Below are 121,427 nucleotides of genomic sequence, written 5' to 3'. Positions count from 1 at the left end.
CACATGGACTCAGTCTTGCTTCTACTGACTTTCATTCCCCTTTTCTTCAAAGCATATCTCCACCTCTCCAGGCTAGACTCAACCTGCTCTGTACTCTCACTACAGATCACAATGTCATCTGCAAACATCATATTCCATGGAAACTCCTGTCTGATCTCATCCATCAACCTGTCCATCATCAAACAAGAAAGGACTCAAGAGCTTATCCTTGGTATAATCCCACCTCCATTTTGAATGAATCTGTCATTCCTTCTGTGCATCTCACCGCTGCCACACTATCCTTGTACATGTCCTGCACTACCCTAATATACTTCTCTGCTATTGGATACGATTAACTAAACATGTCTTCAATGGACACAAGACAGACAACCAGCGTAATATTTACAGATTATTTACATTTGTACAGGTACAAACAAATGTGACTAAGATTCTGACAATACGGGTCATGATTCATAGTTCTATTACTGAGATATGTTGATGATGAGACGTGAAGAACAAGGAAAAAGAAAAGAACAAGGCACTAAATATAAATTTAATAAGAAAACCTGGTTGGAATTTAGTGGTGAATTTGGGTTCACAAATTATTGTTGTTATTATTATTAAAAAATTAACCAAAAGGCCATTTTGCATCATTGACAGCAAAGACCATTGGAAACTTGAAGGTTCACTTATCTGGGTCCTTTGAATTGGGTGTAGTGGAAAGGTCTGGTTTCCTTGTCGACCTTTGCTGGCCTTCTTTTCACCTGCGTCAGATTAACCCACTGGGTCCCCAGACGACTGCGGGCGTGCAGACTGCTTGGCTGGTTTCACAGTGGGACCGAACGTGATGGTTCAGCAATTTCATAGAAGCTCGGTTCGCTGACAGACCAAGGATGAATGTTTCTGTGTTGTTATCAAAAATGCTCTGGCAGGTTCCAAAACATGTGGAAGATCCATTTAAAGTATTGAAAAAGTTCAAGTCTTTGCAAAGAAAGTTGTGGAGAAAATGTTGTGTTTTACATCTTTTTATTTGTTGTGTTATTGTAAAACATGTTGGTCAAGCAGTTAGTGCGCTTGGTTTCAGTGCATAAGGTTCCAGCCCCCACCCCTGCCACATTTCTCCAAGTGATGTGGAGTTGCGTCAGGAAGGGCATCCGGCATGAAACCTGTGCCAAATCAACATGCAGATCAAATTCTGCTGCGGCGACCCCAAGTGAAAAAAAAAAAAACAAGGGAGCAACCGAAAGGCCTTACTTACTTACTGTTATTGTGAAGCATAACAACAGTATTCATTGTGACCCGGACCCGGAAAAGCGACACTCAAATTAATGTATGAATAACAACAGTATTGAAAGTGCCATAAATAAATGATTGCCACACTAAATGCCATGCTCTATTGTGGTGGGTGTACCTTTGGATGGTTAGTCACTGCTGAATAACTGATAAATGGCCCAGATAATCAATGAACAGTCTTAGTAAGTCAACACAGAGGCCGTCGTGTTCACGGTCGGGTCTACACATCGCTGGACGTTGACAGATATTTTGTTATTACAGGTGACTGTACAGTAGACTCAAAGTAAATATGGTAATGAATTTGAGCTTGTAGTGCACACTGTGAGTTTGAGTTCTATTAAATCAGTCATCAAGGAGTCTGAAGAGTCAATAAAGTATGTTTGTGCCAGATCACCTCTATCTGAGTCATCTTTTTGTTAGAGCTCATTGAAAATACTATATTTTTCATTAATCTAATGCCCATTGGTAGAAGACCAGGTAGGTGAGTGGGATAAGGAGTTAGATCCATGTTCAATTTCCAGTCACACTACCAGTCTGTGTACTTGAACAAGTTACTTCATCTGCATCATCTCAGTCCAATCGGCTGTATGTGGGTACGAGCTTTGGCTGGGGAAGTCACCTGTGATGTACTGGTGATCTGTGCAGGAGTATTCGTAGACTCATCCACTTCACGCTACAGAAGCCGGGGTTTAACCCGGGCATCAATGAGCCTCAGCTCTTATATTGGACTTACCTCATCACTGGCAGCATATTCCTTGTATCATTTGGCTGGAACTGTAAAATTCACTACAAGGAGTCATATTGTGCACAAATGTTCATTGCTCATTTGGGGAGCTGATGGTCTCGTGGTTAAATGCTGGTTGAGCGATCCTCAGTTCAAACCCCAGCCTAACCAGAAAATCAGTAAGAGCCCTTGGGAAAGGTCCTTAATCCCCTAGTTGCTCCTGCCTTGCATGGCAGCACCCAAACATCGGGGTGTGAATGTGAGACATCATTGTAAAGTGCTCTGAGCTTTTGATTCAGATGGAAAGTGCTATATAAATGCAGTCCATTTACCATTGAAATGTCTAACAATCCCTGTGTTCAGCACCATGGAGAGCTCACACACACACTGCTTTGCAAAACATAATAACACTTATATAAATGATGGCAGAAATATCTCGTAATGGAGCTCGTTATCGGGAAACCAGACTCTGGAATGTTTGCTCGGTAAATGCTTATTGATCCAGTCTGTGGTCTGTGTGCAGTCTGTGGGACAGAAGAGGACTGCTCAGTCTTTACATCATTCCTGCTCCTCTGCCTTTGAAATAAAAAATAAATAAAAAAAAAAACACACCACAGTACCATATCACCCCAATAGAGCGCTTCGCTCTCAGACTGCAGGCTTACTTGTAGTTCCTAGGGTTTGTAAGAGTAGAATGGGAGGCAGAGCCTTCAGCTTTCAGGCTCCTCTCCTGTGGAACCAGCTCCCAATTCAGATCAGGGAGACAGACACCCTCTCTACTTTTAAGATTAGGCTTAAAACTTTCCTTTTTGCTAAGCTTATAGTTAGGGCTGGATCAGGTGACCCTGAACCATCCCTTAGTTATGCTGCTATAGACTTAGGTAATGCTGGGGGGTTCCCATGATGCACCTGAGGTTTCTTTCTCTTTTTGCTCTGTATGCACCACTCTGCATTTAATCATTAGTGATTGATCTCTGCTCTCTTCCACAGATGTCTTTTTCCTGCTTCTCTCCCCTCAGCCCCAACCAGTCCCAGCAGAAGACTGCCCCTCCCTGAGCCTGGTTCTGCTGGAGGTTCTTCCTGTTAAAAGGGAGTTTTCCTTCCACTGTCGCCAAGTGCTTGCTCCACAGTGCTTGTATGGCTTTGCCCTTACAAATATAAGTGCTTTAGGGCAACTGTTTGTTGTGATTTGGCGCTATATAAATAAAACTTGATTTGATTAATTTATTTATTTATTTATCCAGATTGCTCTGACAGGGTGTGATTTATTGATTTTATTTATTATTTATCCAGATGGCTTCTGACAGGGTGTGATTTATTTATTAATCCAGATTGCTGTGACGGGGTGTGATTATTTATTAATCCAGATTGCTGTGACGGGGTTGTGATTTATTTATTTATTAATCCAGATTTGCTCGACGGGGTGTTATTTATTTATTTATTTATTAATCCAGATTGCTCCGACGGGGTTGTGATCTATCTATTTATTTATTTATTAATTCACATTGCTTCGACGCGGTGTGATCTGTTTATTTATTTAGTAATCCCAGATTGCTCTGACGGGGTGTGTGATTATTTATTTAGTAATCCAGATTGCTCTGACAGGGTGTTATTTATTAATTATTATTTATCAGATTGCTCCAACGATGGTGTTATTTATTTATTTATTAATCCAGATTGCTCCGACAGGTTGTTATTTATTTATTTATTTATTAATCCGGATTGCTCCGGTGGGGTGTTATTTATTTATTTATTTATCCAGATTGCTCCGAAGGGGTGTTATTTATTTATTTATTTATTAATCCAGATTGCTCCGCTGGGGTGTTTATTTATTTATTTATTAATCCAGATTGCTCCGATGGGGTGTATTTATTTATTTATTAATCCAGATTGCTCTGACGGGTTGTGATCTATTATTTATTTATTTATTAATACAGATTGCTCCGACGGGGTGTGATTTATTTATTTATTTATTTATTAATACAGATTGCTCCGACGAGGTGTGATTTATTTATTTATTAATCCAGATTGCTCCAACGGGGTGTGATTTATTTATTTATTTATTTATCCAGATTGCTCTGACGGGGTGTGATTTATTTATTAATCCAGATTGCTGTGACGGAGTGTGATTTATTTATTAATCCAGATTGCTGTGACGGAGGTGTTATTTATTTATTTATTATTTAATCCAGATTGCTCGACGGGGGTGTTATATTTATTTATTTATTTAATACCAGATTGCTCCGACGGGTGTTATTTATTTATTTATTTATTAATCCAGATTGCTCGACGGGGTAGTATTTATATTTATTTGTTAATCCAGATTGCTCCGACGGGGTGTATTTATTTATTTATTTATACTCAGATGCTCCGACGGGGTGTGATCTATCTATTTATTTATTTATTAATCCACATTGCTCGACGCGGTGTGATCTGTTTATTTATTTATTTAGTAATCCAGATTGCTCTGACGGGGTGTGATTTATTTATTTATTTAGTAATCCAGATGCTCCGACGAGGTGTTATTATTTATTTATTAATCCAGATTGCTCCGACAGGTTGTTATTTATTTATTTATTTATTTATTATCCAGATTGCTCCGACGGGGTGTTATTTATTTATTTATTTATCCAGATTGCTCCGACGGGGTGTTATTTATTTATTTATAATCAGATTACTCCGACGGTGTTATTTATTATGTATTTATTTATTAATCCAGATTGCTCATTTATTTATTATTTATTTATTTATTAATCCAGATTGCTCCGATGGGTGTTATTTATTTATTATTAATCCAGATTGCTCTGATGGGGTGTGATCTATTATATTTATTTATTAATCCAGATTGCTCCGACGCAGTGTGATCTGTTTATTTATTAATCCAGATTGCTCTGACGGGGTGTGATTTATTTATTAATTAATCCAGATTGCTGCTGAAGGCTCTGCCTCCCATTCTACTCTTACAAACCCTAGGAACTACAAGTAAGCCTGCAGTCTGAGAGCGAAGCGCTCTATTGGGGTGATATGGTACTACGAGGTCCCTAAGATAAGATGGGACCTGATTATTCAAAACCTTATAAGTAAGAAGAAGAATTTTAAATTCTATTCTAGAATTAACAGGAAGCCAATGAAGAGAGGCCAATATGGGTGAGATATGCTCTCTCCTTCTAGTCCCCGTCAGTACTCTAGCTGCAGCATTTTGAATTAACTGAAGGCTTTTAATTTTAGAGATATTGCGTAAATGCAAAAAAGCAGTCCTACAATTTGTTTAATATGCGCTTTGAATGACATATCCTGATCAAAAATGACTCCAAGATTTCTCACAGTATTACTAGAGGTCAGGGTAATGCCATCCAGAGTAAGGATCTGGTTAGACACCATGTTTCTAAGATTTGTGGGGCCAAGTACAATAACTTCAGTTTTATCTGAGTTTAAAAGCAGGAAATTAGAGGTCATCCATGTCTTTATGTCTGTAAGACAATCCTGCAGTTTAGCTAATTGGTGTGTGTCCTCTGGCTTCATGGATAGATAAAGCTGGGTATCATCTGCGTAACAATGAAAATTTAAGCAATACCGTCTAATAATACTGCCTAAGGGAAGCATGTATAAAGTGAATAAAATTGGTCCTAGCACAGAACCTTGTGGAACTCCATAATTAACTTAGTCTGTGAAGAAGATTCCCCATTTACATGAACAAATTGTAATCTATTAGACAAATATGATTCAAACCACCGCAGCGCAGTGCCTTTAATACCTATGGCATGCTCTAATCTCTGTAATAAATTTTATGGTCAACAGTATCAAAAGCAGCACTGAGGTCTAACAGAACAAGCACAGAGATGAGTCCACTGTCCGAGGCCATAAGAAGATCATTTGTAACCTTCACTAATGCTGTTTCTGTACTATGATGAATTCTAAAACCTGACTGAAACTCTTCAAATAGACCATTCCTCTGCAGATGATCAGTTAGCTGTTTTACAACTACCCTTTCAAGAATTTTTGAGAGAAAAGGAAGGTTGGAGATTGGCCTATAATTAGCTAAGATAGCTGGGTCAAGTGATGGCTTTTTAAGTAATGGTTTAATTACTGCCACCTTAAAAGCCTGTGGTACATAGCCAACTAACAAAGATAGATTGATCATATTTAAGATCGAAGCATTAAATAATGGTAGGGCTTCCTTGAGCAGCCTGGTAGGAATGGGGTCTAATAACATGTTGATGGTTTGGATGAAGTAACTAATGAAAATAACTCAGACAGAACAATCGGAGAGAAAGAGTCTAACCAAATACCGGCATCACTGAAAGCAGCCAAAGATAACGATACGTCTTTGGGATGGTTATGAGTAATTTTTTCTCTAATAGTTAAAATTTTGTTAGCAAAGAAAGTCATGAAGTCATTACTAGTTAAAGTTAAGGAATACTCAGCTCAATAGAGCTCTGACTCTTTGTCAGCCTGGCTACAGTGCTGAAAAGAAACCTGGGGTTGTTCTTATTTTCTTCAATTAGTGATGAGTAGAAAGATGTCCTAGCTTTACGGAGGGCTTTTTTATAGAGCAACAGACTCTTTTTCCAGGCTAAGTGAAGATCTTCTAAATTAGTGAGACGCCATTTCCTCTCCAACTTACGGGTTATCTGCTTTAAGCTACGAGTTTGTGAGTTATACCACGGAGTCAGGCACTTCTGATTTAAAGCTCTCTTTTTTAGAGGAGCTACAGCATCCAAAGTTGTCTTCAATGAGGATGTAAAACTATTGACGAGATACTCTATCTCACTTACAGAGTTTAGGTAGCTACTCTGCACTGTGTTGGTATATGGCATTAGAGAACATAAAGAAGGAATCATATCCTTAAACCTAGTTACAGCGCTTTCTGAAAGACTTCTAGTGTAATAAACTTATTCCCCACTGCTGGGTAGTTTGTGTGGTTTGACCTACCTGTAGGCATTTAAATGATTTGATTTCACTCAGGTTCTCTTCCAGAAACAGCAGATAGATGCTGAGGTCATTGTAGACCGGCGTGACCACACCCAGGCTGCCAAAGCCTGGCAGCATCTCATATGGACGAAGAAAGCTCGAACTTTGCCGCGCTGGTCCAACGGCGGCGTACACCACCAGTGGAGCAAGGAGCACATACATCACCAGGTTGATGTAGCTGAGCAGCCTGAAGATGCCCACCGTCACGAGCTTACACTGGACCGCCGACGGCACCGTGCTGTCATTCTTCAGCAGTCCTGTCCTCAAGTCACACGGAAACTCATCGGTGACTGAGACCAGCTGGATGTAGTAACCCAAGTAGAGGCAGGCCAGCAGCAGCGTCAGGAGAGTCAGGATGCGACACGCCAGGTACTTGACCACCAGGCCGTGAGAGAAGCGTTTGGTCTTCAGATACTGCTCCACCAAAGGGAATTTAAAGCATTCCTCAGACAGGCCCACAGCACTGCTGCCAAAAGACATAAACTTAGTATTAATTCATGAAACACCTTAAAATATAACAACAAACCGTTATTAAGTGTTTCTGTGAAGGACACACCACGGAGATGAACTTCCGTTTGTAGTTTGTTTCTGATCTCCATGTTATGTTTCTGATATTTTTCTCTGTGTGTTCTTACTATTATTCCCTATGTTATCTGGTTAATTCCCTCCTATGGTAAATTACTTTGACAATTTCTCTGGATTCATGTGTCCCTGCACGTCTGCATTTGATCATTTGGCTGCCTTTATAACCGTCATTAGAGGGTTACCTTGTAGTGAGATTATCTAAGTTCATACTGCTCTCTCACACTATGTTCCCAGTGTTTTGTCTCTTTCTCTCTCTGACACACCTTTGCTACCATGACCAGTTTCATGAGTTTTATGTGCCATCTTGGATTGGTTTGTCTAGCAGGGGGTGGTGACCAAGTGGCTAGTGTGCTTGGTCTTAGTGCAGAAGGCTTCCAGTTCAAACCCCACTCCTGCCACATTTCTCCATGTCATGCAGAGTTGCATAAGTTGCATAAAAAATATTGTGCCAAATTGACATGCAGCTCCACCTTGGATCTATTGTGGTGACCCAGAGGAAAAAAAAAGCAAGGGAGCAGCTGAAGGGACATAAATGGTAAATGGACTGCATTTATATAGCGTTTTTCCATCTGCATAAGTTGCTCAAAGCGCTTTACAATTATGCCTCACATTCACACAAACACACTCACATCGATGTCAGGGTGCTGCCATGCAAGTAGCTCACTACACACTGGTACCAACTTGGGGATTAAGGACCTTGCCCAAGGGCCCTTAGTGATTTTCTGGTCAGGCTGGGGTTTGAACCGAGGATCTTCTGGTCTCAAGCCCAACACTTAACCTGCTCTCCTGATATACTGGTTAAGCGTAAAATGGACTTACTTTTACTTGGATTTGTTTGTCTGGTAGGATTCATCTTTGCAAACTGACCTACTGCTTGTATTTTATTTTGTATTTTGGATAACCCGTCTGATTGCTCCGTCAAAAGGACTGTTTCCTGTTGGACTGATCACCGCGTGCCTGACTGCTGCCTGTTAAACAACAAGCCTGTTTGCCTGCTGCGGTAACTGTGCTAATGAGAGTTGTAGTTCTCTGCGCAGGGGTCCTCTGTGCACACAGGCTGTTAAACTGCAGCTGTAAGAATAACTCTGTGATCGGCTCAGTGAGATGTAATGAAGCAGGTTTCACCTTTGGGTGTCCTCTGGTGCTTCCTTGTTTTCTATGGTTGCCAGATTCTTGGCCAGTTTGATTGCACGGTTATAAAAGCGATCCAGCTCCTCCATGATGAAGCTGAGGTCAGATGAGAGGTGTGGCGCTGCTGTGAATCGCCAGAACAGGGTGGGAGTGTACATCAGGATGGCCAGGAAGAGCAAAATGTACGGAAAGAACTGAAGGAAAACACACAACAGTGACAAATCTAAGACAGTTTTTATTACTTTCATCCAATTGAGAGGGAATGAAGCAGATAATTAGTTCATTCAGAATTATCAACTCTTACACTGAAAAAAGTGAAACTTTGAACGAACTTTAAGGAAAACCTTTGATTTACTACACCTAAACTTATTCATTTTTTTTCTTAAAGTATATTAATAATATGGTCAAAAATTTAATTATATGAGCAAAGCAGCGCACAGCGGCGCAAAGCTCACTCATGGTACAGGGCGTCCTAAACAGGAAGTGCCAAAATTGAAATTCACAGTAAAACAGGAAATGTTCAAATATCAAACACTTCCTGGATTGACAGACAAGATCCCATGGAATCTCGCAGGAACTCAGTGGCAAGCTCACACTCAAACAGGAAGTGCCGAATTCTCAGTCACAGTGAAACAGGAAATGCTCAAATGTCAAACACTTCGTGGTATGGGTGAAGCTAGAGCGGAGGCCGGGGTTTTACTGGACTCCCCCGAAATCTGATTGGACACAGATGATTGACATGTCACGGCACCACATGTTTGGTTGAAAGACCTGCATTTTGAAATCAGTGAGTCACACTGACTGCTAGGTTCCTCCTGTCCAGTAGTTTGTGCTGTGTACCACAAAAAGTTCTAATCCACCTTAGTAGAAGAAGAAAAATGTTTGCTTCAGATTTGAACTGAACATGTCGTTTGAACTATGGACTTCTAATCATACCAAACTTATATTGGTGAGTAAATGACTGTATTTATGTCAGAAATGAGGTCCAGGTTGTTAATAGCTAAAAGCAGCATTTCTCTGTTAATTTGAGTTGCCTTATGTACACATGTTTAAGCTAACAGAGAGCAGCTGGTTCATGCTCTGTTTATTAGTGCAGCAGATAACTGAAACAATCATTCAAATGGTGATACAAACATCAAATTCAGCACAAATACAGCTGGAGCAAAATTAATGGAGCAGCTTTAACTTTTGACCCCTGTACAAACTGAAACTGACCTTGGTATTTCACACATTTTAATTAGTTTATTCCATTTCAAATACATTTTTCTAAAATTATCTTATTTAACTCAAACTGAAAGCAAATCTCTACAATTTGATATAAATTAATTAAAAATATAAAATCCAGCTTCCTGATGAAGTTGTTGTGTGGGCCGCCAGAAGAGGAGGTACTGGCCACCACCACCAGAGGGCACCCTGCCTGGAGTGCGGGCTCCAGGCACCAGAGGGCGCTGCCGCCTAACAGGAGTAGCCGGGGTGACAGCTGACACTCATCACCTATGACAGCTGTCACCACTCATCTGATCAGCATCAGTATATCAGCAAGACGTCATCTCCACCTCTTTGCCGAGATATCGCTCTACCAAGGAGGTAACGTACTCAGCCAATTGTGTTATCGTCTTGACAGTAATACTTGTTGCTTGTGTGTAGGACAGCTGGAGACTGTATTGGACTTTATTGGATAAGTACTCACATTCCTACACTACAGTATTTTCTGAGAGAGGTGGAGGTGGTGTTTCCACCCTACGTGCTGCTGGGTGCAGACGCACCCACATCTGACTGTTTCGTTCCTCGCCAGCAGTACCGGATCCGACGAGCGGAGGCAGTGGCCACCTGGGAGTTCGGGACTTGGCGGCTCCAGTATTCCCGGGGTTCGGTGGCGGAGGAAATCGGTGGTTCCGGTTCGACTTGGACAGACGTCTCCTATCTTCGAGCCTGCCCACACGACACCGTTGGAATTCGGCTTATTCTTTGACATTGTAATCGGTTGTGTTTGTTGTGCGTGTTTCACAGTAAAGCATTGTTATTTGACTTCCTCACCCAAATAGAGGAGAAACCGCTTCAGCCGTGCTGCTGTCAATGAGACAGGGGCGCCGGAGCGCAGCTGCCTATGCAGTCGACTTCCGCATCGCGGCTGCGAGGTCCGGCTGGAATAGCACTGCCCTCCGCGCCGCCTTCGTAAACGGACTGTCATTGGTTCTAAAGGAGCACCTGGTGGCTAAGGACGAACCGCGGGATTTAGATGGGCTTATTGATCTCGTCATACGATTAGACAATCGGTTAGAAGAACGCCGTCGGGAACGAGACGAAGGGCGTGGCGGGCACGCGCCGTCCCTCTCCCTTCCGGTTCGACGCGTTCCGCCCTCCCACGCTCCACGGCCCCTGCGCTCCGTGTGTTACAGCTCCCCCTGCTGACGAAGCTATGGACACGAGCAGGGCCACATTTAGGGCACCAGATACACAGAGGAGGCTGGCCGCGGAGCGTGTTTTGTTTGTGGCTCGATGGAGCATCAGGTAAGAGACTGCCCCGAGCGGTTAAACACCAACGCCCGCTCCTAGAAACTGGGCTAGGGGTGGGCCGAGACATTCACGTGGGACACACCCACATTGCCACACGACTCCCAGTTACAATCCTTTATGAGGATTCAACCCTGAAGGCCCCAGCACTGGTGGACACGGGCTCTGAAGGGAATCTGTTAGACAGCAGATGGGCCAGGGAGATAGGGCTCCCTCTGGTGGCGCTTACCTCGCCTGTGCAGGTGCGAGCACTAGATGGCTCCCTACTCCCTCCAATCACGCATAAGACACCACCTGTAACTCTGGTGGTGTCAGGAAATCACCGGGAGGAGATCGAGTTTTTTGTGACTCCTGCTACCTCCCGTGTGATTTTAGGGTTCCCTTGGATGTTGAAACACAATCCCCGGATCGATGGCCGTCCGGGGTAGTGGTTCAGTGGAGCGAGACCTGCCATCGGGTATGTTTAGGTTCCTCGGTTCCTCCCGGTTCCCAGGCTAAGGAGGAGGTCAGAGCGCCCAATCTAGGGACGGTGCCGGTGGAGTACCACGACCTTGTAGATGTGTCAGTAAGGATCTGGCGCTCATTCCCCCCACCGTCCGTACGATTGTGCCATTGATTTGGTTCCAGGCGTTGAGTTCCCGTCCAGCAGGCTGTACAACCTCTCACGACCTGAGCGCGAATCAATGGAGACCTACATCCGGGACTCTTTAGCCACCCGGTTGATCCGGAATTCCACCTCCCCGATGGGTGCAGGTTTCTTTTTTGTGGGTAAAAAAGACGGCGGACTTCGTCCATGCATTGATTATAGGGGACTGAACGAAATCACGGTTCGTAATCGATACCCGTTGCCCCTGTTGGATTCAGTGTTCACGCCCCTGCATGGAGCCCGAATATTCACTAAGCTAGATCTTAGGAATGCGTATCACCTGGTTCGGATCCGGAAGGGAGACGAGTGGAAGACGGCATTTAACACCCCCTTAGGTCACTTTGAGTACCTGGTCATGCCGTTCGGCCTCACAAACACCCCCGCGACGTTCAAGTTTGGTTAATGATGTCTTGCGGGACTTCCTGCACCGATTCGTCTTCGTATATTAGACAATATATCTCTTTCTCCGGATCCTGAGACCCATGTCCGGCATGTACGTCAGGCTGCAGCGGTTGTTGGAGAACCGGCGTGTTTGTGAAGGGCGAGAGTGTGAGTTTCACCGCACTTCTTTGTCCCTTCCTGGGGTTTCATATCTCCCCCAACTCCGTCACTCCTGATCCGGCCAAGATTGCGGCGGTGAGAGACTGGCCCAACCCACTAGCCGTAGGAAGCTGCAACAGTTCCTCGGCTTTGCTAATTTTTACAGGAGGTTCATTAAGGGCTACAGTCAGGTAGTTAGCCCCTGACAGCCCTGACCTCACCAAAAGTCCCCTTCACCTGGTCGGATCGTTGTGATGCCGCGTTCAAGGAGTTGAAATGGCGCTTCTCGTCTGCACCGTTTGGTGCAGCCCGATCTAGTCGCCAGTTAGTGGTTGAAGTGGACGCCTCGGACTCAGGGATAGGAGCTGTGCTTTCCCAGAGCGGGAAGACCGATAAGGTCCTTCCGTGTGCTATTTTTCCCGCAGGTTGACCCCGGCCGAACGGAATTATGACGTCGGCAATCGAGAACTCTTTGCGGTGAAAGAGGCTCTTGAAGAGTGGAGACATCTGTTGGAGGGAACGTCCGTGCCATTCACGGTTTCACTGACCACCGGAACCTGGAGTATATCAGGACCGCCAAGCGGCTGAACCCCAGGCCCGCTGGTCACTGTTCTTCGGCCATTTTGACTTCCGGATCACTACGTCCCGGGACCAAAAACCGAGATCGGATGCCTTGTCCCGGGTACATGAAGATGAAGTCAAAACGGAGTTGTCGGATCCACCGGAACCCATCATCCGAAGTCCACTATCGTGGCCACCCTCACCGGGACGTAGAGAGAACCGTCCGGGAGGCCCTGGCACGAAGCCCGGACCCCGGAACTGGACCGAAGAACAAGTCTACGTCCCACCAGAAGCTAGGGCTGCAGTCCTGGACTTCTGTCACGGCTCTAAGCTCTCTGTCATCCAGGGGTGCGAAAGAAGTGGCAGTGTCCGGCAACGCTTCTGGTGGGCGTCCCTAGAGGCGACGTCGGGATTATATCCAGGCCTGCACCACCTGCGCCAGGGGCAAGGCTGACCATCGCAGGGCTTCGGGACTGCTCCAGCCGTGCCCGTGCCCCATCGCCCTGGCCCACATCGGCCTGGATTTTGTCACGGGGCCTCCCGCCGTCCCAGGGCAACACCACCATTCTCACAATAGTGGACCGATCCAAGGGCCCACTTCGTGGCCCTCCCGAAGCTCCCGACGGCCAGGAGACAGCGGACCTCTGGTTCACCACGTCGTCCGGCTGCATGGGATCCCAACAGACATCGTCTCCGATCGTGGTCCCCAGTTCTTCGCACGTCTGGAGGAGCTTCTGCCAGGAACTGGGGGCCACGGTGAGTCTCTCATCCGGGTATCATCCCCAGACCAACGGGCAAGCAGAACGGGCCAATCAGGAGATGGAGCAGGCCTGCGTTGCGTGACAGCGCCGCACACCGGCGGCCTGGAGTACCCATCTGGCCTGGATCAAGATGCCCATAACAGCCAGGTGTCTTCAGCCACCGGCCTCTCCTTTCGAGGTATGTCTGGGGTACCAACCTCCTTTGTTTCGGTGGTTGAGGGAGAGGTCGGTGTGCCCTCGGTCCAGGCCCACCTAGGAAGTGCCGTTGGGTGTGGCGTGCCGCCCGTTCTGCCTTGCTGAGGGCCCCGGATGAGGATGAAGGCCCATGCAGACCGTCAGCGGACCCCGGCCCCTACGTACCGGCCAGGGCAGGCAGTGTGGTGTCCACCAAGGACATACCCCTTCAAGTGGACTCCCCTAAACTGCAGGACGGGGTATATCGGTCCATTCAAAATCATCAAGGTCATCAGTCCAGCCGCAGTGAGGCTTCAGCTTCCGGCCTCACTGCGGATCCATCCCGTTCTTCACGTGTCCCGGATCAAGCCCCATCACACCTCACCCCTCTGTACTCCCGGTCCGGCACCACCGCCTGCCCGGATCATCGATGGCGAGCCGGCTTGGACTGTGCGCCGGCTCTTAGACGTCCGTAGGATGGGCCGGGGCTTCCAGTATTTGGTGGACTGGGAGGGGTATGGACCTGAAGAATGCTCCTGGGTGAAGAGGAGCTTCATCCTGGACCTGGCCCCCCTGGCCGATTTCTACCGTCGCCACCCGGACAAGCCTGGTCGGGCGCCAGGAGGCGCCCGTTGAGGGGGGGGTCCTGTTGTGTGGGCCGCCAGAAGAGGAGGTACTGCTGGCCCACCACCACCAGAGGGCACCCTGCCTGGAGTGCGGGCTCCAGGCACCAGAGGGCGCTGCCGCCTAACAGGAGTAGCCGGGGTGACAGCTGACACTCATCACCTATGACAGCTGTCACCACTCATCTGATCAGCATCAGTATATCAGCAAGACGTCATCTCCACCTCTTTGCCGAGATATCGCTCTACCAAGGAGGTAACGTACTCAGCCAATTGTGTTATCGTCTTGACAATAATACTTTGTTGCTTGTGTGTAGGACAGCTGGAGACTGTATTGGACTTTATTGGATAAGTACTCACATTCCTACACTACAGTATTTTTCTGACGAGAGGTGGAGGTGGTGTTTCCACCCTACGTGCTGCTGGGTGCAGACGCACCCACATCTGACTGTTTCTGTTCCTCGCCAGCAGTACCGGATCCGACGAGCGGAGGCAGTGGCCACCTGGGAGTTCGGGACTTGGCGGCTCCAGTATTCCCGGGGTTCGGTGGCGGAGGAAATCCGGTGGTTCCGGTTCGACTTGGACAGACGTCTCCTATCTTCGAGCCTGCCCACACGACACCGTTGGAATTCGGCTTATTCTTTGACATTGTAATCGGTTGTGTTTGTTGTGCGTGTTTCACAGTAAAGCATTGTTATTTGACTTCCTCACCCAAATAGAGGAGAAACCGCTTCAGCCGTGCTGCTGTCAATGAGACAGGGGCGCCGGAGCGCAGCTGCCTATGCAGTCGACTTCCGCATCGCGGCTGCGAGGTCCGGCTGGAATAGCACTGCCCTCCGCGCCGCCTTCGTAAACGGACTGTCATGGTTCTAAAGGAGCACCTGGTGGCTAAGGACGAACCGCGGGATTTAGATGGGCTTATTGATCTCGTCATACGATTAGACAATCGGTTAGAAGAACGCCGTCGGGAACGAGACGAAGGGCGTGGCGGGCACGCGCCGTCCCTCTCCCTTCCGGTTCCGACCGCGTTCCGCCCTCCCCACGCTCCACGGCCCCTGCGCTCCGTGTGGTTACAGCTCCCCCTGCTGACGAAGCTATGGACACGAGCAGGGCCACATTTAGGGCACCAGATACACAGAGGAGGCTGGCCCGCGGAGCGTGTTTTGTTTGTGGCTCGATGGAGCATCAGGTAAGAGACTGCCCCGAGCGGTTAAACACCAACGCCCGCTCCTAGAAACTGGGCTAGGGGTGGGCCGAGACATTCACGTGGGACACACCCACATTGCCACATCGACTCCCAGTTACAATCCTTTATGAGGATTCAACCCTGAAGGCCCAGCACTGGTGGACACGGGCTCTGAAGGGAATCTGTTAGACAGCAGATGGCCAGGGAGATAGGGCTCCCTCTGGTGGCGCTTACCCTCGCCCTGTGCAGGTGCGAGCACTAGATGGCTCCCTGCTCCCTACAATCACGCATAAGACACACCTGTAACTCTGGTGGTGTCAGGAAATCACCGGGAGGAGATCGAGTTTTTTGTGACTCCTGCTACCTCCCGTGTGATTTTAGGGTTCCCCTGGATGTTAAAACACAATCCCCGGATCGATTGGCCGTCCGGGGTAGTGGTTCAGTGGAGCGAGACCTGCCATCGGGTATGTTTAGGTTCCTCGGTTCCTCCCGGTTCCCAGGCTAAGGAGGAGGTCAGAGTCCCGCCCAATCTAGGGACGGTTGCCGGTGGAGTACCACGACCTTGTAGATGTGTTCAGTAAGGATCTGGCGCTCACCCTTCCCCCCCACCGTCCGTACGATTGTGCCATTGATTTGGTTCAGGCGTTGAGTTCCCGTCCAGCAGGCTGTACAACCTCTCACGACCTGAGCGCGAATCAATGGAGACCTACATCCGGGACTCTTTAGCCACCCGGTTGATCCGGAATTCCACCTCCCCGATTGGGTGCAGTTTCTTTTTTGGTGGGTAAAAAAGACGGCGGACTTCGTCCATGCATTGATTATAGGGGACTGAACGAAATCACGGTTCGTAATCGATACCCGTGCCCCTGTTGGATTCAGTGTTCACGCCCCTGCATGGAGCCCGAATATCACTAAGCTAGATCTTAGGAATGCGTATCACCTGGTTCGGATCCGGAAGGGAGACGAGTGGAAGACGGCATTTAACACCCCCTTAGGTCACTTTGAGTACCTGGTCATGCCGTTCGGCCTCACAAACGCCCCCGCGACGTTCCAAGCTTTGGTTAATGATGTCTTGCGGGACTTCCTGCACCGATTCGTCTTCGTATATCTAGACAATATACTCATCTTTTCTCCGGATCCTGAGACCCATGTCCGGCATGTACGTCAGGTCCTGCAGCGGTTGTTGGAGAACCGGCTGTTTGTGAAGGGCGAGAAGTGTGAGTTTCACCGCACTTCTTTGTCCTTCCTGGGGTTTATCATCTCCCCCAACTCCGTCACTCCTGATCCGGCCAAGATTGCGGCGGTGAGAGACTGGCCCCAACCCACTAGCCGTAGGAAGCTGCAACAGTTCCTCGGCTTTGCTAATTTTTACAGGAGGTTCATTAAGGGCTACAGTCAGGTAGTTAGCCCCCTGACAGCCCTGACCTCACCAAAAGTCCCCTTCACCTGGTCGGATCGTTGCGATGCCGCGTTCAAGGAGTTGAAATGGCGCTTCTCGTCTGCACCCGTTCTGGTGCAGCCCGATCCTAGTCGCCAGTTAGTGGTTGAAGTGGACGCCTCGGACTCAGGGATAGGAGCTGTGCTTTCCCAGAGCGGGAAGACCGATAAGGTCCTTCACCCGTGTGCCTATTTTTCCCGCAGGTTGACCCCGGCCGAACGGAATTATGACGTCGGCAATCGAGAACTCTTTGCGGTGAAAGAGGCTCTTGAAGAGTGGAGACATCTGTTGGAGGGAACGTCCGTGCCATTCACGGTTTTCACTGACCACCGGAACCTGGAGTATATCAGGACCGCCAAGCGGCTGAACCCCAGGCAAGCCCGCTGGTCACTGTTCTTCGGCCGTTTTGACTTCCGGATCACCTACCGTCCCGGGACCAAAAACCAGAGATCGGATGCCTTGTCCCGGGTACATGAAGATGAAGTCAAAACGGAGTTGTCGGATCCACCGGAACCCATCATCCCGAAGTCCACTATCGTGGCCACCCTCACCTGGGACGTAGAGAGAACCGTCCGGGAGGCCCTGGCACGAAGCCCGGACCCCGGAACTGGACCGAAGAACAAGCTCTACGTCCCACCAGAAGCTAGGGCTGCAGTCCTGGACTTCTGTCACGGCTCTAAGCTCTCCTGTCATCCAGGGGTGCGAAGAACCGTGGCAGTTGTCCGGCAGCGCTTCTGGTGGGCGTCCCTAGAGGCCGACGTCCGGGATTATATCCAGGCCTGCACCACCTGCGCCAGGGGCAAGGCTGACCATCGCAGGGCTTCGGGACTGCTCCAGCCGCTGCCCGTGCCCCATCGCCCCTGGTCCCACATCGGCCTGGATTTTGTCACGGGCCTCCCGCCGTCCCAGGGCAACACCACCATTCTCACAATAGTGGACCGATTCTCCAAGGCGGCCCACTTCGTGGCCCTCCCGAAGCTCCCGACGGCCCAGGAGACAGCGGACCTCCTGGTTCACCACGTCGTCCGGCTGCTTGGGATCCCAACAGACATCGTCTCCGATCGTGGTCCCCAGTTCTCCTCGCACGTCTGGAGGAGCTTCTGCCGGGAACTGGGGGCCACGGTGAGTCTCTCATCCGGGTATCATCCCCAGACCAACGGGCAAGCAGAACGGGCCAATCAGGAGATGGAGCAGGCCCTGCGTTGCGTGACAGCCGTGCACCCGGCGGCCTGGAGTACCCATCTGGCCTGGATCAAGTATGCCCATAACAGCCAGGTGTCTTCAGCCACCGGCCTCTCCCCTTTCGAGGTATGTCTGGGGTACCAACCTCCTTTGTTTCCGGTGGTTGAGGGAGAGGTCGGTGTGCCCTCGGTCCAGGCCCACCTACGGAAGTGCCGTTGGGTGTGGCATGCCGCCCGTTCTGCCTTGCTGAGGGCCCGGATGAGGATGAAGGCCCATGCAGACCGTCGGCGGACCCCGGCCCCTACGTACCGGCCAGGGCAGGCAGTGTGGTTGTCCACCAAGGACATACCCCTTCAAGTGGACTCCCCTAAACTGCAGGACGGGTATATCGGTCCATTCAAAATCATCAAGGTCATCAGTCCAGCCGCAGTGAGGCTTCAGCTTCCGGCCTCACTGCGGATCCATCCCGTTCTTCACGTGTCCCGGATCAAGCCCCATCACACCTCACCCCTCTGTACTCCCGGTCCGGCACCACCGCCTGCCCGGATCATCGATGGCGAGCCGGCTTGGACTGTGCGCCGGCTCTTAGACGTCCGTAGGATGGGCCGGGGCTTCCAGTATTTGGTGGACTGGGAGGGGTATGGACCTGAAGAATGCTCCTGGGTGAAGAGGAGCTTCATCCTGGACCTGGCCCTCCTGGCCGATTTCTACCGTCGCCACCCGGACAAGCCTGGTCGGGCGCCAGGAGGCGCCCGTTGAGGGGGGGGGTCCTGTTGTGTGGGCCGCCAGAAGAGGAGGTACTGCTGGCCCACCACCACCAGAGGGCACCCTGCCTGGAGTGCGGGCTCCAGGCACCAGAGGGCGCTGCCGCCTAACAGGAGTAGCCGGGGTGACAGCTGACACTCATCACCTATGACAGCTGTCACCACTCATCTGATCAGCATCAGTATATCAGCAAGACGTCATCTCCACCTCTTTGCCGAGATATCGCTCTACCAAGGAGGTAACGTACTCAGCCAATTGTGTTATCGTCTTGACAGTAATACTTTGTTGCTTGTGTGTAGGACAGCTGGAGACTGTATTGGACTTTATTGGATAAGTACTCACATTCCTACACTACAGTATTTTTCTGACGAGAGGTGGAGGTGGTGTTTCCACCCTACGTGCTGCTGGGTGCAGACGCACCCACATCTGACTGTTTCTGTTCCTCGCCAGCAGTACCGGATCCGACGAGCGGAGGCAGTGGCCACCTGGGAGTTCGGGACTTGGCGGCTCCAGTATTCCCGGGGTTCGGTGGCGGAGGAAATCCGGTGGTTCCGGTTCGACTTGGACAGACGTCTCCTATCTTCGAGCCTGCCCACACGACACCGTTGGAATTCGGCTTATTCTTTGACATTGTAATCGGTTGTGTTTGTTGTGCGTGTTTCACAACAGTAAAGCATTGTTATTTGACTTCCTCCATTGTCCGTTCATTTGCGCCCCCTGTTGTGGGTCCGTGTTCCTACACTTTCCCAACAGAAGTGGTGTAGAGGAGGATTTTCTTTAAAAGAAGACCTGAAAGTTCAGCTACAATTTGTCAGAAAGTACATTTGAGATGAAAGCCGAGATTTGATGTTTGGTGAAAGAAACTTTTGTATTTCTTTATAATTGATGTCCAAGACATATTCACTGACTTGGAAATGTTCATGTTTCCATCCCCTGACTTGTCTGAAGAAAACTGGCAATAAAACTGATTATTATTTACAGGTTTTATCAAGTTTTAGAGATTTGCTTTCAGTTTGAGTTTGAGGAAGATCATTTTAGGAATTTTTATTTATTTTTTATTTATTTTGTATTTCTTGTATTTAAAATCGCATAAACAAATTAAAATGTGTGAAATTCCAAGTGTTCCAATACTTTTGGAGGGCACAGTATCCTAACCTTATGATGAGTGCAAAATGAGTGTGGTATTATTACTGTTTTCTTTAAGAATGTTTAATTTTCACTGTTGCTGCACTTTGTGTCAAATCATAGTCATATCGTATATCATATTGATGACAATTCAGTAAGGTATATCTTCTATTATACATTCCAATCTAAGGTGGAACTCTACTAGTGTTTACTAAGGTACACATAAATATCTTTAAAGAGAGAGAGAGAGAGAGAGAGAGTAGAGCCACTTGGGTGCCTGGTCTTGAGAACCAGGGATGGTAGGTTGAATAGCTTTTTTATCCCATGGGAACTCTCTCTACCCACCTAAGTGGCTCAAGAATATGGACAGCATGTATATAAGTGACATTTACATGACAATTTATATGACAATATTGAAATACGATAATATGGCCATATTGTGCATTGTGCAATTTACATCTACATTTAAAAAAATGCTTAAAGTGGCAGGAGGTTAAGAGGGCCGTAATTAGGGGGGTCAGCTGAAAAGCAAAAAAAGGAAAATTGTTGGGGAAAGTGTAGTGACACGGACCCACAACAGGGGGCGCAAATGAACGGTCAATAGATGAGCCAAAAGGTAAAAATTTAATGTTGTGAATGTGCACAGCGACTATACAGACAATCTCAGAATATGATAGCAGTCAATACACAAAGGTGACGTGTGGGCAGGCTCGAGGATAGAAGACGTCTGTCCAGAGAAGAGCCGGAACCACACGATTTCCGCCGCCACTGAACCTGGTGAATACTGGAGCCGCCAAGTCCCGAATTCCCAGGTGATCACCGTCCCCGACTGTCGGATCTGGTACTGCTGGTGAGGAGCACAAACAGTGAGATGTGGGTGTGTGCACACCCAGTAACAAAAACAGTCAGAAGGTAGAAAGTCACATCCACCTCTAATCACACACTCGTGCAGCTCCTGTTAACCACTTATCTGGTTGGAGTGTTGTGTGGGCCGCTGAAGAGGAGGTACTGCTGGCCCACCACCACAAGATGGCGCCCTGCTTGAAGTGCGGGCTTCAAGCACGAGAGGGCGTTGGCTTTGCTGGAGGTGACAGCTGTCATTAATCAACACAAGCTGTCACCCATCACCACCACTACAAAGACCGGACTGCAACTCCACCTCCTCGCCAAGAAATCAACTACCATTCAGGTAATTCTCTGCTGACTGACACTTTGTGTGTAATAACCTGAACTTCTGTTGCAGCCGTTTTCCTGGAGTGTGTCCTTATCTGAGGGATTGGCGTTTGGTGTGACAGCGACGGCTTCGCCTCACACCCCAACTCAGATAAGTGGTTGACCAGGAGCTGCACGAGTGTGTGTGATTGGAGGTGGAGGTTTTCCCTCCTTTACTTAATACAGACTGTGGGATTACTGAGTGTGCGAACTCACACTCATCTGGACTGTCTCTGTTCTCTGCCAGCAGTACGGGTCTGACTGCTGAAGACAGCGGCCACCTGGGGCGCAGGGCTTGGCGGCTCCGGTGTTCTTCAGCTCCATTGGTGTTGGAAGCTGTGTGGGGATCCAGCTCTTCTCTCTCCAGGCGTCTTCTATCATCGAGCCTGCCCACACGTCACCTGGTGTATGATTGACAGTCCACCATATTGTTATTGTCTGTACGTGTTGTGCGATTCACAACATTAAATTGTTACTTTTTGGCTTATCCATTGTCCGTTCGTTAACGCCCCCTGTTGTGGGTCCGTGTCATAACACTTTCACAACAGGATTTCTCGGCCAGCGTCATGGATCCCGAGGGGCGTCAACCATCGCTTGAACAGCCAATGGGAGAGCGAGGTGCACAGGCAGGAGGCGTGGTGGGTGAGCTGCAACACATCTTAACCGCCTTTGCCGCTCGGTTGGACTTAGTTACCGAGCAGAGCAGTGTTCTCAATCGCAGGATAGAGGCTCTCACCGCCCAGGTGGAAGCGCATGATCAGGGCGCTGCTGCAGCACCTCCTCCTGCTGACCGTGTGCCAGAAACAGACATTCCGCTGGTCGTTCAACGACCCCCCCACCTTCCCCTGAAGCATACATAAGCCCTCCGGAGCCGTATGGAGGCTGTGTGGAGACGTGCGCGGACTTCTTGATGCAGTGCTCGCTTGTCTTTTCACAGCGTCCCGTCATGTACGCGTCAGACGCCAGCCGGGTGGCTTACGTTATAAACTTGCTTCGAGGAGATGCACGCGCCTGGGCTACGGAACTTTGGGAGCAGAATTCACGGCTTCTAACGGTTTATACTGAGTTTGTGAGGGAGTTCCGACAGGTGTTCGACCACCCTCATAGAGGCGAGACCGCTTCAAGTGTGCTGCTGTCGATAAGACAGGGGTGTCGGAGCGCAGCAAAGTATGCAGTCGACGTCCGCATCGCGGCAGCGCGAGCCGGCTGGAATGCTGTTGCGCTCCGCGCCGCCTTTGTAAACGGACTGTCTCTGGTCCTCAAGGAGCACCTGGTGGCGAAGGACGAGCCGCGGGATTTAGATGGGCTTATCGACCTGGTTATACGGTTAGACAACCGATTAACAGAACACCGACGGGAGCGAGATGAAGGGCGTGGTCAGGCACAAGCCGTCCCTCTTCCTCCCGGGTCTGAAAGGGAGCCGACTTCCCCACGCTCCACTGCCAGGGCTCTCCACGAGCTCCCAACGAGCAGGGCCAAAAAACGATCAGATCAGAGACAAAGGAGGCTGATCCGTGGAGAGTGTTTTCTCTGTAGCTCAACTGAGCACACACAGAGAGAATGCCCTAAACGATCAAAACAGCAGCACTCGTCCTTAGAGACTGGGCTAAGGGTGGGTCACAATACCCACGCAGGGAGACCCCGTAAATCTGCACGAATCCCAGTCACGATCCTGAGTGAGGATTTAACCCTTCACGCCCCAGCACTGGTGGACACGGGGTCGGAGGGAAATCTGCTGGATAGCAGATGGGCAAAGGAGGTTGGGCTCCCTCTAGTGGCCTTACCGTCACCATTGTCGGTGCGGGCACTAGATGGCACCCTTCTTCCACTAATCACACACCAGACTCAGCCAGTGACATTGGTGGTGTCTGGGAATCACAGGGAGGAGATTGTGTTTTATGTAACACCTTCTACCTCCCGAGTGATATTGGGTTTTCCATGGATGTTAAAACACAATCCCCGGATTGATTGGCTGTCTGGGGTTGTGGTTCAGTGGAGCGAAACCTGCCACCGGGAGTGTTTAGGATCCTCGGTTCCACCCGGTGTGACAGCTAAGGAGGAGGTTTTAGTCCCCCCCAATCTGGCGGCGGTGCCAGCCGAGTACCACGACCTTGCTGACATCTTCAGCAAGGATCTGGCACTCACGCTTCCCCCGCACCGTCCGTACGATTGTGCCATTGAGTTGATACCGGGCGCTGAGTACCCGTCCAGCAGGCTGTACAACCTCTCACGTCCGGAACGCGAATCAATGGAGAGCTACATCCGGGACTCGTTAGCTGCCGGGTTGATCCGGAACTCCACCTCCCCGATGGGTGCTGCTTTTTTTTGTGGGCAAGAAGGACGGCGGACTCCGTCCATGCATTGATTACAGAGGGCTGAACGAGATCACGGTTCGTAACCGATACCCGTTACCTCTGTTGGATTCAGTGTTCACACCCCTGCATGGAGCCCAAATTTTCACGAAATTGGATCTTAGGAATGCTTATCACCTGGTTCGGATCCGGGAGGGAGACGAGTGGAAGACGGCATTTAACACCCCGTTAGGTCACTTTGAGTACCTGGTCATGCCGTTCGGCCTCACCAATGCGCCCGCGACGTTCCAAGCATTGGTTAATGACGTCTTGCGGGACTTCCTGCATCGGTTTGTCTTCATATATCTAGACGATATACTCATTTTTTCTCCGGATCCTGAGACCCATGTTAAGCATGTACGTCAGGTCCTACAGCGGTTGTTGGAGAACCGGCTGTTTGTGAAGGGTGAGAAGTGTGAGTTCCACCGCTCTTCTTTGTCCTTCTTGGGGTTCATCATCTCCTCCAACTCCGTCGCCCCTGATCCGGCCAAGGTTGCGGCGGTGAGAGATTGGCCCCAACCAACGAACCGTAGGAAACTACAACAGTTCCTCGGTTTTGCAAATTTCTACCGGAGGTTCATCAAGGGTTACAGTCAGGTAGTTAGCCCCCTGACAGCCCTGACCTCCACAAAAGTCCCCTTCACCTGGTCGGATCGGTGCGAAGCCGCGTTTAGGGAGTTGAAACGCCGGTTCTCAACTGCACCAGTTCTGGTGCAGCCCGATCCCAAGCGCCAGTTTATTGTTGAAGTGGATGCCTCTGACTCAGGGATAGGAGCCGTGCTATCCCAGAGCGGGGAGTCCGACAAGGTTCTCCATCCATGTGCCTACTTTTCCCGCAGGTTGACCCCAGCTGAACGGAACTATGACATTGGCAATCGGGAACTTCTTGCGGTGAAGGAGGCTCTTGAAGAGTGGAGACACCTGTTGGAGGGAGCGTCGGTACCATTTACAGTTTTCATGGACCATCGGAACCTGGAGTACATCCGGACCGCGAAGCGTCTGAACCCCAGGCAAGCCCGCTGGTCGCTGTTCTTCGGGCGTTTTGACTTCCGGATCACCTACCGCCCCGGGACAAAGAACCAACGATCTGATGCCCTGTCCCGGGTGCACGAAGAGGAGGTCAAGACCGAGCTGTCAGACCCCCCTGACACCATCATCCCCGAGTCCACTGTCATGGCCGCCCTTACCTGGGACATGGAGAAGACCGTCCGGGAGGCCCTGACACGGAGCCCGGACCCGGGGACCGGTCCGAAGAACAAACTGTACGTCCCACCAGAGGCCAGGGCTGCGGTCCTTGACTTCTGTCACGGTTCCAAGCTCTCCTGTCACCCAGGGGTGCGAAGAACCGTGGCAGTGGTCCGGCAGCGCTTCTGGTGGGCGTCTATGGAAGCCGACGTCCGGGAGTATGTCCAGGCCTGCACCACCTGCGCCAGGGGCAAAGCTGACCATCACAAGGCCCAAGGCCTCCTCCAGCCTCTGCCAGTGCCTCGTCGCCCCTGGTCTCATATCGGCCTGGACTTTGTCACGGGCCTCCCGCCGTCCCAGGGAAACACCACCATCCTAACGATAGTGGACCGGTTTTCCAAGGCGGCCCACTTCGTGGCCCTCCCAAAGCTCCCGACGGCCCAGGAGACTGCAGACCTCCTGGTCCACCACGTTGTGCGTCTGCATGGGATTCCATCAGACATTGTCTCGGATCGTGGTCCTCAGTTCTCCTCCCAGGTCTGGCGGAGTTTCTGTAGGGAACTGGGGGCCACCGTCAGTCTCTCGTCTGGGTACTACCCCCAGACGAACGGGCAGGCAGAGCGGACAAACCAGGAACTGGAGCAGGCCCTCCGTTGTGTGACCTCCGCGCACCCGACGGCCTGGAGTGACCATCTGGCCTGGATCGAGTACGCTCATAATAGCCAAGTCTCGTCTGCCACCGGCCTCTCCCCATTTGAAGTGTGTTTGGGGTACCAGCCCCCATTGTTCCCGCTAGTGGAGGGAGAGGTCGGGGTGCCCTCGGTCCAGGCCCATCTGAGAAGGTGCCGTCGGGTGTGGCGTACCGCCCGCTCTGCCCTGCTCAATGCCCGGACGAGGGCCAAGAACCATGCAGACCACCGGCGTGCCCCGGCCCCTGCGTACCAGCCTGGGCAGGAGGTTTGGCTTTCTACAAAGGACATTCCCCTGCAAGTGGAATCCCAAAAGTTGAAGGACAGATACATCGGACCTTTCCCTATCCTCAAGGTCCTCAGTCCAGCCGCAGTGAAGCTGAAGCTGCCAGCTTCACTGCGGATCCACCCGGTTTTCCATGTGTCCCACATCAAACCTCACCACGTGTCACCCCTCTGTGCCCCCGGACCGGCGCCGCCTCCTGCCCGGATCATCGACGGGGAGCCGGCTTGGACCGTGCGCCGGCTCCTGGACGTCCGTCGGAAGGGCCGGGGGTTCCAGTATTTGGTGGACTGGGAGGGGTATGGACCCGAAGAACGCTCCTGGGTGAAGAGGACCTTCATCCTGGACCCGGCCCTCCTGGCCGACTTCTACCTGCGGCACCCGGACAAGCCTGGTCGGGCGCCAGGAGGCGCCCGTTGAGGGGGGGGTCCTGTTGTGTGGGCCGCTGAAGAGGAGGTACTGCTGGCCCACCACCACAAGATGGCGCCCTGCTTGAAGTGCGGGCTTCAAGCACGAGAGGGCGTCGGCTTTGCTGGAGGTGACAGCTGTCATTAATCAACACAAGCTGTCACCCATCACCACCACTACAAAGACCGGACTGCAACTCCACCTCCTCGCCGAGAAATCAACTACCATTCAGGTAATTTCTCTGCTGACTGACACTTTGTGTGTAATAACCTGAACTTCTGTTGCAGCCGTTTTCCTGGAGTGTGTCCTTATCTGAGGGATTGGCGTTTGGTGTGACAGCGACGGCTTCGCCTCACACCCCAACCCAGATAAGTGGTTGACCAGGAGCTGCACGAGTGTGTGTGATTGGAGGTGGAGGTTTTCCCTCCTTTACTTAATACAGACTGTGGGATTACTGAGTGTGCGAACTCACACTCATCTGGACTGTCTCTGTTCTCTGCCAGCAGTACCGGGTCTGACCGCTGAAGACAGCGGCCACCTGGGGCGCAGGGCTTGGCGGCTCCGGTGTTCTTCAGCTCCGTTGGTGTTGGAAGTTGTGTGGGGATCCAGCTCTTCTCTCTCCAGGCGTCTTCTATCGTCGAGCCTGCCCACACGTCACCTGGTGTATGATTGACAGTCCACCATATTGTTATTGTCTGTACGTTGTTGGGCGATTCACAACATTAAATTGTTACTTTTTGGCTTATCCATTGTCCGTTCGTTAACGCCCCCTGTTGTGGGTCCGTGTCACGACACTTTCACAACATGGAGTGTGAAGCGAAGCCGTCGCTGATCACACCAAACGCCAATCCAGCAGATAAGGAAACACTTACAGGAAAACAGCTGCAAAGAAGTTCAGACTATTAGTCAGTGTTTTCAGTTTAGCAGAGAATTACCTTCACAGGTAGATGATATCTCGGCAATGAGGTGGAGATGACGTCCGGGTTTTATGGAGTAGTATGATGAAGTGTAGATGGGTGACAGCTGTCATGAGATAATGAGTGACAGCTGTCACCCCCGGCTGTGTCCGTGGCGGCAGCGCCCTCTCGTGCCTGAAGCCCGCACTTCAGGCAGGGCGCCCTCTGGTGGTGGGCCAGCAGTACCTCCTCTTCTGGCGGCCAACACAACAAAAATGTTTAAAAAGGTGGGGAGTATGGGGGCAGAGCCCTTCCAGAAGCTGAAAGGCAAAATAAGGAAAATGCTTAAAAAGGCGGGGGTCTGGGGGGGCAGACTCCCCACCAGAAACTGAAAGGTTTTAGTCATGCTCCCAAGAACCATTCTACTGAAAAAAGTCTGAAGGACCTAAAGGACATGGTTAGATAAGGAGGAGCTTTTCCGGGCATGTGAGAGGCAAATAAAGAAAAATGCTTAAAAAGGTGGGGGGTGAAGCTGAAAGGTTTTTGCCATGATAATGCTCCCCTGAAGCATTTACTCAAAATAAAGTCTGAAGGACCTAAATGACATGGTGAGATGCTGACGAGCTTCGCTCATTCATGTCCACAGCATATGCATATTAAATTTGATAGAATGTAATAAATTTAAAAGAAACAGTTTAAAGTTGTTGTTTTTTTAAGTTGGTCCATGTTTCACCTTTTTCAGTGTGCATAATAGTTTAAATATACACAGCAACTTGTGTTCTATCTTAAAAATAAATTAAGTAATAAATAATTTCTCACAATTTGTAGAAAATGATCTGGACCAATTGAATCATACAGTTCTATGCTGGAAGGCTTCCTTTCATCTGTGTCATCAAGTTTCACACAAGGTGAGAGATATATATTTTTTCTCCTCATAATGAGAAACCTCATTTTAATAATAAAAACATTTTTCACAGAACACAGGGAAAAGTTAACTTGCGAGGAAAAAAGAAACATAAAAATAATTATAATTTTGTGTTAAATATGTAAGAGCCAGGACAATTCAAACTAGATTTTAACACTGTGAGATAGGTTATTATATTACTTAACATGTTTTTACAAAATCTGATGTAAAGGTAAACTCTAACATGGAAGAGAAATTATTAAATTTTGAGACAGATGTGGAAAAAATCTCAACACAGACCTTATCTTGTGGCACCGAGAAGCACCTTAAATGCCTATTATTATTATTAATTATTATTATTATATACAACCTTGAGTACATACAATAAATATTGTAAATACTTTATAATTTCTCTGTGTATTTGTTGTATGAATTGGCTGACCAGTCCCATAGGCACATACTCGGTACTTTCAGGCGGCACCTGTGGGTTCTCATTGCCTGTGAGTGTTCATTTTGTACCTTGTGCATCCACAGTTGTGTAGACTGAGCTTGTACTGCTGCCCAGCAGAATGAGTCCACATAAGCTCCTTGTCTCATGGAGAAGTTAATGGGAGCAAAACAGCTGATCTGAGTGCCTGGAAGAAGAATGCAAAGAATCTGGGAATTTGGTGATTCACCGAAATGAAACAAACAGGACAACACACATCAGTCTTCTATCTTATGCACTCATTACTGAAACTGTTGTTCTGTTGTTTTCAGCATGTTTCCAAATCTCTCTCCTTTGGTTTTATGCGTCTCCAACACAAGCAGATGGGCTATTTTCAGATTTTAAAAAAATATCACAGTATTTTGGCTTGTTGGACTATAGAGGCCCACTTAACCACTCCCCAGAACTTTAGAGGAGATCAGTGAATTCATCTTGGATCTGTGTGTCCATCAACAAGACAGAGGGTCTTGTCTGATCATCCTCCATCTCTGTGCCACAAGCTGTTCTCAGACTCAAGCTGCAATGTTTTAGTCGTCTTCTTCTTCTTCTTTTTCTTTTTCTTTCGGCTGCTCCCATTAGGGGTTGCCACAGCAGATCAATCGTTTCCATCTCACCCTGTCCTCTGTGTCTTCCTCTGTCTCACAAACCACCTGCATGTCCTCCCTCAGCACATCCACAAACCTCCTCTTTGTCCTCCCTCTTCTCCTCCTGCCTGGTGGCTCCATGCTCAGCATCCTTCTCCCTATATACCCTGGGTCCATCTTCTGCTCATGTCCAAACCATCTCAGTCTCACCTCTCTGACTTTGTCTCCAAACCGTCCCACCTGAGCTGTCCCTCTGATATGTTCATTCCTAATCCTGTTCATTCTCACCACTCCCAAAGAGAATCTCAACATCTTCAGCTCCGCCTCCTGTCTTTTTGTTAGTGCCACGTCTCTAAGCTGTCCAACATAGCTGGTCTCACTACTGTCTTGTAAAATTTCCCCTTCACTCTTGCTGATATTCTTCGGTCACAAATCACTCCTGCCACCTTTCTCCACCCTCTCCACCCTGCCTGTACTCTCTTCTTCACCTCTCTACCACACTCTCCATTACTTTGGCCAGCTGACCAAAAGTATTTAAACTCATCTACTTTAACCACTATTCCACTGGGCTCCCTCCCATTCACACACATGGACTCAGTCTTGCTTCTACTGACTTTCATTCCCCTTTTCTTCAAAGCATATCTCCACCTCTCCAGGCTAGACTCAACCTGCTCTGTACTCTCACTACAGATCACAATGTCATCTGCAAACATCATATTCCATGGAAACTCCTGTCTGATCTCATCCATCAACCTGTCCATCATCAAACAAGAAAGGACTCAAGAGCTTATCCTTGGTATAATCCCACCTCCATTTTGAATGAATCTGTCATTCCTTCTGTGCATCTCACCGCTGCCACACTATCCTTGTACATGTCCTGCACTACCCTAATATACTTCTCTGCTATTGGATACGATTAACTAAACATCTGTCTTCAAATGGACACAAGACAGACAACCAGCGTAATATTTACAGATTTATTTACATTTGTACAGGTACAAACAAATGTGACTAAGATTCTGACAATACGGGTCATGATTCATAGTTCTATTACTGAGATATGTTGATGATGAGACGTGAAGAACAAGGAAAAAGAAAAGAACAAGGCACTAAATATAAATTTAATAAGAATAAACCTGGTTGGAATTTAGTGGTGAATTTTGGGTTCACAAATTATTGTTGTTATTATTATTAAGAAAATTAACCAAAAGGCCATTTTGCATCATTGACAGCAAAGACCATTGGAACACTTGAAGGTTCACTTATCTGGGTCCTTTGAATTGGGTGTAGTGGAAAGGTCTGGTTTCCTTGTCGACCTTTGCTGGCCTTCTTTTCACCTGCGTCAGATTAACCCACTGGGTCTCCCAGACGACTGCGGGCGTGCAGACTGCTTGGCTGGTTTCACAGTGGGACCGAACGTGATGGTTCAGCAATTTCATAGAAGCTCGGTTCGCTGACAGACCAAGGATGAATGTTTCTGTGTTTGTTATCAAAAATGCTCTGGCAGGTTCCAAAACATGTGGAAGATCCATTTAAAGTATTGAAAAAGTTCAAGTCTTTGCAAAGAAAGTTGTGGAGAAAATGTTGTGTTTTACATCTTTTTATTTGTTGTGTTATTGTAAAACATGTTGGTCAAGCAGTTAGTGCGCTTGGTTTCAGTGCATAAGGTTCCAGCCCCCACCCCTGCCACATTTCTCCAAGTGATGTGGAGTTGCGTCAGGAAGGGCATCCGGCATGAAACCTGTGCCAAATCAACATGCAGATCAAATTCTGCTGCGGCGACCCCAAGTGAAAAAAAAAAAACAAGGGAGCAACCGAAAGGCCTTACTTACTTACTGTTATTGTGAAGCATAACAACAGTATTCATTGTGACCCGGACCCGGAAAAGCGACACTCAAATTAATGTATGAATAACAACAGTATTGAAAGTGCCATAAATAAATGATTGCCACACATAAATGCCATGCTCTATTGTGGTGGGTGTACCTTTGGATGGTTAGTCACTGCTGAATAACTGATAAATGGCCCAGATAATCAATGAACAGTCTTAGTAAGTCAACACAGAGGCCGTCGTGTTCACGGTCGGGTCTACACATCGCTGGACGTTGACAGATATTTTGTTATTACAGGTGACTGTACAGTAGACTCAAAGTAAATATGGTAATGAATTTGAGCTTGTAGTGCACACTGTGAGTTTGAGTTCTATTAAATCAGTCATCAAGGAGTCTGAAGAGTCAATAAAGTATGTTTGTGCCAGATCACCTCTATCTGAGTCATCTTTTTGTTAGAGCTCATTGAAAATACTATATTTTTCATTAATCTAATGCCCATTGGTAGAAGACCAGGTAGGTGAGTGGGATAAGGAGTTAGATCCATGTTCAATTTCCAGTCACACTACCAGTCTGTGTACTTGAACAAGTTACTTCATCTGCATCATCTCAGTCCAATCGGCTGTATGTGGGTACGAGCTTTGGCTGGGGAAGTCACCTGTGATGTACTGGTGATCTGTGCAGGAGTATTCGTAGACTCATCCACTTCACGCTACAGAAGCCGGGGTTTAACCCGGGCATCAATGAGCCTCAGCTCTTATATTGGACTTACCTCATCACTGGCAGCATATTCCTTGTATCATTTGGCTGGAACTGTAAAATTCACTACAAGGAGTCATATTGTGCACAAATGTTCATTGCTCATTTGGGGAGCTGATGGTCTCGTGGTTAAATGCTGGTTGAGCGATCCTCAGTTCAAACCCCAGCCTAACCAGAAAATCAGTAAGAGCCCTTGGGAAAGGTCCTTAATCCCCTAGTTGCTCCTGCCTTGCATGGCAGCACCCAAACATCGGGGTGTGAATGTGAGACATCATTGTAAAGTGCTCTGAGCTTTTGATTCAGATGGAAAAGTGCTATATAAATGCAGTCCATTTACCATTGAAATGTCTAACAATCCCTGTGTTCAGCACCATGGAGAGCTCACACACACACTGCTTTGCAAAACATAATAACACTTATATAAATGATGGCAGAAATATCTCGTAATGGAGCTCGTTATCGGGAAACCAGACTCTGGAATGTTTGCTCCGGTAAATGCTTATTGATCCAGTCTGTGGTCTGTGTGCAGTCTGTGGGACAGAAGAGGACTGCTCAGTCTTTACATCATTCCTGCTCCTCTGCCTTTGAAAATAAATAAATAAATAAAAAAAAAACACACCACAGTACCATATCACCCCAATAGAGCGCTTCGCTCTCAGACTGCAGGCTTACTTGTAGTTCCTAGGGTTTGTAAGAGTAGAATGGGAGGCAGAGCCTTCAGCTTTCAGGCTCCTCTCCTGTGGAACCAGCTCCCAATTCAGATCAGGGAGACAGACACCCTCTCTACTTTTAAGATTAGGCTTAAAACTTTCCTTTTTGCTAAAGCTTATAGTTAGGGCTGGATCAGGTGACCCTGAACCATCCCTTAGTTATGCTGCTATAGACTTAGACTGCTGGGGGGTTCCCATGATGCACTGAGTGTTTCTTTCTCTTTTTGCTCTGTATGCACCACTCTGCATTTAATCATTAGTGATTGATCTCTGCTCTCTTCCACAGCATGTCTTTTTCCTGATTCTCTCCCCTCAGCCCCAACCAGTCCCAGCAGAAGACTGCCCCTCCCTGAGCCTGGTTCTGCTGGAGGTTTCTTCCTGTTAAAAGGGAGTTTTTCCTTCCCACTGTCGCCAAGTGCTTGCTCACAGTGCTTGTATGGCTTTGCCTTACAATATAAAGTGCTTTAGGGCAACTGTTTGTTGTGATTTGGCGCTATATAAATAAAATTGATTTGATTTATTTATTTATTTATTTATCCAGATTGCTCTGACAGGGTGTGATTTATTGATTTATTTATTTATTTATCCAGATTGCTCTGACAGGGTGTGATTTATTTATTAATCCAGATTGCTGTGACGGGGTGTGATTTATTTATTAATCCAGATTGCTGTGACGGGGTGTGATTTATTTATTTATTAATCCAGATTGCTCCGACGGGGTGTTATTTATTTATTTATTTATTAATCCAGATTGCTCCGACGGGGTGTGATCTATCTATTTATTTATTTATTAATTCACATTGCTTCGACGCGGTGTGATCTGTTTATTTATTTAGTAATCCAGATTGCTCTGACGGGGTGTGATTATTTATTTAGTAATCCAGATTGCTCTGACAGGGTGTTATTTATTTAATTATTTATTTATCCAGATTGCTCCAACGAGGTGTTATTTATTTATTTATTAATCCAGATTGCTCCGACAGGTTGTTATTTATTTATTTATTTATTAATCCGGATTGCTCCGGTGGGGTGTTATTTATTTATTTATTTATCCAGATTGCTCCGACGGGGTGTTATTTATTTATTTATTTATTAATCCAGATTGCTCCGATGGGGTGTTATTTATTTATTTATTAATCCAGATTGCTCCGATGGGGTGTTATTTATTTATTTATTAATCCAGATTGCTCTGACGGGGTGTGATCTATTTATTTATTTATTTATTAATACAGATTGCTCCGACGGGGTGTGATTTATTTATTTATTTATTTATTAATACAGATTGCTCCGACGAGGTGTGATTTATTTATTTATTAATCCAGATTGCTCCAACGGGGTGTGATTTATTTATTTATTTATTTATCCAGATTGCTCTGACGGGGTGTGATTTATTTATTAATCCAGATTGCTGTGACGGAGTGTGATTTATTTATTAATCCAGATTGCTGTGACGGGGTGTTATTTATTTATTTATTTATTAATCCAGATTGCTCCGACGGGGTGTTATTTATTTATTTATTTATTAATCCAGATTGCTCCGACGGGGTGTTATTTATTTATTTATTTATTAATCCAGATTGCTCCGACGGGGTGTTATTTATTTATTTATTTGTTAATCCAGATTGCTCCGACGGGGGGTTATTTATTTATTTATTTATTAATCCAGATTGCTCCGACGGGGTGTGATCTATCTATTTATTTATTTATTAATCCACATTGCTTCGACGCGGTGTGATCTGTTTATTTATTTATTTAGTAATCCAGATTGCTCTGACGGGGTGTGATTTATTTATTTATTTAGTAATCCAGATTGCTCCGACGAGGTGTTATTTATTTATTTATTAATCCAGATTGCTCCGACAGGTTGTTATTTATTTATTTATTTATTTATTTATCCAGATTGCTCCGACGGGGTGTTATTTATTTATTTATTTATCCAGATTGCTCCGACGGGGTGTTATTTATTTATTTATTAATCCAGATTACTCCGACGGGGTGTTATTTATTTATGTATTTATTTATTAATCCAGATTGCTCATTTATTTATTTATTTATTTATTTATTAATCCAGATTGCTCCGATGGGGTGTTATTTATTTATTATTAATCCAGATTGCTCTGATGGGGTGTGATCTATTTATTTATTTATTTATTAATCCAGATTGCTCCGACGCGGTGTGATCTGTTTATTTATTAATCCAGATTGCTCTGACGGGGTGTGATTTATTTATTAATTAATCCAGATTGCTCCGACAGGGTGTTATTTATTTATTTATTTATTTATTAATCCAGATTGCTCCGACGGGGTGTTATTTATTTATTTATTTATTAATCCAGATTGCTCCGACGGGGTGTGATCTATCTATTTATTTATTTATTAATCCACATTGCTTCGACGCGGTGTGATCTGTTTATTTATTTATTTAGTAATCCAGATTGCTCTGACGGGGTGTGATTTATTTATTTATTTAGTAATCCAGATTGCTCCGACGAGGTGTTATTTATTTATTTATTAATCCAGATTGCGCCGACAGGTTATTTATTTATTTATTTATCCAGATTGCTCCGACGGGGTGTTATTTATTTATTTATTTATCCAGATTGCTCCGACGGGGTGTTATTTATTTATTTATTAATCCAGATTACTCCGACGGGGTGTTATTTATTTATGTATTTATTTATTAATCCAGATTGCTCCGACGGGGCGTTATTTATTTATTTATTTATTTATTTATTAATCCAGATTGCTCCGATGGGGTGTTATTTATTTATTATTAATCCAGATTGCTCTGATGGGGTGTGATCTATTTATTTATTAATCCAGATTGCTCTGACGGGGTGTGATTTATTTATTAATTAATCCAGATTGCTCCGACGGGGTGTTATTTATTTATTTATTAATCCAGATTGCTCCGACGGGGTGTTATTTATTTATTTATTTATTAATCCAGATTGCTCCGACGGGGTGTTATTTATTTATTTATTTATTTATTTATCCAGGTTGCTCCGACGGGGTGTTATTTATTTATTTATTTATTAATCCAGATTGCTCCGACGGAGTGTTATTTATTTATTTATTCATCCAGATTGCTCCGACGGAGTGTTATTTATTTATTTTTTTATTAATTAATCCAGATTGCTCCGACGGGGTGTTATTTATTTATTTATTTATTCATCCAGATTGCTCCGACGGAGTGTTATTTATTTATTTATTTATTTATTAATCCAGATTGCTCCGACGGGGTGTTATTTATTTATTTATTTATTTATTTATTTATTTATCCAGGTTGCTCCGACGGGGTGTTATTTATTTATTTATTTATTTATTTATTTATTTATTTATTAATCCAGATTGCTCCGACGGAGTGTTATTTATTTATTTATTCATCCAGATTGCTCCGACGGAGTGTTATTTATTTATTTATTAATCCAGATTGCTCCGACAGGGTGTTATTTATTTATTTATTTATTTATTTATTTATTTATTTATTTATCCAGGTTGCTCCGACGGGGTGTTATTTATTTATTTATTTATTTATTTATTTATTTATTAATCCAGATTGCTCCGATGGAGTGTTATTTATTTATTTATTCATTCATCCAGATTGCTCCGACGGAGTGTTATTTATTTATTTATTTATTTATTAATCCAGATTGCTCCGACGGGGTGTTATTTATTTATTTATTTATTTATTGATCCAGATTGCTCAGACGGGGTGTTATTTATTTATTAATCGAGATTGCTCCGACGGAGTGTTATTTATTTATTTATTAATCCAGATTGCTCCAACGGAGTGTTTATTTATTTATTTATTTATTTATTTATTTATTCATTAATCCAGATTGCTCCGACGGAGTGTTATTTATTTATTTATTTATCCAGATTGCTCCGACGGGGTGTTATTTATTTATTTATTAATCCAGATTGCTCCGACGGGGTGTTATTTATTTATTAATCCAGATTGCTCCGACGGGGTGTTATTTATTCATTTATTTATTTATCAATCCAGATTGCTCTGACAGGGTGTGATTTATTTATTTATCAATCCAGATTGCTCTGACGGGGTGTTATTTATTTATTTATTTATTAATCCTGATTGCCCCGACGGGGTGTTATTTATTTATTTATTAATCCAGATTGCTCCGACGGGGTGTGATTTATTTATCTATTTATTTATTTATTTATTTATTCATTAATCCAGATTGCTCCGACGGAGTGTTATTTATTTATTTATTTATCCAGATTGCTCCGACGGGGTGTTATTTATTTATTTATTAATCCAGATTGCTCCGACGGGGTGTTATTTATTTATTAATCCAGATTGCTCCGACGGGGTGTTATTTATTCATTTATTTATTTATCAATCCAGATTGCTCTGACAGGGTGTGATTTATTTATTTATCAATCCAGATTGCTCTGACGGGGTGTTATTTATTTATTTATTTATTAATCCTGATTGCCCCGACGGGGTGTTATTTATTTATTTATTAATCCAGATTGCTCCGACGGGGTGTGATTTATTTATCTATTTATTTATTTATTTATTTATTTATTAATCCTGATGTTGTGAAAGTGACGTGACATGGACCCACAACAGGGGGCGGTAATGAACGGACAATGGATAAGCCAAAAGTAACAATTTAATGTTGTGAATCACACAACGACGTACAGACAATAACAATATGGTGGACTGTCAATCATACACCAGGTGATGTGTGGGCAGGCTCGACGATAGAAGTCGCCTGGCGAGAGAAGAGCTGGATCCCCACACAGCTTCGACCACCAACGGAGCTGAAGAACACCGGAGCCACCAAGCCCTGCGCCCCAGGTGGCCGCTGTCTTCAGCAGTCAGACCCGGTACTGCTGGCAGAGAACAGAGACAGTCCAGATGAGTGTGAGTTCGCACACTCAGTAATCCCACAGTCAGTGTTCAGTAAAGGAGGGAGAACCTCCACCTCCAATCACACACTCGTGCAGCTCCTGTTTAACCACTTATCTTGGTTTGGGGTGTGAGGCGAAGCCGTCGCTGATCACACAAACGCCAATCCCACAGATAAGGCAGAACACCACAGGATAACGGCTGCAAAAGAAGTTCAGGTTATCACTCAATGATTTGAGTCAGCAGAGAAAGTTACCTGAATGGTAGCTGATTTCTCGGCGGGGAGGTGGAGTTGCAGTCCGGCCTTTATGGTGGTGGTGATGAGTAGTGGATGAGTGACAGCTGGTACGGATGATGACTGACAGCTGTCACTCCTGGTTGCTCCGACGCCCTCTCGTGCTTGAAGCCCGCACTTCAAGCAGGGGGCCATCTTGTGGTGGTGGGCCAGCAGTACCTCCTCTTCAGCGGCCCACACAACACCTGATTGCTCCGACGGAGTGTTATTTATTTATTTATTTAACAATCCAGATTGCTCCGGCGGGGTGTTATTTATTTATTTATTTATTTGTTAATCCAGATTGCTCCGACGGAGTGTTATTTATTTATTTTTTAATCCAGATTGCTCCGACGGGGTGTTATTTATTTATTTATTAATCCAGATTGCTCCGACGGGGTGTTATTTATTTATTTATTAATCCTGATTGCTCCGACGGAGTGTTATTTATTTATTTATTAATCCTGATTGCTCCGACGGGGTGTTATTTATTTATTTATTAATCCAGATTGCTCCGACGGAGTGTTATTTATTTATTTATTAATCCTGATTGCTCCGGCGGGGTGTTATTTATTTATTTATTTATTTTTTAATCCAGATTGCTCCGACGGAGTGTTATTTATTTATTTATTAATCCAGATTGCTCCGACGGGGTGTTATTTATTTATTTATTAATCCTGATTGCTCCGACGGGGTGTTATTTATTTATTTATTAATCCAGATTGCTCCGACGGGGTGTTATTTATTTATTTATTAATCCTGATTGCTCCGACGGAGTGTTATTTATTTATTTATTAATCCAGATTGCTCCGACGGGGTGTTATTTATTTATTTTTTAATCCAGATTGCTCCGACGGAGTGTTATTTATTTATTTATTAATCCAGATTGCTCCGACAGAGTGTTATTTATTTATTTATTAATCCAGATTGCTCCGACGGGGTGTTATTTATTTATTTATTAATCCAGATTGCTCCGACGGGGTGTTATTTATTTATTAATCCTGATTGCTCCGACGGAGTGTTATTTATTTATTTATTAATCCTGATTGCTCCGACGGGGTGTTATTTATTTATTTTTTAATCCAGATTGCTCCGACGGAGTGTTATTTATTTATTTATTAATCCTGATTGCTCCGGCGGGGTATTTATTTATTTATTTATTTTTTAATCCAGATTGCTCCGACGGAGTGTTATTTATTTATTTATTAATCCAGATTGCTCCGACAGAGTGTGATTTATTTATTTATTAATCCAGATTGCTCCGACGGAGTGTGATTTATTTATTTATCAATCCAGATTGCTCCGACGGGGTGTGATTTCTTTATTTGTTTATTTATTAATCCAGATTGCTCTGACGGAGTGTGATTTCTTTATTTGTTTATTTATTTATTAATCCAGATTGCTCCGACGGAGTGTTATTTATTTATTTATTAATCCAGATTGCTCCGACGGAGTGTTATTTATTTATTTATTTAACAATCCAGATTGCTCCGACAGGGTGTTATTTATTTATTTATTTATTTATTAATCCTGATTGCTCCGCGGGGTGTTATTTATTTATTTATTTATTTGTTAATCCAGATTGCTCCGACGGAGTGTTATTTATTTATTTATTAATCCAGATTGCTCCGACGGAGTGTGATTTATTTATTTATTAATCCAGATTGCTCCGACGGAGTGTGATTTATTTATTTGTTTATTTATTTATTAATCCAGATTGCTCCGACGGAGTGTTATTTATTTATTTATTAATCCAGATTGCTCCGACGGAGTGTGATTTATTTATTTATCAATCCAGATTGCTCCTACGGGGTGTGATTTCTTTATTTGTTTATTTATTAATCCAGATTGCTCTGACGGAGTGTGATTTCTTTATTTGTTTATTTATTAATCCAGATTGCTCCGACGGGGTGTGATTTCTTTATTTGTTTATTTATTAATCCAGATTGCTCTGACGGGGTGTGATTTATTTATTTATTTATTTATTTATTTATTAATCCAGATTGCTCCGACGGAGTGTGATTTATTTATTTATCAATCCAGATTGCTCCTACGGGGTGTGATTTCTTTATTTGTTTATTTATTAATCCAGATTGCTCTGACGGAGTGTGATTTCTTTATTTGTTTATTTATTAATCCAGATTGCTCCGACGGGGTGTGATTTCTTTATTTGTTTATTTATTAATCCAGATTGCTCTGACGGGGTGTGATTTATTTATTTATTTATTTATTTATTAATCCTGATTGCTCCGACGGGGTGTTATTTATTTATTTATTAATCCAGATTGCTCCGACGGGGTGTTATTTATTTATTTATTAATCCTGATTGCTCCGACGGAGTGTTATTTATTTATTTATTAATCCAGATTGCTCCGACGGGGTGTTATTTATTTATTTTTTAATCCAGATTGCTCCGACGGAGTGTTATTTATTTATTTATTAATCCTGATTGCTCCGGCGGGGTGTTATTTATTTATTTATTTATTTTTTAATCCAGATTGCTCCGACAGAGTGTTATTTATTTATTTATTAATCCAGATTGCTCCGACGGGGTGTTATTTATTTATTTATTAATCCAGATTGCTCCGACGGGGTGTTATTTATTTATTAATCCTGATTGCTCCGACGGAGTGTTATTTATTTATTTATTAATCCTGATTGCTCCGACGGGGTGTTATTTATTTATTTTTTAATCCAGATTGCTCCGACGGAGTGTTATTTATTTATTTATTAATCCTGATTGCTCCGGCGGGGTATTTATTTATTTATTTATTTTTTAATCCAGATTGCTCCGACGGAGTGTTATTTATTTATTTATTAATCCAGATTGCTCCGACGGAGTGTGATTTATTTATTTATTAATCCAGATTGCTCCGACGGAGTGTGATTTATTTATTTATCAATCCAGATTGCTCCGACGGGGTGTGATTTCTTTATTTGTTTATTTATTAATCCAGATTGCTCTGACGGAGTGTGATTTCTTTATTTGTTTATTTATTTATTAATCCAGATTGCTCCGACGGAGTGTTATTTATTTATTTATTAATCCAGATTGCTCCGACGGAGTGTTATTTATTTATTTATTTAACAATCCAGATTGCTCCGACAGGGTGTTATTTATTTATTTATTTATTTATTAATCCTGATTGCTCCGCGGGGTGTTATTTATTTATTTATTTATTTGTTAATCCAGATTGCTCCGACGGAGTGTTATTTATTTATTTATTAATCCAGATTGCTCCGACGGAGTGTGATTTATTTATTTATTAATCCAGATTGCTCCGACGGAGTGTGATTTATTTATTTGTTTATTTATTTATTAATCCAGATTGCTCCGACGGAGTGTTATTTATTTATTTATTAATCCAGATTGCTCCGACGGAGTGTGATTTATTTATTTATCAATCCAGATTGCTCCTACGGGGTGTGATTTCTTTATTTGTTTATTTATTAATCCAGATTGCTCTGACGGAGTGTGATTTCTTTATTTGTTTATTTATTAATCCAGATTGCTCCGACGGGGTGTGATTTCTTTATTTGTTTATTTATTAATCCAGATTGCTCTGACGGGGTGTGATTTATTTATTTATTTATTTATTTATTAATCCAGATTGCTCCGACGGAGTGCGATTTATTTATTTATTTATTTGTTAATCCAGATTGCTCCGACGGAGTGTTATTTATTTATTTATTAATCCAGATTGCTCCGACGGGGTGTGATTTCTTTATTTGTTTATTTATTAATCCAGATTGCTCCGAAGGAGTGTGATTTATTTATTTATTTATTTGTTAATCCAGATTGCTCCGACGGAGTGTTATTTATTTATTTATCAATCCAGATTGCTCCGACGGGGTGTGATTTCTTTATTTGTTTATTTATTAATCCAGATTGCTCCGACGGAGTGTGATTTATTTATTTATTTATTTGTTAATCCAGATTGCTCCGACGGAGTGTGATTTATTTATTTATCAATCCAGATTGCTCCGACGGGGTGTGATTTCTTTATTTGTTTATTTATTAATCCAGATTGCTCTGACGGAGTGTGATTTCTTTATTTGTTTATTTATTAATCCAGATTGCTCTGACGGGTGTGATTTATTTATTTATTTATTTATTTATTAATCCAGATTGCTCCGACGGGGTGTTATGTATTTATTTATCAATCCAGATTGCTCCGACGGGGTGTGATTTCTTTATTTGTTTATTTATTAATCCAGATTGCTCTGACGGAGTGTGATTTCTTTATTTGTTTATTTATTAATCCAGATTGCTCTGACGGGTGTGATTTATTTATTTATTTATTTATTTATTAATCCAGATTGCTCCGACGGGGTGTTATGTATTTATTTATTTATTAATCCAGATTGCTCCAATGGAGTGTTATTTATTTATTTATTTATTTATCAATCCAGATTGCGCCGACGGAGTGTTATTTATTTATTTATTAATCCAGATTGCTCCGACGGGGTGTGATTTCTTTATTTGTTTATTTATTAATCCAGATTGCTCTGACGGGGTGTGATTTATTTATTTATTTATTAATCCAGATTGCTCCGACGGGGTGTTATGTATTTATTTATTTATTAATCCAGATTGCTCCAACGGAGTGTTATTTATTTATTTATTTATTTATCAATCCAGATTGCGCCGACGGAGTGTTATTTATTTATTTATTAATCCAGATTGCTCTGACGGAGTGTGATTTATTTATTTATCAATCCAGATTGCTCCGACGGGGTGTGATTTCTTTATTTGTTTATTTATTAATCCAGATTGCTCCGACGGAGTGTGATTTATTTATTTATTTATTTGTTAATCCAGATTGCTCCGACGGAGTGTTATTTATTTATTTATTAATCCAGATTGCTCCGACGGAGTGTGATTTATTTATTTATTTATTTATCAATCCAGATTGCTCCGACGGGGTGTGATTTCTTTGTTTATTTATTAATCCAGATTGCGCCGACGGAGTGTGATTTATTTATTTATTTATTTGTTAATCCAGATTGCTCCGACGGAGTGTTATTTATTTATTTATTAATCCAGATTGCTCCGACGGAGTGTTATTTATTTATTTATTTATTTATCAATCCAGATTGCTCCGACGGAGTGTTATTTATTTATTTATTAATCCAGATTGCTCCGACGGGTTGTGATTTCTTTATTTGTTTATTTATTAATCCAGATTGCTCCGACGGAGTGTGATTTATTTATTTATTTATTTGTTAATCCAGATTGCTCCGACGGAGTGTTATTTATTTATTTATTAATCCAGATTGCTCCGACGGAGTGTGATTTATTTATTTATCAATCCAGATTGCTCCGACGGGGCGTGATTTCTTTATTTGTTTATTTATTAATCCAGATTGCTCTGACGGAGTGTGATTTCTTTATTTGTTTATTTATTAATCCAGATTGCTCTGACGGAGTGTGATTTCTTTATTTGTTTATTTATTAATCCATATTGCTCCGACGGGGTGTGATTTATTTATTTATTTATTTATTTATTAATCCAGATTGCTCCGACGGGGTGTGATTTATTTATTTATTTATTAATCCAGATTGCTCCGACGGGGTGTGATTTATTTATTTATTTATTAATCCAGATTGCTCCGACGGAGTGTTATTTATTTATTTATTTATTAATCCAGATTGCTCCGACGGAGTGTTATTTATTTATTTATTTATTTATCCAGATTGCTCCGACGGAGTGTTATTTATTTATTTATTTATTTATTAATCCAGATTGCTCCGACGGAGTGTTATTTATTTATTTATTTATTAATCCTGATTGCTCCGACGGAGTGTTATTTATTTATTAATCCAGATTGCTCCGACGGGGTGTGATTTCTTTATTTGTTTATTTATTAATCCAGATTGCTCCGACGGGGTGTGATTTATTTATTTATTTATTTATTAATCCAGATTGCTCCGACGGGGTGTGATTTATTTATTTATTTATTAATCCAGATTGCTCCGACGGAGTGTTATTTATTTATTTATTTATTAATCCTGATTGCTCCGACGGAGTGTTATTTATTTATTTATTTATTAATCCAGATTGCTCCGACGGAGTGTTATTTATTTATTTATTTATTAATCCAGATTGCTCCGACGGAGTGTGATTTATTTATTTATCAATCCAGATTGCTCCGACGGGGTGTGATTTCTTTATTTGTTTATTTATTAATCCAGATTGCCCTGACGGAGTGTGATTTCTTTATTTGTTTATTTATTAATCCAGATTGCTCTGACGGAGTGTGATTTCTTTATTTGTTTATTTATTAATCCATATTGCTCCGACGGGGTGTGATTTATTTATTTATTTATTTATTTATTAATCCAGATTGCTCCGACGGGGTGTGATTTATTTATTTATTTATTTATTAATCCAGATTGCTCCGACGGGGTGTGATTTATTTATTTATTTATTAATCCAGATTGCTCCGACGGAGTGTTATTTATTTATTTATTTATTAATCCAGATTGCTCCGACGGAGTGTTATTTATTTACTTATTTATTAATCCAGATTGCTCCGACGGAGTGTTATTTATTTATTTATTTATTAATCCTGATTGCTCCGACGGAGTGTTATTTATTTATTTATTTATTAATCCAGATTGCTCCGACGGGGTGTGATTTCTTTATTTGTTTATTTATTAATCCAGATTGCTCCGACGGGGTGTGATTTATTTATTTATTTATTTATTAATCCAGATTGCTCCGACGGGGTGTGATTTATTTATTTATTTATTAATCCAGATTGCTCCGACGGAGTGTTATTTATTTATTTATTTATTAATCCTGATTGCTCCGACAGAGTGTTATTTATTTATTTATTTATTAATCCAGATTGCTCCGACGGAGTGTTATTTATTTATTTATTTATTAATCCAGATTGCTCCGACGGAGTGTTATTTATTTATTTATTTATTAATCCTGATTGCTCCGACGGAGTGTTATTTATTTATTTATTTATTTATTAATCCAGATTGCTCCGACGGGGTGTTATTTCTTTATTTGTTTATTTATTAATCCAGATTGCTCCGACGGGGTGTGATTTATTTATTTATTTATTTATTAATCCAGATTGCTCCGACGGGGTGTGATTTATTTATTTATTTATTAATCCAGATTGCTCCGACGGAGTGTTATTTATTTATTTATTTATTAATCCTGATTGCTCCGACGGAGTGTTATTTATTTATTTATTTATTAATCCTGATTGCTCCGACGGGGTGTGATTTATTTCTTTATTTATTTATTAATCCAGATTGCTCCGACGGAGTGTTATTTATTTATTTATTTATTAATCCTGATTGCTCCGACGGGGTGTGATTTATTTATTTATTTATTAATCCTGATTGCTCCAATGGGGTGTGATTTATTTATTTATTTATTTATTAATCCAGATTGCTCCGACGGGGTGTGATTTATTTATTTATTTATTAATCCAGATTGCTCCGACGGAGTGTTATTTATTTATTTATTTATTAATCCTGATTGCTCCGACGGGGTGTGATTTATTTATTTATTTATTAATCCTGATTGCTCCGACGGGGTGTGATTTATTTATTTATTTATTTATTAATCCAGATTGCTCCGACGGGGTGTGATTTATTTATTTATTTATTTATTAATCCAGATTGCTCCGACGGGGTGTGATTTATTTATTTATTTATTAATCCTGATTGCTCCGACGGGGTGTGATTTATTTATTTATTTATTTATTAATCCAGATTGCTCCGACGGGGTGTGATTTATTTATTTATTTATTAATCCAGATTGCTCCGACGGAGTGTTATTTATTTATTTATTTATTAATCCTGATTGCTCCGACGGGGTGTGATTTATTTATTTATTTATTAATCCTGATTGCTCCGACAGGGTGTGATTTATTTATTTATTTATTTATTAATCCAGATTGCTCCGACGGGGTGTGATTTATTTATTTATTTATTAATCCAGATTGCTCCGACGGAGTGTTATTTATTTATTTATTATTAATCCTGATTGCTCCGACGGGGTGTGATTTATTTATTTATTTATTAATCCAGATTGCTCCGACGGGGTGTGATTTATTTATTTATTTATTAATCCAGATTGCTCCGACGGAGTGTTATTTATTTATTTATTTATTAATCCTGATTGCTCCGACGGGGTGTGATTTATTTATTTATTTATTAATCCAGATTGCTCCGACGGAGTGTGATTTATTTATTTATTTATTAATCCTGATTGCTCCGACGGGGTGTGATTTATTTATTTATTTATTTATTAATCCAGATTGCTCCGACGGGGTGTGATTTATTTATTTATTTATTTATTAATCCAGATTGCTCCGACGGGGTGTGATTTATTTATTTATTTATTAATCCAGATTGCTCCGACGGAGTGTTATTTATTTATTTATTTATTAATCCTGATTGCTCCGACGGGGTGTGATTTATTTATTTATTTATTTATTAATCCAGATTGCTCCGACGGGGTGTGATTTATTTATTTATTTATTAATCCAGATTGCTCCGACGGGGTGTGATTTATTTATTTATTTATTAATCCTGATTGCTCCGACGGGGTGTGATTTATTTATTTATTTATTAATCCAGATTGCTCCGACGGGGTGTGATTTATTTATTTATTTATTAATCCAGATTGCTCCGACGGGGTGTGATTTATTTATTTATTTATTAATCCTGATTGCTCCGACGGGGTGTGATTTATTTATTTATTTATTTATTAATCCAGATTGCTCCGACGGGGTGTGATTTATTTATTTATTTATTAATCCAGATTGCTCCGACGGGGTGTGATTTATTTATTTATTTATTTATTAATCCAGATTGCTCCGACGGGGTGTGATTTATTTATTTATTAATCCAGATTGCTCCGACGGGGTGTGATTTATTTATTTATTTATTAATCCTGATTGCTCCGACGGGGTGTGATTTATTTATTTATTTATTTATTAATCCAGATTGCTCCGACGGGGTGTGATTTATTTATTTATTTATTAATCCTGATTGCTCCGACGGGGTGTGATTTATTTATTTATTTATTTATTAATCCAGATTGCTCCGACGGGGTGTGATTTATTTATTTATTTATTAATCCAGATTGCTCCGACGGAGTGTTATTTATTTATTTATTTATTAATCCTGATTGCTCCGACGGGGTGTGATTTATTTATTTATTTATTTATTAATCCAGATTGCTCCGACGGGGTGTGATTTATTTATTTATTTATTAATCCAGATTGCTCCGACGGGGTGTGATTTATTTATTTATTTATTAATCCTGATTGCTCCGACGGGGTGTGATTTATTTATTTATTTATTAATCCAGATTGCTCCGACGGGGTGTGATTTATTTATTTATTTATTAATCCAGATTGCTCCGACGGGGTGTGATTTATTTATTTATTTATTAATCCTGATTGCTCCGACGGGGTGTGATTTATTTATTTATTTATTTATTAATCCAGATTGCTCCGACGGGGTGTGATTTATTTATTTATTTATTAATCCAGATTGCTCCGACGGGGTGTGATTTATTTATTTATTTATTTATTAATCCAGATTGCTCCGACGGGGTGTGATTTATTTATTTATTTATTTATTAATCCAGATTGCTCCGACGGGGTGTGATTTATTTATTTATTTATTAATCCTGATTGCTCCGACGGGGTGTGATTTATTTATTTATTTATTTATTAATCCAGATTGCTCCGACGGGGTGTGATTTATTTATTTATTTATTAATCCTGATTGCTCCGACGTGGTGTGATTTATTTATTTATTTATTTATTAATCCAGATTGCTCCGACGGGGTGTGATTTATTTATTTATTTATTAATCCAGATTGCTCCGACGGGGTGTGATTTATTTATTTATTTATTTATTAATCCAGATTGCTCCGACGGGGTGTGATTTATTTATTTATTTATTAATCCTGATTGCTCCGACGGGGTGTGATTTATTTATTTATTTATTTATTAATCCAGATTGCTCCGACGGGGTGTGATTTATTTATTTATTTATTTATTAATCCAGATTGCTCCGACGGGGTGTGATTTATTTATTTATTTATTTATTAATCCAGATTGCTCCGACGGGGTGTGATTTATTTATTTATTTATTAATCCAGATTGCTCCGACGGGGTGTGATTTATTTATTTATTTATTAATCCTGATTGCTCCGACGGGGTGTGATTTATTTATTTATTTATTTATTAATCCAGATTGCTCCGACGGGGTGTGATTTATTTATTTATTTATTAATCCAGATTGCTCCGACGGGGTGTGATTTATTTATTTATTTATTAATCCAGATTGCTCCGACGGGGTGTGATTTATTTATTTATTTATTAATCCTGATTGCTCCGACGGGGTGTGATTTATTTATTTATTTATTTATTAATCCAGATTGCTCCGACGGGGTGTGATTTATTTATTTATTTATTAATCCAGATTGCTCCGACGGGGTGTGATTTATTTATTTATTTATTAATCCTGATTGCTCCGACGGGGTGTGATTTCTTTATTTGTTTATTTATTAATCCAGATTGCTCCGACGGGGTGTGATTTATTTATTTATTTATTAATCCAGATTGCTCCGACGGGGTGTGATTTATTTATTTATTTATTAATCCTGATTGCTCCGACGGGGTGTGATTTATTTATTTATTTATTTATTAATCCAGATTGCTCCGACGGGGTGTGATTTATTTATTTATTTATTAATCCAGATTGCTCCGACGGGGTGTGATTTATTTATTTATTTATTAATCCTGATTGCTCCGACGGGGTGTGATTTCTTTATTTGTTTATTTATTAATCCAGATTGCTCCGACGGGGTGTGATTTATTTATTTATTTATTAATCCTGATTGCTCCGACGGGGTGTAATTTCTTTATTTGTTTATTTATTAATCCTGATTGCTCCGACGGGGTGTAATTTCTTTATTTATTTATTTATTAATCCAGATTGCTCCGACGGAGTGTTATTTATTTATTTATTTATTAATCCAGATTGCTCCGACGGGGTGTGATTTATTTATTTATTTATTAATCCAGATTGCTCCGACGGGGTTACGAAGCCAGCACGGGCCGAGGGAATGCTCAGTCCGTGACACCGGACACCCCATGTGCAGAATTTCTGGCTCTGTTCTGCCTCCACATCATGTTAATGAAATCAGCTGCTGCAGACTCGCTGCGGAGCAGAAACACAAAGACCAGAACCAGGCCGCCTTTTACTCCTCTTTCTTCCACATAAACGACTGAATCCCAGCTAGAATTCACGTCTGATCTCATTCTTATCCTCACATTACTCACCGACAGACACCTCCTGAGCAAAAGCGAGAGAGATGAGAAACAAAGGCAGCCCCGCCGCCAAAATCGTCACGATTTTATCCGCCGCCAGTTCCAGACGAACCCCTTTGTACTTTCTCTCGGGGGGATCCTTCAACAAAAAGTCTGAGAAAACGTACTCGGTGGCAACGTGAGCGATCGCCATTTGGAGAATAAAAATAAATAAATAAAAATCGGTTTTGTCTAATTAGTAAGAGACCGTTTTTGTTTGTTTGTTTGTTTTCTTAATCAGACAAAATCCGACTGCGGCTGAAACTCTACGGTGGAAAATAATAAAAAATAATGAATAAAGCCCCGGACCGACTGTTGAGCCGTCAACGGGACTGACGGATGAGCTCCTGTCCAAGTACCGGATTACAGTCACACTATATGAACACACGCACGCCCAATTCCGACAGAAGCGCTAGAGGGCGCTATTACAACATAATCGGTTAAACGCCCTCACTTTAATAATCCATCCATTTGACTATACGCGTAATGAAGGGTTGCAGTGGTGCTGGAGCTCGTCCCCATAAAACCCACGCAAACACGTGGAAAATAGGCAAACTCCACAAAGAGTCACCGTGCTTATCTAATAATAATAATAAATGAACAATATGCCTCCAACAACAATGGGCAAGAGTGGCCTTACAATCTTTTTTAAATTCAGTCACAAATCCCCCCACACTTTTTAATAAAATCTTAACTTTGCATTGCATTAAGGCATAACTAAAGCATTAAAATAAAGCTGTTTTGCACTGCCCAACAGCGACAAGAGATCAGTTCAATTACTGTAAACACTTTTTTTTCTCTCTGCTTTAATGTTCAATCCTCATGCAGCGGCGCTGCAAGAGTGTCATGGGGCCCCAAGCAAAAAAAAAAAAAAAATCCAAGGGGGCCCTCTGGCCAGCTTTCATCATACAAATAGAATAAAAACAATAAACTTTTTTATTCCAAAGTGCAGGTCAGCATTATTTATTTATTTAGTTTTACTGTTATTGCAATACTGGCTGATGCTGACTGGTCACTGATTGTCGATGCACATAGGGTAGTGCTGCTTGAAGTATCAGATATGAAGGTAGTGCAGCTTGAAGTACCATGGATGGAGGTACTAATGCTGCATGAAGTACCATGGATGGAGGTAGTGCTGCTTGAAGTACCATGGATGGAGGTACTAGTGCTGCTTGACCTCATGTCTTAAAATCGTTATACTCATTTTTATTTTAAAGACATTCTTCTTCATAATAAAAATTAACTAAATGTACTCGACCATAAGATAGTTAGGGGAAAATGGGAAATAAATATCATAAAAATTTATGTAAGTTCAAGTAAAATACATCAGTTTATTAATGATATCAAATTATATTATTTAAACAAAACAAAATAAAAAATATTCAAGATTTTATAAAAAATGAACTCTTATTTAAATAACAGCTAAAATTTCACTGGCTGAGGAACCATCATCATCATATATCTGACTTTTATTGTGTAAATATTGGTCACATATGCTATAAAATAAAAAGGCACTAATGTTTTCTTCCGTCCCCAAAACCTTAAGGCAAATAATATGCTTCACTATTTCTTTGCAGTTTAAACGTAAATATTGGTATAAGTGCCCGACACTTGGGTAAATGTTCAATATTTTGCTTCGTTTTGTTTGCGACATTTGTGCGTCCTTTCTGGCAAAAGCAGGTTACAAAAAGGTGCGGGTTGCCAAGGAAACAGACAGTGGCGGAGAAGAGAGAGTTCTTTGAAGATGTGAAGGAAAAGGCCTTTTCGGGTATTTTAATAATTAATTATTTTGGAAGTTTCTGGAATATGACGCAGTAGTATGCGTGTTCTGCACTATTTAGACAGTAAATTACAGAATTAACAAACATTCGCGTCTGTTTGGCTCACGTTAGCTCAGATGCTAGCTGACTTCAGATAGCAATTTAGCTCGTTGGGTAGTTACATTAAAACACGGACACACAGAGAAGTTGTAAGCAATATAAATCATAAGCTGTGGTCTCAGTTTAATGGAAACCTTTTGGTTGGTGTTCTTCAAAGATCTTAACGATTGGAGAAGCGGGTTTTTGTTGTTGTTGGGGGGGGGAAGCTATGGCTAACTGAGTTAGCGTAAGAAAAACACTACTACTGACAACAGTGTTTTGTTTGACCTTCACTCCCACAAGAACGACGTTTATTGCTTGTGTTTGCCCGTTGTGTGATGAAGCAGCGTTACATGTACTGACTGACATTTGTAACATTTGTTAGGTTTAAAATCTCAGTATGCTATCACAAAAAACGTGTTCTTTTTTCCTAAGCGGTGAGAAGAAACACAAAAATCTCTTCACATCTTTGAAAATGTCATACAAGGACCAGCTTTCAAACAGAAAGTCCGTCACCTGCAACTGGTCCACAAAATAACTGCCTTAAAATTCTTTAATAAGTTACCGGATGCATTGATGTTCAGATAAGATCAACTTTATTTATCCTGAAGAAAACAAGAGTATAGAAACGGTAAACGGTGAACAGTTTTTTAAACAATAAGTGCAGCAAATTTATGCAAAATGACTGGAAGATATTTGCAGATGTCAGACAATATTGCACATAACTCTAGCTGAATAACTCATGTAACAGAGGCAGCTCTCCTGATGAGCTTGTTAAGTCTGTTTGTGTCAACTGCCTTCAGCCTGCTGTTCCGGCACACTACAGCGTAGAAGATGATGCTGGACACCACTGAGTAAAAAAACATCTGCAACATATTTCTGCAGACATTGAAAGATCTGAGTCTCCTGAGGAAGTATAATCGACTCTGACCCTTCTTACACACAGCATCTGTATTTACAGTCCAGTCCAGTTTGAGATGAGATGAGATTTATTGAGTTTGTTGTCTATGTGGAGACCCAGGTACTTATAGTAGTCCCCAGTGTCCACCTCTGTTCCATTGGTGGTAACAGGGTTCGGACAGGTTTTTTTGTCTTCTCAAGTCCATCCACCACCAGCTCCTTTCTTTGATATACGCTGAGCTGCAGGTGGTTGAGTCCATACCACTCCACAAACCTGTCCACCACACTCCTGTACTCAGCCTCCTGGTCACTGCCGATGCAGCCCACAATGGCAGAGTCATCTGAAAGCTTCTGCAGTTGGCATGACTGTGACCAGAACCTGAAGTCTGAAGTGTAGAGTGTGAACAGGAAGGGAGACAGGACCGTCCTCTGTGGTGCTCCTTGTTGCTCTAGGTGGTGTCAGATGTAATGTTGTGAAGCCTCACATACTGTGGGCAGCCTGTAAGGTAGATGGTAATCCAGGCCACCAGTAGAGCCTCCACCTTCATAACACATAGCTTATCACTGAGCAAATCAGGCCACATGGTGTTGATATACTAGAGAAGTCAAAGAACATGACTCTCACAGTGCTGCCAAAATGAAGACAGCAGTATGCAATATTTGCAAAGCCGTTGTTCATTTCAGCGGACACTCCGGGCAGAGGCTCTGTCGTTACCTGAATCAAACATTGAGAAAGCACCACATTAAGTAATGCAAGGATTTTTTTTTTTTTTTTTTTTTTACCGGAGCAGAAATACAAAATCAGCCAGGGAATGATGGTTTATCCAGACTGACTTCAAATTTGAGTAGATTAAGTATTTTATTATTTATTTTATTATTTATTTATTTATTTATTGGTGATTTTGTGTTGAGTTTTGTTAATAAGGAAAAGTGCTCTGACAGGCCTGAAAGCGTTTCATATATTCAGAGTGGGTGTGCCATCTATGTTCAAGGGATGAAACTTCAACCACTGACCCAACAATCAATAAATTAATTTAATTATTTCACCAAAACATCAAATCTAGGCTTGCATCTTAGGTGTACCTTCTGGCAAATTGGAGCTGTAGTTTTGAGATCTGCAAAATAAATGTTCTCAAAATTACGTTTTATCTGTTGTTTTTTTATTTTATTTATTTTTATCAATTTACCTTTGCTAAGGGAGCCATTCAGAAGCACATTATAGTTTTTAAAGTTAAGTTTATATTGTGACATATACCGTTATCATGAAGGGATTCAATTTATACCGCAGTATGAATTTTAGGTCATATCACCCAGCCCTACTTCAACTAATTCATTCACAATTTGCCAGATGCTGACAAACTTATGAATCTAATAAGATGAAAGTTAGTTTTTTGTTGCACTCACAAAACCAAAACGGTTAAATTGAAAGTATATTGTATGAGTGACATTACATTTGTTGACATACAACAAAATGCTGCTGAAAAATTGGCATGTTTTTTGGAAAAAGTGCTAACAAACCGATCTCAATTTGAAATTAATCACAGATTTTGTATGGACTAAAATGTTTTACTATTATCTCGGTACAAAGTGGGGAAGTAACATTTAAGGGTAGATATTCATAAAAGAAATCTGACACGTAGCCATGTTATTCTGTTACTGGAGAGTAACATGGCTAGTGTCAGACTGATCTCAGACTGTGAAGGTTTGGGAACTTGAGAATGCACCAGCTTTGATGTTTTGACAATAACTGTATTGATGTCATAAATAAGTAAGAGAGCCACAAAGTGCTGCACAAAAAAGGTAGTTAAAAATAAAATGCATAAAAACACATACAATCACTGCAAAAAAGCAAATATAATGGTCATAAACAGCTCCCTCCACTGTAGAATAAAACGCTTGGAGAAACAAGTGCGTCTTGAGCCTACTCTTGAATGCATCAACAGAAGCAAGTGTTGCATGTCGTGTTTGCCATGATGTCAATAATTCAGTATAGTATTTCAGTAAATTAAATTCTTAACGCATTAAAGGAGCACTGTTCAAAATAGAAAGAAAATGCACTGTATTTTTGGTTTGCGTTTGACCCATAAAGTTACAGTTTGTTGAGAAATGTTGAAAGGTGCGAAAATCATTTTAGTTAAACTCTGTCAAACCATGAGGTTTATTTTTATTTATGAATGACTCTGCTCCTTAGTGTGAACTGTTCTTGCAGGAAAGCCTGAGCGAGATGGGAGATGGAAGTATGGTGAAAGACCTTTCTAGATTGCATGATGGAAAGACTGGGAAAGGAGCAATCCATATGCAGCTCTAGACCTTCCGCATGGCTTGTTCAACCCACATCAGAGGCCTCATCCCTGCTATGGAAACTCAAAGACTGCTTCTCCACCTACGAAAAAAACGCCCCTTCACACAATTCTAAAGAAGTATGTTTTCTCTGCATACAATGCTGATGGCTGTACACATACATCTTACAACCCCAATTCCAATGAAGTTGGGACGTTGTGTGAAATGTAAATAAGAACATAATACAATGATTGCAAATCCACTTAGACCTATATTCAGTTGAATACACCACAAAGACAAGATATTTAATGTTCAAACTGATAAACTTTATTGTGGTTGTGCAAATATTTGCTCATTTTGAAATGGATGCCTGCAACACATTTCAAAAAAGCTGGGACAGTGGTATGTTTACCACTGTGTTACATCACCTTTCCTTCTAACAACACTCAATAAACGTTTGGGAACTGAGGACACTAATTGAGTGTCATGATTGAGTATAAAACCAACATTGAATGCCCGTGATCTTTTATCCCTCAGGCGGCACTGCATTAAAAACGAACATCATTGTGTAAAGCATCTTAGTGATCTCAGGAACACTTCAGAAAACCATTGTCAGTTAACACAGTTCGTTGCTACATCTACAAGTGCAAGTTAAAACGAAAAGCCATACATCAACAACATCCAGAAACGCCGCCACCTTCTCTGGGCCTGAGCTCATTTGAAATGGACAGACACAAAGTGGAAAAGTGTGCTGTGGTCTGATGAGTCCACATTTCAAATTGTTTTTGGAAATCATGGACATCATGTCCTCAGGACAAAAGAGGAAAAAGACCATCCAGATTGTTACCGGCACAAAGTTCAAAAGCCAGCATCTGTGATGGTATGGGGGTGTGTTAGTGCCCATGGCATGGGCAACTTACACATCTGTGATGGCACCGTCAATGCTGAAAGGTACATCCAGGTTTTGGAGCAACACATACTGCCATCCAAGCAACGTCTTTTTCAGAGACGTCCCTGCTTATTTCAGCAAGACAATGCCAAGCCACATTCTGCACGTGTTACAACAGCTTGGCTTCGTAGTAAAAGAGTGCGGGTACTAGACTGGCCTGCCTGCAGTCCAGACCTGTCGCGCATTGAAAATGTGTGGCACATTATGAAGCGCAAAATACAACGGAGACCCTGGACTGTTGAACAACTGAAGTCGTACATCAAGCAAGAATGGGAAAGAATTCCACCTGCAAAGCTTCAACAATTAGTGTCCCCAGTTCCCAAATGCTTGAGTGTTGTTAGAAGGAAAGGTGATGTAACACGGTGGTAAACATACCGCAGTCCCAGCTTTTTTGAAACGTGTTGCAGGCATCCATTTCAAAATGAGCAAATATTTGCACAAAAACAATAAAGTTTATCAGTTTGAACATTAAATATCTTGTCTTTGTGGTGTATTAAATTGAATATAGGTTGAACAGGATTTGAAAATCATTGTATTCTGTTTTTATTTATATTTTACACAACATTGCAACTTCATTGGAATTGGGGTTGTAAAGCATTAAACTTTTTATTTATAACTTTTCATTTCACAACAAACAACAAGCAAAAATGAACAACACATTCAGCAACCACCCCCCGTTGAACCCTCCCACCTCAGCAAAAAAAAAAAAAAAATTTTTTTTAAATAAATAAGTAAAATAGATAAAGATAAAAATAAATAAAATAAACTAAGAAATAAATAAGCAAATTAAACAACGGGGGGGGGGGGGGGGCGAAAGGGCGAGACCTGCTCCATCATATCTGTATCACATCTTGTATTCTAACAAAAAGGGGTATCAATTTGGTATATGTTTTTATATAGTCAAAAAAGGAAGACCAAACCACCCAGAATTTCTCAGGGCAATTAGATCTGCAATATTTCAATTTTTCTAGCTGAAGCATAGCGAGCATTTCCTTAATCCAGCCATCAAATGGCGGAGGTTTAGCTGATTTCCACTGAAAAAGAATAAGTCTGCGTGCCATTAAAGAGGCAAAAAAATATAACACTTGCTTGTGACCTAAAAATAGAAATCTCAGGTGGGGGAACTCCAAAAATGCAGATATATGGAGAAGGTATCACTTTTTTCCGATACATATATGAAATGACATCACAAATGTTATTCCAAAACCCTTTCAGTGATTGACAATGCCAGAACATGTGTCCTGTAGTAGCTGGAACCTGATGACACCTTAAACACGCCGGATTGACATTGGGATAAATTTTTGAAAGTTTGTCATTCGAATAATGAAGGCGATGCAATACTTTGAACTGAATCAGACATTGTCTAATGCAGACAGAGGAAGTATGGATACATTTCAAACAACTTTGCCAGGTCAGACTGGAGAGCACAATGTTTAAATCCTTTTCGCATGCTAATTTGGTTTTATTCCAGGAGGGTGGGTGAATATTCTGAATCATGTTGTAAATTTTTGATATATTACCTTTCGTGTAGGGGTTCAAGCTTAATATGTCATCTATGACATTCTTAGATGGTGGGGCCACACCAGCTGCAACTTAGGGATTAAGGACCTTGCCCAAGGGCCCCGAATGATTTTCTAGTCTGATGGGGATCTGAACCAAGGATCCTCTGTCACAAGCCCAACGCTTTAACCACTTGACTATGATGCCGTCATGATGTCACTCATAGCACATAATAAATGATTAGCTGATCTATCTAAGCTAGGGTTCACATTTCTAGTCCCACCATCTGTGGAGTGATTGTGAAAAGTCTTGTTTTCCCCCCAACAACTGTGATGTCATTTCATGATGTTTTTGTGATGTGATCATAACATTGCTCAAACCATTTGATTATGATTGATTTGAACTTCAAATGAACTCTCTCTGTATCTCATTGTATTCTGTTTTTATTTACATTTTACACAACGGTGGAATGTCAGGTTAAGGTTTGTGAGCAAGCACTGGTGTGATGCATCACTATAGCCACAATATTAGACAGCTATAGAGGTGCAAAGTACAGATTTAGCAAGGAGGTGGCAAAGGCTAAATCCATGTACAGTTCACGTCTGCAGCAAAGGTTCTCTACCAACGACTCGGCCTCTGTGTGGAGGGGGTTGAAAGAGATCACCAACTACAAGCCCAAAGCACCTTGTTCTATTGACGACCTGAAGCTGGCCAACGACCTGAACGTCTTCTATTCACGCTTTGAAGACAAGGACTCACACCTCCCCACCCCCCACACAACTGGATATTCAAATACCATGGACCTCCCCCCTCTCACCGCTGCCCTCCCCCGTTGCCCTCTCCGTCCAAGAGGAGGACGTGAGAAGACACTTCAAAAGGCTGAATCCACGTAAGGCCCCGGGCCCAGACTGTGTCTCTCCTGCCACCCTGAGACACTGCGCTGATGAGCTGGCCCCAGTCTTCACGGGGATCTTCAACACCTCCTTGGAGTCATGCCATGTTCCAGTCTGCTTCAAGTCCTCCATTATAGTTCCAGTCCCAAAGAAACCACGCATCACTGGACTTAATGACTACAGGCCTGTGGCTTGTCGTGGTCCTTCTTTTGGTCGTCTCAGGATGTCTTCTTTTAGATAACACAAACTAATTGCAAGTGATTTGCTAGAAAAGGACACAACACTTTGGAATAATTCAGCCTTAAGCAAGATAAAATGCACAGAGTTTTTAAGTTTATTTAAGCCTTTGACACAGAGCTTATACAAACTGAGTCCTCTAGAGAGACTGAATATGTGACGACCGCGCTCATCTATTTATTGGAGACCCGCGGGCATCGCTCCTCCTTCGACTTTTTTATTTATTTTATTCCCAAGACATGGTTTTCTATTGGAAGCGTCCTCTAGTGAACCCTAAGCAGGTGTTAAGCCATTATTTCAATGTGACAAACGCTCCCATTAAAACCTGAAGGATTTACAACTGATTTTTTTTAAAAGACCTTCGGCCACAGGTGCAGCTGGCCTGAGGCCCCCTGCACCTGGCCTGCGGGAAAGCACCTAAGAGGCCTTGGAAAGCCCCTGACAGACCGAATGACTAATAGAGCCCCTTTTTTTGGGTTGAACACCTGCTAGTTCAGCCAGAGGACATACAGTTCAGATCAGGACACTTGATAGTTCATCATAGTTCAAATAAGGACCTAAAAATTCTTCTACAGTCCCTCCTCTGGGACTCGAAAGAGTCCCATTACATCAACTATACTCTTGGGTTGTTTACTGACAAGACATCCTCATTTGTGCATTGCAATAAAAAAGAAAAACACATCACTCGAATTACTGATAACTCTGGTGCGGATATGAATATAAGTGATACTTCACACGGTAAATATATTTAAGTGCAGGTGAACCTACATACTAAGGCACAAGGTGATCAATTAGCTGGATTATATCAACGCAAGGTGACATTCAAACATTGAGTTTTGGTGTAATTCAAGGCACTTAAAATGGCCACATAAAACAAGTTACAGCAACCTCTTAATCACGGCAAAGTAAAGGCATTACATTGACATCAGTGCAACCAGTCATCTTCTGGAATCTATTGTCTCACTCAACCAGAGGCTCCAACCCATTATACTTGGTTCTACATATTATTTTGTTAAAGCGTCACACATGTATTATTTAAATGCATCAAATAACCCCTACGTTACCACTATTTAGTCAACCAATCAAGAAACTATTCTAAGGTTAGCGCAGCTTTATCTAGTTAAATGATAAACACAATAAATGGTTTCCCTTCATGTCCGTCCTTAAGTCATTTGCCTTAATCAATCATATAATGGTTTTCATTATAGGCCATTTCTCAACATTTTCCACTTTGTTTTTCTTCTTTTTCAGCTTGTTTTCTAATGCCCTTTTTGGCCAGACGCCAAATTTAGGCAATGCATGTCTCTTGAGGCATGCTATAATTTAAGAAAAAGGGGTCCCTATGGTGCATCTTTACTACTAAATCTCCAAACACGCCGTGTAAGGGTCCCCTTTTCATAACTTTGCAATGTGATATCTATGTGTATGCATTTAGCTTTATCTGTGTTACGCAGATGATGGTAAGGACAGACATTTACCCAACCTTCGTTACTAACATATATCCTTCTTTGTTTTTTTTTATTTACACTCAGATTTCTGAAACCAGTCCGCAATTCAAACTCAAGAACCAAGATCATCGTCCGTTTTCAGTGCCATTACGTCAGTCCGCGCTCCTCAGCATTTACTCAGCGTCTGAAGTTTTGGGAGAAGTTGGGGAATATGGGGAGGTTGGCCTTTCAGGGGTAGTGGGGGAAGGATCAGGAATTCTGGCTTTCAGACAGTCGCGCAGTTCTCTGATGGATCTTTCCAGCTCCTTGTGCTGCTTGGCCAAGTTGTACAGGGCCCCCAGAGAATTCTTACCCACATTCAGGGTGGTGGTGGCCAGTCCTAGGTGTTCCCTCTCCATATGCTCCATCATGCTGGCTAGCATGTCCATACTAGACTGAAGACCACACAGTTGAGTATGGAGGCCCTCCTGAGCACAAGAGATGTTGGCATTGTCACGGTGTATCCTTAACAGGTATGCAGCTGTCTGACTCAGTTGTGGCATGATTTCCTCAAATAGCCCATGGGGAATGTGATTTGTGAGGGGCAGGAGCTGCTCCAAGGTTTTTGGAGCAGACTCTTGTGGAAGACGAAGCTCTCTAGCCAAGATTGCCATGTCCAGTGGGGTGACCATGACCAGATTAAGGTTGTGCAGTCCAGGGGACAGGAAGTACAAGGGGGAAGGCATCTCGTGTGTGGGGGGAGTATTGTTGATGTCGCACGGGCAAGTGGTTGGGACACTCTGGGCATTTAGCAGCCTGTACAAAGCTCCTCTCTGTCCTGGTGGGTGAGTTCGGCTAAGGTCCACCCCTGCTGATCCTCCTCCAGAGGCACTGGGCTGATCGGAATATCTCTCCTGCCTTGGGGGTGAAAAGCTGGGGACAGGTCCTAGCAGTGAATTGGGTCTAGGATGCACTCGGGCGGTTGCTGCACATGGCCGACCTTGGCTGCCTCCCCTGGAGGGTATCGTTGCCACTGGCACATGTGACTGTCTCCATGGCATCTGCGGAAGGGGTGTGTTCCTGAGTCCAAAGGGTCCTTCAGGTGATGGTGGAGTCCTCGGGCCGACTCTTGCTGCAGGCAGATTCTGTGAAGCCGTCATCACCAGGTGCTGGAACGATGAAGATCCTTCTGTTTGCAACTGGTTTAGCTGCTGGATGGATGGCGGCTGTGGCGACCAATCATGGCTCGACCGTCCCTCCTGTATATCCTCTTCTCCAAACAGTTCTGAGAGTCCAATCAGACTTGATAGAGGCAGATCAGGCATAGGTCCCTGATCAGGGGAGTCTGGTCTCTCAGCCATACTCCTGTGTCCTATTAATATACATATACGTTCATTATTACAGCTCCATGTCATTCTTCCAGATACTGTCTATCCTATCCCTCATTGTCGTGGGTGCATGTGTGTGAATGTAAATGTGCGTACATGTCTTCTTCCTCGTCTACAATATCACCAAGCATGGTCCATCCCAGTCCTCCCTATCTGGGGTATACGCCACAATATTAGGTAAATGGGGGCTGTCGGGGAGGATAATTGGTATTTCATCCATTTCCATATATTCTGGTTCTCTTTCTATTTCGTTTGTGCTTTCCTCTAGGGCTCGGACGGCTAACAGTGGGAGCTGTCCTACTGTGGATGAAATCAATTTATTGACCAGAAATTTTATCAAGGGAATACCACAACATATTACCAGCAAGACCGCCACCCCTGTCAGTGCCAAGACTACACCTATCTGATATAACCAGTCTTTCCATGATATCCACCCTCTCCTTAGAGCCCCAAACAGTGAAAATAGTGGGCCAATATTCATTCCATTCCCTACGATGTATCCAGAATCGTCAGTTTCATTTCTCCCTCCTATGGAGTTACTTAACAGTTCCTGTTGCATCTCTTCAAGTGTGATTAAGAGCTCTGTCAAATTTCCGTCTTCCCCTGTACGCATGGGAATAGCTGTGCAACATTCGGTGGCTTTGATCATAATACAAACTCCTTGTTCATCAGCCATCATCATCTTGATAGCTAATCTATTTTGCATTGTCATTAGCGAGGTGGCGTGCAGTTGTTCGGTTAAGGCTCCTACAGCAATGTCCAATTCAAACATCTTTGTTGATTATACCACAAGTAATTAATCCACTGCACCTCCTGGAACCTAGAACGGACTTTTGGAGTAACCCCGAACAGAGCCAATGCCCATCCCCATTTATCCCCGTCTTCATCTGCTTTGACTCTGCTACTGTCTATGGCTTCTAATTGTCGGGGTATCCCTTCTGGTATCCCGTTTCTTACTGTGACGTTGTAGTCTGTTTTAAACGTCATTATTCTTCTTTTCTTACGAAGTTTCTGTGGCATGGGTTGTATTGAATTTGGCATTTCAATTACTGTTATTGCTCCTGTGAGCATCACGGGAGCACAAAGGCCTTTCCAATTAGGGGACAGCGATGACAGGAGTTTCCTTTTTTTGTCCGCATATCCAAAAGATGTCAGCCAAGGGTACCGTTCCCTTAGCTAAATTTGGAGTGGATACCCATGAAGCATGGGTGAGATTCAGTCCAATTACAGACCCCCCTGTGGCCGGTACTATTTGTTCACACTGTATGCCTGCTGCTGGCAGGGTGTGACATACGGTGATGTTCCATGCTGTTTTGGCCGGTTTGTATTCTTGCTGCTTTTGCATACACTGTATGTGGTGTTTTGACTGGGTCGTCCCTACCTGCCAATCGCTTATGTATTGTGCTACTAAGCCTTTAGCTATACAGAATGGGTGTATCATCCCTTTCTCTATTTTAATCATAGGTGGAACGGTTCCTTCTGTACTTAGAGGCACTGGACAAAGTTTACTGTCGGCAGCATATTTTTCATCACCTACTGCCATTTTCATAACACATTGTGTATAGCACTCTGCTTGGTCCGAGTTATGTTGGGGGCTCCTATAACAGTTGTTGATATCAGGTAGGGGTTTAGCCTGAGGTATCACACCCTTCCGGTGACAGGCTATGCAAGGCTTTTCACTGATCTGCCTAGCCGAAAATTTCAACCATTGGTAAAATAAATTGGTCTTCAACCCTTGTGTGCGGGCTAGGTCTGTACTGGGATCCCATCTCCCTAAGTGACTGCTTGTTTCTAGGCTTCTAATTGTCCTCTTTTTCCTTGGTTTGATTTTTACCCATTTTGTGGCTTCATGTACTGTAACAGTTACGTCTTGCTTGGTTTCCCTGCATCCTCTTTTATCACAAATTACCTCTATGTTGAGTGTTCCCTCCTCTTCACATTTGATGCTAATGGCTTCGCCTAATATGTAATCCCCCAGCTTTCCCTGTATTCCTATGTTCTTGTAGGCTTTTGATTTAATGTATACCAAATTATATGTTTTTCCTGTGTTTAGAATGCCTTGTTTAGTTGCTATTGCGGCCATGGCCACGGCACAGTCCGTTGTATGTTTTGGACGTCTATTTTCTCCCATACTAACCACCAGTAGTATTGTCAATCCCTTGAATAATTCCTTAATCATTGTTCTGGTGACTGTTGAGATGTGCTACTAGATGTGCTACTGAGTGAGCCGTCGCTAGATGAGCTGTCACTAGGGATGTGTGGTGTATCTGTGCTTTGTCTGGGTTGCACTTCCTGCGGTTCTTCTGTCGGTAAATCTGCTGAGTTGCTGTCCAAGTCTGATGTCTCCTGTGGCCTGTCTATCTGTCGGTCTGTATTTCTGTCTGTCTGTTGGCCTGCGTCTCCAGTTGTTTCTGAGTCTGCATCTGAGTCTGTCGCTGCTCTGGCAGGGATCCACTACTCTCTGAAGCTGTGCGTCGTCTTTGTTCAATCAGTCTCTGTGAGTGCCTTGGCCGGTGTTTGCCCAGCCGGCTGCAGGGAGGCGTGGCCTTCCCTCGGTGCTGCTTCTGGCTGCAGGGAGGCGTGGCCGTCCCTCGGTGCTGCTGTAGGGTCTCTGGCTTCTCTTGCTTCCCCCCTTGGCCCGGCGGCTCTGCCAAGACGAGCTTGCCAGGGGCGCTGGGCCACCAACCCTACAGCAGTGGTTTAAATGAAACCAAGTGTCCTTACCGTCTACTTTGACTGCTGTACGTGAGGCAAGAATAACTTTAAAAGGACCTTCTCGGCGGGGCCTGTCCCACTTCTTTTTGAACACTTTGACGTAAACCAGATCACCAGGCTGGATGCTCTGATTTTCAAGTGGAATCTCTGCTTCTCTGTCTTCTGTAGCACCTTTGACCTGCAAAAAGATAGTTTTGTGTATTTGGGTTAACTGTCTCAGATAATTATGCCATTCGTCTTGTAGCTGCTCTAGCGATGGTCCTTTGTAGGGTCCTCTTAGGTATGGAATAGGCATCGGCCGACCTGTAAGAGCTTCAAATGGTGTCAAATGGGTTAGTCGGTTAGTTTGTGAGCGCATTGACAATAAAGCAAGCGGCAACGCATCCAGCCAGGTTAGTTTGCCATTGCTGCCTGCTATGATTTTTGCTAGTTTGTTCTTTAAAATGCCATTAGCCCGTTCCACCGCCCCATTTGATTGGGGGTGATAAACACACCCAAATTTCTGTTTGATACCCAATTGTTTGAATGTTTCTTGTGTAACCTTGGCTACAAAAGCCCTACCGTTGTCAGATGAGATAGTATCTGGAATGCCAAATCTTGGAAAGACGTCTCGGCACAGGAATTTGGCTACCGTTTTATGGTCTTGATTCGCAGAGGCTACTGCCTCAATCCATCGGCTGAACCTGCATATCACTACCAAAATATATCTCATTCGTTTAACTCGGTTTTCAGCTCCCATGTCTATGAAATCCATCATAAGATGTCTGAATGGCCCATCAGGGACCGGAATGTGGGCTAAATGGGCTGTGAATGATTTCCGGACATTGTACTGTGCACATACCTCACACTCATTCAACAAACGGTCCACTGTAGCTGCCATATATGGTGACCACCAGACAGCTTTTAGTTTGTTCATAATTTGGACTCGCGAACAATGATCGGGTCCGTGAGCCCAAATGATTGCATGTCGTAATAAATTGGTGGGTAACACAAAATGTCCATGACTACTGCGCCACAGCTTGTCCGCTGGCCCCTGACTGCGTGTCTCAATAGCGCCTCGTTTAACCCACATTCGTTTTTCTTCTCCACTGGCCCTACTTTGAGCCACTATCAGTGCGTCAAGTGAAACCAGTGGGGCACAATCTTGGATGGTTAGCAGGGGAAACATATTTTCCCCTTGTGCTCCTTTGCGAGCTGTGTCATCTGCTAGGTTGTTACCTTGAGCTATGATGTTATTATTCTTTTGATGACCTGCGCATTTAATGATGGCTACCTCAGACGGTAATTGGAGAGCTTGTAACAGTTGGGAAATTGCTTCTCCATGAGTGACAGGGGTGCCATCTGCTCTCAGGAATCCCCTTTGTTTCCAAATGTTTGCATGTACATGACATACGCCATAAGCGTAGGCTGAGTCTGTGTAGATATTAACACGTTGATCTTTAGCTATCTGGCAAGCCATAGTTAAGGCTTTGATTTCTGCCAGTTGGGCTGAACAAGGCTGATCAATTCCTTGGGACTTCAGTAATTCAAAGGTCTCGCCATCCGTGTTTAGTTTAAGAATCCCCATACCCGCATGCAATCCCGCGGCATCCCGAAAGCATGAGCCGTCCACGAACAGGGTTAGATCTGCATCTATGGCGTGATTATACAAATGTTCTCTGGCTCTCAAAAATTTCTCTGTCTCTGCCACACAGTTATGTAGAGTACCATCTAACGGTGTGGTCAATTTGGTGGCGGGATTCACCGTGTGACAACGTTGTATTGTTATTTCTGGAGCGGACAACACAACTTCATATCCAGTGCGTCTAGCTTGTGTTAAGACAAAACGTTGACTGGTTAGCAGGGCATGTAACTGGTGCGACGTGTACAACGTTACTGCATGTCCCATGATTATGGATGATGCTTTTTGAAATGCAAAGGCAGCTGCTGCTAGACCCTGATAGCATGGCGGCAATCCTGTTTCAATGTTGTCAAGCTTTGTACTATAATAGGCCAATGGTTGTTTTCCTTCATTTGTTTCCTGCATTAGTACAGCACAAGCATAACCAGCTTTTTCAGTAACATACAAATGGAAAGGTTTCCCATAATCTGGGTTACCTAACGCGGGAGCAGATTGCATGTCTGTTTTTAGGGCCTCAAAAGCTCCCGTTGCCTCATCTGTCCAGACGAGGAGAGCTGCATTGCTTGTTTGCCCCACTGCTCTAATCATGGCACGCAAAGGTGCAGTTTTTATAGCATAATCACAAATCCACGGCCGACTGTACCCTGCCATCCCAAGGAATGAAAGCATCTGTCCCACTGTTTGGGGTTTGGGAGCCTTGATTATAGCCTCCACTTGGCTTGGGGCTATACATCGCGTGGTCCCACACAACTGTCTTCCCAAGTATTCTACTTGTTGTTTGCAGAACTGCAATTTGTCCTTACTTACTTTATGACCTCCATCTGCCAATGCATGCAATACAATTAATGAATCTTTTTCACACTGTTCTTGATTCTCTGATGCAATAAGGAGATCATCCATATATTGCACCAATGTACTGGGTATGTCAAGGTGTTGTAAATCTTCAGCCAGGACTTTGTTAAAGATGGCTGGGGACAGGTTCAGTCCCTGAGGTAGCCGTGTATACGTTAGCTGTTGTCCCAGAAATGTGAATGCAAACAAATGTTATGAGTCTGGGTGCACAGGCACACTGAAATAGGCTGAACACAGATCGATTACTGTGTACCATTTTGCTCCAGCAGGGATGCTTGATAGTATAGTATGCGGATCAGGTACTATAGGTGCATCCATTTCTATTATTGCATTGATAGGATGCAGATCATGTACCAGCCGATACTCTTTGGTATTGTTTTTAGGGATAGGATAGATAGGAGTATTGCATGGGCTTGCAGTTTTTATTAAAACTCCAGCTGCCATTAGTCCCTTAATTACTGGTTTTATGCCTTCAATAGCCTGAGGTTTTAATGGATACTGCCTTTGGTGAGGCAGTTTTGCTCCCGGTTTTACTTTTATTTTTACTGGTAAGGCTGTTTTTACTAGTCCTACATCTGTTTTGCTTTTGGACCACACCACTGGTGGTATTTGCTCTAACAATTTCTCTTGTTGGGCCGATAACACCATCTGTCCCTCTGGTCTAGGATTGAGCTCCACTTTTTGAGCTATAGCCTCATCATTTACTTTTAAGTTAATTCGTATAAACTGCTGGTCTTTTGACAGATGTACTTGTGAACTTTCCTTGTTTTGCCATTCTTCAACTTCTGAGGCTGTCTTTACCATTGGACCTAGGTCATGGGATTCGTACTTTTCTGAGACTAAAAGGGTCACATGAGGCGTGGCATTCGGCACTTGATACCATTGTTGTTCAGCTGAAGTTAGCTTGACAGAAGCTGCGGCCCCTTGGGGGCCTAAATACATTTCTGTGGTGGTTATGTGAAACAGCCGTTGATTCATCAATGCATCCCAGCAGCATGCATAGTCAGTCTGTTCTTGTTTGGCATCGAACATCAGGGTGACATGTAAAGGTAAACTAGTTGTATATACTGCTGTATAGTGTTGTTCTGCCCAGGGCTTCCATTTTTCCCATTCCAGTTGGAGATTTGAATTTTCTGGTTGTAACTTCAGCCAGTATACCATGGGTTGCACAGGTCGGACCTTGTTTTCCATGTCCATAAGCACCATAATGTTGGTGAGTGCTTCGTCAGGAAAGTGTATTTGCAGTCCTTGATGGGTACACACTATCTGGGTTTGTAGCTTACATAAAATGTCTCTTCCCAGCAAATTCACAGGTGTATTTTGTGAGTATAACAGGGATGCTTCAATTGTTTTTCCTGCAATCGTTACAGGAAGTGGGCGTTTAAAAGGTATTATTTGAGTTTTCCCAGAGAAGCCGATGGTCTTAATTACAGACCCAGAGAGGGGGAGATGAGCGCCCATTTTCCCTATGCAAGAGTATGTTGCCCCTGTATCCACCATGAAAGGGAAATCTCTGTTTTGTATATTAACGGTGACGGTTGGCTCTTCCTTAGGTATCATAGAAATAGCCAATGCCACCGTTTCCCCCTCTGTCTTCTCTAGGTTCCCCTATTGCCAATAGGCAGAGGGTCCAACCCAAGGTCGGGCTGGACAATTTCTCATTCGCTGTCCAGGTTGTCCACAGCTCCAACACTCATTAGAGGGTTGATCCCCTATTGGGGGTGTTGGTCCCATAGGCGGTCCCGCTTGACTGTTCCTGGGAGCTGAGTTTTGGAATCTGCTTCCAAATGAAGGTTTGCGAGATCAAATCGCCACCCTCCTCTTTGACCTTGAAAGTTCCATGACTCTCCTCTCCACCCATGACTGTAGGTGGGTCCATTCCCGGGTGTGCCAGTGCTATGGTAGTGATAGTGATGCTCCACTGGTGCTGAGACTTCTCCTGCAGGAGTGCTCCCTGCTGCTCCTTGGGGGCTCTGTGTGGCTGTTACCACAGGTGCCTGTATGGTGGCAGCAGTGTTTGCCGTAGGGCCTGTGCTTGCCGGCTCAGAAGGAACAGGGGTCATCATTGGTGCCTGGGTCTTTGTTTTTTCTTTCTTGCCTTTGGTTAGTTCTCCCAACTGCATCTGCACCAATTTTTTCGTCAGGGATTTTGCTGCATCTTCTTCTTTTTGTTTTTCTTTCTTGTAGATTTCAAGATGGTGACAAATATGCTCAGAGTATAAAGCCCAATTCATTTTTGATAGTCCCACGACTCCATCTAGGGCTTTCTGAACCTCATCTGGTAGAGCCTTTTTTACAGTTATTTTAAACAGGATTTCAGTTGCTGGAGAATGGTTCCATGCATTTCCTGTTTCCTCCGCCCATCTCTTCTGGAATCGGTGCAGGAACTTCTTTCTCCCCGTTTACTCTCCGCTCTCCCACACAACAACCTTCAAAAGCTTTATACATAAAAATGATTAAAAACAAATTTCTATATATCTCTATCTAGACTTCTGTCACTTCACTCCGTGGCTTTAAACAACCTTTTTAATCACTTAACACCAATGTGTTCTGTTTAAGTATGTATCTCTTCTTCACGTTAGACAGCTTCTCCGGCGCTGCCAGCAACTCATATATTTTTTAACAAGCTCCTCTTTGAGCGTACAATATTTCATTTACTTCTACGCCTTACCGCGCCTCGCGTGCGTATCCTGTGCCTTACTGCACTATTTTCTGCTTCATTAATTCTCATGTATTCTGCACTAACTCTCTATTTATTTTATTTTATTTTTATAGTTTTTCTCTTTTCTTAAAAAATGACGTCCTTTATTGAGCTCTTTTTACTTACTGTCAGCTGTGCTTCTTTGCACTTTTCTCTTTAAATCTCTTTATTTATTTTATTCCCAAGACATGGTTTTCTATTGGAAGCGTCCTCTAGTGAACCCTAAGCAGGTGTTAAGCCATTATTTCAATGTGACAAACGCTCCCATTAAAACCTGAAGGATTTACAACTGATTTTTTTAAAAGACCTTCGGCCACAGGTGCAGCTGGCCTGAGGCCCCCTGCACCTGGCCTGCGGGAAAGCACCTAAGAGGCCTTGGAAAGCCCCTGACAGACCGAATGACTAATAGAGCCCCTTTTTTTTGGGTTGAACACCTGCTAGTTCAGCCAGAGGACATACAGTTCAGATCAGGACACTTGATAGTTCATCATAGTTCAAATAAGGACCTAAAAATTCTTCTACAGGCTCTCACGTCTGTAGTCATGAAGACCTTTGAACGCCTGGTTTTATCCCACCTGAAGTCCATGACCGACCCCCTCCTGGACCCCCTGCAGTTTGCCTACAGAGCCAACAGGTCTGTAGACGACGCCATAAACCTGGCCCTGCACTCCATTCTGCAGCTCCTGGATTCCCCAGGAACCTACGCTAGGATCCTGTTTGTGGACTTCAGCTCTGCATTCAACACCATCCTTCCAGCTTTGCTCCAGGACAAGCTTTCTCTGCTCCACGTGCCCGACGCCACCTGCAGGTGGATCACAGACTTCCTGACAGACCGGAGTCAGCATGTGAGGCTGGGAAAGAATGTCTCGAACACTCAGGCTCTCAGCACAGGATCTCCACAGGGCTGTGTCCTTTCCCCTCTGCTCTTCTCCCTGTACACTAACTGCTGCACCTCCAGCCACGACTCCGTAAAGCTCATCAAGTTTGAGGACGACACTACTCTCATCGGACTCATTTCGGATGGGGATGAGTCTGCCTACAGGAGGGAGGTGGACCAGCTGGTGACCTGGTGTAGCAACAACAACTTGGAGCTCAACGCCCAGAAAACAGTTGAGATGATCGTGGACTTCAGGAAACCCACAGCCCCCCCACCCTCCCTCGCCCTCACCAACAGCCCCATCACCACTGTGGACTGTCACCGCTTCCTTGGCACCACCATCACCCAGGACCTCAAGTGGGAGTCAACCATCAGCTCCTTCATCAAGAAGGCCCAGCAGAGGATGTACTTCCTGCGGCAGCTGAAGAAGGCCAAGCTGCCTGTCCAGCTGATGGTGCAGTTCTACACGGCCATCATCGAGTCCATCCTCTGCTCCTCCATCACGGTATGGTACGCCGGGGCCACAGCCAGGGACAGACACAGACTACAGCACATTGTGGCCTCTGCTGAGAAGGTGATCGGCTGTAGCCTTCCATCTCTCCACGACCTGCACGTCTCCAGGACTCTGGGCCGAGCAGGTCGGATCACAGCTGACCCTTCTCACCCTGCACACAGTCTATTCAATCCACTCCCCTCGGGCAGGAGGCTACGGTCCATCCGGACCAGAACCTCCCGCCATAAGAACAGTTTCTTCCCCTCTGCCGTTAGACTCATGAACTCCTCATAACTCAGTCACCTTAACCTTAACTGTCACTTTATCATTTTAGGTCACTTTAGACAATGTACTTTGGTTTTAATGGCACTCCTCCCACTGCACTGTTTTTTTCTGTTCCTCTTTCTTTCTGTTTTTCTGTTGCACACAGCCTTTCATATTTCATGTCATTTTTTATCTTTTGTCTTATTTTGGCACATATTGTATATTGTATCTTAGCATTTTATATTGCTCTCTGTTTAATGTTGCACCATTATATCGAAGCAAATTCCTAGTCTGTGAATCCTGTTCATTGGCAATGGCAATAAACTTCTTCTGATTCTGATTATGATATTATGGAACCATCCTGCATCCTGGATGGAAACCACCCAGACAGACATCTGGTCAGTCACCACATCCTGAAAGTATCCATATATCTGCTGAAGCCAGGTGATTCATGAGCCTTGCCTTGACCTTTTCCAGTTGCTGGGGGTGTAGGTCTTAGTCTTTGGACCAGGACAGTTGTGAACCTCAGGACTCTGGCTGCTCACTAACCTTAAGTGCTGCAATCAGGCCATCTATTGCTTACACAAAAATCCAGGATTAATCCACAAAGTTAAAGTATTTGACCCTTTCCTTGCTGATATAGTAACCAAAGTTGCTAATCTCCGTGACTTTACTCAGCACTCAGTCTGTGCAAGCATTGAACAGACTAGAAGGCAGAACACATCCCTGATGAATGTCAGAATTTACTTGTAAGAAGTTGAAGACTGTCTCGACAATGTCTCCCATCCTACAGAAGGGGGCTGTTACATCTGTCTGTCACATCCTTTGTTGCCACAGTAATCACAGTGCTTCCAGGTTTTGCTTTCATATTTGATGCACATGGTCTCAACCAAAATCTGGATGAGTTTGCATGAAGTTTCTCCATCATCCAGCTGTTGAAAGAACTTTATGAAGGTAACTTGAAATGATCACTTTGCCACCTCTTGTGTTTCAGAACAATTACATGGATGTCCAAAAGGGGGTGCTGGAATTGAAAGATGTCCCTCCTCCTCCTCAGTTCTATGCATCTTCCCAGTCATCACTTCCTTTCCCGCTGGCCTCCCTCCCTTTGCAACCCACCTGCTTACCACCTCCTCCTCAGCTTACACGGGACTCCCACCAACAGCAGCCAGAGGGGTCTAGCCCCAAAGTAAGCATTTGTCATCACTGTAATCAATGCAGCACAGGTGGCTGTGGGTTAGGTGGTGGAGGTGTTGCTGGTGGCAGTAGCAGCACAGCTGGCCGCTCGTTTGTGGCTCCAGCCTCTGTGGAAATGGCGGCCAGGCCTGGGCCACAATACCAACATACCTTGAGCTGTGAAGGTGAAGCTGTGGACTCCATGCACAGTATCTGTTACAGACCCCAGCTGCCCTCCTCTGTTGCCACCTCACAGCCTGTTTCGCATCACCCCTACCTCCCCTGCTGTACAGGGCTTCTCCACACCTACTCAGCTGTTTCTCTTCCACATGCTCAGCCCAACCTCTGCCCCTCCTCAGCACCACTGGCTTCCTCTCTGCCCTCTGTTCCCTCCCTTCCTGACTCTATGCATGGTTTTTGCCTGGGTTCTTCTGGCTGTTACACTTGCGGTGTGGACTGCAGTCTCTCAAATAGGAGACCCCAGAGAATCTCAGCGCACAGTGACCACCCAGTACCCACCACAGGGCACATCTTCTCTAATCCTAAGCACCTAAATGTAGAACACACTGTTTGTATGAAGGGGGCGCGCTACTGCCAGGAGTGCTTGTTGAAGGTTGGTAGAGCTTGTTATTTTTGTTTTATGTGTCTTTTTCACTCTTAGACCACTTGAACATGCATGTGTTTCTGACCACAATCACCTGGTGTTATTTGTGCTTTTTGGTATTCATGTCAGTGTCATTTTAAATTTACCATTATGGTTCAATTTGTGCTGTAGAAGCCTATGAATGGTCTGGTGTCAGATTCAGAAAAGGGTTGGCCCAATGATCCTGTTCCACCTGCTGCACCGATCTCCATCCCCATTTGCAACGGCTGTGGCACCTCCTCCGATGCCATGGTGCTCATGCTGAAAACCAGCATCGGGAAAACTGCCCCAAAATATGGTTTGTAAAGCGCTAATAATGTTTTAAAAATCTAGTGCTTGTGTTGAGAGTAACGGTTAGGAAACTGTTTGGCAGGTTCTCCAGAGACTAATGGCCCAGAGAACATCCCGCCTGTTGGTGTCTTTTGGGATATTGAGAACTGTAGTGTGCCGAGTGGACGCTCAGCTGGAGCCGTTGTACAGCGTATACGCAGTCGGTTCTTCCAGGGCCACCGCGAGGCAGAGTTCATTTGTGTCTGTGACATCAGCAAGGAGAGTAAAGCTGTCATCCAGGAGCTCAACAACTGCCAGGTACAAAAAAATGCAAGTTTGTTAAATTGATTCATTATAGTTTGGGTTGATGTGACTTTGGCAGGAAGGTAGAAATGGGGGTGGAGAAGCTATGGCTGGATAAACTTTAGCAACATCTGTATGTTCTATCTTAACACAATTTAACTTTAATTAAACTGATGAGGGGGTGGATGGACACTGGTCCTGCACCCCAGGGTGTGAGACTGATCTCATGACGCCCTACCTGTGGCACCAATCACTGTGTGCTCACCCCAGTAATGCACTCTGTTTTTGATGCCACCTGGGTTGTTGTGGTTTTTTTTTTTTTTTTTTCTGTTTCCTGTTTCTTCAGCTTGGTAAAATTTTGTAAAAACCTTGTAACTGTTGGAATGGCCTAAGCCGTGGCAGTACAGCAAATAAATGAAATAGTCATTCAAATGGTGATACAAGCACCAAATTCAGCACAAATACTCCTTAGACATTACTCTTTTGAGAAAGAGAAAAAAAAAAAAAACAGGCCACTTCAATTTTCAATAGTTGACGTGGTAGGGGTCACTTGAAGAATTGCACAGCAGTAAAAATTTAAAAGATGCTCCAATCCTATTGGAGCTATACTACATTATTTGTCTGATCATAAAGATTCCAAAAAAGTATAGTTTGGACTATATCTGTGACTTAATGTTATGGAGTAAAAACAGTGAGAATAGTGGCAATGGTCAATTTCAATTTGTACAGGAGTCAAAAGTTGCTCAAAGTTTGGTAGAAGGTGGTGCCAATTATTGGTTGAGCTAATAGAATTAATAAATGGAATAGTTTTGACTGTTGAATTTTTGGTCTCCAAAATTAAAGGTCAAATAATGTGTACTCCATTGGATTCTATGACATGTGACCTATGGTACCCTATAATGTGATAATTAAGCATGGTGCACACTATTCCTTTTAAAACCCTATTAACTCCACAAGTAATTTGCATCGCTTTTTGCCAAAATTGGAACAGCTTTAACTTTAATATTTACTACACGTGTCCATGCTTTAAGCTTAAACAGAAATAAGAAGTTATTGTGTCTTTCCTAAGCTGAGACTGAAACTCAGACGTCCACTGAAGACCATTCTGGTCTCAAATTGTGCTTATTTTGCTAAAGATTAGACTGCACCAATGAACTTATAGCTTATGTAGGCATTTTAGTTCATAGCTCAATAAAATATTGTAATTTGGTCCAATGCCTTGACAGGTAGCCTGTAATGTATTAATTTTTTTAACAGATTATTTTATGGAATCCACTATTAATTTCTAAAAAATGATCAGTGCTGCTTTCTGGTGTGTGATGTACTTTGTTGCCCTCTAGTAGCTCAATAATACATCCGTAATACACATGGCATAAATGGCAATTTGCAAAATGTTGATTTTTGTGTTTTTGCGTCACCAGGTCACCGTTGCACATATAAATGCCACAGCAAAGAATGCTGCTGATGACAAACTTCGCCAGAGCCTAAGGCGTTTTGCTGATACTCACACTGCACCTGCCACTGTTATACTCGTATCTTGTGAGTTCAGCTCTGTTTCATAATAATCTGCCTCATTATCACAAAGAATGTTCAGTTGTATGCTTTTATTTACTAGCGGATATGAACTTTGCAAGTGAGCTGAGTGACCTGCGTCATCGTCATGGTTTCCACGTAATCCTGGTCCATGGGAGCCATGCGTCTCCAGCACTGCTGCAGCACGCCCACCACCATGTAACCTTCCAAGAGATAACAGCTAATCTGCCTCTATGCATGCCTGTCAAATCACAGGTAGGCCTCAAAAGTTCCATGTCAGGATTGTTTTTTTTTTTTAATACCTCGTGTGTTATATAATTAAGGTAAGTTTGGGCTGGCAATAATGACCCTGGAGCACCTCAGGTTAATGTCGCCTGAACAAGAAGGCAGAGTGACATGGGATTGTCCAAATGAGCATCTTGCCTATGGTGTTTTTGTTTTGTTTAATATTCTTTTAGGGATCATTGCATATTTCCCCTTAATCTAGACTAGCATCAACCGTTCTCCAATTTTTTATGTTTATTTTTTGTTTAGTGTTTATATATATATATATATATATATATATATATATATATATATATATATAGGCAGACTACTACATTAATTTCTACAAGTACAAATCATGCACACCCAGACAGGCACACTGTGTCTTCCTCCTCCCTTCAGCCCAGTTTCAACCTCCTCTATGTGCACAACCTGCCTGTAAACTGTGACAAGTACCTGCGACACGCTGTGAAGCTCAGGCTCCGTCGCCTGTCAGACAACTGTGGCGGCAAAGTGCTGGGCATGTCCCAGGGGACAGCGGTGCTCCGTTTCGGCAGCTCCGAGGCAGCCGCTCGTGCCCGAAAAAGAATGGAAAATGAGGATGTGTTTGGACGCCGAATCACTCTCTCCTTCTCTCCACGACCTGCAGAGGATGCAAGTCCTGAACCTCAGTCTCAGCCCCCTCCCATGTCCCAGGCTCTGCTTCAACCGTATCAAACCCAGGATCCAATGATCACCCTGCCTACAGCCCTGTCCTCCTTTTCTTTTTTGCCTGTGGAGAAGCTCAGGTCCTCCAGGAGGCCACGGCGAGCAAGCCGTCCATGCCATACCCCTGAAAGGCCCTACAGCCCCAGGAGAGGGTCCAGTGGGCCTCCCGGTGGTGCACCAGCCAAACCCCATCAGGTCAGCAGACTCGTCAGTGCCTGCTTCGCCTCACTGCCAGCAAACCTTGTCTGGGCTGCTGTGTAAATAACCTTGAGCTGCTTTCCCTCCGTCTCCTCCCGTCAGTGTGATCCTAACTGCTGCTTTGGCTAACAGCTTGTGGCCGCTAACTGAATTTCATTTGTCTCCGTGTTGTCTGCCCGTTTGCATGTAAAATTAGTCTTTAACTGCTTCATCTGTTCTTTGTTGTTGAGCATGTTGTTTTTCCCTGTTAAGACATTTATCATGTAATGCATGCGTTACCTTCATGTGAGTAACCTGTTTGTGTTACCTTCATGTGAGTAACCTGTTTGTGTTTGGTTGAACAGTCTGTTTTTGTTGCTTAACTTGATGGATTGAGCTCTTTGGTGAATGAGACGTGGTCTGTAGGATGGTTTGGTTTGGGACAACAGGAATACTGTGTTCTTAGGTGGACACAGTGTGCTTGTTAATGGTAGAACTTAAACAGATTGGACACATGCACGTTAATGTCTAGATCATTACCCATATGATTTAGTATTATTCATATTGGCACCACTCTAACGTTCTTAAGTCACTTGTTCAGTTGACTTTATCGTAACAAAGCAAGCAAACAAATTAACTATATTCTACCTCACTTGCTATATTTTATCATGTACTGACTTTGATCCAGGAGCTGAATAATGGGGTGTCAAAGCCCAAAATGGGATTGAATCATGTGGAGAAAGGGCGCACTGCTTCTGCTTCCCCTCTCAGTAATGGTGATACAGTCGTGCTGGAGCAGCTGAACAAGCCTGGTCTTACTGGAGAACCAATGTTCAGGACAAGGTACAGACAAAAAAACTAAAGAGGACATAATGTAATAATTTATTTACATTAGAATGTTAGAGTAAATGTGAGTCATAACTTTGAGAAAGACACAATAGTATGAAAATATTAAAAGATTGATTTTAAAATGTGATATGCATTTGTCAGATTAATGCACTACAGGCATTAATAGTCCTAATGTAGTTAGTAATATAAACACCATGCAGGCAGAATAATTTATGGTGTAATAATTTAATGGCATTAAAATGTTTACATTAAACAGTGGAACCAGTTATCAGTTGGAAAGCAGCAATCTAAAAGCACATTTAAAAAGGTGCATATTGATAAGATATTTAAAGGTTTTCAGTGACATGGTCCAGATTTTTCACATTAGACTGAGAGATGATTGAAGGTGTTATAAGGGTCAAATGACGATCAGTTATGAAGTGCAACACCAAAGGTGACAGGATGTTAGTTATAATCTGTAACTTGCCAGTTTTCTGAATGAAAGGTGATTTTTCTTTTTTGTTTTTTTAATAGCTACAGTTCAGAAATAAATTTTTGCACAAAATTTGAAAGCCTCTCTGTAGGCATCAATGCTTGATGGTGAAAAAAAAAAATCTGTATCTTCTGTCATTGTTCCACATAGAAAAGAAGGATCCAGTGGGACTGAATCCCCAATCGAGCAAGCAAACAGGAACTCTGGGGAGTTCCAGATTAGCACACCCTCAGCCTTCAGCAAGTTGAACCTGCACAGAAGCTTCAGCCCCCTCGTCTTGTCCCAGGGCTCCTGGTCCTCCAGGTGATGGTTTAAATCATTATATTGGAATGAGTTTGCTCAGAGAACTTGCAGGGTTCAACCCTCTGCTTATGCTGCATAGAATGCTCCATGTTTTGTAACTGGATAGTCGGACTGTATGTTTTGGTATATCCTGCTTGTGGCTGACCATCTATTATCTGTCATCTCAAATAAAAGGAGTGCCTCGCCATGCTTGTCCAGTCGATCTTCTCCCCTCCTGGTTACCCCTTGTAGCCCTTGTCCTGAGGGTCCTTCTGAGCCGTTCTCTGAGGGGGCGGAGGTCCAAGTGTCAAACCTGGACTACAGGATGTCTCGCAAGGATTTGCAGCAGATGCTGCATGATGCCTTTTCCCGATATGGACGGGTAGGGCTCCATCACAGTTTATTCTCTTGTTAAGCTTAAACTCTATTTTCTGATGTTGTTTTTTTTTTTTTTTAAATATGACTGCATCTTTTATCAAGGTTAAGGTTGTAGAGCTCAGCCCCCACACTGACTATCAGCTGAAGGCCACAGTCAAGATGTTGTCCCTGCAGCAGGCTATCAGTGCTGTAAGCGGTCTGCACCATTTTAAGATCGGAGGCAAGCGTATTCAGGTGTCTTTGATCACCAGCAGCAGCAAGTCCCTGTCTGTGATCAGGTTGGTGCAGGAGTGTGTCAGTCAGTTGTTCAGGTTTTCAGACATTAGTCCATCTGTCTGTCTTGTGTTTTATGACTTTAATGGTGAATGTGAATTTTATCTATTTCATTACAGTACAGAGATCATCAGCATTCTTCACGATGCCCCTGCCCACTGCCTGCCCCTCTTCAAGCTCACAGAGATTTATGAGAAAAAGTAACTATCCTTCATCTAAAGCTGTCAAATTAGTTTGTGCAGCCAAATAATGTGGCCTTTCTTTTCCCAACCTTCTTCAGATATTCCCGTAAGCTTTTAGTTGGCGATTTGTACAGACTACAGGACGTGGTTACGGTGCGCGATCAGGGAGGCACAAGGCTTGTGTGCCTTCTGCCCGCCAGCCAAATCCGTCAGAGTCCACTGGGATCATCCCGTTCTCAGGACGGCTCCTCAACTAGCGGCAGCCCTGTGGTCTTTGAGGAACTGGAGTATCATGAACCTGTCTGCAGACAACACTACACACAGCAGGACTTCAGGTACCCCATTCTCTGAATAAATCCTGACACTCCATTCCCTCTACCGTCAGATTTATTCTCAAAAACATTTCCACAAAATTGGAACTTTGCTAACTTTGGTCCGATGCTAACCCTAACCACAAGCTTTTACTTGTCTCCACTGTAGTGAGGCTGACTTTGATCCCGACTCCTATAAAATCCCGTTTGTTGTGATGTCACTGAGCACATTAGCCTCTCAAGTCCATGGTCTCTTGCAAACGCATGAGGGAACTCTTCCGTTACTCAGGTGACGACACGTTCTTTGGTCCATGCATAACCATCCTATATCAAATGGGCTGGTTTCCCATAATATATTCAGTCATTCACTCTTCCACACAGTTTTCCAGACTGTTATGCAGCAAAGTTCAGCCCACTGCAGTTGTGCAATGAGTCTTTGGAAGGTGGTGTTCCCCTGGAGCACCTCATTACCTGCATCCCCAGTATCATGATTGTTACAGCTCAAAATGGCTTCAAAGTCATCAAGTGGATCCACAACAATTTCCTGACTCTGAATTCAGGTGAGACTTTCCACAGCTCTGAGGAGTGTTGGAGGGTTCCATGTAGGCTCAGTTGAGTCAACTGGATTTGTTTAGTTCCTTGAAAATGTTTTACTCCTCACCATATTGAGTTGGGGTGTCTCCCTTTCTCAATGAAGAGCAAAATCTCTTCAAACAACTAAACAAGTCCAGTTGTCCCAACTGAGCCTACTTGGAATACCATAATTGGGATGACTGAGAATCTCCAGTGTTGGAGGTAGCTTGACCTTTTGAGAACAAATTTGTCAGTTCACAGTACTGGTCCTAAAATGCTTATTATTGGCCACATTTTTGAGACAAAGGAAAACATTTTTTGTTTCCCTCAGAGCCATGGATACAGCGCTGCAAGAGTCCAGTGGGAAACCCTCAACTGATTCAGTTCAGCCGGGAGATCATTGACCTTCTCAGGAGTCAGCCAGCTTGCATCATGGCCATCAGCAAGTTCATCCCCTCATACCACCATCACTTTGCAAAGCAGTGCCGTGTTTCGGACTATGGCTTCTCCAAGCTACTGGAGCTGCTGGAGGCTGTGCCACACGTCCTGCAGGTCTGTGAAACAAGCTCATGTTTGCTTCATGCTTTTTGTAAATGAAGGACAGGATAAAATCTGTAAGTTTGATGTTGCTGTTACTACTTCGGAAAAGGTGGCAAGCCTCTACTGGTGGTGGGCTCTCACTGCGGTATTGTATCACTTCCTGTTCCGGAGCACAGCGGTGTTTTGCTGTATCTGTTAGCTGTTTAATCTGCGCAGTTAGATTGATCTAGTTACCTAGATAACGATTTGTTTCACAGTGTAATCTTCACGTGCCTTAACTAAAGCACTCCCTCTGCTGAATCACCTCTAAATTATTTACACATTATTCACTGTGTGTTTTTAGGAATCCGCTAGCTACTAGCTCTTAGCCGGTTTAGCATGGCGGCTTCTCCTGTCTCTCCCGCACTTTTGTGCTCTGGGTGTGAAATGTTTAGTTATTCCTCGGCCTCCTTTAGCAGTAATGGTACTTGTAATAAGTGTAGCTTATTCGTAGCTTTGGAGGCCAGGCTGGGCGAATTGGAGACTCGGCTCCGCACCGTGGAAAATTCTACAGCTAGCCAGGCCCCTGTAGTCGGTGCGGACCAAGGTAGCTTAGCCGCCGTTAGTTTCCCTCTGGCAGATCCCGAGCAGCCGGGAAAGCAGGCCGACTGGGTGACTGAGGAGGAAGCGTAGTTCTAAACAGAAGCCCCGTGTACACCGCCAACCCATTCACATTTCTAACCATTTTTTCCCCACTCTGCGACACACCCGCCGAGGATCAAACTCTGGTTATTGGCAACTCTGTTTTGAGAAATGTGAAGTTAGCGACACCAGCAACCATAGTCAATTGTCTTCCGGGGGCCAGAGCAGGCGACATTGAAGGAAATTTGAAATTGCTGGCTAAGGCTAAGCGTAAATTTGGTAAGATTGTAATTCACGTCGGCAGTAATGACACCCGGTTACGCCAGTCGGAGGTCACTAAAATTAACATTGAATTGGTGTGTAACTTTGCAAAAACTGTCGGACTCTGTAGTTTTCTCTGGGCTCCTCCCCAATCGGACCGGGAGTGACATGTTTAGCCGCATGTTCTCCTTGAATTGCTGGCTGTCTGAGTGGTGTCCAAAAAATGAGGTGGGCTTCATAGATAATTGGCAAAGCTTCTGGGGAAAACCTGGTCTTGTTAGGAGAGACGGCATCCATCCCACTTTGGATGGAGCAGCTCTCATTTCTAGAAATCTGGCCAATTTTCTTAAATCCTCCAAACCGTGACTATCCAGGATTGGGACCAGGAAGCAGAGTTGTAGTCTTACACACCTCTCTGCAGCTTCTCTCCCCCTGCCATCCCCTCATTACCCCATCCCTGTAGAGACGGTGCCTGCTCCCAGACCACCAATAACCAGCAAAAATCTATTTAAGCAGAAAAATTAAAAAAGAAAAAATAATATAGCACCTTCAACTGCACCACAGACTAAAACAGTTAAATGTGGTCTATTAAACATTAGGTCTCTCTCTTCTAAGTCCCTGTTAGTAAATGATATAATAATTGATCAACATATTGATTTATTCTGCCTTACAGAAACCTGGTTACAGCAGGATGAATATGTTAGTTTAAATGAGTCAACACCCCCGAGTCACACTAACTGCCAGAATGCTCGTAGCACGGGCCGAGGCGGAGGATTAGCAGCAATCTTCCATTCCAGCTTATTAATTAATCAAAAACCCAGACAGAGCTTTAATTCATTTGAAAGCTTGACTCTTAGTCTTGTCCATCCAAATTGGAAGTCCCAAAAACCAGTTTTATTTGTTATTATCTATCGTCCACCTGGTCGTTACTGTGAGTTTCTCTGTGAATTTTCAGACCTTTTGTCTGACTTAGTGCTTAGCTCAGATAAGATAATTATAGTGGGCGATTTTAACATCCACACAGATGCTGAGAATGACAGCCTCAACACTGCATTTAATCTATTATTAGACTCAATTGGCTTTGCTCAAAATGTAAATGAGTCCACCCACCACTTTAATCATATCGTAGATCTTGTTCTGACTTATGGTATGGAAATTGAAGACTTAACAGTATTCCCTGAAAACTCCCTTCTGTCTGATCATTTCTTAATAACATTTACATTTACTCTGATGGACTACCCAGCAGTGGGGAATAAGTTTCATTACACTAGAAGTCTTTCAGAAAGCGCTGTAACTAGGTTTAAGGATATGATTCCTTCTTTATGTTCTCTAATGCCATATACCAACACAGTGCAGAGTAGCTACCTAAACTCTGTAAGTGAGATAGAGTATCTCGTCAATAGTTTTACATCCTCATTGAAGACAACTTTGGATGCTGTAGCTCCTCTGAAAAAGAGAGCTTTAAATCAGAAGTGCCTGACTCCGTGGTATAACTCACAAACTCGCAGCTTAAAGCAGATAACCCGTAAGTTGGAGAGGAAATGGCGTCTCACTAATTTAGAAGATCTTCACTTAGCCTGGAAAAAGAGTCTGTTGCTCTATAAAAAAAGCCCTCCGTAAAGCTAGGACATCTTACTACTCATCACTAATTGAAGAAAATAAGAACAACCCCAGGTTTCTTTTCAGCACTGTAGCCAGGCTGACAGAGTCAGAGCTCTATTGAGCCAAGTATTCCTTTAACTTTAACTAGTAATGACTTCATGACTTTCTTTGCTAATAAAATTTTAACTATTAGAGAAAAAATTACTCATAACCATCCCAAAGACGTATCGTTATCTTTGGCTGCTTTCAGTGATGCCGGTATTTGGTTAGACTCTTTCTCTCTGATTGTTCTGACTTATTTTCATTAGTTACTTCATCCAAACCATCAACATGTCTATTAGACCCCATTCCTACCAGGCTGCTCAAGGAAGCCCTACCATTATTTAATGCTTCGATCTTAAATATGATCAATCTATCTTTATTAGTTGGCTATGTACCACAGGCTTTTAAGGTGGCAGTAATTAAACCATTACTTAAAAAGCCATCACTTGACCCAGCTATCTTAGCTAATTATAGGCCAATCTCCAACCTTCCTTTTCTTTCAAAAATTCTTGAAAGGGTAGCTAACTGATCATCTGCAGAGGAATGGTCTATTTGAAGAGTTTCAGTCAGGTTTTAGAATTCATCATAGTACAGAAACAGCATTAGTGAAGGTTACAAATGATCTTCTTATGGCCTCAGACAGTGGACTCATCTCTGTGCTTGTTCTGTTAGACCTCAGTGCTGCTTTTGATACTGTTGACCATAAAATTTTATTACAGAGATTAGAGCATGCCATAGGTATTAAAGGCACTGCGCTGCGGTGGTTTGAATCATATCTATCTAATAGATTACAATTTTTTCATGTAAATGGGGAATCTTCTTCACAGACTAAGGTTAATTATGGAGTTCCACAAGGTTCTGTGCTAGGACCAATTTTATTCACTTTATACATGCTTCCCTTAAGCAGTATTATTAGACAGCATTGCTTAAATTTTCATTGTTACGCAGATGATACCCAGCTTTATCTATCCATGAAGCCAGAGGACACACACCAATTAGCTAAACTGCAGGATTGTCTTACAGACATAAAGACATGGATGACCTCTAATTTCCTGCTTTTAAACTCAGATAAAACTGAAGTTATTGTACTTGGCCCCACAAATCTTAGAAACATGGTGTCTAACCAGATCCTTACTCTGGATGGCATTACCCTGACCTCTGGTAATACTGTGAGAAATCTTGGAGTCATTTTTGATCAGGATATGTCCTTCAATGCGCATATTAAACAAATATGTAGGACTGCTTTTTTGCATTTACGCAATATCTCTAAAATTAGAAAAGTCTTGTCTCAGAGTGATGCTGAAAAACTAATTCATGCATTTATTTCCTCTAGGCTGGACTATTGTAATTCATTATTATCAGGTTGTCCTAAAAGTTCCCTGAAAAGCCTTCAGTTAATTCAAAATGCTGCAGCTAGAGTACTAACAGGGACTAGAAGGAGAGAGCATATCTCACCCATATTGGCCTCTCTTCATTGGCTTCCTGTTAATTCTAGAATAGAATTTAAAATTCTTCTTCTTACTTATAAGGTTTTGAATCATCAGGTCCCATCTTATCTTAGGGACCTCGTAGTACCATATCACCCCAATAGAGTGCTTCGCTCTCAGACTGCAGGCTTACTTGTAGTTCCTAGGGTTTGTAAGAGTAGAATGGGAGGCAGAGCTTTCAGCTTTCAGGCTCCTGTCCTGTGGAACCAGCTCCCAATTCAGATCAGGGAGACAGACACCCTCTCTACTTTTAAGATTAGGCTTAAAACTTTCCTTTTTGCTAAAGCTTATAGTTAGGGCTGGATCAGGTGACCCTGAACCATCCCTTAGTTATGCTGCTATAGACTTAGACTGCTGGGGGGTTCCCATGAACCCCATGATGCACTGAGTGTTTCTTTCTCTTTTTGCTCTGTATGCACCACTCTGCATTTAATCATTAGTGATTGATCTCTGCTCCCCTCCACAGCATTTCTTTTTCCTGGTTCTCTCCCTCAGCCCCAACCAGTCCCAGCAGAAGACTGCCCCTCCCTGAGCCTGGTTCTGCTGGAGGTTTCTTCCTGTTAAAAGGGAATTTTTCCTTCCCACTGTCGCCAAGTGCTTGCTCACAGGGGGTCGTTTTGACCGTTGGGGTTTTTACGTAATTATTGTATGGCCTTGCCTTACAATATAAAGCGCCTTGGGGCAACTGTTTGTTGTGATTTGGCACGATATAAATAAAATTGATTGATTGATTAAAAACATCTCCTTAACTGGACTGCAGCAGTTAAGGGCCATAAAGGAGGGCTTCTTTGGCTGTGAAGGGCTAATTGTTGATTGATTCAGCAAACTGTAACACAGATGTTTTCTGGAGACTGGAAAACTGATTGTACTGCACAGTAATACTTTGAGCCTGTTGATATGTCAGCACAAATTGTTCATTACCTCCAACTGACAGAAGAAGCGAGAGGTCATGTGATCACCCCAGTTTGTTTGCAAAGTTTAGACCAAATATTATGGAGAGATGTTCCTTGTGATGAACAACTTTTGGTGGTAAACTGCCCATTTTTGGGCATTCTTGGCCAGGGTTCTAGCTAGTGCAGAGTTGCATTACAGCCCGTTACGATATAATTTTGGACCGTTACGCTTATTTTGGACCGTGTAATCAACCGTTTCTGCAGCGTGACTCCAGTTTGAAGCGTGAATCAATGAAGCAATGATTCAATGGCTCGTGGCTCTCTGATTCGCAGCTCTTCAGAAGCAATAAGTCCACTTCTTAACCCCTTTCAAAGCCATTAAAATATCATGAGTCATTTTTGTGTGTATTAAAGTCGCTAACTGGGACTCATGTCTTGTTGCAGTCAACAAACGAGAATCGTCCTCTGTTCCTTTGGCACAGCTCCAAACGCTGCGCGGCTCTTTGCTGAGACAGTCCGCTCGGAATGAATAACTTCAAAACGAATAGCCACTTTAAATAAAATGACACCTCTTACAAACGTAATACAGACAATAAACTACAATCAACTAAAACGTTTTTTTCCTCCCAAAATGAGACGTCCAGCATTCTTTATAAACCTGACCTGCAGTACAGCTGCAAGAGCTCAGCTCATATATGGAAAGACATTCATGCCAATAATAATGTCTGAAAGGAAATGCTTTTGACAAAAACTCACAGATTGTATTTCTGTTTATGTCCAGAGATCAAGGATCCACCATGTAGAGTTTATTATGTCCAGAGTTTAAGGATCCAGTAACCAATTTCATATTTATTTACTTTAAAGGAGACCTGCATTGAAAAAAATGCAGATTTTTTGAACAAAAAATGAGTTACATTTACACATGAGATCCTTCTGAATGTAGTAAAGTAAATCTGGAAGCCCAGATCTGTCATTCAACGGAGAAATCTTCATTTGAAAATGACAAATTTACAGCTAACATTTAGCCCTCCGCAAATTGTCCCTCTCATCATGGACGCTGCCGAGACGTCACGGACAAGACCCTCTCCCAGCATGCATTGCGCCACTTGTAATTTGTGGATTTACGTCAGTTTGCATCTGCACCTTTTTCTTGTCTTATACGGAAGGATCTACTTTTTTAAAACTTCGTATTGTCTTGCGGCACGTTTGGTGAGTACACATTTCTTTTATTTGTGCTTGAAAATTATTTTGGGGGACTTTTTCATAGGCCCGTTTGATTGAGTGGTGTCGCAATGAAAATCTACTGTCTTTCGCCTCTGGTACCATCGCGGGATATGGAGGCGAGACCCGCAAAGAATCCCAGTCATTAAAAATATATAAACCTCTCTCAGCGTCCATGGAGCTCTGGGGCTCCGATTGCCGAGACGTGCGGTGCTGTGGATTTTGCCGCAAGAAGTCTGTCCTTGCAGCAACAGGTGTACCGGCCGCTTCACATTAAAACAGCGAGCGTAGTCTCTGGACTTGTTCCAAGTTGGTTGCAGCTCCATTCAGTAGACAGAGAGGTGATGCCGGTGTTGTGCGCTGAATCTGGCCCAACACCGGCTGCAAAGCAGACACGGGCAGTGTGAGTGGCCCGCGTCGGCGGTTAACGAGCTCGTTAACGAGCCCGCAGACTTAATAAGCGCAGCGGAGGCAGAGAGCGGGAGTGGAAGATGTCGATGTCGTTGCTGATCTGAGCGCACAGATCTGTATCTCACATTCATTGCAGCTTACTTTTGGATGTTGAAACCAGGACGTGTATAAGTAACATTACTAACAGATAAAATCAATTTCAATGCGGGATCGGACTGAAGGCGGGAGCACGTCGTCTTGTCCCTGACGTCATGGAAATGATACGGCTGTACAAACAGTTTTCGCTGAGGGCTAAATTTTAGCTGCAAATTTGTCATTTTTAAACGAAGATTTCTCTGCTGAATTACAAATTTGGGCTTACAGATTTACTTTACTGCATTCACAAGGGTCTTATAAATACATATCAGCTATTTCTTTCTGAAATCTGACCACATTTATTTCAATGCAGGTCTACTTTAAGACTCAAAATGTTCAGCTTCAATGTAATCAGCTTATAAAGCGCCAAATTACAACAAAAGCCGTCTCAAGGTGCCTCACACAGAACAGTTCAACATAAAAAAATTAAAATGAATAAAAATAAAAAAATTCAAATACCTAATTAAAAACAGAAATAAAAGAATAAAACATGAAATAAAAACTACTCATAAAGAGAATAAAAATAGGTTTTAATTCTTGACTTAAAAATGTCCATGGACTCCGACTGCCTCACTGAGGGCCATGTACTGGCTAACCCAGAATGAGATTGCCCACTCAAACTTCCCCAGCCTTCTGGACATGATGAAGGGACTTGGGGTGTCGTACCTGGCTTTTTCCCTTTGGGTACCCCTAGAATGGCCAATTTTTAGCTTAATTTTCAAAAGCTACCCCCCTTCCCCCGGTTGCTTCACTCCCTCGACATTACCACTACGCGTAAAACTTTATCCTAGCTAGAACCCTGCTTGGCTGATGTCACAGAAATCTGATCTTTTCTTTGTCACAGATCCTTGGAATGGGTACAAAGCGCTTATTGACCCTAACCCATCGTGCACAAGTAAAGCGTTTCACCCAAGATTTGCTCAAACTGCTCAAATTTCAAGCCAGCAAACAAGTGGCCATTAAGGACTTCACGCAGGCGTACCACTGGTCAGTCACCAGCATGTAGCGATAGACATGGACCCTTTAGTCATCCTTTCTCCTGTTTATTCCAAAGTGCTAACTAAATGTGTGTGATGTACATCTTGAACATTAGGTGCTTCTCGAAAGACTGGTGTGTAGTAGACTACGGCGTGTGTGATCTGATGGACCTGCTGACTGAAATTCCTGACACCACCATCACTGTTACTCAGCAGGATACAGAGACAGTCATCTCCGTTCCAAAGAGAGGTCAAATGAGTACATCATCTAAAGGCTTCAAAGCTGAATGGAGCCCCAAGAAAAACATTTTTAGTGACTTATGTTTGTCTGCAGAGCGTACAGCAGAGGAAATAGAACGCACCAAGCAGTTTGGGAAGGAAGTGGTGGACCTACTTCGTCACCAGCCGCACTGCCGAATGCCCTTCAGCAAGTTCATTCCCACCTACCACCACCACTTTGGTCGTCAGTGCAAGCTCAGCTACTATGGCTTCACCAAGCTCATGGAGCTGTTTGAGGCCATCCCAGAAGTACTGATGGTGAGGCTGACTGTGCGTTTATAAAGCTCTCAGGTCACCAAACAGAGTTAAAACTGTAAACGAAAGATTGGAGGGATACAGGAATCACCTCATCCATCTGTCCATAAGTCTTGAAGTAAATGGACTGCATTTATGTAGCACTCTTATGCCAAAGAGCATTACAGTGATGCCTCACATTCACCCATTCACACACCAATGTGAAGGTGCTGCCATGAAAGGCGCAACACTCATCATCAAGTGAGCAAATGGTGGATTAAGGCCAAGTGCTCTGATTGAACCAAAGATCCTCTGGTCTAAAGCCAACCGCTTTAACCACTTGACCATAACTCCCCCTGAACTTGATGGTTAGATTTCATTGAAACTTCTCAGTGATGACGCTCCATTGAATCATGATTAGAAACATACGAGCTTAAAACTTGTTGCTGTATCATCATGCAGATCCATACTAGATCTGCTGGAATTGAAGGGTAAGAGCTGTGAGCCTTGGTTTGGCACAGCTGCTCTGAGTCTGAGTCAGACTCCCCCCAGAGTCCATGTGCTAATCATGTGACCAGTCCCTCTGCTACCTTCCTCAGGTGTTGGAGTGCGGCGAAGAGAAAGTGCTGACTCTGACTGAGGTGGAGCGTATCAAAGCTCTCGCAGCTCAAATGGTCAAGTTGCTGCGAGCTCAGAAAAACTCCAGCCTGCCTGTGGGCCAGCTGCTCAGCGAGTACAGTAAGACCTTTGGTTATGGTCTCAGACTACAAGACTACGATGCCAGCTCCCTGCCCTCACTGCTGTCTAAACTCTGCCATGTTGTCAAGGTAATGAATGCCACCTCCACTGTGACCAGTTTTCTGTTTCTGCTGAGACGGACAGCTCACTGCTTCTGTGTAGAAAATGAAAATTTCTTCTGCGACACTTCTTTGAGAAAAGAGTTACTGCTGTTTTAACCTAAATGACTTCATTTATGTTATCTTCTAAAGCCAAAGGAATTTGTTCAAAACTGAACAGAAAGTGTCAGTCACCTGTTAAAGGTGCAGTGATTTTTAACTGGAAATATTCCCATGCTGAGATGTACAGCTAATACGTTGTTTAGTTACTAAAGAGCATCAGACTGGTTGAGCACCAAAGAAACTAAATGCATGATTTCAGTTCTTTAATTTGCATTAGCTCAGAATATCCTTGAATGACTGGAAATCTGTAACATAGTTCGGATTAAATCTGCATTTTAAATTGATTTTAATAAAACAAGGTAACACAGCTGGACATGAATCCACTTTGAATGCTGACCCATGTGCTCATGTAATGTTTAAGTTATTAGTGACCTGTCGCTGTCCTTTGGTTTTGAAGCTGGTGGATGGTGTGGAGGGTCGTGAAGTGCAGCTGATTAACAGGAAGTCTCTGCGCTCGCTCACCACACCGCTGCTCGTCCTGATCATGTCCCAAGATAAGGAGCAGCTCACCAAGGGTCTTCAGGTGGAGGAGCTGAGCCGGATGTATCAAACTGTGCACGGTGCCCCCCTCAACCCCTGTGAATATGGGTTCCTCTCCCTCAGCGAGTTGCTGAAGAGTCTGCCCTACCTCGTGGAAGTGCGTATTTCGACATAATGTTTATAAAGCAGATCCAAACCTTTCTTATTACACCCGTACAGAACAGCAGCACTGTTTGTCCCCCTCTTCCAGTTGTACCATGAGGAAGGTGAAGAAAACAGTGGCAGTGGTCGGGGTGACGACTGGGTGAGGCTGACCAGGCTTTACCAGTTTGCATGTAACGTTCGCTCTCTGCTCCACACCTACCACTACAACCAGATCTTTCTGACCGAGTTCCAAGGTGCTTATAACAAATTTATAGGCTGCAGCCTTGAAGCTCGCTCCTATGGATATAGCAGCATTGACGACCTGCTCAGTGCCATTCCACAGGTGGGCGCTGAACTTAAATTCTCTAGAATTTTGTTTTTAGGATTTCACCCCATTTAAACTACTTCACACATAAAGATGCTAGTCCTGTTTGGAGTAACTGATTGAACAAAATGTCAACAGGTGGTCTTGATCAAAGGGCATGGTCACAAAAGGATTATCGTTTTGAAGAACGATATGAAGGGTAAAGGCAATGGTTTAGTGAAAATGAGTGTTTTAACGATGGCGCTGGTTATTCATGTTAGATGTATCCTGAACTATGGGTGCTGTGTGTGTGTGCGCATTTAGCAAGGGTCAGTTCTTCAGTTCCCAGCAGCCCTCAGCCTGGAGAGACCGTGGAGAGCCAGAGAGATGCCCCAGTACACAATGCCAATTATAGATGCTACAGTCCAGGTAAAATACTTCACTGTACCAGTGCATTATTTGTACAGTTCAAAATAAGTTTTATAATGAGTGGTTTTAACTGCCACTTCTTTGGCAGCATAATGTTACAGCTGCATCTTCTCTGTTTGTCTGAACCATTTTATGTGAGAACACTTCCCCCGTCACACACCAGGTGGCGATGTAGCAGCTGAGTCAGAACTGCGGAGTCTGTCCCCTGTAGATCTGCTGTGCGGTCCAGTTCCATCCTCCCTGCCGTCACCCCAACTTCATCCTGATCCTGTTCTCCTTCAGCAGTCTGACCTCATTCACTTTGAGGAGAGAACACCACAACCACCAGCAGGTAGCATCTACAGGAAGCGTCTTTGGTCAGGATAAAGAGATCCAAATCTGGTCATGTTAAATTGCTTTGCTACTGAGATTCGATTGACATCAGATGAGTGTTGTAAGGATGGGAGGTGGCGAAAGTAGATACGGGCACCAAGAACAGATCTGATTACTACAATAACTCCTGTTCGCTTAAATCAGGAGGTGGAAATATGTTGAATATTTCAGGTTTCTGTTGTTGACAGTCTCAGATGCTGGTGGTAAAACCTCATTTATACGTTTTCAGAAGGTGATGGATCAGAGGCTGCTGTTGATCGAACACGCAATGTACCTGCGGGCGCGAACAAGACTGCGGTCTTCAAGACGCCGGCGCCACCTGATGTGGCCCCTCCTCCGTCCACACAAAGTCCCGGCAGAAGAGCCCCGCGCAGCAGAATCAAACTCGCCGCAACCTTCTCCTTCACAGCAGGATCCTGATACCTCACACAGGCTTGTGCACGTACTACAGTACACACACATGCACGCACACAAAACACACTGCGACTCTAAATACGGGAGTTGAGCAGCCAGTGTGCATGTGTGTGTGCGTGCACTCCATCCAAACTGGCTCTTGGGGAACATGCAGCAGTCGCCTCTTTGCAGCTGTGTTCTCGTTTTTCTCATTGCAGACTTTCTGCAGTTCTTTAATTTGGCAATCATCAGTTTGGTCGGATACGGAGGCAAGTTAAATTCTGTTTGTTGAACTTTAATGTGCACTTTGTGTTTAAAGCCAGACTGTGTCAAAGGACACTTAACGGCTTACGCGGCTGATGAACACAGAGTTAGTTGTCACTGTGGCAAAGACATTAACTATGAGAGAAATTCTTTAACCCCCCCCTTCACCGATAATACTGCTGACTGTTCATATTTTGGATTTATAAACTTTCATATTTGAATCTTATTTTGCTGTGTGTCAGAAGACAGCATTTTGGTTTTGGGCTTGTCTCGGCTTTTTACACTCTCCAGCAACGCTGCAGCTAACTGGTTATTTGCACGATCAGTTCACCTGTTGATCATTTTATCATTAATCAGTACTTCCTAAAGCACCAGAAAAAGGTTAAAAATAAATAAATAAATAAACTCATTATTTCTCAGTACAGAGACTTTTGCAGATTACTTGTTCTGTTGAACCAACCATCTCATATACAAAGGAGTTGGTTTTATTAACTAGCCCTGACCAAGTTGTCTGGAATAAATTCTGCTTTCCACTGGTTGAAATCTATTAAAAATGGCTCATTTAAAGTGGTTTTGAAGCTGTTTAAATCAGGTCATCCTTCATCATAGAACAGGTTCAAACCAGACTCGAGTCCAGTTAAACATTTTTTAGAGCTTTTTAAAAACTGAACAGACATCTGATCTTAAACCAGTTTAAATATGATCATAGTGACTTAAAATCAGCCTGAACAGGAGCCAGAGATCACAAATTGGTGTGTTTTTCTTCTTGATTATCAAATAAGTTGATTTATTTTTCTATTGATTTACTCATTGATTATTTGATGGATTACTTCAGGTTTAGTTTCCAGACACGTCAAAGGTTCTTCGTTTATAAATTTTCATCTTTTGCCTTGAAGACGTCTCAGGCGTGTAGCTTTGATAAATGTGGCGTAGTTGCGTTCTGTTAGCGGTGTTGTGTCTTTAGTTAGCAGCAGACAAAGGTCTTTGTGAGAAAATGTGAAAGGGTTCGGATGTTGTGTCTCGCACTGCTGTAGGAACTGTCATTGGTGTCGAATTGGAACTTGATTTCTAGCGAAGGTTTTCAGCCTGAGAGCGATGAGGTGCCGCCATAATGCTAACGATTGATCTGTAGCCAGCAGCGCTTGACTTCTTTTAGCCGTATGTTCCCTGTGGTTTACACGTAAGGAGGTGGCGTGAAATATGCACAGTGTGCATAAACGATTGTGATGTAATTCCAGGACAAAACGGATGGGAACAAACGATGGACTCTTAAAGACCACACTTTCTGTTCCATCCTACATTTAGGGATCTTAAAGTTGGTGCTGCATAAAAGCTGAAGGTTTTTATCATGAACCTTATCAGCGTTGATGGTGCGGCGTCCACGCCGCAGGAGCAATGAGCACTCCAGAGTTTTTGGTTTTTATTGATTGACGAGTTTTTAGGGAGAAGAGACTGGATCAGAGGTGACGTACGAACAGAGGGCCCACCCCGGCTCTCTGGAACCTGCCTGGCTTTTACAATGGCTTGTATCTGCCGCGGTGTTAAAGAATCGCCGTCATACCTTCCTGTCTCTCACATCGCGAGCTGAGGACTTCTTACTTGTTGTGGGGGTTTTGTTTGTGGAATTAGCTGTTGAGCACCAGGAGGCACCGCTGAAGACAGAGAGTTGATGTTTGTGTTCACAGATGATTTTGTGAAGTGGGAAAGAGCCCATTTTGTCCGTTTGTCCTGTTTAGCCAGTGTTAGCATTTTGCTTTATCACGCTTTTTTTGTTTTTGTCTTCCTGAAATATTTCACCTGCTGACTTGAACCGCTTCTTCAGAAACGCCAAAGCGAACGACTGTCTGGAAACCTCTTTGATCATGGATTGGGCACTTCAAAATAAAAGCAGCAGTGAGCAGTTATTTTCATTATTGATTAATAGTTTTGTCTTTAAAATGTCAGTCCTTTAAAAAAAATTCCCAAAGAAATATCTTTATAGAATTTTTTTTCCCCAAAATCCTAAATTATTGAATGCATTTTGACAACCAGTGAAAAGCAGATTAAGATCAAGTTACTTGAACTCAGTTTTTCTTTGATTTAATGATGTTTGCACGAAAAACGTCAGCAAGCAGCAGCTTCATAACACTGCAGAATGTTATTAAATATATCTGTAATTCAGCTTCATTAAAGTTTAAACAATTTTTTTACTATGAATTTAGATCCATTTAAATCCACCTGAAAACCAGCTAATCTGGTTTAAAGCACTTTAGAACATGTTTGAAGTGTTTTTAAAACCTTTTAAACCAGTTGAACTTGTTTCATCACCTGTCAGACACATTGAACATATTTCTATTTTCGTGTTAAATCACTTTGAGTTCACAATGCGTCAGGATGTTTAATGATCATAAATGAGTGTTACTCCTTTTTTCTTTTTTTGTACATTTCTCTCAAAGTAGCGCAGTGACGGCTAACTCTGAATAATAATGTTAGCCTCCCCTTTTTGGCTTTCTTTTTGGTGACGTTGGTGAGAAGCTGTTGTACCTGTCAAAATATGCACTTCTGCATAGTCGAAGTTTATGAAATGCATATTGTGAATTTGTGGGTTAAGTTGTCTTTGTGTCTGAGTTTCACATTTAACGATCTCGCGTTGTCTTTTCTGGCAGGATTCGTTCCTATAGTTCTGTGTTGTACTTTCCTGGAATATGTTTGAGGAACTCCCATTATACATCAAAGTCCTTTTAAAATGATACTTTGTGAGTCAGTGTTCTTTTTTTTTTTTTTTTTTTTCCTTCTTTTTTTTAAGCTCATTTCTCTGACAGATGTGTCGATGTCCTCCATCTTTCTGTCAAATGTCCTACTGCCTCCCCACAAGCTTCTGTAACAGTTTTACATTGATGGGACCAAAAGATTAATAAACTTCACAAGCATCATTTTCACTGCTTTGGATATTTTATGGAAGTTTAAAGTGAATTTGTAATTTAGAGCCACTCACTCATCTTCAACCGCTGCCTACAGTAGGGTCACTGGAGTCCCGTGGTCCAGTGGCTCTGCTGGACTCAGTGGTTCCATGTTGCAGTGGATGGTTTTCTTTTGTGACTTGACCTTTGAGTGCATAAGACAGTTGATTGACAAATCGTCCACTCTGTTCTTGAAAGATGCTCTTTATTTAAACATGTATTTACAGGTAGTTTCACTTTATTTTCTGCATATTTGTTAAACATCAGGACCTCCATAGTTCACGACTACTGAACACTATGTTAGAAGGAAAGGAAAGTAAGAAAAGAACAACACCTGACACAATCATCGTATAGTCACTCAGACGGTCATAGTCTCAGAGCTGTTTTGGATATTTACACCAGCTGCACACACTAATTTCATCATAAGAATTTTTCAGTAATAATAACTATTAACATACAAGCACGATAATTCCCTGTTCATGTTGTGTGTGTATAACATCATAACGTTCTTATGGCCCACAATGTGTTGATGTTTGGTTATTACTGCATGAACTACTGTTAACACAAACTTTGGTAAAACAAAAGTGTTGCTAAACTGGCTGTTATTGGGTCAGGTGATATTTGGTCTCATCTTGTGTACAGCGCAGATGTTTGGCCATGATTGCTGAGCTACAAAATCACCTTAGTTTTACTGCATTGCAAATGTTCAGTAGACGTTTCTGCACTGCAATGCACATTAATAAGAAAAAAACAAACATTGTTTGTAATCCATAGAAGTTCATGCACAAGCATAAAATGTGCTATTAAAATCCTGAATTCACTAGTTGTCACTGTTTCTGAGGTTTAACAAAAACCTCAGTCCAGGATCTCTTATTTCTGAAGTAAAAGAAAAAATGATCAGAGCTGCAGAAAACTTACTTTAGAAATTCTGGGATTTATGAGTCAAGTGTCACAACAACAACAACAATAATAATTATTATTATAATGTGTAATTGCATCTCGTATTAATGATTACTGGACATACTGAAGATAACATCTCACAGCAGCCATGTTAATTATTAAAACATTTAATTCCTGCTATAATTTTCATGACATCCAAAAATTTTTTCACACTTGTTAAATGTCTCATTAGGGGAACTAATTTTCAAAAATATTTATATACAAAATAAGTTTAACATAGAGCTCAAGGCTTCGTAATGACGTTTGATTGCGTCAGGTGATGTATGACGTGTGAACCTGAAGCTATTTATTACACTGCAATGAACACTGAGCCCGACTCGTGTATTAATTTCAAACATCACAGTAGCGTGAAGTTGGATTTTTAAACTCTGCGCCTCAGTTAAACCATGCGGCTAAACAGAACCTGATGGTTAGAACTTTCCAGTACCAAGGTGTACTTTTCAGGGAACGATAAACTACCTGATAGCAGTTTGTCAATTTTTAACTCGACAGTCGGGGCGGAGGTTATGTCATCATGTCTGTAAATAAAGTATTTTGGGGGGGTAAACTTTGTTTTTACAGAGATGTACTTCCTCACCAAACAGCTGATTAAATGTTGGTGTTGATCTAAATCTTGAAGATCTTTTGATTTCTTCAACATTGAAGTTTTCTTTAATCTCTTTGATGTTATGTCAGATTCTGTGTGGGGTGAAAATTTGGTGTTGAGTCAGTGTCCAAATACATTTGGACCTGAGTATGAATCTGTGGATGTCTGTAACAGAGGTTCAGCGGCACTGTCAGCAATGGGAGAATGTTTGGTTCTTGTCAAGCAGAGAACGCTGGCGGTCACTAGTGTGTGAAGAGCTTCTTCTGCGGCCCGGGTACCGTCTGGTTCTGAATTTAATTAGTTCTCCATAAGGATCAGTTACCAAACATCTGCTGCAAACGTTAATTTCAAAACTGACCTTAGAACAGTGTTTGTGCTTTTCCATCACAAGGACCAGTTCCTGATTTAAATGTGTGGTTCTCCATCAGAAGGTCCTACAGACTCTCTGTGGTTCCTGCAGTGGAAAAGCACCTTATGACATCCAGCTGGGGTTCTCTGCATCACAGGAAGCAGCGTCGGGCTCATCAAGAGGTCCGTCGGTTACATGATGGCGCACTGGGTGGCGCCACAGCAATCCTTGATGATGGCCACGCCCGACCTGGTGATGGACGGCTTGGTGGGAGGCGGCTCCAGGACATGTCTCTTAGGTTTGGGAGGATCTGAAACAGATGATCATGCTGTGAAAACGGACGTCCACAAGGCTGCTGCTGTCTGCATTTGTTACCATGGTTACTCACTTTGTGTGACTTTGATCAGCTTCTCCAGCGGCATCAACTTCAGCCTGAGGAACTCGGCCATCTCCTGGTCTTCCTCTTGTTCCCTAAAATCAGACGGTCACGTCTTAATCTGCGAGTTCAGCATCTCATTAGCGGTGTTAGCTTTGCTGCAGGCAGACTGGCAGAAACTGCACCAGCTGGTATGAAACAGGTGCAGCTCTTACTGTAAAATTGGATTTGTTTCAATATCAGTAAGAACTGACTAACAACACAAAAAAATTATGTAACGGGTTCCCTTTCTTAAAATGTTCTGCTATATTTTGTGAAAGCTCTGCTCTAAACAGACCAAATGTGAAAATCTCAATTTTTTTATTTTTTTTTCATGAATTATCAAACTATCAATTTTTTTTTTTGGACTCTTGAGTTTTGACAGGAATTAAATGTAATATACATGCACAAAACTCTGTAACATTAATTTGAATTGCCCATAAAGCTACTTAGTATCTCTTGGTTTCTTAACAGATGAGTAGAAATTGGCAGTACGGCTGAACTGACAAAAGTGCTGATTAGAATCCGGACTCATTTGTGTCCAGAGCCGGGATCTAAGCCTGAAAGTGGGACTACAGCCTGGGAGTCTGCTTTCATGATCTGGTCCTGCCAGCGGACATCCCACCTTAACCTCTCCACCTCAGCATCATCCACCAGGAAGTCCCTCTTCTGCACCAGTTTATGGATCTTGAGGATCAGTTCTTCTTCCTGCTGCCTGTGCAGCTTGGTTTTGTCTTTCTCTGTGGGACAGAATAACGTAAAAGTCATCATGACATCAGTTCTAATAACAAAATCTATTTTCTTGAAGTTGTTATGCCTGGCTGTCATGTTTTTGCAGCACATTTGTCCATAGTGAGTTGCTGCAGTACTTCTTGCCCCCGCAATCCTCTCCTGTAAGGGGGCAGTGTTTCTTTGCACTTGCCTTAAGTTAGACTTTCTGGCAGTACAAAAACTCAGTTTTATGTGTCACAATTTCAGCAGGCGGCTCACACCCCTGGGCCAAATTACAAGGGGTTAGTTGATGGAGAGTAGTCATCAACACTGCTCCCTGGTGTTGGTGTTGAACCCAGTTTCTCCAGGTGATAATGAGCGACATCCTGTATCTTTATTTAGAATGTTGCCGTTTTAAAATAAAAAATTCCTCGAGTCCATTCTGGGAGCTCGGAGCGTTCTGCAGCCTGCATGCTGTGGATGATTTATTTATTTATTTATTCTGAAGAGCTCGTGGTTGGTTTTTCTGAAAGTGTTTTGAGAAGCAGAGACGTATCGAGCTTTACCTGGTACTGCGACAATCTGTCTCAGCTCCTGTTTTAAGCTCATGATGTCTTTGCAGAGCTGAATGTCATCCATCCTAAAAGAAGTCAAATAGAAGGTTCAATTTATTTATGCAGCACCAAATCACAACATAAGGAGTTTTACATTGGAACGGAACTGCATTTACACATAACGACGGCAAGTCACGTATGCCACAAAGTATACATTCTTGGCTGCTGATCACGAATGTAATGATTTGGGGCAGAGGCGTCAGGTGTCCTCAGGAACTGCTGCAACCTGTTACCACACGTTATGATTAATGGCACGTGTTGCTGGAGAATTATCAGGAACCATTACGCACGGTCAAGAATAATGTTCCGCATTGTTGTGCACTATTGTGTGTAACAGTACATCGTTACATTCTGTCATGTTGCATATGAGGGGAATTGTCTCCACACACCCCCATATTCATCCTACCGTCAGTTGCTGAACAATTCAGATCACTCCAGTTTACTCCTCAAAATCTACAGCAGAAGAGCTTTGTAATTGCATGCTTAGTTGGGCTCTGTACCATGGAGTGCCGAAGAAAGGAGGAGGAGACTGAGAGAGTCAGATGTGTGGCTTCACGCAATTCTCGTCTCGCTCATTTTCTCAAACACCAGGCGCAGCAGCAGGTGGAACACCTGCAGGAGCGCGCTGGTGGAACACCTGCAGGAGTGCACTGATGAGCATTGAAACAAGAATTAGCCAACTTGGCGTCACTGTCCTTCAGCATACTGCAGTAATGAAAGTGAACGCGGTGAAGCAGGGTTTAAATGTGCGCACGTCAGAAGAATGCTGTCACACTAAGGATCACCACTAATCAAGATGGTTCAACACGCTCAGTTGTGATCTCCGATATGAGGCGAAATGAGGGTGGTGCGCGACAGTCGTAGAAGATTTTTTTGACAGCCAAAAACATGCTCCACAAATATCACGGACCAACACACACTATTAAGAAACCTATTCAGATGCGTTAAGTTGCATTAAGAATGTCAGGAATGTGCCAAGAATGACACAAATATGACATTCGTAAGGCATTTTGCCAATGTTATGCTGCATTTACACATAGGCAAGACGCGTTACGAATGTCACGATATGTTGTTAAGTGCAATAGTGTGGAACATTATTCTTGACCGTACGTAATGAATGATTCCCGATAATTCTTCAGCAACACGTGCCATTAATCGGAAGGCGTGGTAACAGGTTGTAGCAATTCCTGAGGACACCTGACGCCTCTGCCTCAAATCATCACATTCATGATCAGCAGCTTACCAGGCCAGGCCAGCCAGGGGCGGGCCTGGATGGGCCTGGGCCCGCCCACTTTTCATCCAGGCCCGCCCCATCCAATGAGAAGGCTGAGTTGACACTCGACAGTCACCTGTTGTTGCCTCATTGTATTCCTATGATATGGTATTGCATTAGCACTGAGCGACAATTAATAAATTTTGTCAAAAAAATCAGGTTCATCTTCTGTGATTTTTATTAATTCATTTTCAGAGTACAGTGGTCCCTCACTATAACGCGGTTCACCTTTCGCGGCCTTGCAGTTTCGCAGATTTTTCGCAGAACATGTTAATGCCTGTTTGAGAAAAGTGTATAAAGTGTGTAGTGAGGGGTTTTACAGCCTTAAAACATCTTTAATAATTGCAAAAAATAGCGCTGACTACTTTGCGGATTTCGTTTATCGTGGGTTATTTTTGAACGTAACTCCTGCGATAAACGAGGGACCACATTTTTCCTCAAATAGTCTTCTGCGGGCCCTCATCACAATGCCAATAACAACATGCACTGTTGAACGGCTGTTTTCTACTGTTAAATGGATAAAAACATCCACCAGAACATCCATGTTGACTCACAGACTGAATACACTTTCCCTTGAAAGAGAACTGACTGAATCGTTGGACTATGATGACGTGATAAGAGAGTTCAACAGAAAACCCCGTCGTCTCCTGCTGTAGCATTAAAAGGATTCATCAAATGTAAGTGTGAGACCATGAGATGTGTTCATCATTAAACTTGGAATTCATTTTTGAAACAATGCCTTATTTAAATACTTATTGACGTTTTGGTTTTAGGCCGAGCCAAGTAGGCTACCAGACTTGCACTGAATGTGTGTGTGTGTGTGTGTGTGTGTGTGTGTGTGTGTGTGTGTGTGTGTGTGTGTGTGTGTGTGGCAGCTTGGATTGTCCATGAAGAATACTTGTGTCTGACGTGTGGCGTCTGTGTGCTCAGTTTGCCAGTGCTGTAGGCTAAGTGATAACGTTGCTTGCGATGTCCAAACGAGGCATACTTTTTCAAATGGTGTATTATACAACCCCTGGCAAAAATTATGGAATCACCGGCCTCGGCGGATGTTCATTCAGTTGTTTAATTTTGTAGAAAAAAAGCAGATCACAGACATGACACAAAACTAAAGTCATTTCAAATGGCAACTTTCTGGCTTTAAGAAACACTATAAGAAATCAAGAAAAAAAGATTGTGGCAGTCAGTAACGGTTACTTTTTAGACCAAGCAGAGGAAAAAAATATGGAATCACTCAGTTCCGAGGAATAAATTATGGAATCACCCTGTAAATTTTCATCCCCAAAACTAACACCTTGCCTTACAATATAAAGTGCCTTGGGGCAACTGTTTGTTGTGATTTGGCGCTATATAAAAAAATTGATTGATTGATTGACTGCCACAATCTTTTTTTCTTGATTTCTTATAGTGTTTCTTAAAGCCAGAAAGTTGCCATTTGAAATGACTTTAGTTTTGTGCCATGTCTGTGATCTGCTTTTTTTCTACAAAATTAAACAACTGAATGAACATCCTCCGAGGCCGGTGATTCCATAATTTTTGCCAGGGGTACAACCCCAAAGGTTGGGCCCGTCTGATTTTTTTTCTGGGCCCACCCGTTTTATGATTTCTGCCTACGCCCCTGATCAGCAGCCAAGAGTGTACACTTCATTAAGTGATGTCTTAAAGCAAGCAGCTATAATTTTATTTATTTATTTTTCTATAAATGTTAAAGGCAGTACACAAATAAATTCTTGGGTCATTGCATTTGAGCATTTATTAGTAATCTTGGTCTCAACAATAAAATAAACAAATGCCTTTTTGCATATTACCATTAAGACGCAATGCTTAGAAAACGTATTAATTTCTGATTTTTGTTAAACTAGGAAACTGCAGAGAATACTTTTCATGTACAGCATCTTCATGTGAAGGTTTCTCTTTTTTTGGGAGGCTGAGCTCCATTAAGAGAATGACTGTAAGATGTCAGTGACAGAACAGATGCAAAACGACATTCATCCTCCTGCGTTTTCTGGGCAGCTGTCACAGCTCCTCATCAGGACGTCAGCATTTTGTGGTCTTTGTTCCCTCTGCGATCAGCCTGATGACTCATCCACAGCCTCCTCTCTCCTCCTCCTCCCTGTTTCTGCGTTTAACACCTCCCTCCAGCTCCTCGTCTTCATGGTCTCTGACACTCCATCTGCTGCTTGATGTTCCATCCTCAGTTCGCCTGGCAACACCGGCGTAAGCAACCCGCAGTCTGGGGGCCGAGCGAGGCCCCGAAGACCTCGTCAATGTTTACATATAAAAGATATTAACTATGATTCTGACTTTGTTACACTTTCAAGACACGTTTGTTTCCATTTACATGTTAGGGACAGTAACACCCCACTCCTCCCCCCTCCCCTGGTGGGTGCTTGGGGGGTTTTTGGTGTGGGGGGGGGCCTCATCATTGGGTTGCTTTTGGCTTCTTTGTGATGTTCTGACAGAAATACACATTTTTGCAGTTGGCTGACTCACATGAAGCGTAGCTCAGACTCCCGGCGTACCAGGACCTCCCGGAGGCGCCGGATATGAACCATTTCCACCTCGATCTCCTCTGGAGACATGGTGCTCTCTGCCATGGACACATCTGAGTGACCTGAGAGACACAACAAGAAACACCTTGAACCAGAGAACTGGGGAATCTCCATCAGACAGCTCTGAGCTGTTCGTTTTTGCCTGTTCTATGGCAGTGCTTCCGGGAGCTCAAGTTTGAAACCTTCTCTATATCTTGGAAAACCTTAGAAGGTCTGGGAATGCTGTCTGATGAAATGGAATATTCCTTGTGCTATTCCGTGGATGTCTGTAATTTTCAATTTATTTTCATTTATATAGTGCCACTTCACAACAAAGTTGTCTCAAGGTGTGTCACACAAGTAAGGTCTAACCTTACCAACCCCCCGAGCAAGCACACAGGCGACAGTGGTAAGGAAAAACTCCCTCTGAGGAAAAAACCTCAAGCAGACCAGACTCAAAGGGGTGACCCTCTGCTTGGGCCATGATACAGACACGAATTACAAAACGAATATACAGGAGATGTTGCCGGTGCACAGGACAGGAGGGTTGCAGAAGTAGACACCACACCCATCTCTAGATGGAGCCACACCTCAAACGGAGAGAAAAAACAACATCGAGCACTGGAAAGACATATAATTTGTCAGCATTAAGCAACAAGAAATACTAAGGTGATCACTGGCCACTAGCCCGAAGCTTAACTGAAAGACCCAGACTTTAGATAAAGTTGAGGCCGCAGTACGCTCTGTTTCCTAATAAAATGAATTTAAGAGTAAAAAGCATAGTAACATACTATGCCAATATGCTAGCCATACGAAAGGGAAAATAAGTGCGTCTTAAGTCTGGACTTGAAAGTATCCACAGAATATGACTGTTTTATTGATGCAGGGAGATCATTCCACAGAACAGGGGCATGATAAGAGAAAGCTCTGTGACCCGCAGACTTTTTATTCACCCTAGGGACACTAAGAACACTGAGAACACAAAGCCCGGGCCGGTACGTAAGGTTTAATTAGGTCAGCTAGGTAGGGAGGTGCCAGTCTGTGCAATTTTATTGGTTAGTAGCAGAACCTTAAAATCTGATCTCATATGGACAGGAAGCCAGTGAAGAGACGCCAAAATGGGTGTAATGTGGTCAAACTTTCTGCTTCCTGTCAAAAGTCTGGCAGCAGCATTTTGAACCAATTGGAGAGCCCTAATGCTGAACTGCGGTAAACCAGAAAATAGAACACTGCAGTAGTCCTGTAATGATGTCATACATGCCGTGATGTCACTGGGAGGTGTTCCTGAAGTGCCTGCGTTGTGCTGCAGTTATTCTACGGCCATGCAACACTTGTGTTTCCACTTCACGTGATACAAGTCCAACACGTTATGTTATCGAACCATGTTTGAGTGAGTCATGATCTTAAGTTCCAGTCTGCGACCTTCCGGGATGCGTATGTGTGAAAGTGAGAATGACGCTGAATTCACACTTGTGATTACTCACTCTGACAGACAACAGCGGAGGGTGGAGGTCACGTTAACAACCCGTATATCTGTGACTCTGAGAAACATTCCTTCAGTGAAGTCAGAAGTGAGAATTTTTATTTAATATTTTTTGATATCTCCCTGCAAAAAAAAAATAAAAATTCTCCTGTTTCATCCCATTCTTTAGTGTTTCACTTTATGACATCATAAAGTCCTGAGGATAAAAGTCAGAATTGTGACTGGAATCTGCTGCTCTGTTGTGTGTGTTCTCTGAGTCCAGCTGACTGTTTTGAGAATTCTCATTCTATAGTTTTCTTTTCCTAACCTCTTTTTCAAGGTTGAAGTCTGTTGAGGGTCAGAAAGTTGTGACTTTAAAAAGCCAAAAATAGCTCAATTCTGACATGGCTCAATGACAAACTTCATTTTGAATTTCGGCTGCTGGACAAACTGCAGATTCTGCAGCAGCATTCACACTGAACACTCAGTTTTTCACTATAGAAGCTAATATCAACATAACTGGCACCAGGATGCATCCAATGTTTTTTTTTTTCTATTATCTGTTAAATATGAAATGTAAAAATTGTGTGATAGTTTTTTTTTTTTTTTTAGTGTCCTTTTAAAAAAAATCATAACCAGAGGAGAGAACTTGTTTTGTTGACCCAACAGTTCAGAAACTAAAGATATTCAGTTGTTTTTCACAACTACTTTAAACCAGTTTACGAGGGGCGATTGAGAAGTTTTGACCCAGAAAAAGCCAGGCGGGGTTTCTCTATCTTTTACATTTTGCGAAACAAACATTTCTCAACATCACACCCACAGAGTTAAAACCACATATTCTTGCAAAATATCAGTTTCTCAAAATGTAAAAGATGGAGAACCATGCCCAACTTTTTCTGGGTCTGACTCAAAACTTCTCAGTCGCCCCTCGTATGTCAAATCAAGTCAGTAGTCTGATTGACTGTTCACATTGGCTTTAAAACATGATCAAATGTGTTTTAAATCACTTTAAATCGGCCCATCTGTGGCAGAGACTAAATGAAAACCAGATCATCTCTAATTCAGTCTCAATAAGTCCAGTTTCTAGATGTTTAACTGTGACTTTGTGACATCCAGGAGAAAATGACTCACTCATGACTTGAATCAGTTTAAAGGATTGAAGAGGTTTAAAACCACTTAAACCAGTTCGGCAGTTTTACAACTAGTGCACCTCGAACACATTTGTTAAGCTGTAAGGTGATTCAAAAGAAATGACAGTTTCTTAATAAATGACAATTAAAGATCAAAATAGGTGACAAACTTTCTGTTGATTAATCAATTTATTAAGGGACTGGATCAAAATCAAAATGATTCTGAGATAAGAGAAATAAATCACTTTGAACTAGAAGTGGAAAATGAATCATTTAGACCAAGAGGGAAAAAAATATGGAATCACTCAATTCTGAGGAAAAAATTATGGAATCATGAAAAACAAAAGAACGCTCCAACACATAACTAGTATTTTGTTGCACCACCTCTGGCTTTTATAACAGCTTGCAGTCTCTGAGGCATGGACTTAATGAGTGACAAACAGTACTCTTCATCAGTCTGGCTCCAACTTTCTCTGATTGCTGTTGCCAGATCAGCTTTGTAGGTTGGAGCCTTGTCATGGACCATTTTCTTCAACTTCCACCAAAGATTTTCAATTGGATCCGGACTATTTGCAGGCCATGACATTGACCCTATGTGTCTTTTGCAAGGAATGTTTTCACAGTTTTTGCTCTATGGCAAGATGCATTATCATCTTGAAAAATGATTTCATCATCCCCAAACATCCTTTCAATTGATGGGATAAGAAACTTGTGCATTTATTGATGATGTAATGACAGCCATCTCCCCAGTGCCTTTACCTGACATGCAGCCCCATATCATCAATGACTGTGAAAATTTACATGTTCTCTTCAGGCAGTCATCTTTATAAATCTCATTGGAAAGGCACCAATCAAAAGTTCCAGCATCATCACCTTGCCCAATGCAGATTCAAGATTCATCACTGAATATGACTTTCATCCAGTCATCCACAGTCCACGATTGCTTTTCCTTAGCCCATTGTAACCTTGTTTTTTTTCTGTTTAGGTGTTAATGATGGCTTTCGTTTAGCTTTTCTGTATGTAAATCCCATTTCCTTTAGGCGGTTTCTTACAGTTCAGTCACAGACGTTGACTCCAGTTTCCTCCCATTCGTTCCTCGTTTGTTTTGTTGTGCATTTTCGATTTTTGAGACATATTGCTTTAAGTTTTCTGTCTTGATGCTTTGATGTCTTCCTTGGTCTACCAGTATGTTTGCCTTTAACAACCTTCCCATGTTGTTTGTATTTGGTCCAGAGTTTAGACACAGCTGACTGTGAACAACCAACATCTTTTGCAACATTGCGTGATGATGTACCCTCTTTTAAGATTTTGATAATCCTCTCCTTTGTTTCAATTGACATCACTCATGTTGGAGCCATGATTCATGTCAGTCCACTTGGTGCAACAGCTCTCCAAGGTGTGATCACTCCTTTTTAGATGCAGACTAACGAGCAGATCTGATTTGATGCAGGTGTTAGTTTTGGAGATGAAAATTTACAGGGTGATTCCATAATTTATTCCTCAGAATTGAGTGAGTCCATATTTTTTTCCCTCTGCTTGGTCTAAAAAAGTAACCGTTACTGACTGCCACAATTATTTTTCCTGATTTCTTATAGTGTTTCTTAAGCCAGAAAGTTGCCATTTGAAATGACTTTAGTTTTGTGTCATGTCTGTGATCTGCTTTTTTTCTACAAAATTAAACAACTGAATGAACATCCTCTGAGGCCGGTGATTCCATAATTATTGCCAGGGGTTGTTGCTGTTGAATCTTTCAGTCTGGTGACACTGATGTTGACATGCTGTGAAAATAGAAACGTGATCTTTGGAGGAGCTTGCGTCCTGCATCGTGATTTCAGCGTCTTATTATCAGCGCGTCATATCGTTTGCAGAACTGAATCGTGGTCCTGTGATGTGAGCTGCACCACACTCAGCCGTGGAAGAACTTCATCACTGCAGCAGCATTTAAGTTGTTACCTTCCTGTCAACATTCCAGTGTTAAAAAGAAGTCTGCAGGCCAGAGGGCCTTTACATATTGTGCTCTTATCTTTTGGAATCCTTTGCTCGTGGACGTTAGAAAGTCAGATTCTGTGCCATTTTCACATTTAAGCTCAAAGTATGTTTTCTATAGTCCATCCATCCATCCATTTTCTTCCACTTTATCCGGAGTTGGGTCGCGGGGGCAGCAACTCAAGCAAAGCTGCCCAGACCTCCCGATCCACACACACCTCCCCCAGCTCCTCCGCGGCAACCCCAAGGCGTTCCCAAGCCAGCCGAGAGATGTAGTCCCTCCAGCGTGTCCTGGGTCTTCCCCGGGGCCTCCTCCCGATGGGATGTGCCCGGAACACCTCTCCAGCGAGGCGTCCAAGGGGCATCCGGAAAAGATGCCCGAGCCACCTCAACTGACTCCTTTCGACGTGGAGGAGCAGCGGCTCGACTCCGAGCTCCTCCCGAGTGAACGAGCTCCTCACCCTATCTCTAAGGGAGCGCCCAGCCACCATGCGGAGGAAACTCATCTTGGACGCTTGTACTCGCGATCTCATTCTTTTGGTCATGAGCCGAATCTCATGACCATAGGTGAGGATTGGAACGTAGATCGATCGGTAAATCGAGAGCTTTGCCCCCCTACTCAGCTCTCTCTTCACCACGACAGTCCGATACAGCGACCACATCACTGCAGATGCTGCACCGATCCGTCTATCGATCTCACGCTCCATCTGTCCCTCACTCGTGAACAAGACCCTGAGATACTTAAACTCCTCCACTTGAGGCAAGGACACTCCACCGACCTGAAGAGGGCAAAGCACCTTTTTCCGGTCGAGAACCATGGCCTCGGATTTGGAGGTGCTGATTTTCATCCTGGACGCTTCACACTCGGCTGCACACTCTGTGTGGCTGTGTGCGTGTGTGTGTGTGATGTTTTCTATAGTTTATAATTAATATGGGGTTTTAATTAGATTTTTATTTGTGCAATTATGTGGGTGCTTTTGGTTTCTTTTTTTAATGTGTCTTTATGCTCAGGAGAAATTTAACTCAAGAACTGTAAAACTCACACTTGTACACTCAAAGCTCTGTGTGCCCCCCAAAAATCATGAATTTTTGAATTTCTTCTTTGCAGAATTTTGGGTTTCAAGCAGGAATTATATCAGAAGCCCTGAAATGCTCACATTGCCCACTGGATGGTGACAAGAGCTGTTCAAATATGCAGAAAGGTCTCTATTAATTTGAGTTTGACCATATTTGTTGTTGTTACTACGACTATTATTATTATATTATGTCACCATCTTCAAACAACTAATTTTGTTGAACCAACAATCCAGAATGGATTCAAGAGTTTCTTAAAATCCCAAACCAGCAATACGAGGTCTGTTAGAAAACTATCTGACCTTTTTATTTTTTGCAAAAACTATATGGATTTGAATCATGTGCGCTTGCATCAGCCAAGCTTGAACCTTCGTGCGCATGCGCGAGTTTTTTTCATGCCTGTCGGTTGCGTCATTCGCCTGTGAGCAGGCTTTGTGTGAGCAGTGGTCCACCCCCCCTCGTCGGATTTTCATTGCAAAGAAAATGTCTGAACGATTTGGAGCTTTGCTGCATCAAATTTTTCCAGAAATTGTGAGAGACAGCCAGGTGGAAACCATTCGGAACATTCAGACGGCTTTCAGGGATGATTCTATGGGGATCACACAGATTAAGGAGTGTTAACAACCGGTTTAAAGATGGCGCACAATGGCGGAGGGCGCACCGCGCTCTGAGCGGCGATCGACAGGCTGAAATGACCAGATCATTTCCAAACTGAACGCTGTGTTGATCCGGGACATCGTCTGACTACTACAGAAATGGCAGAAGAGGTGGACATACCACTTTTTCGGCACATTCCACTGTTACAGGAGTTTTTGTCATGGAAAGAGGAGCGGAGGAATTTGCCACGGACCTGCGAATGGCGCAGGACAAAAGCACCTCCGTGTTGGTCTCACAGGACATGTTATAACATGGCCAGCTCTTGCACCATTCGGAAGATTCAGACGGCTTTCGGTGGCTTTTCAGTCGTGTGACTATCCGAGAAATTGTGGACGAGCTGGACATGCCACAACATGTCCTGTGAGGCTTCATCATGGCGTTGCTTTTTGTCCCGCGCCATTAGCGGCTCCGTCCCAATGCGCAAATTCCTCCGCACGTCTTTTCATGACATCCTCACAATAAAAATCCGACGAGGGGGCTGGACCACTGCTCACTCAAAGCGTGCTCACAGGCAAATGACGCAACCGACAGGCGTGAAAAAACTCACGCATGCGCACGAAGGTTCAAGCTTGGCTGATGCAATCGCAAATGATTCAAATCCATATAGTTTTTGCAAAAAATAAAAAGGTCGGATAGTTTTCTAACAGACCTCGTATTCAGATAAAATCCAGTTTGCAGAGTGGCATTAATTTTTTATTTTATTATTAATACTAAAAACATATATTTACAAATAATGATGCAGAAATGCATCTTTTTTCTGTTGTCTGATGGATTATGAAGAAACAAACCCTCGTGTATAAAACAGAAAAAACATTTAACGTTTTGATGGTGATTAAAAAAACAAAACAGCTATCATGGTTGTTAAAAAGAGAAACATGGGCTTCTGAGACTGTCCTCTTCATCTCCGTATCCATTTCTGGCTGAATGTTTGTTGAGATGAAACCAAAGTAACGAGTGGATCACTTTCTAAAAATATCCACTGCATTTTATTCCCCCTCTGGCTGTTTATTCTGGAAGTTTCTTCACACCCTGCAGCAGCGGCGTCTCAGAGGAACCAACTGGGACTCACACGTGAAGAAATGCAATGCTTTGCTGCGTGTGTCATTACGTGCGTCATCGCTGACTTTCTGCACAGAGTCACCATAAAACTGATCCGGAACGAGACGGAAAACACACCCAGCTCTGCCTGGGTCATCATGTTACTAGAAAGGTTTAATGATGGGTCAGCAAGTCTTTATGACATCATATGCACACATCTTGCTGATATCATGAAGCCAGTTCTTGAAATACTGGCAGAGAATTAAAAAAAGTTGTAATTTAGATGTAGATCTGCATATTTCTCTGAAAGAAAAGCTCTTTAAAAAAAATAACATCCGATTCTTTTGTTTTTGTTGATTTTGCTGAACTCGTCTTCAGTAATGTTTTATATTCAGCTTCCCAATTGCATTTTAACATGAAATTCCACAGAATATATTTTATTACTTTTATTTATAATCAGTGTAGGTAAAAAAGAGAAATTTGAAAAAGTTGAAGATTGACATTTTCTCAATGAATCCAAATTGATTCTAAAAATTGCTGCCGGTTTTCTGTCAGCTGAATTGGGAAAAAAAAAATCAGCATAACTGCGCCATCATTTTAGCTCTCCTGCAAGTTTAACTGAAAAAAAAGTTAAAAAGTGTGACTTAATATAAATATCCCTCACGTGGTTTATTCAAATCACATTAATCAAATCAATGAAACATTTCAATGAATCTTTAAAAAGCTGAGGCTGTTTATGTTATCAGTTAAAACACAGAGTATCAGCAGAAAGCTCCCCCCCCCAGTCATCGTTGCTCATGTGGCTACAAATTATGTTTTGCAGTGTTAAATTGACACTGCAGCAGGTGGACAGGGACCAAAATAGTGTTAAATCAATAATCATAAATTAACCAACTTGATTTGTGATTTTTGAAAATGATCACGTGCACAGCAGCTGTGATTTGGAGCTGATTTAAATATCTAAGCGGCTGGTATGGTGCTTTACTGGTGATCTCTGACCCCTGGGCTGACCTTTGTAAACCTGCCACATGCTCCTGGACCTGGGTGACAACCAACCCCGGTCTCCCCTGTGCGCAGGGTGGAGCAGAGTTTTTTTGGGTCAAATCCCAGCAGAGGCTCCTGCAGAACGCAGTAAACCGATGAACCCACTTTGTAATCGAACCGGTTCTGCTGTGTTCGAGAGGAACTCCGGAGCTGTCAAAAAGCACACGCAGCCTTTTGAGTCACGCGGCGGGAACCAGCGCAAAGAACCCGACCGAACCCGGAGGGTCCGGTACCCGCTCTGGTCTGCAGCTGCAGGTTGGTCGACGCTCACCTTTGTCTGCGGTCCACGCCGTTTCCGACACGGCGCCGTAGCTCCTCAGCACGCACTCGCCGTCCGAAATCGCTTTCTTCAACTCCATCTCTGCCGTGCACGCGCGTCGAACCAGGATAAGAGCGGACTTCGCCAGAACGGTTCGAATTCTTCTTCCAGATCAGCCGGTTTCACCCGCTGAGGAGGAGCCAGAGGCTCAGCATCTTTCCTGGAGCTTTCGGGTCCGCGAGGACGCAGGAGAGGATGCAGAGCGCGTGCGCAGTGCGCAGTGGGGCGTGCGCGCTCGTTGATGTCCACTGACACTGTGATGACGTAGAGGCAAACGTAAGCAAAAAAAAAAAAAAAAACACAGTGGCATTACAGTGAGTTTATAGTAATTAATTTTAATACACTTTAGGTGATTTTACACTATTTTGAAGGGAATCAGGTGAAGTCACTGCAGTATTAATTTAACACTCCACAGTCACTATCATGTCAGTGCAAGGATGCAGAATCTATCAAGGTTTGAGAGAAGATGGAAAAAAATGTAATTATATGTAAACCAGGGGTGAATCCAGAAACTTATGGGGGGGTCTGTCTCACTGCAGGCAATCCATTCATTTGTGGAATAACAATGTGATATTGTCACTGATTAAAAGAATAATCTTATACAAGTAGTAAGCAACTCTGCATAGTGAATACTAATATAAGAATAAATTAAATTTGCAAAAACTCATTTTTATGGTAAACCACATCTTTCATTACTCTGTACAGGACCCTGATATTTGCTAGTTTTTGCAACTGTTAATTAAGATAACAGACAGGCACTTTTTTGTCACACATGAACAATTTAAAAAAAACGTCAGAAACATGATCTTAATCTGAGTGTGTTTCAACACCTAACATGAAGCTGAGGTACAGCAGCAGCTCAAACATATCACTCAGATCATAGATCTTTATTGTGCTGGACAGATGATACAGTGTAAAAATTAAAATACCTTAAATACCTTTTTTTTTTTTTTTTTGCATCTTTTTTTGGTGGGGGAGGGGGGCTCTGCCCCTGAGGTAAACTATGTTAACAATTCTCATAATTCTCTTGAACATCAGCATTTGATCAGTACAATTTAACATCAAATATATTTACTGATGGTCGAGTCGTCACCGGCACAGTGAACCTGTGACACATCGACCGGACGGGATTTAATAACCGACACCGTTGGTGTTAACGTGTCAAATTTTTTTTATCTGCATGTGAGAAAGTCAAAGAAGCTCTGAGTGAAAGGTTCCAGGATATTTCAGGCTGGATGAAGTAAAGCAGCAGCTGTACTTTGTCAGTTTACCTTGATACAAAGGTCTGATCTTTCCAGGTCGCAGCTTTGAAATGTGAACCCGTTTTTGCTGTGACACTGAGGTTCTCGTTCAGTTCCGGCAGCACCGTGAGCTTCTGACCCACTCAGAGTGCAGAGGGAGAAGTGACCACGAGCTCCACAGCCTCCAAGTGCTGCTCGAACCACTCTGTCAAATCAGCTGCATGAGACACATTTAGATAAATGGAAGCTGCTGCTGCAGTCATCTGTTACTGAACAAGTCTATTAATAGATGTCCAACACATTCTGAAGTGACGACTAAAAGAGAAGCTCAAAAGAGAATTAAGAAGGTTCTATAAGCTACAGGAATATTTTCAAACCATCGATGAAGAGGAGGAAGATTTCATCACAAAGATTTTCCTTCATTGAACCCCAGAAGGGAAGAGAAAAGACACAAGATGACAAGGAGACAAAAATCTCCATGATCTGGAACCAGATCAAGAGTCTGGCTGAAGACAAATGGGACTGGAAGTCCAACACGGCAGGCAGCAGACAAAAAAGAAGAGTAAGAGCTGCTGGATAGAACACGATTAAAGGTGCACAAACGTTCCAAAAACAGACAGAGAAAAATGAATCAGAGATTCCACCTGAACTGAGCAGAGGAGAAGAAAAAAGACCTTCACATGTGCACGTTGGTCTTCACAAAGTTTAACAGACATGAACTGTTGTCATGGAAACGTATCCCACATGCAATAACAGGAAACGTGTGCAAAATCAGCTTTACTGCAAATACCGTGCACACAGATCTGTGTTTAAAATTTAAAATGTTATTGCATAAATATCAAGAGGACTGCAGTGTGAAACGTAACAAAATCATTTCTCCTACACTGAAAAAAGTGAAACACAGTGCACTTCATTCAAAGTACTTATTTACATTGGTCTAATGGAAAATTGTGGTTTCCAGTTTAAATCTGCTGGAATCACTTTACAAAATCCTAAATATACATTGTGAGAAACTAAAACAATTAGCTGTAACAAATTACATCAATTTTTTTAAAGTTGATCCAAAGCAGCATTTTTTTTTCAGTGTACGAGGTCTATCAGAAAAGTATCCTACCTTTTTATTTTTCAAAAAAACTATATGGATTTGAATGACGTACGATTACACCAATCATGTTTGAACCCTCGTGCGCATGCCTGAGTTTTTTCACGCGTGTCGGTGACGTCATTTCCCTGTGGGCAGGCCTTGAGTGAGATGTGGTCCCGCCCTCTCGGCTGAATTCCTTTGTTTCACACGCTGCTCGAGACGGCGCGCGTTGCTTTATCAAAATTTTTTCTGGACCTGTGAGGAATATCCGAGTGGACACTATTCGAGAAATTAAGGTGGTTTTCGGTGAAAAGTTTAACGGCTGATGAGAGATTATGGGGTGTTTCTGTTGGTGTAAGGACTTCCCACGGAGCGGGACGTTGCGCAACTCTTCCAGGCGCCGTCGTTGGCCTGTTTCAACCTGAAAACATCCTAATTTAAGGCTTAATTCACCCAGGACGTCGTGAGAGAACAGAGAAGATTCAGAAGAGGCCGGCATGAGGGCTTTATGCAGACATGCCACTGTTTAAGGACATTTTTTAACGAAAGATGTGCGCGCAAATTCGCCGAGTCGTTTCCGTGACGACTCGGCGAATCTGTGTGCGCCGCGACAGGAAAAACACCTCCGTGTTGAAAACCATTTGTAAAATTCAGGCGGCTTTGATGGCTTTCAACAAGTGAGTAACTGAGAAATTGTTTAACAGCTTGGGCATGTTCCAACTTGCCCGTTAAGGTTTCCAACGGAGGTGTTTTTCCTGTCGCGACCCCCCGCGGTCGGGTCCGGCCCGACATGCGACTCTGCCCACACGTTCTTTCATTACAAAATGTCCGTTAACAATGGAATGTCCGAATAAACTCCTCATGCCGACTTCTTCTGAAAGTTCTCTGTTCTCTGACGACTTCCTGGGTCAACAGAGCCTGAAATGTGGAAGTTTTCAACTTGAAACGGTGAGACGCTGCCGCCTCGAAGCGCAGATCGCCATCAGGCACCGTGGGCCGTCCTTACGGCGACACTACCAGACCAAAATCTCTCATCAGCCGTTAAAATTTTTACCGTAAACCAGCTGAATTTATCGAATGGTGTCCACTCAGTTGTGCCTTACAGTTTTGAAAAAATTTTGATCAAACAAAGCAGCAGTCTCTGAACCATTCCTAAACAATGAAAAAACGACAAGAGGGTGGGCGACTCCTCACTCAAAGACTGCCCACAGGCGAATGACGTAACCGACAGGCGTGAAAAAACTCTCGCATGCCCACGGGGGTTCAAGCATGTCTGATGTAATCACACGTGATTCAAATCCATAAGGTTTTTGAAAAAAAATAATAAGGTCGGATACTTTTCTAACAGACCTCGTACATTCAACAGCAGAGATCAAAGTGTGAAAACAGCAACATGATACAAATTGGAGATCGATCCTAAAAAGAACATGAAATCCTCTGAAGAATTATCATCTGTTTGTGGTTCATATACTGACATGAACATCTGCTGAATCAGCTCTGAACATCGACACGACGTTTGAAATACATAATCAATACATTAATATATTACTCTTAATGTCGCTATCTGGACATAAATTAATAAGTCATGTAAAAGTGTAACAATTTCCCTGCAGAAAACTGAACAAAAATGCTTCTTATTCACAATTTCCATTCAGCTGTACAAACAGATAAAATACATTTCAGATTAAAATTCTTAAAAGCACAGAGTGCCGTCTCGTGGACGCTTCCTAAATCAAAACCTGACATCATTCCTATATATGTTTTTCATTTACTGCATTCAGAATGCGAGATGAGAGTTGAAGACTGAACAGACTTTTCTTGAGGAGCAAACAGACGTCTCCATGAGCACCAAACAGCATCGTAACAGTGCTGATTTTTAACTTGACCCCGATCTCATTGTGCACCAATGAGCCTCACAGGACGCTGCACCACCAGGTGAGCTGACGGTTACGACTGGTTCTGCACATCTCAGTCCTCTGTGGGGTTGGATGGCGCCGTCCTGTCTTTGGAGTCCACGTGCACCTTTGTGGATCCAGCTTTGTCCTCTTTCGGGGGGAACATCCAGGCCAGAGCTGCTCCGGCGGTGCCGTCGCCGCTCCGATGCGAGAAGCACAGGAAGGTAGCCCAGACGAACGCGCAGCATCCGGTGAAGGACAAAGCGAAGTTCAAAAACTGAGGAGGACAAAGTTTATGGGATCCGTTTGTGCAGTGAACCATGCTGCAGATTTGGCCACACAATTTCACACCAGACTGAAATTTGCCTCAAGCGCAGAGTGACGGGTGAGAGAAAAAAAAGGACAAGTGCAGAAACACAATGAGTGCCCCCGCCCAGAGGTCACCAGGGGTCACTGAGGATTCAGGCTGCAGCAGAAACCTGGTTAAATGGACTGCATTTATATAGCGCTTTTCCATCTGCATCAGACGCTCAAAGCGCTTTACAATTATGCCTCACATTCACCCCGATGTCAGGGTTCTCCAGTAATAACACATTTTTAAAGGCTGTGAGAAAATGAATCATATTTGTAAAACAGTGAGTCTGAACATTTTGACAAATTCAAATTGTTGTAGAAAAAAATGGAAGATTTAAACACTTACCTGCATGAACGGCCAGAACATGAGACCCGTCTGAAAAGACAAAAAAGAAAAGAAAGAAAGCAAGAACAAACCTGATTAAAGTCCAACAGTGAAGGAAAATAAATTCTACCTTTTGTTTTCACACACACAAAAACGAGTGGAGGGTTTGGACTGTTAAGGACACCTGAGGTTAAGTGAACAGGTGAGTGCTGCTGGCCGGAGTCTGTTACTGAATCACTCACCTTGTACGTATTGAAGAATTTTTCTCTCCAATCCTTCATGACGTCCTCTTTGCCCTCCAAAAAACTGACACCTGAGTGACACAAGATGACCAAGATAATTATGTAATAAACAATTATCCTGTGCACACAATACACAAATGATCTTGTAAGAACAAGTATCTTGTGCAAACAATACAGTTATCTTGTAACAGCAAGTTATGTTGTATTTGCAACACATTTTGTGCATTCAAAATAATTGTTGCGTGTACAAGATAATTATCTGGTGCACTTATACAAGATAAATGCAAAGGACAAATTTCATTGTATACATGTATGTACAATGACAATTAAGACTTTGTACTGTATATTGTACAACATAACTTGTTCATACAAAATTATCTGGTGCACATACAGTAGTGTTCAGAATAATAGTAGTGCTATGTGACTAAAAAGATTAATCCAGGTTTTGAGTATATTTCTTATTGTTACATGGGAAACAAGGTACCAGCAAATTCAGTAGATTCTCACAAATCCAACAAGACCAAGCATTCATGATATGCACACTCTTAAGGCTATGAAATTGGGCTATTAGTAAAAAAAAAGTAGAAAAGGGGATGTTCACAATAATAGTAGCATCAGCTGTTGACGCTACAAACTCAAAACTATTATGTTCAAACTGCTTTTTTAGTAATCCTGTTAATCACTAAACTAGTATTTAGTTGTATAACCACAGTTTTTCATGATTTCTTCACATCTGCGAGGCATTAATTTTGTTGGTTTGGAACCAAGATTTTGCTGGTTTACTAGTGTGCTTGGGGTCATTGTCTTGTTGAAACACCCATTTCAAGGGCATGACCTCTTCAGCATAAGGCAACATGACCTCTTCAAGTATTTTGACATATCCAAACTGATCCATGATACCTGGTATGCGATATATAGGCCCAACACCATAGTAGGAGAAACATGCCCATATCATGATGCTTGCACCACCATGCTTCACTGTCTTCACTGTGAACTGTGGCTTGAATTCAGAGTTTGGGGGTCGTCTCACAAACTGTCTGCGGCCCTTGGACCCAAAAAGAACAATTTTACCCTCATCAGTCCACAAAATATTCCACCATTTCTCTTTCGGTCAGTTGATGTGTTGTTTGGCAAATTGTAACCTCTTCTGCACGTCTTTTATTTAACAGAGGGACTTTGCGGGGGATTCTTGCAAATAAATTAGCTTCACACAGGCGTCTTCTAACTGTCACAGCACTTACAGGTAACTCCAGACTGTCTTTGATCATCCTGGAGCTGATCAATGGGTGAGCCTTTGCCATTCTGGTTATTCTTCTCCATTTTGATGGTTGTTTTCCATTTTCTTCCACGCGTCTCTGGTTTTTTGTCCATTTTAAAGCATTGGAGATCATTGTAGATGAACAGCCTATAATTTTTTGCACCTGCGTATAAGTTTTCCCCTCTCCAATCAACTTTTTAATCAAACTACGCTGTTCTTCTGAACAATGTCTTGAACGTCCCATTTTCCTCAGGCTTTCAAAGAGAAAAGCATGTTCAACAGGTGCTGGCTTCATCCTTAAATAGGGGACACCTGATTCACACCTGTTTGTTATACAAAATTGACGAACTCACTGACTGAATGCCACACTACTATTATTGTGAACACCCCCTTTTCTACTTTTTTTACTAATAGCCCAATTTCATAGTCTTAAGAGTGTGCATATCATGAATGCTTGGTCTTGTTGGATTTGTGAGAATCTACTGAATCTACTGGTACCTTGTTTCCCATGTAACATAAGAAATATACTCAAAACCTGGATTAATCTTTTTAGTCACATAGCACTACTATTATTCTGAACACTACTGTACTATCTTGTGCACACAAGAAAATTATGTTGTGAGAACAGGTATCTTGTGCACGCAACACAAATATCTTGTAACAACATGTTAGCTTGTACATCTTGTGGGAACAAGATATGCACACACATCATTTTGTAGGAACAAATTATCTTCTACTTGTAATATAATTATATTGCGCATTCAAGATGATTATGTTGCATGCACAAGATAACTTGTTCTGACAAAATGATTATGTGGTGTGCACCTATACAAGATAATTATCTTGTACTTTGAAGATAATAATGTGTGTGCAAGATAACGTCACTCACCCACTCATCTTCAACCGCTTATCTGGGACCAGGTCGTGAGGTACAAGATAACTGGTGCACATACTAAATGATCTTGTGAGAACAAGTATCTTGTGCAGAAAACATAAATATGTTGTAAAACCTTTTTGGCTTGTACATCTTGTGGGAACAAGTTATGTTGTACTTGTAACATAAGTATCTTGAGCATTCAAGATGATTATGTTGCATGTACAAGATAACTTGTTCTGACAAAATGATTATGTTGTGTGCATGTATACAAGATACACTCAACAAAAATATAAACGCAACACTTTTGGTTTTGCTCCCATTTTGTATGAGATGAACTCAAAGATCTAAAACTTTTTCCACATACACAATATCACCATTTCCCTCAAATATTGTTCACAAACCAGTCTAAATCTGTGATAGTGAGCACTTCCCCTTTGCTGAGATAATCCATCCTACCTCACAGGTGTGCCATATCAAGATGCTGATTAGACACCATGATTAGTGCACAGGTGTGCCTTAGACTGCCCACAATAAAAGGCCACTCTGAAAGGTGCAGTTTTATCACACAGCACAACGCCACAGATGTTGCAAGATTTGAGGGAGCGTGCAATTAGCATGCTGACAGTAGGAATGTCAACCAGGGCTGTTGCTCGTGTATTGAATGTTCATTTCTCTACCATGAGCCATCTCCAAAGGCGTTTCAGAGAATTTGGCAGTACATCCAACCAGCCTCACAACCGCAGACCACGTGTAACCACACCAGCCCAGGACCTCCACATCCAGCATGTTCACCTCCAAGATCGTCTGAGACCAGCCACTCAGACAGCTGCTGGAACAATCGGTTTGCATAACCAAAGAATTTCTGCACAAACTGTCAGAAACCATCTCAGGGAAGCTCATCTGCATGCTCGTCGTCCTCATCGGGGTCTCGACCTGACTCCAGTTCGTCGTCGTAAGCGACTTGAGTGGGCAAATGCTCACATTCGCTGGCGTTTGGCACGTTGGAGAGGTGTTCTCTTCACGGATGAATCCTGGTTCACACTGTTCAGGGCAGATGGCAGACAGCATGTGTGGCGTCGTGTGGGTGAGCGGTTTTCTGATGTCAATGTTGTGGATCGAGTGGCCCATGGTGGCGGTGGGGTTATGGTATGGGCAGGCGTCTGTTATGGACGAAGAACACAGGTGCATTTTATTGATGGCAGTTTGAATGCACAGAGATACCGTGACGAGATCCTGAGGCCCATTGTTGTGCCATACATCCAAGAACATCACCTCATGTTGCAGCAGGATAATGCACGGCCCCATGTTGCAAGGATCTGTACACAATTCTTGGAAGCTGAAAATGTCCCAGTTCTTGCATGGCCGGCATACTCACCGGACATCTCACCCATTGAGCATGTTTGGGATGCTCTGGACTGGTGTATACGACAGCGTGTACCAGTTCCTGCCAATATCCAGCAACTTCGCACAGCCATTGAAGAGGAGTGGACCAACATTCCACAGGCCACAATTGACAACTTGATCAACTCTATGCGAAGGAGATGTGTTGCACTGCATGAGGCAAATGGTGGTCACACCAGATACTGACTGGTATTCCCCCCCCCCCCCCCCAATAAAACAAAACTGCACCTTTCAGAGTGGCCTTTTATTGTGGGCAGTCTAAGGCACACCTGTGCACTAATCATGGTGTCTAATCAGCATCTTGATATGGCACACCTGTGAGGTGGGATGGATTATCTCAGCAAAGGAGAAGTGCTCACTATCACAGATTTAGACTGGTTTGTGAACAATATTTGAGGGAAATGGTGATATTGTGTATGTGGAAAAAGTTTTAGATCTTTGAGTTCATCTCATACAAAATGGGAGCAAAACGAAAAGTGTTGCGTTTATATTTTTGTTGAGTGTAATTATCTTGTACTTTGAAGATAATAATGTGTGTGCAAGATGACTTCACTCACCCACTCATCTTCAACCACTTATCTGGGACCAGGTCGTGAGGTACAAGATAACTGGTGCACATACCAAATGATCTTGTGAGAACAAGTATCTTGTGCAGAAAACATAAATGGGTGATTCTTAGACTACGGGCACTTATTATGTCCTTTGATCATATTGTATGAAAAACAGAAAAAAGGGGGAATTTCACACTTTTATAGTTATCTTTACAATGAAAGTGTGTTAAGAAATTTGTTCTAGTAGTCTATGATGACTTTTTCACCTTTTTTCAGCATCATTATATGCAAATATTGCTGTTTTGTGCTTGTCCCACACCCAGATTTTGATCTTCAATGATAAAAATTAATGGTAAAGAAATGTTTTTTCTAATGTTTTAAAATATCTCTGAATAAAATATCAGTAAAATAATCAAACCATAATTGGGGTATTCAATGTCATACAACTGTTGTGATTTTTTTAAACAAAATGTAGTTGTCCCACACTATTGCCGTAATTTCCACCACAACACTGTAATGTCCCTTTAAACAGTTTGTATGAAAGATTGTTTGGGTAGTTTCTATGGAGATAAACATTGACATCAGAGTACATGCATATAATGCCAAATCACAACAAACAGTTGCCCCAAGGTGCTTTATATTGTAAGGCAATGGTGTGGTGGAAATTACATTTACAAGGCCAATAGTGCCCGTAGTTAAAGAATCACCCAAATATGTTGTAAAACCTTTTTGGCTTGTACATCTTGTGGGAAGTTATGTTGTACTTGTAACATAATTATCTTGTGCATTCAAAATGATTATGTTGCATGTACAAGATAACTTGTTCTGGCAAAATGATTTTGTGGTGCACACATACAAGATAACTTATCTTGCACTTTGAAGATAATAATGTGTGTGCATACAAGATAACCATCTTGTGTATTCACTATAGGAGTAATTATGTTGTGTGAACAAGTTGTCTTATTGTGCACAAGATTTTAACACAAAAAACATCACCATTGGAGTTTGGTAGTTAGGCAAGTAGTTACTTAATATAAAATGCATATTTTCAACATTTATGGCTAAATTTGCCCCCCGCATGGGAAATGAAAACATTTCTGGAGCCGCCGGTGATGAGATGATAGTAACAGATGAGTGAAAGTTTCAAACTGAGGAATTTGTGATCTTTGCTCCACAGAAAGTGTCAAACATTAACTAACCGGTGTAAAAGACGCTGGTGGCCAAAGGAGCCGCTGCGGTCTGATCCAGGATCAGTTTTCGGATCAGCATCCCGGCGGAATTCCCGGGAAACCTGCGCTCGAGGAAGCGCATCCAGAAGAAGCTGAAGTTGCCATGGAAACTGAAGCCGACGACGGCCACGTTCCGCGTGTGTCTCCAGTCGGTTCCGTCCTTCCCAGAGAAGCTCTGATAGACCAGATCCCCGCCGGCGAACAGGCAGCCGTACAGAGTGACGTTGGTCAGCCACGGAAGCCGCACGAAGACCCTCCTCATGATCCGAGAACTGAGAGAGAACCGAGCTCAGACAGAAGATGGAGGGCGGAGCCACCGCAGAGTCTGGCAACACAGACGCTCCGCCCACCTCCTACACTCTAAGAAATAAAACGTTGAATTTAATCGATAAAGTTAAGGTAACTTTTTCCACATAACATTGTCAATTAAGTGCAAAATAATATTGTAGTTGAAATTTATTAAATCAAATAAAACATTATTACTTAAATCCCTAAAATTAAGAATTGCAAGTATATTGAAAATAGTATTATTTTAAACCCGTGTTTCATTTCTTACAGTGTATCGGGAAACCGACTGTCTGGTAGCCCGACAACCGACCCCGAACTAGTCCAGATATTGGCCTGTCTCTCTGCTGTCCTATTGGTCGTTTTGGAGTGGAAATTCCCACTCCAAAATGGAGGCAAGTATCTGGATCAATTCAGGGCCAGTTGTCGGGCTAACTGTCCGAGGACTTTGACTTGGGGTCAGGATTACAGGTTTGTGGGAATCAATGGTCCCAGTCTTCTGGAAAACTCTGGATTTCATGTTTTCATGTTTCTGTGGATAAATGTCGCCCACACAGTTTGTCCAATCACAGCCAAAGACGCCAACTCCTTCACAGTGGACAGGAGTGTCTTGGTGGCTTCCCTCACCAGGCTCCTTGGAGCTCACTGAGGACAGCTTGCACTCCAGACGTCTGGGTCGGAGGACTTTCGGACCTTACCATGAGTTAGACCCGATTGGCCGCCTGAAAGTGTCCACTGTTATGCCCCACCCACTTCCGCAAAGTATCAGTGGAGCATCATCTCCCAATATTTGCACATACATCTCACATATCTCAGAGATTATTGGGCTCAAATTAGCCACACTTAGCATGTTGGTGGTCCCATTGAGGGGAACGATCACATAGCAACAGTGACCTGATTTGCATATTAAATAAGTCATGAATCACTCATCTTCAACAGTTTATCCAGGATCGAGTCACGGGGAGTCCTGGTCAGTGAATGTAAAATCATACTTTGGCTCTTGCAGACAAGATTTCTGACACAACCTTGAATGGACTGGAGGTCCCTGCTAGGTCTCAGACGACATCACTGCTGATGTCGCGAACCCGAGCTGGACAAATATATGTGGACCTACATGTACAACCATGTTTATGATTGTCAACAGTTACAACATGTTCAAAGAATGCAAAATCTGTATTTTTTTTAAATGC

The 121,427-nt window shown here is 43.0% G+C and overlaps 4 protein-coding genes across 8 annotated transcripts; 1 reads left to right on the top strand and 3 right to left on the bottom strand.

The window, feature by feature from the left end:
* Positions 1 to 2,087: 2,087 nt before the first annotated feature.
* LOC117526680 (pannexin-1-like) lies at positions 2,088 to 49,274 on the bottom strand. Its single transcript, XM_034188732.1, has 5 exons — positions 48,983 to 49,274; positions 28,646 to 28,761; positions 8,678 to 8,877; positions 6,900 to 7,433; positions 2,088 to 2,160 (listed from the first exon to the last, which is right to left on the bottom strand). The coding sequence occupies exons 1-5, from the start codon at positions 49,161 to 49,163 to the stop codon at positions 2,088 to 2,090; spliced, it is 1,104 nt and encodes a 367-aa protein (XP_034044623.1). The 5' UTR covers positions 49,164 to 49,274.
* A 1,403-nt stretch (positions 49,275 to 50,677) lies between these two features.
* On the top strand, positions 50,678 to 93,319 carry LOC117527122 (meiosis regulator and mRNA stability factor 1). 4 transcript variants are annotated; one of them, XM_034189299.1, is made up of 27 exons: positions 50,678 to 50,773; positions 53,975 to 54,188; positions 70,960 to 71,754; positions 71,917 to 72,082; positions 72,158 to 72,372; positions 73,779 to 73,896; positions 73,973 to 74,145; positions 74,557 to 75,057; positions 75,728 to 75,882; positions 76,511 to 76,663; positions 76,838 to 77,024; positions 77,123 to 77,298; positions 77,413 to 77,493; positions 77,574 to 77,810; positions 77,956 to 78,075; positions 78,168 to 78,346; positions 78,691 to 78,911; positions 86,417 to 86,559; positions 86,666 to 86,799; positions 86,884 to 87,086; positions 87,662 to 87,889; positions 88,419 to 88,658; positions 88,752 to 88,988; positions 89,109 to 89,169; positions 89,274 to 89,378; positions 89,542 to 89,709; positions 89,980 to 93,319. In XM_034189299.1, the coding sequence occupies exons 2-27, from the start codon at positions 54,033 to 54,035 to the stop codon at positions 90,168 to 90,170; spliced, it is 5,343 nt and encodes a 1,780-aa protein (XP_034045190.1). In that variant the 5' UTR covers positions 50,678 to 50,773; positions 53,975 to 54,032; the 3' UTR covers positions 90,171 to 93,319. The 4 variants fall into 4 exon arrangements, with proteins under 4 accessions (XP_034045190.1, XP_034045193.1, XP_034045191.1 ...); XM_034189302.1 differs by having other exon boundaries at positions 50,678 to 50,777; positions 53,978 to 54,188; positions 70,960 to 71,154; XM_034189300.1 differs by having other exon boundaries at positions 50,678 to 50,777; positions 53,978 to 54,188; positions 74,938 to 75,057.
* A 1,984-nt stretch (positions 93,320 to 95,303) lies between these two features.
* bmerb1 (bMERB domain containing 1) lies at positions 95,304 to 109,623 on the bottom strand. 2 transcript variants are annotated; one of them, XM_034189303.1, is made up of 6 exons: positions 109,448 to 109,623; positions 100,748 to 100,868; positions 96,934 to 97,007; positions 96,282 to 96,396; positions 95,630 to 95,712; positions 95,304 to 95,551 (listed from the first exon to the last, which is right to left on the bottom strand). In XM_034189303.1, the coding sequence occupies exons 1-6, from the start codon at positions 109,533 to 109,535 to the stop codon at positions 95,433 to 95,435; spliced, it is 600 nt and encodes a 199-aa protein (XP_034045194.1). In that variant the 5' UTR covers positions 109,536 to 109,623; the 3' UTR covers positions 95,304 to 95,432. The 2 variants fall into 2 exon arrangements, with proteins under 2 accessions (XP_034045194.1, XP_034045195.1); XM_034189304.1 differs by having other exon boundaries at positions 100,748 to 100,859.
* Positions 109,624 to 113,737: 4,114 nt separating this feature from the next.
* Positions 113,738 to 120,239, bottom strand: mpv17l (MPV17 mitochondrial membrane protein like). Its single transcript, XM_034188306.1, has 4 exons — positions 119,923 to 120,239; positions 114,637 to 114,707; positions 114,416 to 114,445; positions 113,738 to 113,992 (listed from the first exon to the last, which is right to left on the bottom strand). Exons 1-4 carry the CDS (start codon positions 120,212 to 120,214, stop codon positions 113,789 to 113,791), a joined length of 597 nt encoding a protein of 198 aa, XP_034044197.1. The 5' UTR covers positions 120,215 to 120,239; the 3' UTR covers positions 113,738 to 113,788.
* Between the last annotated feature and the right edge of the window lie 1,188 nt (positions 120,240 to 121,427).

The sequence above is a fragment of the Thalassophryne amazonica genome, chromosome 15, assembly GCF_902500255.1.
Source record: "Thalassophryne amazonica chromosome 15, fThaAma1.1, whole genome shotgun sequence".
NCBI lineage: Eukaryota > Metazoa > Chordata > Actinopteri > Batrachoidiformes > Batrachoididae > Thalassophryne > Thalassophryne amazonica.
Note: the sequence above shows the minus strand (reverse complement) of the source record. Positions and strands in the feature narration are given on the sequence as shown.

Bases quoted from the DNA above. Each gene is read 5' to 3' on its own strand.
- LOC117527122 (XM_034189299.1), top strand. From the start codon at position 54,033: ATGATGGAAAGACTGGGAAAGGAGCAATCCATATGCAGCTCTAGACCT. The intron at 88,989-89,108 runs GTGGGCGCTGAA...AAATGTCAACAG, and splicing joins TGCTCAGTGCCATTCCACAG to GTGGTCTTGATCAAAGGGCA. The intron at 89,379-89,541 runs GTAAAATACTTC...GTCACACACCAG, and splicing joins TTATAGATGCTACAGTCCAG to GTGGCGATGTAGCAGCTGAG.
- bmerb1 (XM_034189303.1), bottom strand. From the start codon at position 109,535: ATGGAGTTGAAGAAAGCGATTTCGGACGGCGAGTGCGTGCTGAGGAGC. The intron at 100,869-109,447 runs GTGAGCGTCGAC...TGTGTCTCTCAG, and splicing joins GGCGTGGACCGCAGACAAAG to GTCACTCAGATGTGTCCATG. The intron at 95,713-96,281 runs GTGGGATGTCCG...GTCTGATTTTAG, and splicing joins GCTGAGGTGGAGAGGTTAAG to GGAACAAGAGGAAGACCAGG.
- mpv17l (XM_034188306.1), bottom strand. From the start codon at position 120,214: ATGAGGAGGGTCTTCGTGCGGCTTCCGTGGCTGACCAACGTCACTCTG. The intron at 114,446-114,636 runs GTGAGTGATTCA...TTGTCTTTTCAG, and splicing joins AATTCTTCAATACGTACAAG to ACGGGTCTCATGTTCTGGCC. The intron at 113,993-114,415 runs GTAAGTGTTTAA...TGTCCTCCTCAG, and splicing joins TGTTCTGGCCGTTCATGCAG to TTTTTGAACTTCGCTTTGTC.
- LOC117526680 (XM_034188732.1), bottom strand. From the start codon at position 49,163: ATGGCGATCGCTCACGTTGCCACCGAGTACGTTTTCTCAGACTTTTTG. The intron at 7,434-8,677 runs GTGAAACCTGCT...GTCTTTTGGCAG, and splicing joins GCACCAGAGGACACCCAAAG to CAGTGCTGTGGGCCTGTCTG. The intron at 2,161-6,899 runs GTGGGGAATAAG...TTTTCTGGTTAG, and splicing joins ACCACACAAACTACCCAGCA to GCTGGGGTTTGAACTGAGGA.